The 141,055-nt window shown below is 40.0% G+C and overlaps 10 protein-coding genes and 1 long non-coding RNA gene across 16 annotated transcripts; 6 read left to right on the top strand and 5 right to left on the bottom strand.

Annotated features, from left to right (window-relative positions):
- Positions 1–14,276: 14,276 nt before the first annotated feature.
- On the bottom strand, positions 14,277–23,143 carry LOC138600931 (uncharacterized). Of its 2 annotated transcripts, none has more exons than XM_069672487.1 (14): positions 23,032–23,143; positions 20,732–20,828; positions 19,999–20,078; positions 19,827–19,924; positions 19,594–19,716; positions 19,269–19,380; positions 19,075–19,138; positions 17,918–17,958; positions 17,633–17,817; positions 16,153–16,236; positions 15,816–16,057; positions 15,438–15,542; positions 15,297–15,355; positions 14,277–15,213 (listed from the first exon to the last, which is right to left on the bottom strand). In XM_069672487.1, the coding sequence occupies exons 3-13, from the start codon at positions 20,069–20,071 to the stop codon at positions 15,328–15,330; spliced, it is 1,155 nt and encodes a 384-aa protein (XP_069528588.1). In that variant the 5' UTR covers positions 20,072–20,078; positions 20,732–20,828; positions 23,032–23,143; the 3' UTR covers positions 14,277–15,213; positions 15,297–15,327. The 2 variants fall into 2 exon arrangements, with proteins under 2 accessions (XP_069528588.1, XP_069528587.1); XM_069672486.1 differs by having other exon boundaries at positions 19,827–19,927.
- A 10,719-nt stretch (positions 23,144–33,862) lies between these two features.
- Positions 33,863–44,618, bottom strand: slc10a7 (solute carrier family 10 member 7). The gene is made up of 12 exons (XM_069672489.1): positions 44,435–44,618; positions 42,972–43,054; positions 42,742–42,878; positions 41,954–42,029; positions 41,830–41,868; positions 41,695–41,730; positions 40,950–41,033; positions 40,696–40,861; positions 39,927–39,978; positions 39,705–39,778; positions 38,505–38,650; positions 33,863–36,367 (listed from the first exon to the last, which is right to left on the bottom strand). Exons 1-12 carry the CDS (start codon positions 44,532–44,534, stop codon positions 36,335–36,337), a joined length of 1,026 nt encoding a protein of 341 aa, XP_069528590.1. The 5' UTR covers positions 44,535–44,618; the 3' UTR covers positions 33,863–36,334.
- Positions 44,619–45,248: 630 nt separating this feature from the next.
- Positions 45,249–49,216, bottom strand: ttc29 (tetratricopeptide repeat domain 29). The gene is made up of 10 exons (XM_069672751.1): positions 49,158–49,216; positions 48,335–48,394; positions 47,968–48,131; positions 47,373–47,549; positions 46,653–46,888; positions 46,417–46,530; positions 46,229–46,320; positions 45,952–46,075; positions 45,743–45,832; positions 45,249–45,560 (listed from the first exon to the last, which is right to left on the bottom strand). Exons 1-10 carry the CDS (start codon positions 49,214–49,216, stop codon positions 45,393–45,395), a joined length of 1,284 nt encoding a protein of 427 aa, XP_069528852.1. The 3' UTR covers positions 45,249–45,392.
- A 6,220-nt stretch (positions 49,217–55,436) lies between these two features.
- Positions 55,437–61,317, top strand: LOC138600929 (endothelin receptor type B-like). Of its 2 annotated transcripts, none has more exons than XM_069672481.1 (7): positions 55,437–56,081; positions 56,433–56,560; positions 56,720–56,918; positions 59,001–59,153; positions 59,224–59,357; positions 59,716–59,824; positions 60,859–61,317. In XM_069672481.1, exons 1-7 carry the CDS (start codon positions 55,437–55,439, stop codon positions 60,955–60,957), a joined length of 1,467 nt encoding a protein of 488 aa, XP_069528582.1. In that variant the 3' UTR covers positions 60,958–61,317. The 2 variants fall into 2 exon arrangements, with proteins under 2 accessions (XP_069528582.1, XP_069528584.1); XM_069672483.1 differs by having other exon boundaries at positions 55,608–56,081; positions 60,903–61,317.
- Positions 61,318–62,478: 1,161 nt separating this feature from the next.
- LOC138600930 (transmembrane protein 184C-like) lies at positions 62,479–68,280 on the top strand. Of its 2 annotated transcripts, XM_069672484.1 has the most exons (12): positions 62,479–62,720; positions 64,297–64,470; positions 64,629–64,759; positions 64,966–65,002; positions 65,290–65,495; positions 65,584–65,658; positions 66,046–66,139; positions 66,225–66,337; positions 66,532–66,631; positions 66,741–66,818; positions 66,911–67,004; positions 67,296–68,280. In XM_069672484.1, the coding sequence occupies exons 2-12, from the start codon at positions 64,354–64,356 to the stop codon at positions 67,577–67,579; spliced, it is 1,329 nt and encodes a 442-aa protein (XP_069528585.1). In that variant the 5' UTR covers positions 62,479–62,720; positions 64,297–64,353; the 3' UTR covers positions 67,580–68,280. The 2 variants fall into 2 exon arrangements, with proteins under 2 accessions (XP_069528585.1, XP_069528586.1); XM_069672485.1 differs by lacking the exons at positions 62,479–62,720; positions 64,297–64,470 and having other exon boundaries at positions 64,670–64,817; positions 67,296–68,278.
- On the bottom strand, positions 66,153–72,786 carry LOC138600934 (uncharacterized). The gene is made up of 3 exons (XR_011308772.1): positions 72,686–72,786; positions 68,262–68,386; positions 66,153–67,624 (listed from the first exon to the last, which is right to left on the bottom strand). It is a non-coding gene; the product is annotated as an uncharacterized lncRNA (long non-coding RNA).
- LOC138600925 (NLR family CARD domain-containing protein 3-like) lies at positions 68,563–79,859 on the top strand. Of its 3 annotated transcripts, none has more exons than XM_069672476.1 (10): positions 68,563–68,866; positions 72,721–72,826; positions 73,342–73,440; positions 73,752–73,850; positions 74,382–74,590; positions 74,723–76,493; positions 76,626–76,799; positions 76,920–77,075; positions 77,637–77,683; positions 78,063–79,859. In XM_069672476.1, the coding sequence occupies exons 2-10, from the start codon at positions 72,735–72,737 to the stop codon at positions 78,590–78,592; spliced, it is 3,177 nt and encodes a 1,058-aa protein (XP_069528577.1). In that variant the 5' UTR covers positions 68,563–68,866; positions 72,721–72,734; the 3' UTR covers positions 78,593–79,859. The 3 variants fall into 3 exon arrangements, with proteins under 3 accessions (XP_069528577.1, XP_069528576.1, XP_069528575.1); XM_069672475.1 differs by having other exon boundaries at positions 68,563–68,847; XM_069672474.1 differs by lacking the exon at positions 68,563–68,866 and adding an exon at positions 71,085–71,412.
- Positions 79,860–80,363: 504 nt separating this feature from the next.
- On the top strand, positions 80,364–87,393 carry LOC138600926 (NLR family CARD domain-containing protein 3-like). The gene is made up of 9 exons (XM_069672477.1): positions 80,364–80,492; positions 81,074–81,187; positions 81,478–81,615; positions 81,967–82,058; positions 82,398–84,177; positions 84,698–84,871; positions 85,450–85,623; positions 86,385–86,431; positions 86,543–87,393. The coding sequence occupies exons 2-9, from the start codon at positions 81,090–81,092 to the stop codon at positions 87,076–87,078; spliced, it is 3,039 nt and encodes a 1,012-aa protein (XP_069528578.1). The 5' UTR covers positions 80,364–80,492; positions 81,074–81,089; the 3' UTR covers positions 87,079–87,393.
- A 3,613-nt stretch (positions 87,394–91,006) lies between these two features.
- LOC138600927 (serine/threonine-protein kinase DCLK2-like) lies at positions 91,007–107,425 on the top strand. Its single transcript, XM_069672478.1, has 15 exons — positions 91,007–91,625; positions 97,645–98,033; positions 102,039–102,165; positions 102,675–102,806; positions 102,894–102,982; positions 103,433–103,505; positions 103,661–103,766; positions 104,399–104,456; positions 104,777–104,896; positions 104,999–105,145; positions 105,308–105,441; positions 105,530–105,607; positions 105,739–105,835; positions 105,976–106,056; positions 106,174–107,425. The coding sequence occupies exons 1-15, from the start codon at positions 91,190–91,192 to the stop codon at positions 106,378–106,380; spliced, it is 2,274 nt and encodes a 757-aa protein (XP_069528579.1). The 5' UTR covers positions 91,007–91,189; the 3' UTR covers positions 106,381–107,425.
- Positions 107,426–112,480: 5,055 nt separating this feature from the next.
- LOC138601175 (tripartite motif-containing protein 16-like) lies at positions 112,481–114,372 on the top strand. Its single transcript, XM_069672752.1, has 2 exons — positions 112,481–112,534; positions 112,729–114,372. The coding sequence occupies exons 1-2, from the start codon at positions 112,481–112,483 to the stop codon at positions 114,370–114,372; spliced, it is 1,698 nt and encodes a 565-aa protein (XP_069528853.1).
- A 1,150-nt stretch (positions 114,373–115,522) lies between these two features.
- LOC138601018 (SH3 domain-containing protein 19-like) lies at positions 115,523–139,533 on the bottom strand. Its single transcript, XM_069672589.1, has 17 exons — positions 139,100–139,533; positions 131,015–131,051; positions 127,738–127,778; positions 126,936–127,017; positions 126,213–126,348; positions 125,952–126,117; positions 124,627–125,874; positions 122,532–122,603; positions 121,485–121,725; positions 121,053–121,332; positions 120,757–120,957; positions 120,498–120,556; positions 120,163–120,401; positions 119,669–119,700; positions 119,375–119,549; positions 118,724–118,812; positions 115,523–118,399 (listed from the first exon to the last, which is right to left on the bottom strand). Exons 1-17 carry the CDS (start codon positions 139,188–139,190, stop codon positions 118,292–118,294), a joined length of 3,297 nt encoding a protein of 1,098 aa, XP_069528690.1. The 5' UTR covers positions 139,191–139,533; the 3' UTR covers positions 115,523–118,291.
- Between the last annotated feature and the right edge of the window lie 1,522 nt (positions 139,534–141,055).

The following is a 141,055-nucleotide window of genomic DNA, read 5'->3' on the forward strand; positions in this document are numbered from 1 at the left end:
TGCGTGTACGATGTTTAAAATACGAGGAGGATTTTTAGGTTCAGGTTTCTGAAGGACAAGAGAGACAGGCAATAAATATGTCACAGGTTAAATAGCTAAGAGTTCAGTGATTATATGAGGCGCTAAAAGCAGGCAGGAATGCAGCAAAAACCACGAGCATGATGCAAAAGTCGAATAAATTCAAAACGTTCCTTAACTGTGAGTTTTCAGTGCATTTAGCATAACAGGAGCTGATTGACATTCTCATACATAGTGCTGAGTGACAGTACCTCGATACATTACAGAGCTTTACATCCATCACTTTAAAAGTCCACCGGATGGATAGAAGATGGGGAGGAGGGGGAGGACAGGAGGAGGAGAGAAAAGAAGAGGTGGGAGAGAGTATAGAAGAACAGAAGAGGGAACCAGTAGAGATAAAGAGGAGAGAAGGACAGAGAAGGAAGAGAAGACAAAGGCAGGGTTGAAAAGAGGAGGATAGAAAACAAGGAGAGTAGACAAGAAGGTGATGAAAGGAAACAGCAGGAGAATAGAAAATGAAACAAATAGAGTAGGTGAGAGATGAGGAGAGGAGAAAAGAAGAAAAAAGGAGGAGAGATGAAAGGAGGCAAAAGAGGAAACATGAACAAGAGGAAAGGAAACAAGGAGAGGAGAAGAGGGGAAATAAGACCAGGGGAAAAGAAGGGAGGAGGTAAAAATAAATAAAAGAAGAGGAGGAGAGGAAAGGACGGGAGAAGAAAGGAAGAGAAATGAGGAGAGGAAGATAACAAGGAGTGGAGGAGAGAGAAAAGAAGAGGAGAGAGGAGAGGAATTGGGGAGAGGAGACGGAGAGAAGGAAAGGAGAGGTAAAAGTAGAAATGGAAAGGAGAGGAGACAAGGAGATAATAAAAGAGAGGAGAGGAGGATAATGGGGAGAGAAGAGGAGAGGAAAAGGGGCTAGGAGAGGAGAGGAGAAAAAAAAGCATTTACAAAGAAGTCTTCAGACCAAGGTAACCGAGGAAGGAGTGTTTGTTGGAGGAAGACGAGGAGGAGGAGGAGGAGGTTGAAGGAGAGCGTGGTTTCAAAGTAATGAGTGTCGTGATGGGGAGGAGAGGAGACAGATCCCTCCAGCCTGCGCGGTCAGAGAGTGAGGGATGAAGAGGAGGAAGAGAAGAGGAGGAGGAGGTGGAGGAGGGAGCAGCAGTGTGTGTGTGCGGCATTGTGTGCAGCCGCTGCAGGTGTTTGTGTGCTCGCTGATTGTCTCCGTGCACGTAGGAGCGGTGTGTGTGCACGTCTGCGGGGTGTTTGACCTTGCAGTGCAGCCGCAGACTGTCCCGTCTCTTGGCGCTGTAGGGGCAAAGGTCACAGGTGAACGGCCGCTCGCCCGTGTGCACACGCACGTGCTCCACCAGCTTGTTGGCTGTCCGCGTCAGGTGGCCGCACCGGTCGCACCGGTACTGGTTGCCTTGGCGATGACCCTGGAAGTGAACCAGCAGCTCCTGTTGCCCTGGAAACGACCTCTGGCAGATGCGGCAGCGATGCTCTGAGGTGCTATTCTCTGGCTGGGTTGCCACAGCAACTGACGGAGCGATGCCGGATGCGGCGGCAGGAGGTGTGATGGGACATCTGGGAGTCAGGAGGGGAAGGACGGGTTAATAACACACACATAAACACTCACAGAGAAAGTGAAGTTGAAGAAGCACACACACACATTCTATCACATACCAACAATAAAACACACACACACACACACACATTCAGAGCTGCTGCACCTGCCCGGTCCTACAGATTCAACACAACCTGTTAAATATAACATATATCTTATTTTGAGAGACTAAGCACCTGAAGGTAATGGTTCAAACCTTCCTGTTATAACCTTAAATCATAATTTGATATGAATTTAAAGGAGGTAAAATAAACCTGTGAGAGTTTGAATCCAGAAGTTGACATGATCTGCTCAGTTAGATCTTTAAACCATAGAACAAGTGGCAGAAGTATCGCTCTGTTGCAGTTAAATCAATTTAAAAACACTCCACTCTCTCATGTGCAGCGGTGTGGAGCTTCATAAAATTCCAAATATATTTTAGAGGTTAAGTGAAAACTATGTCGTCATGACAGAATTTCTTGACCAAAGAGCATTGACAAGTTAATTTATTTACTATAAAATGTTGTGCTCTAGAGAGTAAAAAAAAAAAAAAAAAAAAAAAAGTAGTATGGTGAGAATTAAGTTTTATTTTTTAATAAAAGTCTTGATTTTATGGTAAAATGTCCAAATACTTCAAAAAGAAATTATGATTTACAGAATAAAGAAAAAAACACTGTAAAGAAAAACAATATTGTGAAATTTAAATTGTAAAACTTTTGGGATAAAATAAAAAAAAGACAATGAAAAATGAAAAATGAAAATAATCATGGTTTGAGAATCAAGTTGTAATATTTTCAAGATAAAGAAAGAAAAACAAAAATAACATCATCTGAGGAAAGGAAAGAAAAGTTGTTTCAATTTTTAAGGAAAATTTCATAAACACAAGTTATAATATTATAACAAAAACGTCATAACTAAAGATTCACTCTCCCAAAAAATCACTTTTTTCTCTAAATTACTTTTTTCTTAAAACATAAAAAAAATCTTAACTAATAACTTCATTTGAATTTAATAACTTAATTCTTGAAAAATGAATCTAAATTATTTAATTATTTTTTCTGTCAGTGGTCTTTATAATCAATTACATCACTCAGTAAATGCTTTTAATTGATTACAGCTTTTTAAAATCAATCTGAAGGAATCCGTATCCAAGCTATAGAAAACAACACTTTTCAGAAAATTAAATAAAATATCTGTTTTAGCTCAAATGATCACACAAACATATTTGATTTGAGCCCACCTCATCTCTCCGCTGACTCCTGTGCTCCCGTGTATGTGTGTGTTAATGTGAGCCCTCATCTCTGCCTCCTGATTGGTCGAGTGGTCGCACACGCAGCAGTGCAGCGAGAAGGAGCCATGCTCCCATTGACGATGTTCAGTCATGTGGCTCTGGAAGAGGGCACGCCCATCTGTCTCGAACCCACACACGTGACACCTGCAGGGAACGTTAAATATATGTTACTGTCGGTGATGGACATCACATGGCACCGGCATCGGAGATGGTAACAGAGGCGTAACAGAGGTGTAACAGAGGCGAAACGGCGTCTGTGTAAACTGCAGAGCCGGCATGTTTTGCTTCCGTAACGCCAAAACGGTATTTAAAAACACACACTGGGGTAGCTTTACGCCGGCCCTGCGTGGTCTAATATAGAATGACAAAGGTGGCATGAGGACGGAGCCTCGTTACGGCACTGAGGCGGAACCGCAGTGTAAAAAAGGCTTTGGAGTGTTTTTGTTCTTATATCTTTGTGGGGACCTATGTGAGATTTACACCTTATGAGGACATTTCTGCAAAGTGGGGACGATTTGTGGCTCCTCACTTCTTTAACAGCCTGTTTTATGGTTTTATAGTTATGTTAGAAAAAGGTTTGGGATCAGAGTCCAATGAGTCATCTTTGTCTAATAGGGTCCTCATATGTTTAGTATTAAAAATATGTGTGTGTGGACAGGAACTAAGTACATTTACTCAAGAACTACAAATTTGGGATGCTTGTACTTTACTTGAGTATTTCTACTTTACTAATCTAAAACTTTTAAAGTATATCTCAGAGGCAATATCATTCAGCATTTTAAGTGTGTTTTTGTTCTTCTATCTTTGTGGTTACCTATGTGAGTTTTACACCTTGCGAGGACATTTTTGCAAAGTGGAGACAATATGCGTATCCTCACTTCTTTAACAGAAATAGGTTTGGGATAAGTCCAGGGAGTCCTCTTCGTCAGGTAAGGTCCTCTTATGGATACAGAGGGTTTTTGTTCTTCTATCTTTATGGGGACCTATGTGACTTTTAAACCTTGTGAGGACATTTTTGCAAAGTGGGACAATTTATGGGTTATCTCTTCTTTAACAGCCTGTTTAATGGTTTTAAAGTTAAGTCAGAATTCAGTTTGGGTTCAGAGACCTGGGAGTAAAATATGTCAATAAAGGTAGTTGTACAAAAGTGTGTGTTACCTGTAGAAGTAAGAGCAACCTGTGGTTTGAGCTCTGCTGAGGCTGGTTTTGGTTTCTGTGAGAAAAAAAACAAAAAGACACTTTTTGTTATTCTGTTTAGCAATTCATGAAATGAATCTTCTGCTTCCATGTTTTCATTTTTTTCTTCTTTGCGCTGAAAAATCTTCTAATGATGCGTCCCTCTGGAGGTTATTATTCATACATTTCTCAGTGACTGTAGACTGTGAGTGTTTGTGTTTAGTCAGTTTACAGCAGCACCGTCTTTATTTTAAACCCAAAGGGGAAATCTGGTGACAGCATTAATCCATAACACACAGACAAAAACAGTAAATACAATCATTAAAAAGTAATAATCATGACAGTAACGCAGCATTTAAATCATGCACACATTCCCCAAATGTGTTTATTCAGGAATGTCAGTGCAGTCGATCTAAAATAAAACTCATCTGAAGGAGCCTGTAGTCAATCAGGATGGGGCTCCACATACATGCAAGCTTTCGTTCAGATAGATTACTTTCTAAGGTGAAACGCCTCGCAATCCTCCGGTTGAAAGTTGGAGTAATTTATGAGGTAATTATTTTCAACTGTAAATTCCTGTGTCAGAGTTTTATTAAACTGCTGGTACTGGTTTTTAAACTCCTGTTCCTGAAACAACACACTGAATGTTAGGTAGCTTCTTGTGTTTTATAAACCGTGCAGTCAAGCTTGATTTAGACAGAAGAAATTTACAAGACTGCTCTGGCAATAAAGCAAACAAGACTAGGTCTACTCCTAGTATCGCATCAGGTGAGTCCTGTTGATCTCTGACAGCAATATTAACGTCTCCTGCTGTAGTAAAAAGTCACAGGCATGGAGAGTAAAGTAGGTCAACACTTCCGGTATTCTGTTTCAAAGTAAAAGCCCGCTCTGGATTTCTGACTCCCCTCATTTGTACACAATGCTTTTATTTTGAAGTGTTTCCCGGCCGTTGTTTTTTTTTAACTTTATTTGTAACTTTTCCAGGAAGTTATTTGATCGATAAAGTCAATCACAGGCTCCTTATTGGGCTGTATGTCTGAACGCAAACAGACGACTTTTTCACCTCAAATTTCCTGCCAGCCTCTTAGTAAAATGTCTACAAGAGGTCAGGCTGAGCCGATTTTGTGAATGCAGCAGGTAACAGTCAGAAACATTCACCGCGAGTGAGTGGGCAGGGTGATGACGTTTATATCATGTGACTTGTGTGAAACCAGAAGAGCGACCCAAGAAGGATCATTTACAAGACAAGAGCAAAGATGTCTGCAGAGCGGAGAGATGAAGAGATTCAGGAGGCTGGGAGGGCCGACGCTGCAGGAACCGCAGCGCACGTCATGTCCTGCCTCGTGAGACCCCTCCCCCGCCGTCTGACAGAAGACTGTGAGGGACATATGTGAAGTACCTTAAAATGTTCTAAGTTACGTTTAACCACAGCAGGAACATGACCCAAGAAACACCATTAATGGACCAACTTTTAATCTAAATGATTAATAATTGATCAGATCCCGTTGCAGAGTTGTTATCTGGCTCTAAAACAGCTGCTCTCGCCCACAGTAGCATGACATCACGCCCTGCTATTTAACTGGATCATTGACCTTCAGTCCCTCCGCTCTGACTGACAGCGTCACTCCTTATTAATACATATTACAGTGAGAACAGATCAGTGATCAGCTGACTCAGTGTGCGATCACAGAACTCTCCCAGGAGACGCTGATCAACATTCAGAGATCTACGCCTCCTCAAGCAGAGCAGGAGCAGCTGATTCCTCTCAGTGCTGCTGTTTTCATCTAAACACTATGATGCTGTTTATTTAGATACTCAGTGCCCTAATGTATCAGTGTGTGCATGTGTGTGTGCTGTATATTACCATGAGGGGGTCCCTGGGAGCTCAAGAGCGGGGAGGAGCGGAGTGGGTCCACATTCACCTTCAGAACAGGACTAAAGAAAGGTAAACACATACAGTCATGTATGCATTTAGTGTCAGAGGTCAACGTGTTTAAATGACATCACTAGCTGTGTCTAAATTCATGGGCTGCACCCTTCGAAGGACGCGGCCTACAGAGGATGAGTCATTCGTAGCCTGTGTAGACGTTAAGGCCGAACTGAAATGAGACGGTCTGGTCTACAGAGGATTTCCTGTTTGCGTCACCAGCTGTTCCCGCCTTTACCCTTGCGTCCCAACGCCTCTCCAGTCGCCTAGCAACAGGTAGCTAGCTGACTAACTAGCTAACGCTAACGTCATGTAACAAGATCACTTTCATTTTTTTTTTACATTTGTATCTCTATCTATTTGATTGAGTTGAATCCAAAAACGTTTACATTTAAAGTGTATTCCTCGGCCACTTGAGACTCCGCCATCTTGTTTGAATTGGCACGCAATGAATCTCAGGATACGTTGGGCATTGAAAGTGTGACCTGATGGATCCTTGTGGCCCGGGAAAAGGTGGATGCATTTGTTGGCTGCATCTGAAGGAGCCTTTGAAATGGGACGGCCCTCGACGCGCCGCTGTTACGCAATTGCCCTTCAAATACAAGGATGCAGCTGCTGAGTTCAGACACAGTTACTGATTGACACCAGGAAGTGAAATGTTACCTGCTTCTGAGGGGCGGAGTCATCCTCTCCACCAGCTGACTGTTGGATTTACTGACCCTCTCTGCAGAAACACAGACCATAGTTCAGTTGATCTTACATTAAGTGGAATTTTACAGCAAATTTTTTTCTGCTGCAGGTTTTGCTCTTTGCAATCATTCCTCCGTTTCATATGGGACCTTAAACTACCTTCCAAACATGCCTCGAATGTCTGAACTTTATCTGACGTCATTATGACGCTTTAACACCTGAGAAAAATCAAGTGGGTATCTTCCAAAGGTTCCCGTTTTGTGCTTCCATGATTAGCTTCAGTGGAAGGACAGTGAAGAAAGGTGACACAATTTTGGAATAAAATGCCTGTTACTTTGAAACTTCAACTTGAATCTTCTGCTGCTGCCCTCAAATGGAGCTTGTTAGCTTTCAACAAAGGAAGTAGAGAATAAGATATGCATCCAGTTCTTAAGTCGTGAGAACACTACTAAACTCCAAGAAACTAGCTAACATCTTAGCTTTTTGTCTGAACCGGTCAGGGACCCTGTGGACAAGGCTGAAGACAGTTGGTACCACTACACCTGCAGAACATTATAGGTAGCCATTCTGACATTTTGGGGATTGGGTTTTTATAACACTAAGTGGGATGTGGATGGCAAGTATGGTGATGGTTCCTTTTGCGGTCCACAAACTGGCATTTGCAAGAATTGCCAGATTGCCAGTCTTAGCCTGAGGACAAGGTATCAAGGTTGGGGCCGTTTGGAACATCAACATTATCCCCGGGCTTATCATCAAATGAGAATATAAAATGAGTGTGTTTGTGTTACCTGAGAGCTGGTGAAGCAGCGTGGAGGCCAGGTTCACCGACATGTCCTGCCACAGCACGGCTCTGAGGCACTGGTCGGCCATCTTGGCTCCAGAGGTGAACTGTTCTTCCATCTTGGCTCCAAAGAAGAGCTGCTCCTCTGTTTTTGCTTCTGAGAAAACATGGTCTGCCATCTTGGCTCCAGGAAGAAGCCGGTTCTCCATTTTGGTTCCAAAGAGGAGCTGGTTCTCCACCTTCACTCCAGAGAGAAACTTGTTGCTCATCTTGGCTGCAGAAAGAGGTCGCTCTGCAGTTTTTGCTTTGAGGAGATGCTGGTCCTCCATCTTGGCTCCAGATAGAAGCCTGTCCTCCATTTTGGTTCCAGCGACGCCATGATCTTCCATTTTCACTCTATACTGAAACGTGCTGGCTCCAGAGACGAGGCTGTCTGCTGTTTTAGAGCCTTTATAAAACGTGTTCTCTATTTTAAGGCCATGGAGACACTGGTCGGCCATTTTGGCTCCTGGGTGCAACTGCTCTTCCATCTTGTTGCCACTGAAACTGTGGTCCTCCGTTTTTATGCTGAAGAGTTGGTGGCTCGTCATCGGGGAAGCTAAGATCATCTCTTTTGAGATTGGTCGATCATGGAGGACCAACGTGTCGACTTCCATCGGCTCTTCTTCTTCTTTCACCCTCACACTATGGATGTTCACTTCCTGCCGCTCTGTGATTGGACAGAAAGCTTTACACTATTATAACCTTCTGAAGGTACCAGACAATATAACCAACATTAAGAAAAGAAGTTTAAAAGAATAGTTGTTGATAGAGTTAGCTGTACCTGCCAGCTTCCTCAGCATGTCTGAAGCCAGTGTGTCAGTAGCAGCGTTGCCATCAGGTGTGTGTGAGAGTGATGGCGGTTCAGGACTCGCTCCGGGGCCGTCCGGTGAGAGAGCGAGGCCCGGCTCATCCTGCTGCCCACCGCGCACCTCCGGCAGGGCATCCCGCCTCTGAGGCTCCGCCTCCGCTCGCCTCCCAGGATGCACTTGGGCCTTCTGGGTGGCCTCTGAAGAGAGAGATTTGATTCATGTTAAGTGTAAATAGATTAGAGTAGAGGTCGTATTACAGCCTGATAACTGCACTGAACCCACCATTAGAGCAAAGGTTTACAAACTATACAGCCAAAAGTGTGTGGACACCCAAGGCTTATTGAACACCTGATGATTTGCTCCCGTTCAGCTACAAGAGCATTAATAAGTCTAACACTGCTTTTGGGTATTAATGCCAAATTTAATCTATTCAGATTAAAAGCAAGTCCAAGTTGTAACTACAACTGAGAAACTTTTGTTTAGCAGCAGATACTGATATATGCACAGATTTTTTCCACCTAATTTCAGAGACCATTGAGTCTCTCTTGTAGTGGAATTAGCCCGAGTTGTTCTGATAAGTACACCAGTCAATGCACCGATCTGATACCATCACGTGTGACGATAACATGCAACAATGATAACATGCAACAACAGTGCAGTGCAAGCGGAGAGAATTAAGTTATTTAAATGGGGGGTTTATGCTGTTTCACATTTTAAGACTTATATATAATGTTACAATGTTGGATGTCCACACTAAACGTGGGTGAAGTTTCAAATCTGTAGGTAAAACTATGTTGGAGTAATCCCCAGGCTTCTCAGCTCAGTCTGCAGGCTGCTGTAAACGTCAGGTTTCACTTTGTGATGTCACAAAGTGTAGCGTCAGCAGGCTTTGGCGAGCTGGCCAATCAGAAGAAAGCGAGCTTGTAGGGGCGGGGTTTCTTAAAGGGACACAGCTGAGTAATTTCAGGCAGAGGCGGAAAGACTGAGAGGCTTTTTTTTTTTAAACTGGTATCAAGGAGGTTCTTGGTATCAGCAAAAACTCCAGTCCAGGTATCAGGATCAGGAAGGTTAACATGGTATCAGAAGATCTTTGAAATTAACATGCTATTATCATGTTTTCTCTTATTGTGATGGGCCACAGGTAGAAGGAGACATATAATACAATGCAAATTGTAAGATTCCCTGGGCAACATTAGAAAACTATTTCATCACAGGTTACATGTAAGAACGTTCATATTTATGAAACATCTTTAGTGTTGCATGTAGCCTACGGTAGTTAATGGCATAAGGTCATGAGGATAGTTCATTGATTGCATGGCTGCAAGGATAAATTAATGCACCGTCTTATCAGCAAAAATGTTCATTTGGGGCCGATGCTGATATTTAATTTTAAAGCTTGTTGGCCTCTGTGCCTCCAACAAACTGGGAAACCATTTTTATATGGTGCTTGTGTTGTTCTGTAAACTGTTGCCACAAAGTTACAGGGTTGTATAATTATAAATATTATTATTAACCTCCAAAGGTCATCATAAAAATATAATTTTTGGTCATATAATCAATCAATTAATCTCCATTTTATTGTGAATTAATGTGTAAATTAACATGTATGGTTTATCAATAACATGTACAGTCCTTAGACAGTTAAACAAGATGATATTGCTACCTGAGAGCCTGATGAGGAGGTCAGACGCCATCTTGGTGCTGACATCAGGGCTGAAGAGAGAGGTGGCTGCTGGGAAGGGACTCGAACCTGTGGCGTGTGCGTCTGCTGTGCGCTCAGCGTGCGTGTCTGCTACGTGTGCGTCGGGCACACTCAGCGACCGAACCTCGCCACCACCAGAGTGTGTGTTTGTGTGTGGGCTTGCAGGGAGTGTGTGTCGTTTGGCTGCATCAGAGGGAGGCTGCAACACACTCGACCCACGCTTCATTTTCCGGTGTGTGTGTGTGTGTGTTAAGGGAGAGGGAGTCAAAACTCAGAAGAGAGGAGGGCAGGAGAGAAGGAAGAGGAGGAGGAGGAGGAGGAGGAGGAAGGCAGTGATGCTAAAATAAGACGACTGTGTTTGTTAACATATGGAAGTGAGGAGAACATGGTAGAGAGAGAGAAAAAAAAGGGGCGATCGAGGTGAAGGAGAAACCGGAGAGGGAAGATTTTCTGTTCGGACTGAGCTGTTGCTGCCTCTCATTGACCTGAAAGAGAGAGAGAGAGAGAGAGAGAGACGGAGGGAGGGAAAAGGAGGTGAAGAGGGGAGAGAAGATGGATTGAGAGAGAAGGAGGAGCAGCAAGGATGAAGGGCAAGCGAGGACAGAGGATAGAGAGAGAGAGAAAGGGAGGAGAGGATGGAGAGAAGAAGAAGAAGAAGAATATGAACAAAGTAATTTTGTGAATGAATTCATTATTGGATGGATAAGACCCCTGTAATAAGGGGATAAATCATTTTGGACCCTGCTGTGTCGTCTCCTGGTCTGACCTTCCCCTCCGACAAACAATCATCAATTATGATCAATAATCATCAATAAGCACTTCCGCCTGCCGCCAGCTGGTATTACTGAACACTGCTTCCTGCATAAATAATAGCACATACTGAGTCAAACAATATAAATATAAAACACAAATTTACCTCCTAATCCCTTTCACAGATTTTAATATTTTAGCCTCACACTGTAACAATATATTTTTTTTAAATTAAATTAAATTAGACATAAGATAAAAAATAAACAAACCGTGGAAATATAAAATTAAATTAAAAAAATAATAATATATTGATTTAATTATTGATAAAAAAATAAAAACTCAACAATAAAATCAAATTATTAAAGTTAAAATATAAATATGCTATTTAATATTTTATTTAAGAAGAGGAATATCCCTGAAAACTAAAATGTATAAATATGAACAAATAAAATGAAATAAAAAATGTCATTTTAAAGAAGTAAGGTTGGCTAGGTTGAGTGTAAAGAATTATCCTCAAATAATTACAAGAGACCAGTAAAATATTTATTAATAAATTGAATAAGAATAAGAATAATTGATAAAACGAAATGGTCAGGAATATAAAATAAATATAATTAAAAAATTACAATAAAAAATAAAAATTTATATTACATTTTTGAGGGAAACAAGCGTTTTATTAAATAAAATTAACGTAACCGGCAGCCTTTTCTTCTCCTCGGTTCACTCGCTACCCTCGTCGACCCCGTTTCGTTCAGCCTCCTGCCTCCGTCTCTAGGCGACACGGTACGGGCTGCCGCTGCCGCATCCGCATCCCACAGGGGACCGAAATGACCGGGCACCAGTTTTCTCCATAACCCCCCCTCTCTTTCTCCCTCGGTGTCGGTCGGTGTCAAAACCCCCGGAGCCCCGCCGTTAGCTAGTTATCTCTCCCTCCCCCCTGCAACATGGCTGAACGGCACTCAGACTCCCCGACACACCGAGTCAGAAAGTCATTTCCCGGTGCGGGATGGCGGTGCTCCGTTTTCTACCGTTTAACCGCCAAATTAAACATTTTTTTGTTTTTTTTTCCTCCTCCAGTCACCGGAAACGAGGGCAGGTGTCAAGAGCCCAGCCGTTACCCCCCACCTCCTCGCGCCCCCCTCCCTGCCTCTCGCTCTCCTGCAACATGGCTGAACGGTAACCCGACCTCACAAGACCTCTGAAGTCATTTTCACGGGTCAGTTAGCATCGATAACCGGACATTAACCAGCCCCGGGACTGACTATTCTCTACCAGCCCATCTCTCCTCCGTGACTTACCGGTACCAGGAGGGCAGGTGGCGGCGGCTGTGGCGGTGGTGGTGGTGGTGCAGTCCGGGGCATAGCCTATATATAGACTATAGATCTCCTCCATGATAAATTCCCTCCTTTTTCTCCTTCTTTTGTCACCTCCTCGGTTCCTCCTCCAGGTTCCTCATTCACGGTGAGGACGAAACGCCGAGGAGATGATCCGTTTCTTCCCCGAGCCCGAGGATGACGGGTCGGTCACCGAGCAGGGCAGATGGAGGTTTCCGCCTCCTCTCTCTCTCTCTCTCTCTTTTTCTCTCTCTCCTTCTGTGTGTGTTTGAATGTGTGTGTGTGTGAGAGCGAGAGATGCAGTGTGTCTCTGTCCACGCGCCGGATCATAGCACAAGGGCAGGACACGAGTGAACCCGTGCGCACGCGCCCATACCCGCGCCTGAACCCAACGGGTACATTCAGTTTTGTTACAGTTGAAAGCGCGAACAGAAAGCAGTGACGTTCTCTGTACTTTAGACTACTGTACATGGTACATTATTTTATAGCGATAAAGCAGTAGCTGTACTGTTGTAGTTTAACTGGCAGGTAACTTAATAGTAGAGCTACTAGTAGAAGACATATTGCTTTAAGTACAAATATGAGTACAAAGTTTGAGAGTAGCAGTAGTACTTATAGTATCAGAAGTAGTTGTAGAAGGCCTAGGTCAGTAGTGTCATTAATAACATGTGTGGTAAAAGCAGTAGTAGTGATATTATCAGAAGTAATGGAAGTACACATTCTTTGAAGTACACTGTAAAACAGTCTAACTTAATAAAAGAAGTGAGTTAACTTAACTCAATCCTCAAAGAAATTTGATGTAACTCATCCCTATGAATTGGCAGTAACTCAAAAATGATTATTGTGGTACTTCATTTTGAGTGATACCAGTTTTTGGAACACTTTAAGTTGCAGTAATTTATTACAGTTAGTTACATTAACTTATTTAGTCTAAGAAGTGCGGTAGCTAGCAGCCTACGATAACGTTGATTGTTGAAAGGGTGGCGGCTACAATAGTGATCATGACGGTGCATGTCCGTTGAGAAAAATTGAAAAAAAAAAAACATACAATTTTCTATAAAAATATGAATACAAGATATTAGTTGCAATTAAATCCAATGTAATGAGGTGTGTCTTATTTGTCCAAGTGAGTGTTAACATCTGACATTGATTTGAGGACACTGGGTCCCATGACATGGAAGCTATTTAATTTATTTTAATCTATAAATACAGTAGATGAATGTGTTGAATGTATATGTATTAAAAGTGTATCTTACACGCTGAACTACTTAATTAAGCTCATCTTACTTAATTGATCATTTTACGTTCAATACACTGAATGGAATGGGTACGGTTTACTTAATTTAAGTTACCGTAACAATAAATAAAAGAGTTCCTCAAATGGTTTAAGTTGAACTAACTTATCAGGTTTTACAGTGTACTTGGACACATTAAGTTCTCACATCTTTAAAAAAAAAAGTACAGCTTACTCAAATAGTGCATGTTAATTCTAAACACATAATCATTTCACATGACTTGACACAGTTAAGTTCTTTTACTTACCAAGGTAATTGGGTTTCCCACATTTTTTAAGTAAACTTAACTTGCTAGAAATTACAGTGTATTGGCAGTAATAGTAGAGCAGATACTATTGACACTAGTATCAGGAGTAGAGTACAGAGCGTTATAAAAAGGTAGTGAAAGTATTGGTGGTAGCAGTAGGAGTTGTATACGTCGTGGTTATTGTAGTTGTAACATATTTGTGAGTTATATCAAGACCACCAGATCCGCAGTAGTACTTTGTAGAGGTAGAAGTATTAGCATGGATACAACTTTATTAGTAGTTAAAGTGATATTTGTGCTTGTATTAAGGGCATTAAGAAATTGTGTTATCATGAGTAATGTTAATATTAATAATAGCAGTATAAGTCATTAAAAACGGTAGTAGTAATAAAAGTAAGTATAAGCAGTAATACATGAATGAGTACAGTTAAGGTTGAAGTAATGAGTAGTCAAGCTAAAGTAACAGTGGTAGTTAAGCTATTGTTAGCTGTAGTAGCTGCTATAGTTCTAGTTGTATTACACAAAGAGTAAAGGAGGCATTCTTATATCAAAGGTACTGGTAATAGTCTTTGCAGTAATAATAATATTTTTATTATCACCTCAAAGTTAGCATAGTGTATTTGATAAAGCATGTATTAATATTGGTGGTAGAAGTAACTTTTGGAACTTTGAAATTTGACAGAGCACAGTTACCTGTTTTAGCCTGAAGAGGGAGACAGAGACAGCAGTCTGAACTCAGAACTTTTAGTTAGGTAAAGGGATAATACCACACTGGAAAATACACATTAGTATTAAGTAAAATTAAAATTATTAACAGTACAAGTACTAAATGCAGGAAACTTTTCATATTTCTGGAAAATCTGAAACACAAGTTGAATAATACGTTTACCGTCAATTTTTCAGTTCAAACAGTTGTCAACATTTATTGGCTTAGACACGTTAAAGGTCAATGAATTTAAATTAATTCATTGAATGTAATTGAAATGTCTGCAGTCAAACACACACCTAAATTTTCTTTATAATTTATTATCTTCATATTTTTTTGTTGACTTTCGCTCATTACATTCACACTACACATGAATATTAAACATATTACTAATGACACAAAATGTTTGTTTCACATATAATACATATTATTTATTTAGCATGGTTAGCATTTCATTAACGTTATATGTAGTGCAAATATTGTTATTTTATTCAGAAACATTTTCAGTTTGTGTGAAGATTAATACAATTAATCTTTTTTTTTGCTTCTTTTGTCTATCTTTATTGATGAAATATTTACACTGATAAACTAATTGTTTTATTTCTTTGAAAAAAAATTAATTTGGTTGGTTGTTTGCCCCCCCCCCCCCCAAGCTGTTTGCTTTACCTTATTTATGCGACTAGAACTTTTGTTGCATATTTTGTCAACTGTTCTCCATTTTTTGTGAATAAAACCTTTTTTTTTTTTGGAAATTCCTCCTATGGCTCCTGAAGCACAAAAGAACCTTTTAGAAGAGATCTGAAGTGGTGTCGAGGAGGTTTGTTTCAGTCTTTCGAAGAATACTGCAAATAGAGAAATTTACTTACAGTTAAGAGGAGTGATTTTATACATTATAAGCTGAATATTTTTACAGTGTTTGACTCACCTTCATCAGCGTTCCATCCTCCTCTTCTTCATCATCTATCGTCCTCTACATCACAGTCTCTGCAGCGGTACAACACACATTTAGACACACTCATTGACAGACAGACCAACCTAAAGACTAACGTATTTAAATTGTTCTTACAGAGATTTGTAGAAGCTCTTCTGGTTCAACATGTGCTGTCTGAAGATGTTTACAGCTTTAAAAACGTCCATCTTATCTCTGTGTTCCTCTAGCAACTTTTTATACCTGTCTCACACACATACACACACGCACACACCCACAGTTAAAACGACAAATTAGGACAACACAACATAGCAGCCTAACCTGCTTTACCTGTAAAAAAAAAAGAAAAGATTTTTCTCTTGTTTTTGGAGAGTTAAATATGAAGATGGATACAACTTTCATATACCTAAATATTAATCAAAAACCAGCAGCCTGTAAGCTTAGCTTAGCATTAAGACTGAAAACAGGGGGAAACAGCTAGCCTTGCTCCATGTAAATAACATATTTAATGTGCACCTTTGCGTCCATGCTGCCTCCTTCACACTCTCCTCTCTCCACTCTTTGTAGAGGTGTTCAGTTTTAGACTCGGACACCTGCTCGCTACCAGACCTGAGCTCCTGATCCCGGGTCAGGAGGCTTTGGAGGCTGGACCGGGCCGACAGAGCCACCAGGAAATAGACCGGCTCCTCTAGAACCACAGAGTGGAAAGACTGCAGGGGCCAGAGGAGCCATGGAGGGGGAGGGGAGGAGAGGAGGCTCTGCAGGGGGAGAGATTTATCTACATGACAAACTGTATTTTAATCTGGTTTTATTCGGTTGACCTTTATAATCACAGCAGGTGTGTGAGTCTCACCTGGTTTCTGCTGCTGTAGTGTTTCAGTGTGTCCAGCAGCAGTGATGTCACGTCATCTGCTTCCTGTAAACGTGTTATCAGAGCCTGCAGGAAGAAACATGATGCTTACATCAGCACCTGCTCACACACCTGTTCCCCTCAGAACGACCCAGAGCAAACATCATGTCACTTATATTTTATGATCACACAGGAGGAAACACAGGCGCTGTTCTCACCTAACCCAAGTTTAGCACATTTATCAGGTGTGGAAAAGTGCATTTAGAAATTTAGAAGGGGCTTTTTTTTTGTACTTAGTGATTGTGGACAACTGAAGGAAGTTTTAAGTTGTTTTACAGGAAATGGAAAACACATATTTATCAATATTTTTACATACAGTATGTGCCAGTGCTAGCAAGGTGTTATGAAACTGAGGGGGTGTAAAGTTGCCAAAAATCCAGCAATGGTAACAAAATAAACAAAATAAAAAATGGTAACAAAGTTAAAAACAACAACAACAACAAAAAACATATATATTTATACCCTTTAATAATGTTTTTTTATTTTTATTTTTTGGCCATTTTTTGTTGACAAAATAAACAAAAAACTAATGAAAAAAATAAACAACAAAAGCGACAAATAAAAAAAGCTGTGTAACAAAATCAGCAATTGCAACAAATAAACAAAAAGATTTATGTCCCTTATTTTGTTTCTTCATTCAGTCTATTTTGTTACCATTACTTTTAGTCAGTAGTTATTTATTTAGTCCTTGTAGTTATTTGTCAACAAAATAAGCGATGTTAGGAAAAAAATTTGAATTTAAAGAAATAAAGTAAGCATCTGTAACAAAATAAACAATACAATGTATTTATAACCTGTATGTTTGTATTTTGTTACCATTACTTATGTTGATTATTTTGTTGCCAAGACAGGTTATAACAATAAAATAAACAACAAATGCATAGCATAACAAGCTTTGTTATCTTGACATAATGAGATGAATTAATCTGTTAAAATGGGAAAACCAGCTTTGTTATCTCGAGATAACGAGATAAAAAAGTCAAGATTTTGAGAAAATAACTGGAACTGACTCGTTATCACAAAAACTGAGTAAATGAAATGTATGGATGCATGTCATTTTCCGTACAAAATAAACAAAATAAGTAAAAGTAACACAATAAACATTGGTAACCAATTTAAAAAAAAAAGAAATAGTCAGAAAAAAGCAATGGCAACTACATAAACATTCTAGTGTCGATGCAGAAGCCATGCAGACAAACATTGTATGTTAGTACAACATTAGTAATACAGCAACAATAGCAACTTTTTTAGTGCATGGAGGATAAAGAATAACAATTAGTTAGGGAGAGAAAGAAAAGAGCGGAAAAGAAAGACAGAAATATAGATATAGAAAGAAATAAGAACTTTTAGAAGAGACATGACATCAGACAAAATAAATAAAAAAAGGAAAAAATAGAAAGAACTACTAAAGTTGACCTCTGACCTCCAGTGTGCTGCTGACTCTGTGCAGATAGAGCGCCTCCTGCTGGATGAAGCTGGAGTAGCAGCGCTGCGTCAGCTGACCAGACCGGAGCTGCTTAATGAAGGAGGACGAGCAGAGAATCTCATCCGCCAACACGTCACTGTAACTCCACACGACATCGAACAGACTCGCACCGGGGACGACTTCTGAGAGAGAAGAAGAAAAAAATAATAGTGTCAAAATGTTCCTCAAATTGTTATTCACTATGAGTCCTATTACTTTAAAAAACACGCAGTTAACTCTCACCTGGTTCGACTGGTTTCCTGTCACTGGTGAAGCCCTGAGAGCTTAAGATAAACAGAGGAGATTATTTACGCTTAATTTTCAGATTAATATAAGATTATAGTGGACATTAACATTTGGATCCACTGTGTATAAAGATGGCCGACGCATCTCCACCTCCTCTTGTTGTACAAAAGTGAAGACTAAACCCTCCCGGATCAAGCGCTGCCGTCTTGCTTATTTGTATCCAAAGTGTGTGCGGTAGAGATCGGCTGGTGGAGCCGCAGTATTGACGTCCCGCCCCTTCCTCTACCCAAAACACACATTTAACATGGAGGAGGCGGGCTTTATGACCTATACTGCAGCCAGTCAGCAGGGGGCGATAGAGAGGGTTTGGCTCCACTTTTAGGAAGCTATCATGTCAGCCATCTTTTTCTACAGTCTGTGGGATCAACAGATAATACTAAAAAAGGACTCATGAGCTGTTTCAGATAGATGTGGACTTTTATGTATCATTTTCTTGCATTTGCATTTTACAGCGTTTCCTGGAATGGCTGAGTTAGGGCGCTATCACACCTTCCACACTCCATTTGTTTGGTCCGAATCAAAGACTTAGTTGTTACAAAGTTGCATTTTGCCTCCAGTTTGGTTTGTGTTCACACGGCAGATTTTACTAGCGGACCAAAAGTTTTGACGCGCGAGGAAACTGCTCTCTGACTGGTCAGAATTTCCATGTGGGAAAAGTCCCTGAAGTAAACTCTGCAGTAGATCTGGGTAATAATTGCCTCCGCTCCGATCGGCATGATGGGAACACAAAACTCAGAACAAAAACACTAATCTCCGCCCCCTTTCCAGCGCCATGCTATGCTCCGTCGGTAACTTCTGCAACTCCTTGTCATCTCAGCTACAAATTCCCCCCGTCTCCATCTGAGCGGTGCTCGAACATCGTTCCAAAGTTGTTGAGTTTGATAAACAGACTGAATGCATCAACAGTGAAGACAGAGATTATTTGACAATTTCACTGCCACTTCATAGTTAATGATTTAAGGGAAATTGGAACATTAAAGACATTATTTTGTTCACTTCAAGGCCTCGCATTTCTTTTCCTTGCATGTACAGATCTTAAATGTCTCGTCCTGAAACCTTTAATTATCTGACAGTGTTTTCAGACTTCTACATACCTGACCCTGGTGGAGCAGATGTAGAAGCTGAGCTCTCCACAGGGGGCGCTGTGCAGCTCTCCGCCTGAACACAAAACACAAAGTTTATTTAAAAAGTTTCATATTTTAGATTTAGACATTTTGGTTTTTTAATCCACCTGTAATGATCAGCTAATAACTACGATAACAAATTAACTCCTTGTTTGTATATTTACTTTTTGGTTCCATTTGCAAGCAAGCCCCGCCCTCTCCATTAACTTCCTGCGTCTGATTGGTCCAACTACTGCTGCTGAAGGGGGAGTCGTCACTCCACAACCAGGAACCGTTCTTCAGAGAGAAAAAGAAAGAGAACTTTATATATTTTATAAAGTCAGAAAGGATTATTGTTTTATTTTAAATTAAACTACAAAACTAACAACTAACGCAAAGACTGGAGTATTTTTACAGCGTGGTATACCTACTTTTATTTAGGTAAAGGATCTAGATACATGTTGAAATAAATTCCTGGTATTACTACAAGAGCAGACATGAACTCCTCACCTTCTGTGCCTGGTATCCGCCCAGCCACACTGAGGTGTGTGTGCTCAGCAGCTGAAGGCCCAACTCTCTCTCCTCAGGTATGTGAAGAGACGCCAAGTTACCTCCTACCTGAGAGCACAGAGACTAACACACACACACACACACACACACACACACACACACACACACATTAACCCATACTGAAGACATTATTATGAATCTTCTGTGTGATGATTTAAAGTCGTATTTGTTACCTCAGCAGAGCTCCAGGAGCTCCACACAGGGTAGAAAGCGAAGCATCTCTGCCCGATCAGGAGCCACCGTGTCGGGCATGCTGTTCTCGTCTCTGTCCCTGCTGACAGTCAGTCATGATTATTAACACACAGATCATTCAAACGTCGGCGTGTTGTTGGTTACTGTTCTTACCTGAAGATGACAGAGAGGCAGACGGTTCAGAGAGGAGGACGGTCAAGACAAGAGGAACAAACACGATCAGCATCGTCTACCTGAACAGGTAACACACAAAGAAAACATGAGAGCTGCAGGAAGTATTCAGAAAGTAATAATACTTAGACATAAAAAAAATGTGTATTCACCTCATCTAAGCCTGAATAAAACACATTGATGAGTAGTTTCATGTTTTAAAAGAGTCTTTTTCAACATATTCTTTAATTTTTTTACATGTTTTGTTTAAAAAATATTAACTTGGGACTTAAAGCTGTTAGATAAATGTCCTGCATGTTTCCCTCTTAGAAATAGGCATGAAAAATACTTCAACTAAGTGCAGTTACTCTCTTACTCGCTGCAGGAAACTGAAACTTGCATACATCAACCGAAGGAAATGTGTCGTCTCTTTTTGTTCCCTGTTTGTGTTTTTTTTTTTCTGCATCCGTCTTCACCGTCACAACTTTTCAAACCTTTAAGGCTTCATTTCTTAAATTCCAGTTTCGCCTGAACAAAAAGTCTTCACATGAGTTTTCACACGATAAATTAATCATCTGATGCATCTTAAACTGTCGAGAGGATAAAAAACGTAAAGGTAATCACAAAAGCCTGTCCTAACTGAAATGTTTAGTTTCGATATACACAACAGACTTAAAAAGTCCAAAACATAAACTTAATCATCTGAATTTAATCTCAGTTTTAGGGGAAAACTTACCTGTGTGCTGTGTTTGCTCTGCTCACCAGCCTGAACCTTGGACACGCGGAAGTAATCAGAATATTGTTGTGTTCTCGTAAAGACACTTCTTACGACCCTGGGCACAGAGGGGAGGAGAGGGAGGAAGTAAATGTGTAACTCTGCCAAGTGTGTGCGGTTGCATGATAAGGGAGGAGCTCATGTCCCAGCACATCTGCCGTGCCAATGCAAATATTCTGTTCAGATATTACATGCACTTTATGATGTCTGGATTTGTGAGAATCATTCTTCTTCTTTCTTTTCTGTCTTTTTCTCAGCATGATCATTTTGTGCAGCCATAACTGTCAGACCAAAAGTCACTGAAGTTTGCAGGTTGTCAGATTCCACCTTACACTCAGGCACAGAAAACAACACTTACTGACCTCAAGGTGGCGCTGCAACAATCAAGATTTGTCTCAAATGAACTTTTTCTAGTTTGTGCCACGACCTCTAGGTAAGGCGTGTTTTGTACTTTTTGCAATCTATTCCTTAGTCAAGCAGTATTGGAGATCAATTAACTAAAATTGTGGATGTTGATCGTAGCACATTTTATTTGGACTCTTTTTTGATTCAGAATTTAAGGAATTTACTGTGTTTTGAGTGTGTTCCAAGTATTTCAAGTTTAATGTTAAACATTTCTATAATGCGCTTTAAAAGTTAGACAGGTCATGCAGCAAAGTGCTCCACATAGACAGACATACATGTTATCACATACATGCATAGAGGAATATATGCATGTCTGTTGTACAGTCTGTGTATGTGTAAATATATTGTTACAATCTGGTGATGCCACTCTTTACTGTTGGTCTCTCTTTACATGGTCTAGACCTGCTCTATATCTAAAGTGTCTTAACTGTGTTAATTTGGTGTAAAATAAAAATCGATTTATTAAGTGACTGTTTTATGTGCTTTGTTTGTACTGTTGCACCTTTTTAATTTTAGAGATTATTTTAGTTTTTATGCTTTTTTTTGGGTTGTTTTATTGATTTTAGAGGTTATTCATGTACTTGTGCACTTTTTTATTTCAGAGAATATTTTTGTACTTTTGCACTTTTTTATTTCAGAGAACATTTTTGTACTTTTTCATTTTTTTATTTTAGAGATTAGTTTTGTACTTTTGCACTTTTTAAACTTTTGTGATAACGTGCGTGAAAATGAAATGAAATCCTTTCCCTCAAAATATGTTTTTTTTTCATCAAATGGTCTGAAAATAATGGGGGTTGTTTGATACTATGCTCTTCATGATTTAAAGATCAATAGATCAATAGAAGCAGTAGAAGGAAGTAAAGGCACTAAAGCAACAAAGGAGATTAAAGCAATAGAAGCCATAAAATGACACAAAGGAAATTAAAGCAATAAAAGATGGAAAAGTAAGAATAAAGTGGAATAAACATTTTTTAGAAAGACAATTAATAGCCAATAAGAAGAAGAAGAAGAAGAAGAAGAAGACGACATCACATAAAAGCAAGTCTATAAAAGTGAGTTTTAAGAAGAGATTTAAAGGATGTTACGGATTTTGCGAGCCTTATCTCCTCAGGCAGGTTGCTCCAAAGCCAAGGGGCTCTGACGGCAAAGGCAGGATCACCTTTTGTTTTAAGCCTCAACTTTGGAACGACCAGAAGGCCCCCACCTGAGGATCTAAGGCTGCGGACTGGCTCATATGGTAAAAGTGATCAGTAAAATCTTAAATCAATTCTAAAAGTAACTGGGAGCCAATGCAGAGAAGCCAGGACTGGGGTGATGTGATGTCGTCCGTTAAAGCCAGTAAGAAGCCTAGCTGCTGCATTCTGGACTAGTTGGAGGAGAGAGAGGGATTTCTGATTGATTCCGGAGAGGAGTGCATGGATTATTTTTTCAAGGTCTGGTTGGGTAAATATTGCTTTAGTTTTTGAGATGGTGCGTAACTGGTGAAAGCAGGATTGTACAATTATCTCAATGTGTTTTTCGAAGGTAGGGTCACAATCGAATATTACGCCAAGGTTTCTGGCAGTAGGTTTTAACGCAGACACTTGGGTGAAGTACACATCTAGCCATAAGTAAAGATATTATTTTACAGGTGATACAGGTAATAAAATAACAAAACAAAACAAATAGTTTCCAACTCTTCAGCTGTGTCAAAAGTACCACAACACTGTACACAGAGACAATCATTACATGAACATATCAGTTCTTTTACTCAAGACAAGCATCATTGCTCCACATTTGAAGCTTCACATAGTAATTGTTAACAAATGTTCTTTAAAATGTCCTGATATTCTGCTTATAAATGTGTTTCTGCCCACCTTCAGTTTCCGATCTTCTTCATGGAAAAACTCTCAACGTTCAGTCCAGTGATGTGTGTATTTAGCTGGGTGCTAACAGCTCTGCGTGTCTCTGAAAAACAAGCAGCAGGTTCATGTTTTACAAGACATTTGCCTGTCAGGTTGGGTGTGGCTAAAGAGAGGATATGTTGTCATGTCATCACCGAGAGCCTGTAAAGTGGAAATTCAGGTTTGACGGCTTTGTGGTTCTCCCCAGCCGGATCAGTTTTACTTCTGCAAAAGGGAAGGGGAGGTGATTTTTAAAAACACACTTTGATTCTTTACTGTGTGATTATCTTTAATGTCCATTGCAAATAAACACCCGTAAATCCACTTCAGAGCTGCAGAGCCTGAGAAAAATCTCTGTAGTATCAAAGTCCTCCAGTGATAGTTGTCCATATAACAATGGGTGCACTGCAAACAGGGACTGCTATTAGCTAATTCGTCATACTTTTAATGGTGTTAATTAGCAAAATGCATAACACTATAGGCTAAAAATTAGGGCTAAAAGGGGAATACTAGCAGTAGCTGACGTTAGAAGAGTTCTATGGATGCTTTCACAGGGTTTTGCTCTCCTGATTGCTAAATGTTTGTGTTTCAATCTATCAGATTGGCGAAAACAACTTTTATTTTTTTATTTTTTGGACTAATTTAATACTAAAGAAGTAAAAAAGGGGGTCAAACATACAGGCAGCTTTGTGGAAAACAGGAGAACAGGATTTAAATAATAAAAAACAGAAGGTCATTGTGGCTGTAATTGTAAAAATGATCCTCACTGCAGTAAATCCAATAAGGCCTTCTTTTAAAACAATTTAATTGTCTCTTTGTTGTTTTCAGTTCCAACAAAGGGGTCATTTCCTCTTCGAACTTCTCACATGGGTTAAGTAAAATTACTGCTTAAGACCCAAATATGTCAAATGATCTTAAAATAAACCAACTGCCCCCCTAAGATCTATCTGGTGACCCTTCAGAGGGGCCTGAACCCTCGGGTTGAGAACCACTAGACTACACTTTATATGGAAGGAGTTCAAACTAGCTCCACCTCCTGCAGCTACATCAGTAACATGCTGCTCTGACATTAATGTATGAGGATTAAAAATGTATGAATGTCAATAAATAATGTATACCAGCAACAGAAGACTTGGAGTGCTTTAATACTTCTGTACTTTTATGTAAGTGGGAGTTAGTTACAGGACTTTTACTTTGAAGGAGTGTTTTTATATTGCTGTATTGTTACTTTTACGCAGGTGAAATACATAATTAAAGTATCTTTAAACTGTACTTAAATCCAGTATTAGAGCAAATGTACTTGTTTTAATCATCACAAATACACAGAACATTTTATCTTCTTACGTCTGTTTTATGTTAGAATAAACCATTTTAAGTGCTTTTAAACAGGATATAAATGTTACATTAACACATCTTTCATATATTAAAATATCTTCCCTGAAATTCTCTCACAGCTCTTAGTTGATTTATGAGTCTTTTTTGAATTTGTATGAGCTTCTTTTGCATAAAAACTGCTTCCTTTAGCAGCCCAAAGTAACAAAAAGTAGAGCAGGTGGGGAATTTAAATCTGACTACGCTCTGGTTCTCACACAAAATGTAATTCAGCAAAAGTCCCTGCAGTAAAATCGAACAATGACAGAGACAAAAGGAGACAGGGAGTGAAGGAAAGGAATAGGAGATTAATGTTGGGAGATCCTGGAGGGAGGCGGCTACAGCTGGTGGACATCCTGTTAGAGTGCGTGTGTTGGTGACGGGCCCTTAATCACATAGAAATACACCTGAACAAGAAAAGAGTGTCCCCTTCTGCAGTAGGACAAAACAACCCAACCAAGGGCTGAAATTCAATCCCTTAGTTTCTGTGCTGGGTGGCTCCCCTGTCTTGTTCGTCGTAAAACATGTGTCGTCTTAAAATGAACTAAGACTTTCACTACCAAAGTCAAAGGTGTATTTAGGAAACTTAAATATGTCAACAAGTGAAAAGTGTCTATAAGCATGCTAGCAGCTCCCAGATGCTGCAACTGGTGGTTTGAGCTAAATGCAAACCAGCTACCTTTCTGTTATTTTACTTGATGCAGTCTATCTTAGCTTTAAAGTTTGGTACATTGGGGGGTTTGTTTGCAAACATATACATTGAGAAGATTTACTATAAAAACATGGCTTGTTTCCAAATACTCTACAGCCACGCTAGCATCTCTGTGAGTTAAAACCTAAGGCACAGAGGTGGCTTCAGCTAAAAGCTAACTAGCTAGCTTTCTGATTTGTTGAGACCATGTTTTAAAGAACTCAGCTCCATCTTAAAGTGATGTTTTGGGTATTTGTTTGTGAACATTTAAATTCAGAATAAGATAAAATTTGAATAAAACTATAGCTTCTGTCAAAGGAGTCTGGAGACATGCTAGCACCTCTTTGAAGCTGTAACTATGCAGAGCAGTGCTTTGAGCGACATGCTAATGCTAAAACCTCATGGTGACAATGCTAACATGGTGATGTTTAGCAAGTGTAATGTTGTAATGTAAATGTCTAAATCAAATTTTATGACAATACATCCTTTATAATATATATTTAGTCAGGACCCACTAACATTAGCATCTTTAGAGGCACGCTGCTAGCATGGCTAAAAACAGCTGCAACGTTGAAAGAAATTTGAAAAAATACCTAACAAAATTCTACTGAATGTTTTTATTTAGTTTCATAAACCTTTAAGCAAGGTGTTAGACATGCTGATTTTATATAATTTATAGTGTTTTATGTTTTATTTTAAAAAGCCTAGAAGAAAAACTACACGTCTTACCTAGGCATATTTTGGCTTTCCACACACAAACATTCAATCAGATGCAAGATTTTTTTTTCTTTTTTTTTTTTACTATTTATAATATTGAAAAATATTGTCAGCAAATTCGGCTGTAATATGTTAAAGGAAACAACCTGCAGCTCTACATATTCTGGTTCTACATCTCCCCCCTCCCTGCAAATCCTGGACCCTAAAATCCCTCCAAACTTGAAGCTCACCCTCACACACTTTAAACAAACTCTTAACTCACACAGCATCACTGCTTTCTGTTGGGATTTAAACTATCCTTCAGTCCTTCACACACTCAACAACACACAACTGAAAAACTGAAGGGAAGTGATTGTTTGCAAACTGAAGAAGAGGAAAAGCAGACGTCCTGAAGGTTACTGCTACCAAGGTAAGGATGCTCATTGATAACATTCCTCTTTCGGACACTCTCTGCCATTGCTGCATCATACATTGATGCATTTATCTTGTGAGGAAGGAAAACAAAAAGGAAGAAAATGAGCAAATCAACAAAAAAGTCAGAAAGAAAATGAAAGACAAGATAAGTTTGAGGTTTATTTAAGAGTTAATCTATGTTGATATTTCAGAGAATTTCATGTTATAGATGAAGATGTGGACGCTTAATTTATCAAGTGTTTATTGGGTCTGGATAACTTGTTGTTTTCTGACTAATCTTTAAGACTAATCTTTGTAAAATTAATGATAACAGGCATAAGTAAAAACATTTTAATGATTCTATGATCGTGTTTATAATATTATTATTATTATTATTTATTTTTTCTTTCTTACTATTTAAAGCTATAGAAAATTATTCTTTGAAATACCAGCATCAATTTCCAAACAACGCAGGATGTCTACAACCTGTCAGCAGAAAGATTATATTATGAATGGTAATATTTCAATTTGTGGAGTGATTCTTTGTATTCAGATGCTTTGTATTCTCTGACTGAAGTCCAAATGAAATCAAATTCCTTTTTTTGTTTGTCTGCACCATCCATGTAAATCACTCGTAGTGTCTTCTTTGGAAATGAACCAGAAACCACAAGGTTTAGTTCCATAATGGAGCCTCCTAGTTTTGCATCAATTCAAATCGGGTTAATTAAATAATGGCAGTCAAATTGTGCATAAAGCAGTAATGTTAGTGTTGTTTTTGTTAGCAGAGCAGACAGCAGCGACACAAGAGCCACAGAATCCAACAACCTCCATTAGCTTTTCTTACTAAAGTCTCCTTATTATACAAACATGGGCACATTATTCTAATGTCAATTTACAAGGCTTATTAGCTTATAGGCTTCTCTGCTTCAGCATATTACACAGCCTGTATATTTACCTGCTAATGTTACTCAGGTCTGGTTGTGGTTTTTACGCTTCATCACAGCTAACTCAACTCTGTCTGCCCATGACATTTGGGCCACAGTGCAAGGATGTTTACTTTGAGGCTCATTTTCATGCACTCTGGCAGCCTGCTAGCTGCTGGCAAACAAACATGGTCCATACAACAGGCTAGAGGAGCCTTTTCTAATATTTCCTTTTTTCTTTTTTATCACACAAAATCTATAAAAACTTACACAGACAGTACTGGCAACAAAACGGTATTACTTAAATGTGATTTTGACTTTGTGAATTGTCGCTACTGTCTCTCTCTGCTGTACTTGTGTGATTGTGTGTAGAGATGCAGTCTCCCCTCCACTGTTTCGGGGTGGGCGTGTTCCTATTCTCTTTGGCGCCACCCACACTGTCGTTCTCCCGCGGTGCCAGTCAAGCCGCCTGTAAGGAAATGATTCCTGGACACATTCGAGCTCAACCCCAGGACCCGCAGCATAGCCACGTCACCTTGCGCACATCCACCTCTTCTTACCTTCCTGGACAGTTAGTAACAGGTAATAATAAACCATCTCTTAACTTACCGATTAGTTAAACAATCAATAAAAACCTTACATGTATGGGGATTTAGTCCCCTGTTTTAATTTGCTGTCAATTAACAGATCTATTGATAAACAACTCACTTTCCTACCTACAGGGGTACAAGCGACTTCAGATTGTCAAAAGTAACAAACTAATTCATTTTGGTTTAGTGTAAAACTTATTAATTAAGTTGTAATGTCTTTATTTGAGAATTGACAGTAGAATTTAACGGAAGAAAGACCGAAAAAGAGAAATGGGGAACAACGTACCAAAAGATTCCTGCCTAAATTGGAATCAGGGACATGTTGTTCATGGTTGATGTTTAAGCCCCTCGACCACATCACTACTTTTCTTGCTATTGATTATAAAAAAGAAAGGAAAAACTCCCTCCTTTGTATCGAGGTGCAAGCTCAAAGGTAAATATTTAAAAAAAATTGTCATTAAACTGTCTCTTTTTGCTTATAATTTCTCCATAACAACTAATTTAATGTATCTGTCTTCAGTCACTGTCCGAAGCTCTCGGGACTTCATGGGTTTCCTGCTCCAGGCTCGCAGGGTGGAGGCTCCTAAGAGCAGGGCTGGAGTCAGGCCCGGGATCGGGGTCAGGTCTACAAGACTCGGCCGGGTTCTTGTTGGTGGCTCCTGGGTGCTCACTCCTCCTAATACACGCACCCTGCGCTGCCTCTTGGAAGGCGATACCATTACCCACTCTGACAAACAGCTGAAGAGAAACCTCTCGTTTGTGTGGAAGGCTCCTAATGTACCCATGGGGGATGTCAAGTTCTAGTAAGTAAGAGCCTATGATTTAGAAAAGTTCAGAGATGACATAAACATAACCAGGAAACCTTATTTGCAGAATTGCATCATTTTTATTTAGCAATGCACATTCCTCTATGCCTTTCATTCCAGCATCACAGTGGTGCAGTCTTACTTTGTATACTGGGCGGGTATTGAGTCTACATTGGTGCGTGATGGGAGTCGTAGTACTTGGAGTGGGAGTAACATCACTGGGATGGACAGAGGGAATTCATTTTTTTCGCTACAGGAAGATGAAGCTACTGCTCTGCCAGGTAAAGAACATACCGAATATCCGATGAAAAACACAACCTTGTAACCCTTATGACAAGTCGGGGGCGCATCACCAGGCCAAAGCAAAAAACAATGTTAACATTCTACAATGATCTTTCTGCCTCTGTACATATTACCTAATCCTAAATTACACCTTTCTCTTCTCTCACCTTGTTGTCTCACAGTTCTCAAAGCTCATAGAGCATCCAACAAACAAACAACTGAGAGACTAGGGTCTGCTACCACCATAGAGCCCTCTACAACAACAAGCAGTGGAACCCAAAGCTACAACTCTCAGAAAACTCTAAAACAAGTCACTCATCCAGTCCTGGAGATGAAAAGTTCTGCAACTTTGGCATCCCTGAATGTTGACCTTTCAAATCAGGGGGCAACTGAAAGAATCAGCATATTTACTTTAGGATATCGTCAAAATGCAAGCAAAAGCAGTGATACTGACATGTATGAATCTTCAGGAGCCTTGTCAGGTGTGACTGAAGAGGCAGGTACTGATTACGGAAGCTCTGTTGCTGCCCTAAGGTCTTCTACAACAACAAACAGTTACATATTTCAGAAAAAAAATATAGAAGTTGCTGGTCCAGCCTTGGAAATGCAAAGTTCTGTAATTTTGACATCCCCTAGAGTGGACCACCTGCCAAATCAGGGGGCAAATGAAGGTAACAACCCTTTGACGTCAGGATCTCTTCAAAATGCTTCAGATTCCCTCTCAGGTGTGACTGAGAAGTCAGGCACCAGCAGAGAAAGTCTTGTTACTACCTTAAGCCCCTCTGAAACAGCAAACAGTGGAGCCCAAGAGGTCACTCATCCAGTCTTAAAGTTCCAAAGTTCTACAACTTTTTCAACAACATCCCTTCGAGTTAACCACCTCGCAAATCAGGGGGGCAATGACAGGAACAGCGCTTTGACATTAGCATCTCTTCAAAATACTAGCAAAGGCAGTGAGACTGACATCTATGCAAAGACAGGATTCCTCTCAAGTGTGACCGAAGAGGCAGGCACTGACAAAGGAAGCCCTATTCCTCATACTGACCCCAAGAGCTCCCTGGGGAACTTGTCCAACCATCTTCCTGTCAAAGCCTCTTTCTCCTCAGCTGAGGCTAGAGGGATGGAAACTACTGCCACTCTTTTGCCAAATGTAATAGTACAAAACTCAACAAGTCCTCTTTCTCTTGCTTCCCTCCCTCATGTGAAAGATAATGTGATAGAAAGAAATAAGGCAAAGATAATCTTACAGGATCCAAAATCACCCCCTGTTTCTTCAACAAAAGATAACACCACAACCAATCCAAGCTTCCACAACACGTACTTCCAAAGATCAAAATCCCAGAATCCAAGAGCACCAATCCAGGACCAAACTAATTCTATACATTTCAGGACCCAAAGTACTTCATCACAGCCTTGGAGGAGTAGCATATCTGAATCCAAAATGAGTCAAATCAGGGATGAAACAGGTAGCCAGAATCTTCAAGTGAAACCTTTGTTTCACTCCCAAACTTCTTTATCCAAGCCGTTTCTTCAGGTTCAAACTACACCAGAAACTCTTCCACCAGCCCAAACTGCTACAAGTCAATCCCTTCCCTACTACCTTTCCTACCATGAATCATCCTCTAAGCCCTTTCCCATGTCAAAGACTTCTTCACCAAAGCCAATTCTCCCATCCAAATCTCCTACCCTTCAGTCCTTTCTCAAGTCCCACACAACTGAACCCTTATTCCAGGCCAACCCCCAACCCCTTCAGCCCCTTCTCAACAAACTCCTGAATGTCCCATCCCACAACCAGACCATGAGCAATTTACTTGCAACTCAGCCAGAAAATAGTCCACCAGGATCTAAAACTGGACCAAGTCAAACCAGTCCAACCCAACCTCATCTTCAAACAACTACATCTTTGACCAGCACTCCTGAAGCAAAACCTTTGAGCAGTTTTCCCAGAGTTTTGCCCGAAACTATCCAAACTCAAACAGAAGGTCAGGCTGACTTTCCTCAGATAGACCAGTCCCAATCTGACACACCAACAGAGGCTATAAGTATCTCCCTGCAACCATGGTCCCAGCCCAATTCCCAAACTAGTGCACCACAGGTACATACATTTTTGTGGAAGCAAACTCAATCCTCAGTTACTCCTAAGTCTATCAACCCTCTGCCCTTGACTTCAAAGTTTGACCCAGCCTTTAAGCTAGATGAGGGTAAAGGGATCAAAGATTATCAGTACCTGACAAAGATCAAACCCACGAGTCCAATCTTTGCATCCATGTCCTTCACCACTCCTTCTCCAAATTCAGTGCCTACCCACCTGTCTACACCTCATTCTTTATCAACTTCTTCCACCCATACTTTGCTTGGCTCTTCCCTTGTACACAGTAGTTCCACCACCCCTCCTCATCCCACTGGAGGTTCAAATGAGGCATCCCTTAAAACTTCATACACCCCTATGTCTTTCTCATCTTCTCCCTCTTCTTCTGCCATGAAGAACCAACCCAAAACAGCTCCAGCCCTTTCTGCTCTACCCCCTGCTTACCCAATTTCTATTCCTCCCAATTCTTCCTCCTCACCCTCTCCTATGCCCTCCTCCTTAACTTCTTCTGCCATACCGTCCTCAATCTCCTCCCACTATCAATCCTCCTCAGCTCTTTTAAGTGCTTCTGCCTGGTCTCCCTTAACCTCTAACACAAGTTTGGCCATTTCCTCACATTTTACTTCAACCACTTCCCCGGCCCTCTCCACCTCCCCCACAGACTTATCATCTTCTTCAATTTCTTCTGTGCGTACTCCACCTTTGACTGCACCTATTTCCTCATCTATTTCTACTACTTTATTAACATCTTCTTCAATGGGTTCCTCGTCTTCCTCGAACTCGGCTGCCATTACTTATTTTTTAGAGTTCTTGTCATCTACCTCTCCTCACCCAGAACCCTCTCCAGCTCCTCGTCGCTCTCTCCACAACGCTATCAAATCCACTCCCTCCCCTGTGCCTTCTCAAAAACTCACCCTAGGTCAGAAATTGCTAATCTGGCACCACATTGCATCATCTGATCCTGAACCCAATCTCAAACAACTGTCCCCAAGAACAGTGGTTCAACCAAACCCTGAACCCAGTCCAAACCTTGAATCAAACTTCAAACAAAAGTTTGGCCACAAGTTGAAACCAAACCTTCCCAACACTGATTCTAAACCCAAACGCCCCTCCAATCCCTCTATAACTCCAGGCAAGGAAGGGAAGTATCCGGACATTATACCCAGACACAGTGCCTGGGAGCTGGGCATGCTTTTGGGGTGCTCAGCTGGCTTGGGCATGGTCCTAGTGGTTGGGGTAAGGTACATGTACCGTCAGGCCTGTGGCAAACGGACTGAGGTGACATTGAACGACAGGGAGAGAGAGTATGGGAGAGGAGAAAGAGGGCTGATCCATGTCCAGGAATGTGGGGATTTGGTAAGAGTGCGGAGAATCAGAGACAACAGTTTTGTGCTCTTGGCAGAATATGATATACTGGCATCACCTGGAGACTGAAAAAAATGCTGCCTATATAGATGGATTTAGATACCAAAATACTTCTTGAAATCAGCTAAGGAGACAAATATACTTACTGGGTACCTTGCCAAGAACAAAGTTACTTTGATCATTGGTAGCTTGCTAGTCTAGCATGCTGTTCAAATTTGCTTCTCAGACAAGCTAGCTTATAGGTTTCCAAATCTCTCATATAATCGTTAAAAATGGATGAAACAAGGCTTTTTACCATGTTTTTGGGGGCCTGACAAAGTTACTCAAAATCTACTAGGCAGATTGCTGTTAACACATCTAATAACTATGTCAGCTAACCAAAAGATTTTGAGTATGGCTATCCTGGGGCCAAAGTTTCAACTTGGGATAGAATATTACACTTTTAGTACAACAAACAATGCACAATATGAAAATTATTGGCATGTAGTAAGTTTCACCCACATTTGTAGTTTGCCCTTGAGGGACTGCAGGAGTTTTTCCATCTTGTTTTCAGTGTTTTCTTTTACGTTTTTATAATAGTTTACTTGAGTTTAAGAAAAAGTTCTTGGCTATATTTTCTCCCTCTAGACATTTCTGCCTCCAACATGTTAAGAGAACAAAGACACAATCTGCTTTCTGATAGAAAGTTGGAACAAGGGTAGGATGACACGCACCATTTGGTGGACGGCTTTTTTTTTGTTTGTTTTTGAGTTTGTATCAGAAAGATAAATAGAAACTGCAACACAGTAAAACACAGAATAAAGATCGTGACATATGAGCTTGATGATTGCATCATTTTATAGCCATTTCTAACATATGTATATTGTGATTAGTTCAGTCTCAAACTGCTCATCACTGGTATCAAACATTTTAACTCCATGTATTTGTAAATTGTCATGTTAAGTCATTGATGCACTAAATAAAAAAGCATATTTTTTGTATTATTTTTGTGTATTTCTTTATTTTAGGTCCTGTAGTGTGAGGTTTAATGGATGGTAGAGCTGCTTGGTGAGTTGTTTCAAATCACTTGGGTCTGGTTGTGTGTTAGAAGCGGCACAAGGCCTCTGTGGTCTGTTGGCAGGGCTGTCACAGTTTAATTTTGTTATAACTTCATCCAAATGATGTGACAGAAGAGCCATCTGTGCAAAAAAAAAGTTGGGTCAGTGGAATTTATGGCCTGCCAATACTTTCCATGGATTTTTTTCCACATTAAATCAGACAACAAATAGAAGAAATTTTCTGTGTCTAAAGTGACCCCACAAGGAGGAAACTGCCATACTGTGACAGTAGTCTGTACCTTTAAAAGATATTAGAATAAAGTAAGAGAAAAAAAACACGTACAGGAACTGTAATCTGCACATTAAACTCTTGTTTTCAGTCCTTTTAACGTAAGCACGTCATTATTTAAAACTTATACCGACATCTAAATTCAGGGACAAAACTAACCTGGTTAACAAAATACCTTTTCAAAAAAGACAGAAGGTGCAGAAAAAACACGATCACTTAAGTTTGTAGATTTATTTCCTTACAGTCTCTTATAAAAGTAGTAAAAAAACAAACCTATACATATTCTTCTTGTATTTTTTCCCCAAATAATACAATCACATTGTAAAGAGACTGAAGCTGACTGTATCTTCAACTGTAACCGGACGACCAATGAAATGGCATTTGTGCTGTTAAGCCTTCAATAACTGACTCCAATATGTAAGAGATGTGTAAATATCTTTTAACCAGGCTAAGTACAAACAGCTGAATCAGTTCCAAGTGTCTGTTAATTCAGTCAGTAACAAACTCAGACCAAAAAAAAAGAGTCAAAACAGAATTATATTTGATCCACAATCATGTGATGGACAAACAAATGAAAAATTCATGATTATGTTGCTCCGTTACTGCTTAATGTGTAAGAGGGAACAGTTGATGATATGTCAATTTTTAGTTCACAAGTTAAGGCCAAAAACTTAAGTTATGGTAGGTTAAAGGTAAGGGATAGATTGTGGTAACAGACTGAAGAAAAAGATTGTTCATGTTGGATGATAAAAGTTAGATTTGCTTTGAATCCATCAACCAGCCCAACCTCCACACCCTTACAATCCATTCTTAAAGCTACCAGAGGGACTTTTAGTTTGTGTTGAATTTGGCGCCCCCTGTGGACAAAGTGGTATATGTTTTTCGGCTGACCGCCAGGGTCAGCCCTAGACAATAGTCTGTACGTGACTGACTGACAGTACTTTCAGAGCCGTAGAGTGAGAGAGTTGCGACATTGCAATGGCGGATCACGGAGCATATTGGACCTCCACTGACACGACTCTCTGTCTATACGGCTCTGGATACTTTGTAGGTAGGGGAGTAGGTAGGGCTGCTCCTCCGCTGCTTGTCCGCTGTCCTCACCTACGTCCGCAGCACGCACCTGCTTTCAAACACATTGTCTCATAAGGACAGTCCTTATAACACATTGCACACAAAAGCACACATTGACCTGATGCAGTCAGCCACATACTAGGCTTTGACCTAGTCTTGTTTTTGCACATCTTGTCCTGTTCATGTGTAAGTAATATTTTGTAAGAAAATGAATCGTCCTGCTGTCTTTTAATAGTCAAACAGATCAGTCACTGCGCATCTTTGTCATGGAAAATGTAAACAAATGTAACTTTAAATCTGCTCGTCTGACACCGACCCGGTGGCAGCGGTTACACACATTAAAAAAATAACTACATAGAAATAATCAGTCTTCTTTCTGATGGTCTGGTTTGCTTTAGTAGCTCATAAAGAGGCATTAGTATTAATTTCAGTCTGTTTCATAAACACATAAAAACTCCTCACAGGTGCTTTAAAGGGCACTCTGCTTCCTGCATTGGCACTGAATGTTGGAATACACCAACACAGGCTTATTTCACAGAGATACTGAGCTGTACAAAGTCGCAACACAGTGCACAAGTTGCTCGGGAGAAAAAATTCTTAACGATACACCAACAACTCCCAATGATATGTCACATGAGTGCCATGCTTATTTAGAGACAGTGATGGTAGTGCTAAAATGCTAATGGTACCATCTACAACAACTGGAACATAATCAGCTCGTCCCAGGACTGAGGACCTCAAACATGTCTGCTGGATGTGCAGAAAATGTAACAGGAAAGCCCTATAATAGCCCTCCAAAGGAAGGTTCTTGGGGGACCATAATTGGCGTAAAACACCAGTAAGATGTAAGGCTAAGTAGTGAAACCACCAAATCATTAACAGAAATACTGGCTAAGTGCCCCTGAGCAAAGTCATGCCCTTGTATTCTACATTTTTCACATGTGTGGCCCACAGAAACATCGCAAATGACCCGACATTAGCTTAAAATACTGTGTCCTTTTGAAGTATTGTAACTGTTGTCTAGAAAAATTAGCTGTTCTCCTTTTAATGCAGAAAACAGAATAAAATCAGGTGAAGTACATTTGTAAATTTGGTTTAAAAAGGATTATAAGTTAGCCTCCCTTCCCCCAAAGTTCAAAGCATACCTCCTTTTTTTGGACAGATATTTTTGTAACTCCAAAAACAATCCAAATACTGAAAACACCCACCATGTTTATACTTAATGTTAAACGGCAGATAATCCAGCATTAGTTTGTTTCCATTAAGATAATAAATGTAACATATGTCCACGTTGTCTGGCAGTAACAGCCCGCAGAAAGATAGAGTAGAAAACTAGAAAATAGCATGAAAAATACAAAAGACTGGTCCCAGTAACTCCGCCCTTCCTGGTCCTGCTGGGAGGCGCTGTCACACCAAACGCTCCCTTTGTGCGCAGGATTCTTCAGGTACTTCATATAAAAATAGCACTTCTTTTAAATATAAAAGAATATATATGATGGAGTTTTTCATTGAAACGGAAAATAAAGAGGCGACCGAGGTGCCTCTTATCCTCCATTGTGGATGAGGTCTCTGTTGTAATAAGGCACGTACTACTTTATCCCTCCACCAAAGTCCATCCATCAAAGAAATATACGCCCACAAGCTCCCGTTCGTCAGATGGGCTGAAGGGTTGAGAGTTTCGCCGCCTGAGCAGAGAGAAAGAGAGAAGAAGAAACGTGTCAGAAACAGAAGAGAGAAAAGGGAAAGATGTCCCAAAGCTCTGCTAAAAAGCGACAATTTTCAAATGGAGTCTGGTGAGAGAATTCACCACCGCCACCGCCAACAGAAGAATGTATGACTCCTCAAAAAACAACAGAAGAAAGAAGACAGCCAGTACAGTTAAAGTTTGAACATGTAGTCGACCTTCTGGCTACACTGGAAGTATTTTAGTTCATGTGTCTTTAAGAAACAAATAAATAAAGTGTTCTTTTAATGCAGTAAAAAGTTAAAATGTCATCTGAGGTTTTAAAACCTCAAACAGTCACTGCATTTACTTGTACTTCAGGAATCAGGGAAACTTCTCTTATGTCAGAAAAATAAGAAACCCATGAAGCTTCAGTTTTAATGAGTTTAAACAATATTGTTATTATCTGCAGAGGTCACTTCCTCCCAAATCAAATAGACCATCATCGGGAGGGGCTGCGAGACAAGCGGTGGCTAAAGTTAAAGTAGTCCGGTTTTTGGATTGTGTTATTGTAATCATTTCTCTCTGTTTACAGTGTTTACAGTGCATGAATTCCTTCGCTCCTTCTCTCTAGTAACAGGAAAATTAAAAATAACATATATTTGATTAATAAATGTATAATTTTAATCCTATTTTAAACAAAAATGCCAAAATATTTCCACCTTCCAACTTCTAATATATGATGATTTTCTGTTTTTCTTCAACATAAATGATCCTTAACAGAACACAACACCAGACCCTGTCTGATCCATCTGCACGGCTAATCTTATCATTGTAATATTGTTTTTGATGGCTTCGCAGTTTTTTCCATTATCAATCAATAAACAAAATATGTTTAACAAAACACGAAAGAAACAGACAAATATATCTGATATCTGCGATGTCGGAATCGGCACATATTTTAAATTTCCCTTAAATAAACAATTCAACTATTCTAATTCTTAAATCATAACCTCGATATGTAGGACTAATGGTAATGGACTGTACTTATATATATCTTTTCTAGTCTTGGGACCACTCAAAGCTGCTTTTACACCACATGTCACGTTCACACATTCACACACTGATGGCAGATGCCCATTCATACCTGATGGGCCCAAGGACACTTCGACATGTGACTGTAGCCGTCAGGGATCGAACCCTCAACCTTCAACCACTGAGCCACAAGTGTCAGTAATATGTGGCTAACACAACACTTACAGCGGTGTTGATTAATGTGAATTTTCCAAGTGAAAAATATAAATAGAAGCAACAAAAAAAAAAGCAGTAAAAAAAGAAAAATGCGTCTTAGGTCATGTAGAAAAAGTATCTATCTCTAAGAGCACTGAAACTTTGTTTTATTCTTAAACAACAATTACAAAGGGTTTGCATTAAATAAATACTTATACTATTTCCTATGTTACCAAACATCAGACAGTACGTATCTTTATTTGATTTTTAAAACTTCTCAAATTTAATTTAAAAATGCTCTCAAATATTCAGTAGCCTCTTGGTCGCCCACTCAAGCAACGAAAGAAAAAGTTACAACCTGTAGAGATGCATTAAAAATAATAAACTTTAAATAATTAATTTCATGTCATCTTTGAATCATCTGGTATCATCACCACACCCTCCACCATCACACCAGTAAAGCACTTCTAATGGTGAGTTTGCAGCAGTGAGTCCAGCAGGTTGTTGAGCTGACAGCAGAGGGCGATGCAGCACTCTGAGCTCGTCTTTAAACCACATTTACAAAGAAAGTTTAAATATATCAGGTCTGAGAAACCTGCTGGACACACCGTCGAAGTCACCACAGATTTTTATTTCTGATGGTTAAAGGGGAAAAAAAGAGGAATTGTTAGTTTCTTTATAATTAAATAAGGAAATTAAGTTGGTTTTGAATCGGTTCTCTACTCACGCAGGGCAGTAGTGTTGGAATGCGGCCCTATCTCAACAACAGACTAGACTGTAGGAGGAGAGAAGGTTGATAGGTTAGTGTTGCGTTTAAATACGAGTGGTTGTAACCGTTGCTACTTCTCCTCTTATAGTTTGTGGTCAGAACAGGTGTTTCTTTGTGAGTGAATCAGCTTTGATGATTCATCAGGTGTGTTTGTGTGTACCTTCTGCCGGCTGTTCATCCAGCTGCGGATGGTCGGTACGAGGATGGAGCCGAGCAGAATCTGAGCCGGGTGGTAGATCAGCAGCGGGACCGAGATCAGAGAGAGATGCTCGTAGCCCTCAAACACGATCTTCAGCATGGGGATACCTGCAGGCAGAGACAATAATCTTCAACTCAAATTAATGTGAAGCTTTAAAACATTAAACGTCTTCTATTCTATCTTTTCTATGACCTCTTAGTACACCAAAAAGTGAGCGTTACACTCCTATAACACTGTCATAAGCAGAGATGTTATCCAATACATTCTTCTTCCTTGTCAAAACCTGCCGCCTACATTACCCATGTTACATGCACTCCCCCTGCTGGTTGTTGGTTTTAATGTTTGTACTCACCCTGTTATCCCTTTCAGGTGTTGCTGATCCACCTCATTTGGAGGAGAGACCATAAAAGGGGGGCAGGAACGACACTAGAGTCTCTTCTGATGGCTTCACAGCAGCAGCATGAGTAGCTGGAGCTACTCCTTTGTTAATCTGAGTTTTGCTTTGTGAATTCTTTACTCATTTTCTGATGGGACCGGTAGTCTAGTTTTTGGTTTTATTTCATTGCTAAGGTTTAGTTTTGTTAGGTTTTGGGAAGAAGGTAAGCACCAGTCTGAGTGGATACCTGTTTTTGTTTGGTTTGGCTGGCCCATCAGTATTTGGTTTAGGTGTTTTTGTTTTGAAATGGGTTGTTTTCTGGGTCTTGTGATTTAATAAATAAATTCTTGTTGTTTTTGCAACAACTCTGATTCTTCATTATGTTTGGCTGCTTTGATTTGGAGCCTTTGGTGAGGTCGTAACAACCCACAATGCACGACATTGCCAAGAGTTCAGGTGGTGTTATGCTAGTAACGGCTAATGTAGCCTGAAGCATCTAGCGTGCAGCAGAAGTCTGATAAAGTCACTTCTTTTCACACTACGCCCTGAAGATGTTTCTGTATTTAAACTTGTAGGTTTTAAAAGATGCTGCCTCAAGTGACATCACACGAGGCATTTCATCAAACTTGACACAGATCCCTCTTAGACATAAAAAAAAAGTTGAGTTGTATTTGCATGTTTTAGGACTCCCAAACACAAATTAACCAACTTTAAGTAGCATCCAATCTGTTTCTGAATAGTGTGTGTGTGTGTGTGTGTCTGTGTGTGTGTGTGTGTGTTCCTACCCAGAGTGAGAGACTTGTGTGTGGAGCAGAAGATGATGGCGACCGTGTCTGCAGGGCTGAATCCTGAGCCCGATCTGCAGAAACAAACAGGAAGTAAAAAAACTCTCAACAGTCTGTGTGCTGTGACCTTTGACCCATGATCTAATGTAACTAAGTACATTTACTGAAGCACAGATTTAGGGTACTTGAGGGAGAGAAGATGGATAACAGGTAGCGCCTCACCTGGTAGAAAAGGCAAACGTGAGCAGCATGAAGCTCAGCTGGAGCGAGAAAACTGCAGAAATCAATAAGAGAGAAAACCTGTTAGCTTTATCATGCTCCTTTTTAAGCTAACTAGCATCTTGAATTAACACTAGATTGATTTTCATTTAGACTTCTATAATCCCATGGTTGTATTTTTATGTCTGCTAACAATTATAACGCTTTTTGTTCAGATTCTGCACACCACAAGAGCCTTTGGATAGGGCTAGGCTAGCTGTTTCCCTTTGTTTCAGCCTTTATGCTAAGCTAACAGGCTGGGGAGTTTAGCCACATTTTTACAGTACAGGCATGTGAGGTATCAATCTTCTCAGCTTACTCTCAGCAAAAAAGCCAGAACGCTTATTTCTTAAAATACAAATTAAAGCCATGTTTCTCCTGCAGCTACGTCTCTTAACCCCACAGGAATAAATTCATTTAGAACTTACTATATGATAAAAAAAAATACCTAGCTTACACAAAGGCTGAAGCACATGTGTCTACAGAAGGTGATTTTATTGTAACTGAAATTAAGAATAAAAAGACAAAGACTGTGCTTAAATTTCCTTTAAAAATACCTAACTCTCCACCCAAAAGTAAGGGATTGTTCTTTAACTCTAAACCAAACTACCTTAAAACATTTGACATTTGTCACTATGTTATATTTCCGCTTTTTTCCTCTATCGAAATATTGTTTTTCTTTCCTCCATGGGAAGTTGTAAGGAACAACATAACACAGACTGCGGTTACTGACTGATGAGGACGACGAGCAGCAGGCTGGTGGGGTCCAGCTCGATGTTGGGGTTACTGAAGGTGTCACAAAAGGTGGTGTAGATGATCATGAGGAGGACGCAACTGCTGACGACGCCGAATGGAAGCTTCCGCCGCTCCAGATACTCCCTGAGGAAACTACGACACACCTGCACACACAGGTTAGAAAGTTATTACACAGCATTAAAGTGTATTTACTGATTAATGCACAACACACACACACACATACATTCGTACCTGACCGAGGATGAGAGGAACCACAACAGTCATAAAGAGCTGAGAGAAGATGGAGGAGAAGGGGACGGAGGAGGAAGAGCCGAGCTGGAGGAGGATAACCAGAAACACTATTTAATTCTATTTATTCATCTAGAGCTACAAAAAAAGGTTAGAGGTAATTTAGCAGACTTTAGTATTCATTTGTAACAAAAAAATCATTAAATCTGCAACAACAGAAGTTTCTGACCACTCGGGGGCAGCATTTTTGGCCAACTGACGAATATACGTCCAATATTTACTCTCTTTTAGCTCTGTTTTGGTCTCCACCACAGAAAAAGGGCTAAAAAAAAAACGCTTTTCACTATTTACTCAGCAGAAAAAATCAGACAGACACAGTTGGAGACTAGCAGGTGAACATGGTGGAGCTTTTAGCAGCTAAAGAGACAGATGTTTCCCTTAGGAGATGGTGGAGGAGACCAAAAACAGAGCTCAAAGACGCTGAATATTTGAATTACATTTATCAGGTGGACAGAGCCTTATCCTATGTCAAAGTTGTGTTTAATCTTGTAAAAACAATCAATTTACAGGATCAGCTAGCTGTTTCCAGTGTTTGTGCGAAGCTAAGCTAACTGCTTCCAGGCTGAAGCTTCTTATTTACTCGACAGGAATTTAAGCTTTTATGTTACTCTCAGTAAAAAAGTGTGTTCATCAAACTCCTCCTGCAAAGTAAAAAGTAATCGTGTGCCATGCGTCAGTTCAGACTTACAAACAGCAGCAGCAGCACTGGAGTCACGATGATTCCCTGCAGGAGAGACAGACATGATTACAGCTGAGACTCCCCACAGAGCTCAGGATGACGTCTCATTACTGCTCGTCTAAATTAAACTTCATTATAACTCACCAGGAAGCTTCCAAATGCTGAGTTGAAGATGGCAGCAGCCTACGAACACACACACAAACACTTTACATTTCAATATTAATGTGTGCTGCTAATAGGTGTGTGTGCGTGTGTGTGTGTTTGTTACCTCGTTGCCTCCGACAGCCTTGGTGAGGATGACGGCGGATGACACCGGAGGGGGCATACAGCTCACCGTCTGTAACCTGCGCAACAACAGGAAGAAGAGAAGAAGAATCTGTTACTACTTGTAAGAGCATTTCTCTTTCTACAAAAGGTCAAAGGTCAGGGTCAGGAGCTCACACACAATGCTGCTTATAATGATAGACATCATTTGAACAGGTCTTTTCATACAACAGAGCCTCAAAACTGCAGAATACACATGAACACGAGGGGTGAAATAAAGCGAGATTGTCCACTGTTCTGGCTTTCTTGTGATATTTGTGAGGTCATAATAACCTTTGACCTTTGACACACCAAATTCTAATTCATCCTTGAGTCCCAATAAATGTTTGTCCCAAGTTTGAAGAAGCTCCCTCCAGGCTTTCTCCAGATGCTGTGTTCACAAGAATGGGACTGGAAATTAAAAAAGGGCCGTTATCCGATCAGATTACTTTTAAAGAACTGGGCTCAAAATCTGATCAGTTCTTCCCTGAGTCAAAGGATGTTTGTGCCAAAGTTTAAAATATGCCGTCCAGGTGTTTCTGAGAAATTGGGTTCACAAGAACGGCCGGACTGAAAACATAAAACATAAAATGCCTTTCAGGAATGTAGTTTTTGGGGGAACTCTCCAGAACCGTTTGCCTGCAGCAGCGTGAATGTGTCTCTTTGTGTCCAACATACCTCCCCTTTCAGGTACAGTCAGGCAGGGGGCTAAATAAAGGCTGGCATTCACACACAAACACACACACATCGTACCCTCTGAGCAGCCATTGGTCGATGGCAGTCAGTGCGAGCACCTTCAGCAGGAGCCACACAGCAAGCGGGACGAAGACGAGCGTGAAGGACTGAACGAGCAGGTGGAGCCGCACGTGGAGCAGCGCACTCGTCAGCTCCTGCAGAGAAACAAATATCACACTTTAATTATTGTTCTTTTATTGTTACTTATTAAATTTACAGATTGAGTGAACAGTGTGGGAGTTTGTTACCTCTGTTTTCAGCGACAGACCACTGTTGAAGAAGATGAGCGAGACTGCAATGTATGCAATGGTGATTTCTGGCTTTAATGGACCTGAGAGAGAAAAACAACAGTTAGACGAGAGAAATTAATTACATTTTTATTTCATTTTTCGCACTCTCCAACTTAAGAAACATGCAGAATAATTTGTCATTTTCATTATCAATCAACGTGACCATCATTTTCTCTATTATTTATTTCATTTCCCAAAATAAATGCATGCTGTTTATATCTAAAGATAATGGGAGAACTATGAAAGTGGCAGCGCTTTAATTGCCTCAATTCGGCCCATTAATCTTATTAAAAATGTAGGTAAATATGTGTGCAAACTGAAACAAAGACAGAAAATGAGTCTCACAATGCGTTATCTAAAAAGGTATTAATGAAAAGATTTATTAAAGCTGGAGTTTACGAGCAGCACCTGAAGGCAGCGTCCTCACAGTAGCAGCACAGGAGCTTATCTAATCTACAGGATAAGATGTGAAGGTGTGACTGAGCTGATTTCTGCTTTCTCTCACAGATTACACTCCACTTATCAGCGGAGATAGCAAGTAATTTAAATCAATATTAAAACTTCACTTCAACCTGAAAAATCTCCTCCTAAATTTAGAAAGGAGTACATACTGTATAAACAATAGGATGTAAGGTAATTGTCATTGTGCATGCGCCAGGAAGCGGTCATCCAAATGAGGGGTGTGCTCGTGTGTGTTGACATTACTGCTAGTAATGCAACGTGTCACTACAGTGCCAGGTAAAGACGAAACACACACGACCAACACACACACACACACACACACACACACACACACACGAGCCACTGTGAGGGAGAGCCTACCAGCCCCCAATACGTGTTATTCTATCTTGTATGTGAAAAACGAAAACTCCTTTAGAAAATCTCAAAAATACAGTATCCTTCCTTTTTAACAGGTAAACCCGTTATTTATGGCATCAATTTTTAACTTTTCATAATCATTCACTTCCCAATTTTACTTCGGCCAATATAATGAACACTTGATAACACGCGTTTAAGTAGAAATTTAACATTATGTACGCGTTTTCCTGTAATTCCGACAGTCTCCGTTAACCGCGCGATGGGTCAAAACATAGTTTAACAAAGTGTAAAAGTTACAGTTTATTAAAAGTGACATTATGGCAAGTAAACCAATCTCATGCCGATTTTATCAATGACTCTAAGCGACTAATTTATGGTAGAAAGTATTACTCAATGAGATAATTTGTGAGGCTACGCACATATTAATGATAAAAAGGCGAAACTCTTTCCAAGCCTGGTAACTACACAACAAAAACAGGTTCTAGTGTTTGTTTGACGTTTATCTTCCAATACAAATCATTTTTATAAACTGTGGTGAACTTCAGTGGCAGTGCAGAATTGATGAAAGTGCCTGAGCAGCTCCCGAACTCCTACTCACTCACCTCCTTTGACACCAACACTAGGATGCAGTTTGGCCGATAAGATGACCAGCACGATCCCGATGATGAACCATTCCTTCCGGATCCTCGCCAGGAGGCCCATGTTTCAGTCCCGGGGTCACACCAGCCGGCCCCCAGTCACACCAGCCGGACCGAAGTTTTACAACACTTCAGCTTCTTCTCTGGAGGTTTTCCGTCAGAAAACAGAAGCAGAGCAAACGGGGCCACTTCCGGACACATGGGCTACAGAAAAGCCATTAATATTGACGGAGAGGCGCAGGGAATTTTAAAATTACCGTAATACACATAAAAGACACAACATTTTTAGATTTTTTTACCTACATAATGATAACTAAATTCTACTTTATATATTTAAACCTAACAAAGTAAACAAACAAACAAAAATATAAATACAGAAAATGCGGTTTCGTAAAATACTTTAAACATTTTTTTTTTTGTAATTTTGAAACACAAACAAGTCAGTGTAAAGTTTAATAAAATAAACAAAATAATTGTTAGAGTTTCAAAATAAAACAAAGACAGTAAATTAATACTACTTTTTTGTTACATAAAATAATTAACATTAATTGAATGATAATGAGTTAAATCAAACATGTGTTTCAGTTTAATGCAAAGATTCTTTATGCAACAAACATAAGAATACAGTTAATATTTTATTCTAAAACATTTTTATTTTTATGTACAACAGCATCTCTTGCGACAGTATAAACATATACTTTTAATATACTGGTATTTATTTAAATTGAAAACTCAAGTTATTTTTAACAACTAAAAACAACATCTAATATTTGGTGGCCACATTTGAGACGTATAATAGATCATACAGGTGTACTTTATTTAAAAATGAAAAGTAAAATGCTAGTCAATGCTAATTAGAGCAATGTATTGATCCCTGAGTGTTGTAGGTCCTTCAAAACAAGAGCAGTATTCATCACTATCTTCAGTACCAGGCTGTATCGGTATTGCCTGTGGAGTTTGCACTGAGCTTCTGACGTCCTCTTGTCTCTTTCCAGGCCAGCAGTTGTTGCAGAGCAGTGGGCGTGGCCGACTGCACGTCAGCACTGTACTTCCCGATCATGCAGTGAGCGCGAGCACTGGCCACCATCACCTGAGTGAGAACAGAAGAACACCTGTCAACACTCACCAGGGTAGGATGCTACACTGATAGCAACATTCTGAATCCTCTTGTTTGGTATTTTTCCAGTCATCATCCTGTTTTTTAATAGCAGGAAGTGACCATATTTGGTCAAGAGGGTGGAGGTTGAGATGAAGGTGGGGTTAGCATGTTACCTGTGCTTTCTCCAGTTGAGCAACATCTCCCAGCTTACAGGCGATTTCATAACCCTGCAGGAAGTACTCAGACGCTCTCATATACTGATTCTACAGAGAGAGACAGAGAGACAGAGGGAGAGAGAGAGACAGAGGGTTTGGTGTAAAGAAAACTTTTGCATTCTAAAAATGTGTGTGTGTGTGTGTGTGTGTGCGCGTGTGTGTCATACCCTCTTGTAGTAGATGTTTCCCAGACACATGTATGCATCTGCCAGGTTGTGTTGCAGTCCGTTGCTGCGAGAGATGTCGGCTAACTTCTCCAGACACTGCACTGCCTCGAGTATGTTATCCACACTGATACACAAACACACACACACCCACACCCACAATTACACACACAGTCATCTATATTCAGAGAGGATGCAAAAGTAAAGAATAAAGCTTGAGGTGTGTGTGTGTGTGCGTGTGTGTGTGTGTGTGTGTGTGTGTGTGTGTGTGTGTGTGTACCTCTCTAGAGACCTGGCCATTGCCTTGTAGGACTTTCCCAGTCCGTGTGCATCCACCCGTGTGCTGCATATCTGCATGCAAGTGTTGAAGAACTAAACACAAAAAGATGCAAAGATGAACAAAAAGATGAAGGATCAGGTTTATGTAGAGAGTTACACACACACACACACACACACACAATGAGCTACCTGTTTGGCGTTGTCGTGGTCTCCTGCTCTCTGATAGGTCAGTCCCAGTTGATAGACGGCCTCTGCTTCCATCTGTTTGTCTTCATCTGAAATAAAAACACACATCGATAATGACTCGGCTTATATTTTGCTGTTATATTAAGCCTTTGCTCTTCTGTCTTCAGTTTTGTCCCTGCTGGGCCACCTTAGATAACACCCACTCTCAGAATCCGCCACTTAAAGCAGTAAAAATCAACACATACAGACTGTGTCCACCTACCCTCAGTGGCCATGCTGTGTCCTCTGCGCAGCAGCGACAGGGCCTCCTTGTAGTCCTCAGCGTCCAGCAGCAGGTCCGCCATCCGGCTACAGATCCTCCACAGGGTTTTACGAACCCGGAGCTTCAGAGGATGACCGTCCGAGTCGAGCCAGACTCTGTTCTCGGCCTGCAGCATGCACAGCTCCGCCTGCTGCTTGGCCTGCTGCAGCTTACCTACAGGAACGAGTGAAATCGCTCTGGATAATCACCTTTCTTTTTGTTTATATGCACCTCTAGTACTGATGCTGGTGTGTATTATGGCTAATGAGGGCCATTGTACACAGGAAATGCCCCCAAATAAGGAGTATAACCATATTTCTAAATCCAACTGTAAAGTATAATTTGGATTTTTCTTCGCAGTTTATAATCTAAAAGAATATTTTTTCTTGTAGATTTAACATGTTTCCTCATATATTTACCAATGTATTTGCAGGAAAACTCTGACTTTTACTTGTACAGTTTTTTTCCTTGTATTTTTATCACTTTAATCTTGGAAATTCTGGGTTTCTTCTGATTTATCTTTTGACTAATGACCCTGACATGCTGTTGAATTTGTGGCCGTTTGTGTCAGAAAAATACCCAACTAACACACTTTTTGTCGGCTTTCACCATTTGTCATCCATCTGTGTGTCTGTGTCTATGTGTGTGCATTGTCCACCTTGTTGCAGGTAGAGCTCCGCCATGCACGCTCGGGCCTCTGAGGCCGGTTTCAAGAGTCCTCCATGCTCTCGGTCGGCACAGCTGTGGTAGAAGTGCAAACTGATCCAGAGATCCTCCGGAGCCGAGAAGTACCGACCCAGAAACAGACGCTGGTCACACACCACCGTCCAGGAGCCTGTACACACACACACACACACACACACACACACACACACACAGAGAGAGAGAAACAGACACACGAAGGGATACTTGTGAGGCAAAACCTCTTAGCTCAAATACCTTGGCATTCTATCTTGCATGCTACATAACAAAACTCTATTTAGAAAATGCAGATTTTTACAGTTACCTCTCTGACTGACAAACATATCCATTAATGTGAGCATGTCTTAACCTTAAAAACAATCAATGAGATTCTGTCTTTAATTCGGCACACTTCATGTACACAAAGCAGCAGGAATTTAAGTGGAAAACATGTTTATAGTTTCACACACACCTTTAATGTATGTTATGGGAAGCCAACACTAGAAATTACCAATATCTATGCATTATTTTTTTATAGAAACAAACAGAATTAAACAGAATCGTGTGTGTACCGGTCCTTTCAGCCTGCTCGGCCCAGCTCAGGTGCCGTCTCAGGGTCTCCACTTTGTCTCTTTGTTCCTCCAGCGGAGTCTGAAGCGAGAGAGCAGAACCTGGTTCAGCTGTTTCCCTCTGTTTCCTATCACAGCTCAGCAGAGAGAAGAGCTCTGAGAACGACCTGAGAGAGAGATAAACACAGGTGGTGTTACTTTTTTCAGAAGAGTGCGTGTTTAAATATATGACAGAGAAACACTCTTATTCAAACCCGGTGACGTTAAAAGACGGAGAGACCAGATACAGACAAATAGAAATAACACTTTAATCAACAGTTTGGTGCAGTTTTTACCTCTTAAATGTCACTGATAAGAGAATGACAGTTACCTGTGGTAGCCCTCCTGCAACATCTCCACACAGGTGTTCTGCTTCAAACTGTTCCTGAAGCTGCACACACGAAGATGAAGAAGTGAGGCAGAATTTTAAGGGTGAAAAGTCGCATGATAAAGTTGAACTCTGATCCCTCTGATTTGGGTGTTATTACTTTGTGCAGCAGCAGAGGGCGCTTTAACCTTCATTTCTAACATCAAAGTAAGAGTTGCAGTGTTTTTAAAGCCTGTTTCTTATTTTGAAAGGCACTGAATAAGCTCTCTGCCTTTTACACCACAGACTCACCATCGTTTTATTAGCCTCCACAGCTGCTCTTTAAACGTAGCTGCAAAAACATTTGGGGTTCCTGCTTGTAGTCAGAAGTTGTGGTAGTGGTAGCTGAGCTTCTGGAGTGTTTTGTTCTTTTTAATATAACCTATAACGAGCAGCTGCTGGTTTTAATCTTTCTAAAGGAAATGTGTTATTGTAGATTCACAAATAGTAACATGTCATTTTCTCCTTTTTTTGATTTTAAATGTGTGTTTGTGTTGTTTGCTTAAGCTGCTTTCTGTTCATTCTCTTTCTCCAGTTTTTTTTCCTAAAAATGTGTCTTAGTGTAAAATAGTCAAAATAAAAGAGCTTAATCACTCACATGCACAGATCTGCTGCCTTATTTAAAACATACAGACTATAATTGATCATCCAGACCAAGTTTTTAAAGGTGTATTAGTGATTGACTTTTAGCTTTTTTGGCTTTCGTAACATTAAAGCAGAATTTTGTCTGTGGCATTAGCACTGAAGTTGGTGTGTGAAAATAAAACTGGGTTCTTTGTGAGCTTACCGTGAGACTTCTGCCTTTGAGGGGACCCGAGTTGATTTATCTCGGAAAGTCTCCTCCATCCTGCTGACCAGAACAAACACACACTGATTTTAACAGTTTCACAGATGAGTGTTTTAATTGTAAGAGACTAAAATCAAAATGCAATTCCTGTCTTCCATTGCACTCTACCTGTGCTGAGCACTATTCCTCCGTTTGTCCCTGTTTGGAGTAATGTCAGGTAGAAAAGCACCGGGGTGCCGCTGTGTTACTGCTGCGTTCAATCTGGAGGTCAGGACGTATTATCACAAGTTGAGATAAAAGAGTAAACTTAAAGCTAACTGTGTATAAAGTTTTTCAAAATAAGCGGCACCTTTTCTAGCTTCAATGTTAAAATTTAAAATACATTAATGCATGCTAAATTATATTTCAAAATGTATAACATATTTATCTAAAATGGGCCATTCTGCATGAAGAATACTTCTACTTTTGGTTATTTATTTTGATGCCTAAACTTTTGTACTGAAGTCAAATTCCGGGACATTTACATGTAACACAGCATTTTTACACCATGGAATTTCTATTATTTAAATGTAACAGTAATGACTACTTCTTCAACCACTGAAAAGTGGACCTGGATTTTTAACTATTTTATCAAGCTACTGTTTAATTTAAATACAAGCTAATAGACGAACAAATGCTAACATGATCAAGTTAATCTTGAGTTTTGATTGTTTGTTAAACTTTTTAATTATTAATTCAAAGTGAGTAATAACATCGTCTTCTACTCTCTCTTCTAGTTAACCTTTTAACGCAGACAAAGCCCAAAAATACAAGATTCTGTCGGTTGAATAGTGGCAAATACTGAGTTAGCAGGGCTAGCTTAAGCTGAAAGGTAACCTAGCTAAAGTTGCTATAACTGCTGACGGTTAAAACTCATCCATACAAAACCTCACGGTCTGAAACTACGTTTATACACCTTATTTTTTAATATTAACCTTTATTTTAAATCCTGCTTTATCAACAGACGCCACGCTTGGAATAAAAGATTTAAAAAAACACTTATCACACTGTTAAAACACACCACCGGTGAAACAAACCCTTGTTTTTAAAGCACCGCTACGCAGTCGAGTTACGTCGTCACCATGGCGACACTGCACAGGCTGCGTTCCAACACTAACGTCCTGCTGACTCGTCATGGCTGCATGGTTCCATTCAGAAATAACGAAAGATTACTTTTCCTCATTAACAGAGACGTAAAAAGCCATTTAAAACATCTATTATCTTCAAATCCTCATTTATTTTGTACAATTTCTATAGAGCTGTGAATATAGTAGAGATGGAGGAAGTATTCACATCCTTTACTTAAGAAAAAGAACACTAAAGCTCCGTGAAAGCTATCATATACAAGTGCAAAATGTTTCAAAAGTAAATATTACTGTAAATATAAAAATGTAAGTATAAAAAGTAAAAAAAAAATGTCTCTACTGTAATATGTTCCATCATTATGATTACTTCTGTATTAATGAAAAAGCAGGATTTAATGTTATAGTTGTTTGAGGTGTTTAAGTTTGCTTAAAAAGATTTTGTACAGGACTTCAACTAATTATTAGGTTAATGGCTTGTACCTTCCATCAAACAAAATATAAACCTTTATATACTTATTTGTGTTTTAATTCAGGCTGCAAATCCAGGCATTGAAGTGTTTATTTAGACATATTTTTTAGTGTGACATTGAGGCAAAAAACAGTAACCGTAAGTATTCAGAACGAAACTAGACACAGAGTTATTTACACACTAATTAACTGAAAAAAAGAAATTTTAACTTAGAAACTTTATGTATAGCACCTTTAATACAAAGAAAGCAACTTACTGTGCTTTATAATTTAGCAAAGCCCTTTGTGACAGTGACACCAACATAAAAGGTAAGGGTAATAGTAAAATACAACAAAATGTCAAATGCATAGCTGTGTTATAAACCATCTTTAGATCTGCTTCCAAAATAAAAGTTGATTTCCTGTCAGGGTAAGCAGCAGTATATTGTAAGAACACTTTTTATTTGCAGATGTTGGATGCTGTTTGAGTGAAACGTTTCCATCTCACCACAACTGGGATGGAAACTCAGTAAGCGTGTGTTTCTTTGTCTTCAAAGAGTTCCTTATAAAGTTTCGTGTTCATGGTGGAAATCTGCGGCAGCTGAGACGGAGAGCCTGTTTCCTGTCTGTCTGTGTTCACGCTGAACGAGAATCTGGGTTTGATTTGCTGCAGAATGAGACTCTTTGGATTTGGTTTGTTTGTTCTTCTCGTTCTAATTACTGTCAAGTATAATTTGTTCATTAAACAGCAGCACTTTTAAAGAGAAAAGTGAGAATTAAACAGGTTTTTTTAATGATACAGCAACGAGTGGAAACTAATAACCTAAGTGAGGGTTGGTGGTCTGACACACTGTCAAGAGGTCATCACAAAGAGGTCATTTCAACATACTGAGTCATATACCTCCTCTTCATTTCTGCAGTTTCAATCTGTAGTTTCAAGTCTTCTTCAACACAGCCCAATGTTCATTTACTCAATTATGCTCCCATTTAGAGTCACAGGTTTTTCCTGTTTGTTGCTAGCCAAAATTAGCACCACAAATAATATTAGTTAGCTTTATTGTTAGCTTATGTTTTAGCATTTGCTATCCCCACCCACCTCTCGAGCTGCGCAAGGTATTTAACCTGTTTTTTCGTAAAATAAGCATCTATATGAAAAATGTCATGAATTTCAGATGCACCTTGCTAATCAACCTAGCACTACAGTTAGCTAACCCCTCCAACCTCTATTCAAAATATGTTAAATTCTGAAAATGAATGAGTGATGTCACACTGGCTCCTCTACTTTTTATATAGTGTCAATGATTACATTCCTGAAGTGACACCAATGATAGGTACATTAATGTAGTTATGCAGAAGGATTATCTTAGCATACGGTAGCGTGATAAGGGACAGATTTCCAACCCCAAGTTCTTTAATACTCAAACTTTTACTGCAGCTAGCATAGATCTAAAATAACAGTGGTCAATGAGCAGGTTTTCATGTTGATATATGTGACTGAAACACTGTTAGCATATTTTATACTTACATACTTAAATACATTTGACAATCATTGTTCTATTTCAGAGCTCTATTAGATTTTCAGGTAAGATTTTGGCTTCCAGGAACAGTAATATGGCATAAAACCTGTGGGCCAATAATAAAGAAGAAGTCTTACAATGTGTGTGTCAGAGGGATCCTATTATCTGCCTGCATGGTTCAAGTCACGTAGAGCCTTCATCAGTTTATCTTTACTTAAACTGTAATAAACAAACAACACACATACACACACACACACACACACACACACACACACAGACGGCCCGCACATCTCCAGTAACACAATTACTTCCCTGAGATACAGAATATATCTCTGACATCGAGTAAATCTCAACTTTATGGGGTCAAAGGTTTGATGCTTGTAAATTAAACTAAGAGTCTGAGAAGAAGTCAGAGATCTAGAAGATAGATATATAGATATATAGATAGATTGATGTTAGCCAACAAAAGATAGATAGATGTTAGCTTAAAAGCCAAGTCACGTAGAGCGTTCATCAGTTCATCATTACTTAAACTGTTATAAACAAACAACACACACACACACACACAGACGGCCCACACATCTCCAGGGACACAATTACTTCCCTGAGATACAGAATTTATCTCTGACATTGAGTAAATCTCAACGTTATGGAGTCAAAGGTTTGATGGATGTAAATTAAACTAAGAGTCTGAGAAGAAGTCAGAGGTAGATAGATAGATAGATAGATAGATAGATATTTGCTAAACATAGATGTTAGCCAACAAAAGATAGATAGATGTTAGCTTAAAAGCTAGATAACAGTTAGCTAACTGTCTAGCTAGATTGTAATGATAGATAGATAGATAGATAGATAGATAGATAGATAGATAGATAGATGTTTGCTAAACAGAGATGTTAGCTAATATTGACATATGTTCGCTTGTGACAGATAGATTGATGTTAGCTTAAGCAAACTAGATTAATATTAGCTAACTATAGCTAGGTGTTAATGATAGATAGATAGATAGATAGATAGATAGATGGATAGTACGGGCTAACATTAGCATCCGTAAGCTACTAGTCATAACAGGTCTTGGCTGTAGCAGCAAAACCCCTGAGTGTATGAAGTTGAAGAACGATGTATTTCATTGTTATTGTATAACTTTGTATTTGTAAGTAGAAGTACATATCTTTATTCAAAAGTTCAAGTATATGAGTTTAAAAAGTCCTCATTTTGCAGCACCCAACTTCAGGTTCCTTCTCTTCACCAAACTGTAGCTGACTGCAAATAAATTAATTGTGTACAGAATTTGATTTAACTAAGATTAAAGTAAAGAAAGAGATTTGAGTGAACGCTGATAGAGAGCAGGACTTGGTGGTGTCAATAACTGAGTGTGGAGTCTGGCATCGCTGGGGTTCAAACACTCCAATAAAGTCCAATTTGTTGTTAAAATACAGCAATAAATTTAACTGCCTCAATTTCCACAACATTGTTTTATGAACAAACTCTTTAGTGGTAAAAGTTCAGAGTCGCCTCATGTCAGAGTTTTTATGAGATGTTCCACTGTGAACGACAGAGGAGGAGGAGGAGGAGGTGAGAAGGGGCAAGGGAGAGAAGAGAGGAGAGAACGTGCAAAGAGACAGCTAATGAAAGATAAGAAAGATAGGGAGGAGGGGGAAAGAGGAGGAGAGAAAAGATAGAGGGAGAGACAGTAGAGAAGTACGGGCATGCAAGCATTTACTGGTATCAGACAGAGAGAGAGAGAGAGAGAGAGAGAGGAAAACTGAGCTCTATCAGTCAGACTACTTTAGTTTTGCAGTGCAGACCAGTCTTCTTCTTCTCTTGTATACATCCACGGAAAGAGTTTGGACAGATTTAAATTAACTAAAAACACAGAAGAAGACAGAAAAACACCAACAGGTGAGATTTTAAATATGTTTTATTGCTTTGTAAATGTCCACTCAGGTGGAAATTTGAATTTTGAGTGAGGAAACTACATTATGCCGCCAAAATGAAACACTTTTGTCATGTTAAGGTGTACATGTAACAGTTCATAATGTGCTTATTTGTTTGAGAATTTGTGTCTAAACTCCGGATGTGAAATTCTTTCTAATTACATGGAAGCAAAAAGTGAGTCCTATTAACCTAATTTCAAGAAGCAGCAAGCAGCTGCGTTCAGCTGTAAAAAGCCAGTGCACATGACCTGGTCAGAAGTAAACAGCAGGCAGACACAGTTAGAAAATAACTGGTGAACATAATCAAATTTCTTCCAGGACTGGTGGAGACCAAAAACTGAGCTAAAAATAAATACTTTTTTTATTTGGATTTCTTAGGCTGTAATATACACAAACCTGATTGGATGATAATGTTGCTACAAATCTATGAAAAAGAGCAACTGTTAGATAAAAGAGTGCGACAAATCACGTTCAAAGGTTCAAATCCAGTTCAAACATGAAAAAATCCAAAAGTCTGAGAACTGTGAGAAACATTTCACTTTGTTCTTCAAAGTTTCTTATCAACCCCGTTTTGTATTCATCTTTCTCTCCAGATTCTCTCAGAGCCCAGAAACCTTGGAATCATCTGAGAACCCTGAGAATACCTTCTCTACTCTCTACTGGTCCCCTCTGACGTCAACTTTTAAAACACCCAGAGACTATAGAACTTTCTTCAAAGCTGATCCCGGAGTCTCAGATTTAGGGTTAGGGTTTTAGGTAGAATCAGAGAAGGTTCAGGAATAAGTTCGGCAACAACAGCAGATTTGAAACCAGATTCAATGGGTTCGAGATTCTGTTCCGAAGCTAGCAAAAGTTCTGGATAAACTCCAGGTTCCAAAGTTTTCTCTGGAGTCACAGCAGTGGGGTTCTAGAAAAGGTTCTGGAAGCACAGAAGATTTTAGAACTGGTATCCAGAAAACGTTTTGCATTAACAGCAAGTTCCAAAGAAGGTTCTAGAAGCACAGTGGGTTAGAGACTCTGTTCCGAAGTTAGAAAAAGTTCTGGATAAATTGCAGGTTCCAAAGTTTCCTCTGGAGTTACAGCAGTTACAAAAGGGTTCTTTAATCAGAGAAGGTTCTTGAACTAGTATCGGGAATAGGTTCTGCAATAAGAACAGGGTCCAAACAGGGTTCTGGAATCACAGTTGTTCAAGAATCTGTTCCGAAGATAGAAAGTTCTGTAACTATTACAGTTTTACTCTTGATTCACAGCAGGATGGTTTCTGGAGTCGCAAAAGTGGATTGTTCTGGAAACAAAGTGGGACCAAGATTCGGTTCCCGATCTCGATCCATGCCCAGGATGTTTACCGTGCTGCTGGTTGTCTGGTGTTTGCTGTTTGTCGATCCTGTTGGCTCCCAGGGAAACTCCTCATCGGAGCCATCTCTCTCAGATCTGATGATGTTGGACCTGCCCGACTTCCAAGTCACTGACCTACCTTTAGTTCCAGTGATGGACCTTCAGATCCAGACCCAAGACAGGGAGCCACACCTGGTCCAAGAGACTGTAAACAAGGCCCCGTCCTCACTGGAGAAAGGAAAGACAAGACATGCGAGTAAGCTGAAACACAAACATGAAAGAAAGCCTCCGTCGTCTTCCACCAACTCCTCCTTGGTGTTTCGTAAGCGCCCGGTATCACCCCCTAGCTGCCTGAAGGACACATCTATTGAAACAGCCTTCAAGTACATCAACACGGTGCTGTCCTGTGTGATCTTTGCTGTGGGGATCATTGGAAACGTCACCCTGCTGAGGATAATCTGCCAAAACAAAAGCATGAGGAACGGACCCAATGTTCTGATTGCGAGTCTGGCCTTGGGAGACCTGATATACATCGCAATTGACATCCCAATCAACGTCTACAAGGTAAACAGCTTCAGTATGTTGTTACTAATACACACTTATGTATTTAAATACATCTGTAATTATTCATTGGGTTTTACTTTTACTTTTAAATTAACAGGAACTTTCAAATAAGGCGATAAGAAAAGTCAGTAATGACACTGTATTTATTAACCAACCACTTATTACACTGAGTCAGACTGAGATGCATTATGGGTAACCGGACAACAGCCTTTGGTAGCGGTGTGTTGTGTGTCTCAGTCAGGAGGCTGAGTGTTACAATGATAAGGACACTAAAATACCCCTCAGACACTGATAACACACACTGACACCTTGATATTATGTTAATTTGTGTGTGTGTGTGTGTGTGTGCAGCTCCTGGCGATGCGGTGGCCGTTTGCTGACAGTGTGTTTGGGCTGTTCCTCTGTAAGCTCTTCCCCTTCCTGCAGAAAGCTTCAGTCGGCATCACCGTCCTCAACCTGTGTGCTCTGAGTGTGGACAGGTAACACACATACACACATTTATAAGTAGTATACCTACGAGGACCCCCAATTAACATACGTGTAGAGCCCAGCACCTGGGCAATAAGGCCAAACAACAAGACTTAATGTATTCAGTTGTGGGAAGTTTCAATATTTAAAAGGAACCCCTTTGTCTCCAGGTATCGCGCCGTGGCGTCCTGGTCGCGGGTGCAGGGCACAGGTGTTCCCACGGTCACAGCGGTGGAGATCGTGGTGATCTGGCTGCTGTCTATAGTGCTGGCTGTGCCTGAGGCCGTCGGCTTCGACATAATCACCTTCAACTACAAGAACGCCACCATAACCACCTGCATGCTGCAGCCTAAGACGCCCTTCATGACTGTGAGTGTGTTTGTGTTTTCAACATGTGACTGAAGCTACACAGGGAGGTGAGAGGGTGTATGTGTTTATGTCAGTGTGTTGATAGCTTCTGTAAACCTTTTTTACACTCTCGAAAACAGTCGGTTCTCGAAAATGATTCTTTAGATAAAAAACCATTTCAGAACCTGTGAAGGTGTAAAGAACCTGCAGATTAAGTGCCCTCTTGGATGCTCATCCATCCATCATCTACACCGCTTATCCTGTTCAAGGTCGCAGGGTGTTGGAGCCAATCCCAGCTGTCATTGGGCAAGAGGTGGGGTTACACCTGGACAGGTCACCTGTCAATCAGAGGGCTGACACATAGAGACAGACAACCTTTCACGCTCACATTCACACCTACAGGCAATTTTAGGGTCACCAATGAACCTAACGAGCATGTCTTTGGACTGTGGGAGGAAACCGGAGAACCCGGAGGGAATCCACGAATGCACGGGGAGAACACGCAAACTCCACGCAGATATGCCCACTATGTCTGAACCGGGGTTAGAGCTAGGAACCTTCTAGCTGTGAGACGACACAGCACCACCGTGCAGCCCCAAACTTTAAACATGATAAGGTGCCCTGTATGGGGCTCTTGAGGTTGAGAAAATATGATGAAGTTCCCAGAAGCCGCTCTTCTCCAGTGGAGAGGGGTACTACATACTACTATTCCAGTGGAAAGACATGATGCAGATTCCCCTCTGGTGTAGAAAATTCGATCAAGTTCCCTCTATGTGTCCTTTCTATGGAGAAAATGACATAAAGTTCCATCTTGAGGGCTTTCCTGTGGAAGAAATTTGGTAAAGTGTCCTCTCTTCTACCTTTCCAATGGAGAAAACGTGAAGCAGTGGCCTCCAGTATGATCCTCCAGTCCTGCATTGCCCTCCACATACACATTTTCAAACTAGCATGGTTTAAGTATGTGCACATGGTGCACATTCAGCAGTTATGTATGTAGTTTAAACTTTAATTTTAATGTAAGAAAATTGTATAACAGTTTGTATCTAATCAGTTAAGCTCAGAGTGGTGTGTGGAGTTTCCTTTGTGGGAAATTAAAGCCACTTTGGTCCATTTCCTCGATCACTTTGTTGTTGTGCTTCAGGACGAGGTCTCTTTGACTCTGATAGTTTAGAGCATCATTTCCTGTTTGTATACTCAGCTCACAGCTGGAACTAAACACAGACACTCAAAACTGAAACTAGGTCAGCTGACCTGTTATCAGTTTATTAAACACACTCTTTCTAAGAATTTAACTGTAGGAACTACTTACTACTCACATTACAGAGGAGCTAGTAGTTCTTTTAAAAGATGAGGATCCAGTGGTTCTGGTGGTAGGTAAGTTCTAGGGTGGTACTTAGTGCAAGAATCATCCAATGGGTCTTCTGTGTCCTTAAAGATCGTAGGATCATTCAGTTCCTGGTTCCAGGAGGCTATGGGGCTCCCTCTGTAACTTCTGTAACTGTTCTAGAAGGTTTCAGGGATTTCAGTGAGGATAGTCCAATGGATTCTAGAATGTTGAAAATAAGTGCTACATTGTTACCAGATACCCAAGAATGTTAAATCATTGCGAATGCTACGATTGAGACAACATGCCACACTGTGTTTGTGATATTATTAGCTCTTTAAAGTTGTGAGGTTCTGCGTAGGTGTGAAGTACAGAAGGTGTGAAGAACGCAGAATAAACTAATTATCTCTCAGTTATGACAAGACTGAGAGATAGTGTTCTTGGGCTTTTAGAGAACTTAAGATAAGTTCTGATGGTTCTTTAGAAACTTAGGGAGTCACTGAAAGTTCTGAAAGCTTTAAGAGTGTATTTATACAACTTAAGAGACTGTCTCTTTAAACTTGGGGTTATAAATGTTAAAAGAGGTTGAAACAGGGTTTTCTAAATCCTGTATTTACTCAAAGAGTCAGGGAGGCTCTGGATTTCGAAAGGTTTCAAGAAAATTCTTCTTAGTCGACAGAGTGGTTGTGGATCCTGACATTCCTACAGTAATCTGTAATGTTCTACAGGAGTTGTGTCGGCTCTAGAATCTTCTGAATGTGTGTTTCTCCATGTTGCAGTTCTACCGGGATGCGAAGGACTGGTGGCTGTTTGGCTTCTACTTCTGCGTCCCTCTGACCTGCTCGGCTGTCTTCTACGGCCTGATGACCTATGAGATGCTCCGGCATCAGAAGGGAAGTCTGAGGATCGCGCTGAGTGAACACCTCAAACAGGTAAGACACGATCTGGTATTTTAAATAATAATACACATGCGATCCTCTAAGGTAAAGTTTGTCTCTGCAGCGTAGGGAGGTAGCTAAGGCCGTGTTCTGCCTGGTGCTGATCTTCGCTCTGTGCTGGTTTCCTCTTCACCTGAGTCGCCTGCTGAAGAGAACCGTCTACAAATCCCACGATGCACACCGCTGTGAACTCTTAAAGTAGGTGTAGAAACACACTCACAGTAAAACATGTAATGAATATGAAAATAAATTCTTTAAGCAGTAATTATTTTGTATTTCTTTTAGTTTAAATAGTGTCACCTCGTCTCTGGCTGCAGCTTTAAAATCATCTAAACATTAATTTCACTTCCTTGTTAGCCATCATACTTTCATTGATGTCATCTTCTTAAAGTTCATTCACTCCAGTACTATACAAATTAAAGGTACTTCTCCTTTAATTAAGTCCATGTCCATGTTTTGCTACTTTATACCTATACTGCACTAAACTCAGAGGTGAATAGAACTTTTTTTAATCCACCAGCTCATGTTATGTGTTCATCTTCTTCTGTGGTTGCAGTTACCTCTTGGTGCTCGATTACTTCAGCATCAACATGGCGACCATCAACTCCTGCATCAATCCCATAATCCTCTTCTTTGTGTCCAAGAAGTTCAAAAACTGCTTCAAGGTAAAAAAAAACCAAACTATTTTTGAATTTTGTGGTCTCCTTAAGTCAGTGTGACATCACAGTGAGGTCACAGGGTCAAAGGGCGTGAGACAAAGATATAAGAGAGTGAGAAAAGAGATACCATCACATGTTGCGCAGAAATCTTTGGCACAGAAAGTGTTAAAGGTCTAAAAATAGAAAGGTCGCGACCTTTGATAAAGACTTCTGGGAAGTGATCTGTGACCTGTTTAAAGGGGCATTACACTTCACACACAGGTGCAGTCATGAGAAGACCACCTGCTTTTGAAAACAATCTGGTGAAGCTTTCTAAAGTCCGACCTTTTGACATCACAGTGACGTCATCTGGGGTTATCTTAGCTTTTGCCTGGAGACTACAAAATCACTAAGGAGGACGGAAGCTGCCAAAACAAAAAATAAATAGATATACAACAGAAGGAATAAATTAAAATGCTTATTGTTTTATTATGTTATTCTATTTTAATAAGCTTGTTTTACCAGACTACAGATGAGACAATAAGAAGGTAAATAAATAAAGAATTAAAAAATAAAAGGAGAAATTAAACAGCCAAATAAATTAATTTAGGCATAATTATAAAGGAAAAAGACACAAAATAGAACAAAAATGTAAAAATTTCAGGCACATTTTAATTAATTTTTATGCACATTTATTTATTAATTTAATTATTTTTGTTTCATTACACAGAAATTTAATTCATCATTCAAGTTGTGTATTTATTTATTTTGTATTTTGACAATTTTGGTCCTCCATATTTAACTAAAGAAAGTGTGTGACACGCAATATTGACACAGCAAGAGTTGAAGAAAATGGTGCTAAAGATTGCATTATGTGAAATGCAGTTTCAGGTGATTACGGAGCTTGATAACTACAGGGACCAAATATCAACACGTCAAAGACTCTGTTACTTTAATTTTGCATTCTTTTTTCAAAATCTGTCACTCTAATAAATCGGTCCCCCTCTGTCTCCCCCTTTTCTCCCTCCTTCCTGTCTCCCTCTCCCTCTATCTGTCTCCAGTCCTGTCTGTGTTGTTGGTGTTATTCTGGCTCTCTCTCCAACAGTATGCTGCTGCTCCACCGTGGGACGAGTCTGCAGTACAAACACACTGACCACTGACAGAGAGAGAGAGAGAGAGAGAGTAACTCAACCGGATTGAACCAGGACATCCAACAACCACTGTAACACAACAGATAACCACTATATCATCCTGTAATGTGTCGTTTTTACCTTTTTATAGTATATTTATTCAGCTCTTCATATTATATTTCATTAAAGATAATACTGTATGATGATGTATTAAACAATATAAGGCTAAAAGTGTATTTTATATCCAAGAAGAAGAATTGTAGGCCATGATTTTGAATTAACACGATCACATATGTTTGTAATATTTGCGTGTCCACTTACTTTTGGCCATGTAGCGTATTTATTACTATGTTCTGTATGTAAAGTATTCTATTGCAACTTTTCCTGCAGAGAAATAAAACTACTTTAAAGTCTAAAAGAGCACTTGCATCCCCTAGTGGTTAAAGATGTCATTACATCCCACAATATGAGAGAGTTTTATGTTTTTAGAGACTTTTAGCTGCAACTAATGGGGAATAAAGTCCTGATGGTGGTGCTATAACAATTGCAAATGAGCCATAAACTACCTTTAGCTATAATCTCAGACATAAACAACAGTATTCATCATCTGTGCATCACAGCAAAATGTACGTAAATCTCATTTTTATTACAGTTGTTTAGATATCTTTTTAGTGGTGACATCGTGAATTCCCTTTTGTTATTATTATGTTTTAAATAAAATAAAGTAATACTTTTATTTATTTATCAATAAAGCTATAATCTAAAAGTTACACAGAGATTTGTTTAGGTTTACGTGTGTTTATGTGTGTAAAATGTCTTGGATTAATTTTCCAGTACACTGCCCTCAATAATGAGCTTTCCTCGCTAGCAGTATGCTAACATGCTCACAATAACAATGCTAACGCCACCATGATCCTGTCTTACTTTACCATGCTAACATTTGCTAGTTAACACAAAGGTCTACTATTTAAAATTTGGTCTTAAAACCAATCATTTGACAGTTTTAAATTGAACCTGATGATAGCACCCATTGTATGCTGCTGGAGTAAAGCAAAAGTCAGAACCAAATATAAATAAATATAAATAAATAAATCAGACTAATGTTGAGTTACTCCACAGTTGCCTACAAGTGCTATGGTTGTTTAGCAGTTCTTAAGGATGGCTAAAACATACGTTAAAATCTGACATAAATACAGGTGTCGTCTTGGACTCTTTTCTAAGTACCATTTTCAATAAAGAACTTTCACTTACAACTACATGTTCCTTACACTGCTGTTTTTGCTAAAGTAAAAGATCTAACTACTTCTCACTTAGGGTTGCTGTAAAAAAAATCTAGTTCCTGTTTATTTAACCACCAGATTTTTCTTCCAGGCATCGTGGAGGGGGTTCTAATTAAACATGATTAAGACGCAAATAAAACATCAAATGATTTAAAATTGGACGGAATGTGGAGCAGAACGTGATCAAATAATTGAATTAGCGTGGTGAAAGCGCCGTTTGTGCCTCCCACGTGACTGATGGAGAGCGATGATTCCTCGTGACGTAAACACGGCAAACAGGCGGACAAACACGGACAGCTGCTGCACCCTGAACGGATCCCGGATTGATGACTGTGATTTATGATCGATTAGGGCGGTTATCGGATCTAACGGAAACAGATGATCGTCGGTGTGTGTATGACTGTGTGAGTGTGTGCTCGCGCGGAGCAGGGATGCGTTGCCTGGTGACAGAAACCGGAGCGAGGAGGAAAACAGGCCAACCGTCACTCTGAGTGATCATCTTCAGCTTCAACGGTTAATATCTTTTAATAATTCATGTCAATCCATCATTTTATAAACCATTTTATTCCTGCAATAACGTGTTTTCTCTGTGTAGTCGATAAATATGACTGCATCTTATATTTATAGCCAACCGTTAGCATAAAATGCACAGTAATAGTGTAACTGATTATGTTTATTATGTACAGGGACATCGCTGATTTATCATGCTAATTATGTAGAGAAATAAAATAGGTTATGGAATGTCTAATTTCTATGGCAGTGCAATACTGTAAAATGAAGGATATAATCTCTGTTTTTAATGTCATAGTGTGTAAAAATTATCCCTACAGAACACAACAATGAGTTTATTCTTGAGCTATCGAAAGCATTTAATATTAAATAAAATTCTATAGGTTGCATATAATATAAAATAAGTGATATGAAGAGCAAAATTGTTCTTAGATAATTTTAAATAAAGTCAGCAGCCTCCCAAAAAATATTGAAATAAATATTTGTTTGTTTGAATGAATACAATCAATAAGTAACATTTGCTAGATAGTGTTAGCCTAATAAAAGTTAGCTTCCACATTGGCGAGGAACACAGGAAATGTGCATAAAATCACTATTATACAACAGATTGAAAATATTTTTCTTTGACTTTTTTATACTTGATTTTAATACTTGGAATTGGATTAGGTGCACAATTTCAAGCTATTATTTTAAAATCGCTTGTGGCAGTGGTAGAGGTTTTGCGAAGCTTTAGCGTATATCTCAATTATGATAAACATAACTACTTTAACCTTGTAGATATCTGTTTGGGGCTGCATGGTGGTACAGTGGTTAGTGCTGTTGCCTCAACAGGTTCAAACCCCAGTTTGAGCACGATGGGCCTATCTGTGCCTTTCTGGGCCTTTCTGGGCGGAGTTTGCAGGTTCTCCTCGTGCATGCAGGGGTTCCCTCCGGGGTCTCCGGCTTCCTCCCACAGTCCAAAGACATGCTTGTAAGGTTAATTGGTGACTCTAAATTGCCCATAGGTCCAGGGTCATCCAGTCCAGGGTGTACCCCGCCCTTCGCCCAATGACAGCCGGGATAGGCTCCAGCCTACCGCGACCGTGAACAGGATAAGCAGTATAGATAATGGATGGGTGGATATCTGTTTGGTAGGATTATAGACTACAATCCAATTTTATTTAATTCAGATTTATATATTTTGTATGAATAAGAAAAATCCAAAGCTATGTTTAGCTAGCTAGCTTGTATTAACAACTTTAAAAATCCCCCAAGCTAAATGTTAAATATCACATTTGGAATTTGAGTTATTCTTAATTTTTTACTTCACAAATTTAGAATAAACAAACTGCCAAAAGGAAACTTAGCCTAATCACCACAATTAAACAATCAATTAAACCAAACAAATGTGGACTACTTGTTCCTTTAGTTTATTAGTTTTTACCCACTGCAACATATAAGTGTATACACTGTACAACAATTAAATTAAACTTGTCAATATACAATACATGTGCAATTGTACATGAGCATTTTACTCCTAGATAATGTTAGAGAAACTACAATATTTTTAGTTAAATAACCCTATGTATTCATCCTCTAGGTGTGGCCTGTGGTTTAGGATGTACCTGTAGTCAACGCCGAGGGTGAAGCAGCCGTCATGCCATGTTCGTGTGCAGAGTGGAGGAGGTGGATCCGCCCGCTGGTTCTGGTTCTTTACGCTCTTCTGCTGGTGGCTGTGCTGCCGCTGTGCATCTGGGAGCTGCAGAAAGACAAGGTATACCTCCTCCATTTAGCTTTTAGCATGGCAAGTGAGAACCTGCGATTACAGAAGTACAGGACATCTTTTAGGAGAAGTATGCACTGCTAATTACTGACACTATGTGCTAACAGAAAAACCATTGGACTGTAAGTCGTCCTGTTTTTTCTCTCGAGGTTGGGACTCACAGTAAAGCCTGGTTCATCGCCGGCATCTTTGTTTTTCTCACCATCCCAATCTCACTGTGGGGGATCCTGCAGCACATTGTGCACTACACACAGCCTGAGCTGCAGAGACCCATCATCAGGTGCACACACACACATTTAACTTTGACATACTTTCAAGGAAATTTTAACTTAAATAAGGTAAGAAAGAAGATTTTTTCTTGAGTTTCATGGGCTGAAAACAGCCTGGTGATAGCTATTTGTGCTACCAGTTTCCTATGAGCAATAGAGTCCTACATGAAGAGTTTTCATGAAATAACTCTTCCTCTCTGTCTCTGTTTTCTAAAAGAATATTATGGATGGTTCCGATCTACAGTTTGGACAGTGTGAGTCATAAAAATACAAACACACACACAAACACACCTTCACAAACACACACACACAGGAAGTGAGAGAGAACTGTCCCATCTATTACATTATGTTGCCATGCAGCATCTCTTAATTGGAGACAATGGGACAGTGTCACAAGACACACACACACACACACACACACACACACACACACACACACACACACATTCCTTCTTTGTTTCCTCTTTTTTCCTTTTTTTTTCATTTGACTCCTGCAGTAATATTTTATTATGTCTACATGTTTTTCTTCCTCTGTGTCCAGTGGCTGGCTCTGCGGTATCCCAGCCTTGCCATCTACGTGGACACGTGCAGGGAGTGCTATGAGGCCTACGTCATCTACAACTTCCTGGTGTTCCTGCTAAACTTCCTCAGTAACCAGTACCCTAGCCTGGTGCTCATGCTGGAGGTGCAGCAGCAGCAGCCACACCTGCCGCCCCTCTGCTGCTGCCCGGCATGGCCCATGGGAGAGTAAGAGGGGGGGTGGAGCAGATACTGAGTCACTGTATGATGGATGTGTGGATGGATTTTACAGTGTTTGTCTCTCTCTTTCTGCCAGGGTGCTGCTGTTCAGGTGTAAGCTGGGAGTCCTCCAGTACACTGTAGTCAGACCTGTAACCACCGTAATAGCACTGTACGTTTTTTACTGTAACCACAGAGACAACATACTAAGTTTCCTTTGGCAACCACAGTCATGCCACTGCAGAATTCTTACTGTAGTCACGCTGACACCACTGCATATTTCTAAATGTAATCACAGTGACACCACTGCATATTTCTAACTGTAATCATGTTGACACCACTGCATATTTCTAAATGTAATCACAGTGACACCACTGCATATTTCTAACTGTAATCATGTTGACACCACTGCATATTTCTAAAGGTAATCATGGTGACACCACTACATATTTCTAACTGTAATCATGGTGACACCACTGCAGATTTCTAACTGTAATCATGGTGACACCAATGCAGATTTCTAACTGTAATCATTTTGGTTGTTTTCCTCTGTGTGCAGGATCTGCCAGCTCTGTGGGGTTTATGATGAAGCCAACTTCAGCTTCAGAAACGCCTGGTCCTACCTGGTTATAATCAACAACATATCACAGCTGGTACACCCCCCCCCCCCCCCCAAAATGTTGCATGTTCTGATTGTGATGGTATAAAGTATGTATACATCTCTCTCTCTGTCTCCAGTTTGCCATGTACTGTCTGGTGTTGCTGTACCGAGCCCTCAAAGAAGAGCTAACTCCCATCAGGCCTGTGGGCAAGTTCCTCTGTGTCAAACTGGTGGTGTTTGTCTCCTTCTGGTAAGAATGGAAGCTACACAAGAATTTCAAGAACTCTGGCAACATGTGGTTGTCTTTAGTTTCTTTTGATTTAAAACCTAAAGAGTTAATTGAATTATCAGAAAAATAACCAGATGATTCACTTGTGTTCATAATTGTTAGTTGCTTGTGGCCTTTCAGTTGTGATACATGTATCTCCCTCTTTGTCTCCTCAGGCAGGCAGTTTTCATTGCGTTCCTGGTTAAAGTTGGTGTCATCTCTGACAAACACACCTGGGACTGGGACAGTGTGGAGGCCGTGGCTACTGGACTGCAGGTACGCACATTAAAAAACGTTCCCTTGTAGTCGTGACCTTTGACATTGTATCTATTTAGTGGGATGTTGGTTTCTCACTTTGAGTTGAATGAATGCTTCATGGGTACAGGACTTCATCATCTGCATAGAGATGTTCCTGGCTGCCATTGCCCACCACTACACCTTCACCTACAAACCATACGTACAGGTAAACATCTATCTATCTATTTGTCAGTCTGTCTGTCTATCCACCTGTCTGTCTGTCTATCTAATCTCTTTTCTTTTTCACCCTTCATCCAGGAGGCAGAGGAGGGATCGTGTTTCGACAGCTTTTTGGCCATGTGGGATTTCTCTGACATCAGAGCTGATGTCACAGAGCAGGTCCGCCATGCTGGTAAGTGTCTCTGCCAGAATATTTATTATCAAGCAAAGTTTAATTAATCTATAACAAGAAATTTGTACATACAGTAATCAGGACTTATTTATTGAGATTTGAATGTAACACCTTTACTTTCTATAATATCCTTTTTTATGTACTGTTTTTTATCTAATGGTTTCACTTAATCATTAATTTTATTACAATATTATTATTGTTCATTTCTCATTTTTCTTATGCTTAATCATTTATCAAAATATTCGCCAATATCCATCTAAAGCTGTAGTAAATATCTATACCCCCCCTCAGGTCGTACGTTCCTGGGTCGTCCCAACAAGATGTACTTCGGTGCTGTAGCTCGACCCGAACACACGGAGCACACCGGCCTCCTCACAGCGACCTCCCAGGACCCCATCGCTGCAGCAGCCACATCAATGCCCACCTCCCCTTCCTCAAGTGGGCGGTACCAAGGCCTCGGCCACACCCCCGCCCCTCACTCCATCTCCGCCCCCGCAGGGTTCACCTCCTCGTCATGGGAGGACGACAGCGACAGCTCACCTCCTGAGGCGGGCGACAACCATGGAAGTACATAGCCTTTAATCTTTTGTTACGTCCTCTTGTTTTCACGTGCTTTATAGCTACGGACAAAAAAAAAACTGTATTAAAGTGGGAATAAAAACATAAACACTGGTCTCTAAAGTTTGTGCATAAGAAGCTTTACAGGGATGGATTTTATCAGGATTTAGCAAAGAAAAATGTCTTCTCTCTGTGATGTCAAAGCCATCAATTTTTAAATTAATTACCCAGTTTGAAATGTTTGAAATCTGTACTTTGATGTCTAATGATGTAATTTTGATAAATGTAAATCTACCTGTTGAAAGAAGCAGCTTTTGGGTTTCACCTGCAGACAGGGCTGAGGAGCTTTATCATAATAAATGAATATGCCATATTTAATCACCAGAAACTGTTGCTATCGTAAGATTAACTCCACCCCCTCACTTTCCCACCCAGACGAGGGACAATAGGATAAGTGAAATACATCAGTGACACCAAACACAGTCTGAAGGCATGTTTGAGAAGCCATTTGAGGCTTTTTGAATGTGATCTTCAAAATGTCTTCAAGTAAACTACATCAAAAATCATAATAAATTCAATCAAAGAATCAGAAAGAAAACTAGTTGTTGAGAGAGCTCAGATTCCAGGTGTTGTCTCATATTGTACGGTGTGATTTTGCAAACAGATTACAAGGGAATGTAGAAGATGTAACGTACAGACCTTACATGTCTGTTTTGATTGCCCATTCACCATGTTCACGTAGAGGCCATTTTCCTCTGAGATCACACTCAGCATGAGAAGCTTAACGATGATGTCAGTCTGTTTCAGTGCTTCCTGATCTGCAACTGAAGAGGAAACGGAGAGTGAACATTTTTCAAGTTCAAATAACATATCTGATAACACTTTAGCTACTAGCATCAGCCAATTTGAAGAAGAAAGAAATCAGATGTGACCATTCTTTATTTTTTATCAATTCTTTATTTAGAGGATGGTTCAGGACATTTTACAGAGAAATAGCGTTGCATGTACAGAGAGCACAAAAGGTCTGCAACAGACAGTGTTTTAAAACTCTTAACCATCTCGATATCCCTGTTTTTCTTCTTCACACACATGTGCCGGATGTGACTTTTCAACCACTTTTAACTGCTGGGTTTTACAAAATAACGGAAGACGGAAAAAGGATGAGGAAGTCAGTTGAGGCAGTTATTAACGGTCAGCTCAACTGAAATACCGCAAAGAGGGGACCTTTGACATATGAGTCATTAATAAAACCAACGCGGAGAGAATCAGAGGCTGTTGAAAAGATGTGAGTAACTTTTTATGATGTAAGTTCATTCTAAAATATCTCTTTGTTGTGGATGTCACATGTGAGGCCTACTTCCTAATTTATTAGCGTCTGACACATTGCTGCACAACATTTATCAAATCATTACAAGATTAAAGTACGTGTGTAGAAAGAGTAACTAACGGTTAAAACAGTATTAATCCAGTTTAATCTGCACTCTTGTTTTTAAATGCTCTCTTATGTTTGCTTGTTTATTGTGCATTTGATCCTCTGCAATTTAAGTTAATGCAAAAAAAGAGTCAAATTCTTTCCTGTGTCAAAATACTCCAACAAAACATTTAAATGTGCATATAAATCCTCGTGTAACAATGAACCTACATAATATGTTATTGTACTACATTAATACTCTTATACTTACAATCAAGTAATGCTCTTTAAATGAAAAAAGGAACCAGCTCTACAGCTAGAGATGAGGAAGTATTATACTTTGACAGACCGCGGTGTAAAAAAACTCTGTTACAAGCAAAGACTGTATAAAAAGATGGACGACATGACAGCTCCCTAAAAGTGAAGCCAAAACATTTTGAGCGCCCCCTGCTGATTGGCTGCAGTATAGGTCATAAAGCTCGCCCCCTCCAAGTTAACAGATGGGACATGAGTCAAACTATAAAATCAAAATACATACCTGATAAATGTTTTCTCAAACATGGTTTCTGTCATTATAGCTAGTTCTTATCATGCTGACTTACGTCCAAGTGTGCATTTTTCTGACAAGTTTATTTTTTATTAGTTATTTGATGCTGTCAAAATGATGATTGACAACTCTGTTGACAAATATGCCTCCTGCAGCCAATCAGTTCTGGATTAGCAGAGTGGAGGAAGAACGGCAAGAGGAAACGCAACTAAAACAATCACTACAGTCATTGAACACCATACCTGTGAACGTTAACCTCAGAACAACACAAAGAAGCTGTTCTGCTGTTAAACACGCCGGCGAGCGAGATCTTTGCTGTTTTTTCAGTGAGTTAAGTGTGTGTTTTGGTTAGCGGAAGTGGCTACGGCGGCTCGACCCGCCGATTTCTACTGCGCAGACTCTGGCTCCAAATTACATCACCATCGCAAGATGGCAGCGCCTATCACAGGGGCTATTTTGGCATTACTTTCGTACAATGGGAGTAGATGGAGACATGTTGTCCATCTATATATACAGTCATTGGTTACAAGTGTTAAACTCCTGTTTTGAAAATGTTGCTTCATTAAAAGTCTGTAAGTATAATTGTGATTTACTTTGGTATAGAAAGTCTAAAGATGTCCCCTGTAAATGCTACTATTATATAATTTATCATTAGATAATTATTTGTCAAATATTCATTTAAAAGCAGGATTTTACTGTTACATGTGGTTGTGATTATTTCATTATTTTTGTATAGGATGGCCTCAAATAATAATTAACATTACTAATCTGCTGATTATTTTCTCTTTACTTGGATTGATTATTTGGTTTGTTAAAATTCAAAAAAAAAAAGTAGAGAGAAATGTCTTCACAATGCTTTTTTTTGTTCAACAAACAGTCAACACATTTAAATTATTATAAATACATTCAAATATGAAATTATTCAATGAAAAAGCAGCAAATCTTCGAATTTCACAATCTGGATCTATGACATGTTTTTAGCTCAAAAATAAATCCTACTTTTCCCATGGTGCAATACTTGTTAAATATCTTCTTAAAATGCATGTTTAGTTTTTAATGCCATTTATTCACACTTATGTGCAATTCAGATAAAATTGTTGACACAATTAGGAAGAGAGGACTTTATTTTTAACTTTTTTGTTACTATATGTTGAGTAAACTACACTTCATGTATATATTCAGTGAAATATCACTTTAAATCCCCTGTCAATTTAAATAAAGTCATGTGATTTTAATGTTTCTATTGTTTGTTGATCACACAGTATAAAAAAAAGAATCCTCTGCCCGTGATGGCAGGAAATAATTACAACTTTATTTTTGACACACTTTTCTAAAATAAATTACAAAGTTTTACAATTGAAAAAAGAGATAAATTATTGACAAGAATTGGGAACAGAGATAAAGAAGGGTCAGTTAGTAACTTAACATGTAAATGTACAAATAACTCAATATATAAATAATACAGACAAAAGTAAACAAACAAGTGAATCAAAATAAAGCAAAGACAAAATTTGGATTCAGGAATAAAAAGCTCTGTAGGACTAACTACCCTTCCTCCACTAGGTGGCACTAAAGCTCCATTTAAACATTTCAGGATCACAGGTGTGGCAAGTTGTTTGATAGGTTTTCAGCTTAATTTCCTCATATGAAACATCTTTAACTGTGTGAGACTCACTAAACAAAAGAGAGCTCAGATCCAGGCGCTGTCTGTTATTCTATGGTGTAAGGGTTATTTTAAGGAGAAGGGGGCGGAGCATAGAAACCGAAAGTAAACTCAGGAGGGGACTTTCCTACATTTATTGCTGCGTGTGTCATGGAAAAAAACGACAGAGAAGTCCGCACAATATTTTGTAATAAACCAAGAAGGAAAAAAAGCGTTGGAGCCTGTTGATGTGAGTAGCAGAAGTGACCCTGTGCGTTAACCTTGTGTAACGACAGACACGCTGACTGGTATCCGTTTGTGGTTCTTTTTTGTTGTACCCTTGTACCCTCTTCGACGTGTTGTGTCCGGTAGACCATGTTGAATACGCAGTTTCGATAAAAACCAACTTAACCTCAGCGGTGAGTGGAGTTTTTGAGGAAGTTGATTATTTGAATTCGGGAACAGCAGTAACTGTTGAAGACGCAGAGCAGCCTGAGATGTTATTAAGAAATCTTCACATGGTAGTCAAATGTCTGTAGGGCCTCAGTGTTTGTAAATAATTAAATTTGATGACGGTTTTCTGCTCATGCGCAGTTCGGAGGAGTTCAAGTAACCTTTTTTCTTTTCTTCACAAGGCTTTACAAAAGTGTCTCTATAAGCAGAGAAAATGGAAAATAAAAGTAAACTTACTTGTTTTGTTCACTTGTATTAACCCCCCATTTATTTGCATTTCTATTTAACTTTTCTTTTCTAATTATTAAATCATTTTATGATGTATTCATTAATTTTTATGTTTTTTTTTTATTGTTTTAAATGTATAAATTGTATTTTTGTATTATTATTTTCACTTTGTGTTTCGCACACTTCTTTATTTCTGTATAATTTTATTTATATTTTTTTTGTGCACTTTTACAATTTTTTATATATGAATATATATATATATGAATAAAAGTGTTTTTGCCTGCACAACATTCTGACTATTATCTTACAAACAAATGGCATTGTATTTGAAAATGTTAATATCACTTCATTATTTTTATATTAAATATTGTAAATTCCAACTTTAATTCTATATGATTAGGACAAGCTGCACTAAAATGTTCAGTTGTGGAAACTAATTTAATACTTTTATCAATTTTGAGGTACTTCTACTTTTCTTGAATAACACCATTTTATTTGACTTTGTACTCATACTTATTGAACTTAATTTACAAATTAAAAAAATACATCGTAAGTGTTTAAATGATACTGTTAGGTTAAAGTTACGCCATATTATAATAAAAATATATAACAATTTAAACACAACAACTGCTGCACCTTGAAATATATGGCTGGAACCTTAAAAAAGCTATAATTTCTAAGATCATTTACTTTTACATGAAACTCTTGCTCTGACAATGTTTGAAAGCATTTTTTGTTGATAATCTACCTAAAATCAGCCAAGTTAGCAATAAACAGGTGAAAAATTAGGACATAAACTTAAGAAACTGTTCATATTATGCTAAAATGTGTCTTTTACTAACCTCTTGTTTCCATTCTTCTGATGGTTGTGTTTCAGCTGCTTCAGTAGAAATGGCAGAGAGGAAGGGGAAGAGGAAGCGACCCGATGCTTCGCTGCCTTTGATTTCTCAAGAGCCAGTCAGCTCCAGCAGTGAGACTGCCAGGTAATGTGACAGCTTATTGTAAATGAGCAGCTGTGATGTCACTCACTGGGGAAAAACACACTGTAAATAGTTTAGTGGCACAGTAGTCTTGTATGAGTCCGTGTTCGAACCAAAGACTTCTGGTAGTGAAAAGAAACAAAGGTACTTTAATGTAATGTATTCTTTAAAATATAGAAAGTTTATTGAATATTAATGTAAAGATTTAAAAAAGATATTTATACAGGTGAAAACAGCACAATGTCATCTAGATTAAGGTTTATTCTATTCATACCTCTGTGGTTATAACTAAACTATTCTGTAGTCCTGGAATTATCTACAGCCATGTGTCAAAGAAAATAAGCTGTAATTTTGGTTATTTTATTATAACACCGGGCATCTTATCTATTAATTCTTATTCTGTATTTCAGAATATGCAGGAGTGTTGCAAAAAGGTGGCGCATAAGTTATTAGTTATGCTTATGTTCTTATTGCTTTATTTAGCAAAACTAATGTTTCATATGTTTATCTACCTACAGCCAGCTGACTGAGGAGTCCACAGCACCGAGTGGTGATTCTTTGAAGAGCAACGAGTCCATGAACTGGCCAATTAATTTTGGTCTTGAAAAAAAACAAGGGTAATTAAATTGAATGTATTTTGTAAATATATAGAATATCTTCAATCCAAAAGCATATATCAGTCTGTTAGCAATGTTTCAAACGGATATAAATACTGGTGGAACCATTTATGACTGTAGATCATAACTGTTGTCCAAACAGCAACGAGTCAGCTAGATTTAGTTTGTACCTTCTCTTTCATGCAGTCGGACAGACTTGGAATGTCATATATTAATACAACAAAAGGAAAAGTTTTTTTAACCACATAAAAAGACTGGAATAATTTGATCGTCTGGCAGGCCTAATGTTTCATTTGTTTATCTACCTACAGCCAGTCACCTGGGGGGTCCACAGCACCGAGTGGTGATTCCATGAAGAGTGATGCATCCATGTTCGAGCCGATTGTTTTTGGTCACAAAAAGGAACAAAGGTAATTTAATGTATTCGGTCAGATACACAAAATATCTTGCAACTCAAAGCATATTAGTTAGATCATCATCAAAAAAAGCAGTGGTTCAGTTTTTCTTTGTTAGCTAAACTATGCTAAATAGCTTAGCACCTGGATGCCTTGCTTAAGCTGCGCTTCCGCTTCAAGAACTTTCCCAAGGGACAAGGAACCGTCTGAGGAGAGCCTTTACATGCTGAGGACGAATAAATGTGCCTGACCATAGCTTAATATGGCATTATTGATTTAATTAATAATATGCCTGGCTGTTCTTCAGTTGTTTTTGTTCAAATATGGTGCCGGTTTAGCTCAGCGGTTAGGTCGGCGACCATGTGCGGAGGCTGTAGTCCTCGATGTGGCGGCCCCGGGTTCAACTCCCACCCTCGGCCCTATGCCGCATGTCATCTCTCTTCCCCTTATACTCAGAGGCTGTTGTTAAAGGTTTCTGACGTGGTATCACTGTAATCTGGTACAAATCTGGTGGGACTTACATGTCATCTGTTGTTAACCTTCCAGCCAGCTGACCGAGAAGCCGTCCAGTTGTTCAGTATGTACGGAGGTTTTGAGGGATCCAGTCCATTTCGCCTGTGGACACTGGTCATGCAAACAGTGTGTCGGCTCAGACTGGGACCAGTATGATTCCCCAGTAGACTTCCCCTGCAAGAAGTGTGGAAAGAAACTCAGGAAAGAAGCCAAACACCAGAGAGATACTGAGGAAGAGATTGGTAAGTTTAAATACTCACTACAACAGTGCCTTTAATTCTACAGTTAACGCTACTGAAATGTACTTTTAAAGGCATGTAATTTTCAAATGGTCGCATAAAAGATTTTGTGTTTTGTGCCTTTGATTGTTACAGGGGTCGGCCCTTTTTGGAAATCAAAGAAAATTTTAAAAGAAGCAATGCAAAGCAAGTTCACTTTGGTATCTGAAGATAATGGCGACCAAAAGAGCTACCTGAACACCATATACACAGAACTCTTAATTACCACTCAAGAAAGTGAAGGGCCGCACGAAGAACATGTGTTCAGACACATCAAACAAAAATTGGAACAAGAGTCCTTTAAAAGAATGGTCATCAGTGACTTCTTCCAACCTTTGCCGGGCCAAAAGAAACAGAACAGAACAGTCCTGACGAAGGGTGTGGCAGGAATTGGAAAATCATTTGCCGTGCAGAAATTCATTCTTGACTGGGCCGAGGGGAAAGAGAACCAGGGCATCGATTTCATTTTCTGTCTTGCTTTCAGAGAGCTCAATTTGAGTAGAGATAACAAAAGCTTGCACAAGCTCCTAACTGAGTTTCACCCTGTGCTCCACAATCTAAAGGATTTAGATGATGCCAGGGTTATAGTGATCTTGGACGGCCTGGATGAAAGTCGATTTCAACTGGACTTTGAGAACAAGCCGATTACATCGATCAATGAAGAAACAACCTTGGGTAATCTTCTTGCAAACCTCATTCAGGGGAACCTTCTTCCAAAAGCTCAACTCTGGATAACTTCCCGTCCAGCAGCAGCTGATCAGATCCCTGCAGAGTTTGTTGACATGGTGACAGAGATTAGAGGGTTCAGTGACCCCCAAAAAGAGGAGTACTTCAGGAGGCGATATAGTCATGACTTGAGTCTTGCTGACAGAATCATTTCACACATTCAAGCATCACAGAGTCTCGACATCATGTGCCAGATCCCGATCTTCTGCTGGATTTCTGCCATCTTGTTTGAGGAGATCTTTGGGGGAGAAGAGAAAGCTGAAACCCCTCAAACTCTTACAGAGATGATGGCACATTTCCTGTTTGCCCAGACCATACGCAGAAGCAGAAAATATGGTGAGAAGACAGAGGAAAACAAAGAGAGACCTCTGAACACACACAAAGAATTCCTTCTGAAACTCGGCAAGCTTGCTTTTGTCCAGCTGCAGAACAACAACCTCATCTTCTACGATGAAGACCTTGAAGACTGTGGCATTGACTTAAAAGAGGCAACCATCTACTCTGGATTCTGCAACACAGTCCTTCGGGAAGAAAAAGTAATTTCTCAGAAAAAGGTCTTCTTCTTTGTGCACCTGACCATACAGGAGTTCTTTGCAGCACTTTTTGTCTATGACTGTTTCACAAACCAGAAAACAAAAGAGCTCGGCAACTTCCTCGATCTGAAGGACGAAGAACATTCTTTACTTGATCTTGTAAAGATGACAGTTGACAAAGTACTGGAGAAGAAGAACGGCCACCTGGACTTCTTCATGCGATTCCTCCTTGGCCTCATGGTTGAACACAACCGGAGAGTTCTTCAGGATCTGCTAACATCACCAGATCCAAGCCAAGATACCGACAAGAAAATCTTGACTTACCTCAAAGCAATACGAAGGAAGGCCCTCCCTCCAGACAGTAGCATCAGCCTCTTCCAGACCATGGTGGAGATGAGGGATCACAAAGTCAAAGATGAAATCCAGGAATATCTCAAAGTGCCACAACGTTCCAAAACAGAGCTGACTCCCCTGCACTGCTCTGCGCTGGCCTACATGCTGCAGGTATCAAAGAATGATCTAGAGCTGTTGGACTTGAAGAGTTTCAACACAACAGATGAAGGAAGAAGGAGGCTGATACCAGCTGTGAGGATCAGCAGAAAAGCTGTGTACGTTTACTTTATCAGTCGTGTACTAGTGTATTAGGATCTCATACGTTCCAAAAATTACATCCTGTCATATTTTTTTGTATCATTAAATGGTTGCATCTTTACTTTATTAAACCTTTTATCCATCCCTAGACTTGCAGACTGCAAGGTGACAGAGGAGTGGGTTGAACACCTGGCCTTTGGTCTCAAGTTCCCTTACTTACCTTTAAGAGATCTGGATCTGAGCAATAATGACCTGAAAGATTCAGGAGTAAAGCTGCTCTGTGAAGGACTGTGGAGTCAATGCTGCAGACTGGAGATACTGAGGTATTTTAAGCCCATCTTCTTTACAATTACTTAAGGATGCCAGAAACTCACAGTGTGCGATGGTGCGCTTTAGAGGTATGTCTGGAATCTGCATGCAAATAAACCACTCTGTTTTCGTAGGTTGTCAGGTTGTCTGGTCACATGGCAAGGCTGTACCTATCTGGCCTCGGCTCTGAAGTCCAACCCCTCCCATCTAATAGAGCTGGACCTGAGCTACAACAATCCAGGAGACTTGGGAAAGAAGCAGCTCTCTGAGCTAAAGCTCAGCAAACTCAAGTAATTATAGCGCTAGAGAAGTATTTGTTCTTAACTTTTTGAGTGACATCAAATCTATTATAGCAAATGGAGTGAATTGGTGTTACAGTGTCAGGGAATACATTGATTACATTTCCTTGTCACTGTTCCCATTGTTGTTGCGCTTCATAGGCATGTTGCCAACACAAAAACAGTGTATAGATCTCATGACTAGAGTAATGAGAGATGACCAATAGCATTCTGCATTGATTTAAACAAACGGTGAGGGCCAACACCTGGACAGCATGGGGGAAATAAAGAAAATAGTCAAAGGAGATGGCAAGACTGCAAATAATTGGCTTCTCATTGTCAAGATTATCTCATTTTGTTTGTGAAGGACAGCAAAAAGTTCAAAGCCAACAGTCCATTCATGCAAACACAGCATAAATCTCTAGAGATATTGAGCATCATCTACCATAGAGTGTCTGGAGCAATTGAAGTTGTCACAAGTATCTTGGCCACTAGAGCAACTCTGTTCAAGGCCATAAAAAACATCTTCTATGTTCTTTGCCCTAAAGTTTTAATCGTCGTCTTTCTTTACAGTGTTGATCACGATGGAATTCACCGGATGAAACCAGGATTCAAGAAATGTAAGTATCTTTGGAGTTCCCGTTGGAGGCCAATTTCTCAATGTTGTGAGCACAATGAATATGATGATCTGAGGAATTAAAATGTTTGCCTTTTACCTCGATATGAATAAAACTATGTAATAAATTAAAGTTTCTTTTAATAGCAACCCAAGCTGTCACTTCAGTTAAAAACAGCAACACATTAAGTCATGAGGAATAAACATACAGAGGAAGCTGTCGTGTTTTCCTTATTATGAGTAGACTATTGACCGTTCCTCGTGGTGTCTAGACTTTCTTTGTCACTTGACAGCAGTGGTGTCAAGCAACATTGTTCTTGGTCCTACCATCAGTCATCTGGAGCTAATTTGTATTATTAAAGTCTATGTTTTCTGACCTGCAGATGCCTGTGAGCTCATGTTTGACTCCAACACAGCCAACAAGAACCTCCTTTTCTCTGAAGGGAACACAAAGGTGACCTGGGTGGAAAAGGAACCAGGATATTCCCATGGGAAGGAAAGTTTAAACTTTAAACAGGTGCTGTGTGAACAGGGTTTAGATTGCCGCTTCTACTGGGAGGTTGAGGTGTTGGAGCCCTTCAACATAGGTTTAACATACAAAACCATTGGCAGGGAAAGGAATGTGAAAGATGGCGAGCTGGGACACGACGACAAGTCTTGGTGTCTGATTTGCTCTAATGATGGTTGTTATGTTCTGCACTGCAACAACAAAATCAGTGTGTCTTCCCTCTGCTCGCGCTCTAGTAGGGTGGGAGTGTACCTGGATTGGCCAGCTGGCATTCTGTCCTTCTACAGAGTTTCCTCTGAAAGTCGAACTCGCCTCCATACCTATAAAACAACCTTCCATGAGCCCCTCTATTTTGCTGTTGAACTCCAAGCCGGTTCCTCTGCATCATTCTGTCAGCTAACATAACTGAGCATTCAGGTCATGCATCATTCAATCAAGGGACGACTGAATTTGTCTCTAATATAGACTTGTGTTTCTTGAGAAAAAGAAATAACAGTACAATAACAGTACAATACAGAAGTCTTACCAAACCATAGCAGTGGCAGATTAAGAATAGATGACATTGTTACGGCGACAACAAAGGAAATGTTTGGCTCTGGGTCTGGAGGTCTGGCCAAAAAGAGCAAAAGGAGTGAGGAAGTCTGGGCCAACACACAATGGGCTGTAGGTCCCAGCTCTCCCCCCCAACCTAGTAAAAGTTCTAAATAAACTTAAGTTACTTAGAAAAACCAAAGTAACTTAAGTTCTAAACTATCATGGTGTGCAGGCTTGCAGGATCAGAGAGAGACTGAGCGCCTGCTCCAGCCTCCCTTATATAGGAGGGGCAGGGCCAACAGCAAGGGGCAGAGCCAACAGCAATCAAGCCACCTGAGGGGAAGGAAAGCAGAAGGGGGAGCGCGTAACAGACATGAATCCTTATTGTAACTAACTTACAGCCTGCGCTTACAAACAATGTTATCCAGCTCATAGGGGTGTGAGATCCAACAATACTGGGTCATTTTTAAAGATAAAAGGACGGTTTTATATTTCATAGATGCCAAGCATGCACATTTTTATCAACCTCAGCCGTATTAGTGTTTAGGTCTGAGCTAATGTGCTGAACAATGACACGAACATTACGTAGGCTAACATCAGCACTCTGAGAATGTTAGCGTAGTAACATTAGCCTGTAAGCTCAAGTACAGCCTCAGAAAGTCATTAGCATGGCTGTTAAGGCTTTAAAATGTATTAAAAATGCACCTTCTCACCATGTTTCCTGTCCGTGTTTGCTGGTACCAGCATTACATTTGACCATTTCAAGTTAGCTGACCTGTACGAATGTTGACTTTGTATAATATTTAAGATGTGTTATCATTTCATTTTCTTTTTTTACCAGCCTTATTTTGGGTTTATCTCCATCACGTTTTTACATTTTGAGTATGTACCTTAAAGACTGTGTTAATAATGCAGTTTCAAGTTTTCATGTTAAGCACCTTAAAATCATAATATTTCAGGGCTGAAAATTGAAGCTGTTCTATATTAAATGAATAAACATCATACTTACAACCCAACAAAAGTTTGATTGAAATTCTGTAAAATGCACAAAAAGGTTTTGGAAAATTAACAAAAATGGAGATATCTTTTTTTGTACAATGTACTTTTACTTTATGATTTGACTCTGAATCGTTTTCAATAAAAAATTAAGTTGATAACTATATTTTGCAGAGTCATTTTTCTAACCAGCTTCAGTGTTCATTGACAAATTGACTCCATCATATTCTTTCCTTGTCAACACTTAACTTGACAGATGCATCTCTGGATTGTTGTTTTGTTTGTTTCCAGCTCTAAGTGTGAAAAAACGTATACTTTAAATCAAAATCTGAATATATTAAAGGTAAGGGATGAGTAACATAGTGGACTAATCCTGATTTCTTTTATTATCAGCAGTATAAATGTTATTTTTGTATCTGCAATATAAAAATGACAGGTTCTCTTTCAGGATGAGCAAACAATTAGGCCTACTGTCTGACAGGAAATGTTTTTTTAAGACAAAATTCTGTTAACCGAAATTACTAAAATAGAAAATGCGCTTCCACTTACAAATCTGCTGTATTTGTTTGTTTCAAAGAAAGCCGTGGAAACAGCTGCGTACGCACTTCCTTTTCCCGATTCCAGCTGAGTGGGGGCGCCCCAAAAAACCCCCTCAAAACTACCGTTATCTTCAAAGTGAAAGTAAGGTTGTCACCGTCATCGATTTTGTCCATGCTGCTGCAACAAGGCCAGAGATTAAATGTACTGAAAGACACGTTTTGTTTACCTCAACAAAGTAAGTTCTCCTTCATTATTCTTATACTGTATTATCAGGTGATACATTTTAGCGCGTGTCGTTTGCGTTTATTTCCTGTCATGCCACAATGGGTTCACGCGCTGTGCTCGGAAGAGACACAGGAAACTCACAAGCATGGCGGTGAAATTTCCTGTAAGACTTTGACCACACGAGGTATGATTAATGATGACAAAATTCGGAGTTTAGAATAAAAGTAGGCCTAAATCATATTTACAAACATTAACATTTTTCACTAACAGAAATATTTTCTGCTGTACTCATATTTTTGGAAGCAGTGGATGTGTGGAGGAGAGGAGAGTGCATTAATGTCTCTGTGTGGTTGTAATGTTTAGAGCCCGACCGATCTTTGTAGCCGATGCCAATTCTGATATTAGGGAGTAAAAAAATTCCGATATCTATATATCGGCCGATAAGTAAAAAAATAACTTTTTTACTTTCATAAAGTGAAAGTAAAAAGCAATTTACTTTTCTTTTTAGGTGTAAGTATTGGGATGAATGTACAATGCAGTGTGCTGGAACTCGTGCACATACACCACTTAATACATTTGTGTCCTTCACAGACAGACAAAAGCAGAAATGGCAAAGAAAAAGAGGAAACGACCTGACTCTCCCTGTTTGGAGTCTGATGACTCCTCCAGGAAGCTAAATGGTTCCTGCAATGAGTCGCCAGTCAGGTAATACAATGTTTGGTCATTAAAATACAGGTTGTTATGATGAAGTATAGTGTATAAAAGGGAAAATGTAATACCACTGGTTGGCCAGCAGATGTTGACACTTTGACAGTGTAAAACGCTGCTTTAGTGCTTTAGAAATATTCCACTGTTGTGTTTCCCCATCACTGTAATACAAAACTGAATGTATGTGTGTCTTACAAATTGTTTTTTCTTTGCCACTGTATGTGAAATCTTGTTTCAGGGCTTTTCAGCTTAAAATATTTTTTTAATAAAACAATTTGTCCTCTTAGTTCACAGATTGGTGCAGCTCAGTCCACAGATCCAAGCCGCATGTATTTGAAGACAATTACATCTCCTAGTCTCTTTGATATAAGGAGTAATAAATCCATGTTCGAGCCAATAGTGTTTGGTCCTGAAGTCAAAAAAAGGTAATTTTAACAGATTCTGTAAATCTTAAAGCTTGTAAAGACGATTATATTTAAGATTCCTAATGAGAATGTAAGGAGTGAAGCCATGTAATACTGAGGATAGACATGTTTGTGTTTCTGCTTTAGGATTAGGATAAATATTTTGCTCAAACTTGCTCAAACATTACTAATTCATGTGGATGTGAGAGGCATGATGTAACAAGGAAAACAATGTCAAGTCAAAAACTTTTGACATCCACGAGGTGCCCACAAAGAAAGTACAATCACTGTAAAGGGTATATAACAACATGGTTTGTGCTGGCCTGCTTTAAAGCTGCTCCAATCCAACCAATGATACACTTGTTTTCACAGACAGGAGATGGAGGAGGTGTCCAGCTGTTCAGTGAATACTGAGGATCCAGTCAAAAGCAACAGACACCAGAAAGATACTGAGGAAGATATGAGTAAGTTCAACTCTGTATTTTACAATAATCTGTAGTGCTACATATCCTGCTTCTGCTAGTTGTAACTACTTCCAATATGTACTTGTAAATCTAGAAACAGATAAGTGCTTCGTGAAGGTGGAGTATCACAGGTTACATTTGAGTAATGATAATTTCTTGTCGTTTTGTAGTAGGCTCTTTGGAAATCAAAAGGAGTTAGAATTCTTTTTAGAAAGGCATATCAGATCAGGTTAACAGACTGGTAGGGATCCATCCAATGTTTCAATCAAACTCTTTGGATTCAAATGAAATTAAAAGTAAATGGCATATAGAAATCTAAATTATAAATCTTTTATTCAGTTCTTGCAGGGGACAACCACATTTCGAATGAAAGGAAGAAGCATAAAAAAGCGATGCTAAATAAATTCACCATGACACCTGACGGCCTTGGAGATCAGCAGAGCTCTCTAAATAGCATCTACACAAAACTCTATAACACCACTGGAGGGAGTGGAGATCCACATCCAGAACATGCCCTCAGACATGTCAAACGTCCATTAAGAAGAAAATCTTCTCAGGGGGTCAACCTCAGTGACATCTTCCAACCTTTGCCGGGCCAAAAGAAACAGAACAGAACAGTCCTGACGAAGGGTGTGGCAGGAATTGGAAAATCATTTGCCGTGCAGAAATTCATTCTTGACTGGGCCGAGGGGAAAGAGAACCAGGGCATCGATTTCATTTTCTGTCTTGCTTTCAGAGAGCTCTATTTGAGTAGAGATAACAAAAGCTTGCACAAGCTCCTAACTGAGTTTCACCCTGTGCTCCACAATCTAAAGGATTTAGATGATGCCAGGGTTATAGTGATCTTCGACGGCCTGGATGAAAGTCGATTTCAACTGGACTTTGAGAACAAGCTGATTACATCGATCAATGAAGAAACAACCTTGGGTAATCTTCTTGCAAACCTCATTCAGGGGAACCTTCTTCCAAAAGCTCAACTCTGGATAACTTCCCGTCCAGCAGCAGCTGATCAGATCCCTGCAGAGTTTGTTGACATGGTGACAGAGATTAGAGGGTTCAGTGACCCCCAAAAAGAGGAGTACTTCAGGAGGCGATATAGTCATGACTTGAGTCTTGCTGACAGAATCATTTCACACATTCAATCATCACAGAGTCTCGACATCATGTGCCAGATCCCGATCTTCTGCTGGATTTCTGCCATCTTGTTTGAGGAGATCTTTGGGGGAGAAGAGAAAGCTGAAATCCCTCAAACTCTTACAGAGATGATGGCGCATTTAGTGTTTGTCAAGACCATACGCAGAAGCAGAAAATATGGTGAGAAGACAGAGGAAAACAAAGAGAGACCTCTGAACACACACAAAGAATTCCTTCTGCAACTCGGCAAGCTTGCTTTTGTCCAGCTGCAGAACAACAACCTAATCTTCTACGATGAAGACCTTGAAGACTGTGGCATTGACGTAAAAGAGGCAACCATCTACTCTGGATTCTGCAACACAGTCCTTCGGGAAGAAAAAGTATTTTCTCAGAAAAAGGTCTTCTTCTTTGTGCACCTGACCATACAGGAGTTCTTTGCAGCACTTTTTGTCTATGACTGCTTCACAAACCAGAAAACAAAAGAGCTCGGCAACTTCCTCGATCTGAAGGACGAAGAACATTCTTTACTTGATCTTGTAAAGATGACAGTTGACAAAGTTCTTGAGAAGAAGAACCGCCACCTGGATTTCTTTCTGCAATTCCTCCTTGGCCTCATGGTTGAACCCAACCGGAGAATTCTTCAGGATCTGCTGACATCACCGGACCCAGGCCAAGATACCGACAAGAAAATGTTAACGTACCTTAAGGCGATGCGAAGGAAGGCCCTCTCTCCAGATAGTTGCATCAGCCTCTTCCAGACCATGGTTGAGATGAGAGATAGCAAAGTCAAAGATGAGATTAAAGAATATCTCAGATTGTCAGATCGTTCTAAAACAGAGCTGACTCCCCTGCACTGCTCTGCGCTGGCCTACATGCTGCAGGTATCAAAGAATGATCTGGATGTGTTGGACTTGAAGAGTTTCAACACAACAGAAGAAGGAAGAAGAAGGCTGATCCCAGCAGTGAGAAGCAGCAGAAAGGCTATGTAAGTTTACAGCAACTAGTAACATGCTTTACATCCCATTCAGTACTGTGGACTTGTAAAATCTGTATATGTTAAGGTATGCTTAATACAAACGGGTCTGTACAAAGGTACTTCAAACCTTCAACCTTCAAAAAGCCTCTTGAAGGCGTAAAAAGAAGTATGTTTGATATGAAATTTGGATAATGGTGCACACTTGTTGCACTCATTTGTACGCACAATAATTAACAGAAGTAAAACTGTATTAGCTCTACAAATCTGGCCAATCAGTACGCTAAAAGGCCTGAATGACCATTGACAGTTTGGGCCCGGGAGAGAGTCTAGATACAAGCTTTTTGTTGAAGAGTTCTGACACCACAACAAGTCACTGATATACTTGAATGAACATGTTTGTTCTTACCAAGACGAGCAAAGTTGTATCTGTGTGTAGTCATTAGAACAATCTGTCTTCATAGATCTAATTATATATATCTACAGAAAATCTAAATGTTTGTAATTACATAATATTAACATTCATTCCTAGACTAGCAGACTGCAAAGTGACTGCAGAGTGGGTTGAGCACCTGGCCTTTGCTCTCAAGTTCCCCTACTCTGCTCTGAGAGACTTGGACCTCAGCAACAATGACCTAGGAGATTCAGGAGTGAAGCAGCTCTGTGAAGGACTGTTGACTCAATGCTGCAGGCTACAGACGCTCAGGTATAAACAGCAATATAGGGTACAGTAATATTGTTATGATAAGTCAGGACAAGGACAAGTCATAGCTCGCTTGTATTGTTTATAGCCATGATATTTGGGGATATTTAGGGAAGGCAATACCAGTTGGTTGGTCAGTCTATAGATAATGATAGTCCTGACTGAACCATCTCAACATCTGCATAGATTGCCAAAATGTTTCATACAAACATTCACGGTCCCTAGAATATGAATACTTTTTACTTTGGTGGCCCTTGACACGTATGCATGCACCAACATCAGGTTAGATCTATGCGTTTCCAAGAACCAAAGAAGCTAGTCCATGATACATCCCGCCTATGGCTATGACATTATACTATCATCATCAACCTCTTTAAAGTATGGCATTGACTTTAGCCTATTTGATTACTTGAGGCAACTCAACAGAACCAGTTCCAGTACCTTAGCCCACTCAATGCTAGCTCATCTTTTTAAGCATACCATATTTTAAGTCGTTTACACATCTTGGCAAAGTTGGACACGCTCACTGCTGTTGTAATGCTTTTTATAAACGTGGTGTACCAAAACTTGTGTTTTCCCAGGTTGTCAGGCTGTCTGGTTACGGAGATAGGTTGTGCTTTTCTAGCTTCAGCTCTACAGTCCAACCCATCCCACCTGATAGAGCTGGACCTGAGCTACAACAATCCAGGAGAGTCAGGAGAGAAACTGCTCTCTGACCTGATGAACGATCCAAAATGCAAGCTCAGCATACTTAGGTAATTATAAAGTACTAAACAATTGACGACCGCTTAACTGAAAGTGTAAGATTAAGGCTACATGTATTCCCTGGATGGTCCTATTTCCTGCATTCACACTTTGGTGCATTCACCAGCTTAGTCCCTTACACCACTTAAATATTGCTTTACTTGAATTGTTATAAGGGTAAATGCTAATAAACAACTTTTCCTACTAATCTAGTTCTCTCTACTTGGTACTAAAAACTTTAACCATATTACAACTCAGTCAGCACACCTATATTGGGATACCCAACTTGGGCCTAGAGAACTGTGTTCTCAGTTTGAATGAAGGCCTAACATTTGTTAGCCCAAACAGGTTGATGAAGGGCACTTGATGGGCTTCATACTGGGCCCCCTATGAGTAGAATATGGCCCAAGTGGGACCCATCCAGTACATTCATCCATGTTGACTGTCTAAAAGGAATGCCCATTTCTAGCATGTTTAAACTTCTGGGTTGCCCATGGAGACCCCAATTGGATGTGTTGCCTGGGAAATTTAACTCTGGCGAGTAGTGTACCAAACGACTTTAGATGTTGCAAACTTTCTTTCACACTATATCCTCTCTAGTGAGCTTGGAAGACAAAACCTAAAACTTAGCATTAACAAACCTTAAATTAGTTCTACAATAGATATGCCTCATTGTGTAGTATTACTAATCATTTGAAGTCATGGGTACCTTATTATCGGCTCAAGTTCAAAAGATCTTAAAGTTTAAGCACTGATGTGTTTTTCTCCACAGCGTTGAACATGGTGGAAGCCACAGGATGACACCAGGCATCAAGAAATGTAAGTATCTATCTATCTGGTGATTTAAATGCTGTAAGTTAAACAATTGTAAACTCAAACTATTTGTTTGCTTTGATAAAAATAGTTCAAAACTTGTTTTCTGACCTCCAGATGCCTGTGAGCTCACTTTGAAACCTTACACAGACATCAAGAACCTCCTTATATCTGAAGTGAACAGAAAGGCGACTTGGCCGACAGATATGCAGCTAAATCCTGATGGCCAAGAAAGATTTGATCACGGCATACAGGTGCTGTGTGAACAGAGTCTAGATGGGTGCTGCTACTGGGAGGTCGAGGTGTTTGGACCGTTGAGTGTTGGGGTCACATACAAAGAAGATGAGAAGAAACTGAACACGGATGCTCTCCGAATGGGACACAATGACAACTCTTGGTGTCTGGTTTGTACTTATGGTGGTTGTTATGTTTTGCACAACAACAAGAAAGTAGACGTGTCTAAATCGAGATGGCGTTCCAGTCAGGTGGGAGTGTACCTGGATTGGTTGGCTGGCACTCTGACCTTCTACAGAGTTTCCTCTGAAAGTCGAACCCGCCTCCATACCTTCAAAACAATGTTCAATGAGCCTGTCTATCCTGCAGTTGAACTTTACTCTCAGTCTTCTGCCTTTTTTGTCAGTTTACGTGACTAAATATTCCCAGCATTCACAAGTCCGTAAAAAAAACTAGTATAACTTGCAAACCTATCAATCAGAAAATTAAACCTCAAAATGACTAAATGAAAGACATGCATTGGGTTTAGGAATCTGGACACCTGAATAAGAACTTTTGATTTTTTTTTTTAATTTAAAGGGAGTAGTCACACTGCCCTATCATTGAATATCTTTTGTTTTTCAAGATGCATTTTAGCAGTTAGAATATTTTGGACACCTTGAAGAGTTTAAGTTCTGTTTGTTTTTGGGTTGTGGCAGTATTACTGTAATAAATAAACTAAAAAAACACAAGCATGACCGGCATTTATGTGGTAATTTTAAATATTATGTCTTGATGTTTTGATCTTGATCATATCAATAAAAGAAATTAGAACTCAAAGAACAGCCTGAAATTTTGTGTAATGGTTTGAATGAATAATACTTTAGTAAGCTAATGTCCTTGTCTTTGAGGTGCAACAGACAGTGTTCTCTCTATTGGCTCATGTGAACAGGGACATAATGGCTTGTCCACCTTGTCACATTAGGATGAGTGGTTCACTGGTTTGGCTGACAGTAAAGGGCGGGGCAGTCTGGCTGCCTCGGGCCCCAGCTGTCACTCCCAGACACACTGAGAGAGGGTGGGGCCTCTTCAGTCATGCCTCACCACAATAAGAGCCCTGAGTTTTGTAAAAGGAAGGTGCAATACACATGAATTTGAAAGGTTTTCCTTGGTTATAGAGTTTAAAATATAGTCCTAAAAACAAGAACATACAACTCACTCAATATACAGATCAAATGGGGGTGTCTTTTGTTTCTTCTTGAACCACTTGAAGCTGTTTTTTGGCTCTTACTGACTTCGTTCCCTCCTGTCTTGATCGTTGCTTGTGTTGTATTAACTCTTAGATGTACGTCGCTTTGGACAAAAGCATCTGCTAAATGAAATTGTAACATTCTTTGACTATGACGCTGCAGTCAGGAGCAGTTAGCTTGGCACAAAAACCTGAAATGGGACAACTGGTAACATGGCTCTGTATTTGGTACCAAGACCTACCAAGTAATAACACATCATAAGTCTCCAGTTGGATTATATAAAACCAAGTGTATCGTTTGGCCTGTTTCCAGTCTTAATGCTAAGCTAGGCTAATTGCCCTTGACTTTACCAAAAGAAAGATTTTTTTATTATGTAGCACAATCAATGTTATATTTAACTCCATTGCTCGCTATTATTCGTCAATATTAGATAAAACATTGATGTCTGTGTTGTTGTTAGTTGTTATCACAATACAACTGTCCTGTAGAGCTAAAAGATAAATTGACAATAGCAGCACAATCAGTGACAGCAAGTGACACGCTCCCCATGGCCTCATCAAATATTTACCCCACTTATGGAGAAGAATTATTTATTACTTCTGCCATTATAGTAATTAATCATCTTTTATTTATACATTTTAGCAGTAATCGATTTCGTTAAAAAATAATTATTTAATCATTATTAATACTGTTGTAACAGTCTCAATAAAGTGATGTTAGTCAGTCTTTATGCTAAGCTAACCTAGCCTGGCTTAGTCAAAAGTTAACAAAATGAACCAAACAGGACCTCTAAAACTCAATAAACACATTTCTTGTTTCATTTGTACAGAAACAAGCGTCAAATGACATGTTATGGTTTCCTCCTGCTTTAAATTATTATGCTAAGTTGGCCTGGCTCTGTGTAAAGGTATAAAATTTACATAATCTCTAAAACTCAATCATCACATTATATTTGTTTAATAAGTTAATAAATATATGTGTTAAAATTACATGTTATGTTATATCAGCTGCTAAGCTAAGCTGGCCCCAAATATACATTAGAGCATCTCTAAGGTTCACTTAACAGATTATATCTTGCTAAACAAGTAAAAAAAATAAGTTTGTATTGACATGTGGTTTTGTGTAGAGTTTGCTTTAGCCTAGCCTTCCTGTTTCAGTCTTATTGCTAAGCTAACAGTCTCTTGGCTTCAACTTTGTATTCAATGTACACATGAGAGTGTATGAAGGTTAGCATGCTGTAAATCAGCTACATTTTCATTAAAATCAGTATTATTCAGTTCATTTAGCTAAGAATTATTCTCCTTGACATTTGTTGTCACATGTTTTCAGGACTGAGTGATTTGAATATGTGTGCTGGCTGCAACAGTCAAGACAATAAAACTAAACTGAATTTGAATTTCAGAGAGAGACAGACAAAAGACAGAAAGAGCGAGAGAGTGGTAGAGCGAGCTACACAAACAATGAGGGAGAGAGAGAGAGGGAGGGAGGGACGTTGTCATCACGTACAGCCGCGGATGAGAGGGGAGGGGCGGGGGTGTTTAGCCGGGTCTCTCCTCTCTCTGCTGCAGCGGCCATGCTGCTATCCACCGTCTGCCTCGGTGCATCCCGGTCCTCCTCCGGTGCAACCTGCCGCCGCTGCATCCCTGAATCCCGGGTAAGCGGATCGGCCTGGACCGGGTCTACTCGGCATTAGCGGTTCCGTAATTTACCTGGATACACCGAAACGGACCGGAACACGGCGCCGGGAGGGAAGGGGAGAAAGGCTCCTTAGCAACAAACCGGTTTCACGGCATTATTGGTAGGTGCCTCCCTCTCACTGTGTGTCTATGTGTGTGTGTTTGAATGGCGCTGACAGCACAGCTTAGCAGTGTTTGGGCGGATAGATGGATAAAGTCAAATAATTGATCAGATAAAGACAGAGACAAACGGCACACAGGTTTTATCATTTGATGTTATTGCTCATATGTAGCTTCAGGTAAATGTAAATTGACTGGGAATCAATTGAAAAATCTCCCTTTGGCAATGCAGGGAATTATATTCACTAACACAAGGCAGGTGTACTTAATTTACAACCTCATTTGAATTAAACTGGACTACATTCATACTGAGCATGCAAAAGCTATAGGAAACACAGGTGTTGATGGTTTCCAAAGGAAGCAACGTCTTTATAGACATCTGCTCAAAATTTAACCTTACCTTGCATGCCTGTGTTAAGTAATCTAAAATGAGTGAATTCAATGTGCTTCCTTTTTGCACCAGGAGCTGTATGTGAATGCTGAATGTGCCGGTTGTTGCATATCTTAGGATGGGATTTTAACACCATGTGATTGTCATTTCTATTTGTCAGGGATGGAGGGACATTGAGGACGCCAGAAGTCAAATTGTGACAAGGACAGATATCTCAAACCCAACTGGAATACAAGAACAAGACAGACTCATCGGGCATGTGCAGGTTTAACAATACAATGAACTGGGTTTAGAGCCAGATCACTGGGACTACTGGAAGGTCACTGCAAAGACACGTCCAAATCATCAAGTAAAGAGTCGACGTTTGTTGGGATAATTGTGGATTTCGTTGCCTTAACGTTCTTCGTTGGAGCTTGAAGTTAGTTTGAGGAGAAACCCCTTTGGAAAGAATAACTTGAAATGATTTGATAAGTAGATAGTCTGAAGTTTGGTACCGCTAACATGGACAGTGTCCATCTACAGCCATCAAAAGAAGAAGGTGGCTTTTAACAACCCACTGAACCTTGACCTGATGGATCGTTGTAGGTCTCTTTACTAAAGCATCAATGAATTACCAGAATCTTAGGGTTCTTACAGCGGAGAAAGGGCTGATTCTGGGTCTGGCAGTTTCTCTTGCGTTGTGTTCCTAGCATAAAAAGTTTGAGAAGGATACCTTGATACCCTAATCTCCAGTGGGATACTGGGATTACATCTGCTTCAAATAAATTGTAGGATCTAGAACCAGGACCAGGTACAAGGTAAACATTTTTGTGGATCTTCTTGTCATCATACTGGTTCTTCAAGCCAACAGGACTACAATCAGATTATTGCGTCCACAAAAAGGCTGCTGGTTCTACAGTACTCTTGGGATTTTACAAATACCCTGGTACTAGAAAAGCCAAGTGAGTCGCCAAGATACAGCTCTTCTTATTGGGACAACTTTGGATTTTCTTAAAACTACAGCCAAGAAACAAGCTAGAAACCAGGTAATCAAGATAAAAATTTGGTTTTCGGCTGTTGAAAGATGAATCTCTTGTAACAAAGACTGTTGAACCCAACCAGACAAGTATTCGCCATGTCTTTGAGTAAGACCCTTGAGCTGGAGCACTTTGACGAACGCGACAAGGTTCGCCGAGGACGCTCCCCTCGCACAAAGCGAGATGAATCCACAAGCAGTGCAGGCGGCGGGGGATCCGGTCCCAGCTCACGGGGCAGCAGCCTGGTACCTAGCCCCGCCCACAGCGCCAACTGCAGCTACTACCGGACCCGAACCCTTCAGGCACTCACCTCTGAGAAAAAGGCCAAAAAGGTCCGGTTCTATCGCAATGGAGACCGGTACTTCAAGGGTTTGGTGTACGCGGTTTCTGGTGATCGGTTCCGTTCCTATGATGCACTGCTGATGGAGCTGACACGCTCATTGGCGGATAACCTGCATCTGCCGCAAGGGGTGCGTACGATCTACACCATAGATGGCAGCAAGAAGATCACGAGTATGGACGAGCTGGTGGAAGGTAGGACTTGACACTTTGTCCTTACTCTGCCTTGTTCACATGTAATTTGTGTTCTATTTAAAGTAATAGTTCGCTACACTTGGAAATCTGCGTATTTGCTATCTTGCTCATAGTAAGTCTAGAGTATCAAGACCAGCCTTAAACCTTTATGCTAATGAAACAACATCTAGGACAGTGGTTCTCAAACTTTTTCTGTCAAGCCCCCCTTTGGAGAAAGAAAAATATCCAGCCCCCCCCCCCGACAATAAAATATTTAACTTTTGTAACTTAATGAAACAGACTGCTGATGAAGGCAGTCAACAAAGCAGACAGAGAGACAGACAGATAGAGGGGGGTGGGGCCAGCAGCTGTGCAGAGAGCAGAGGTGCAGGTGTGTTGGGGGAGTGAAGCAGAGCAAAGTGATCAGATTAAAGTAGATTGTGAATTAAAACTTAATACAGTGAAGAAAAGAGTTCAGTTAGAGTGTGGGCGTCTACATGTGATGTGCTTCTCACAGAAATCATTGGCATATGCGAGGGCGAACGTGTTTGTGTACTGTGCCACCCGAAAATGAGTCTGGGTTGTCCGATGTCAAAACATAGTTCCGCCTGCTACATTTTCCAAACGAAAAAAAACCACACAGGAGTGGTGGCTTTAAGCTAGCTGTTTCCCCCTTGCTTCCATTTTATGCTAAGTTAAGCTAACCACCTCCTGGCTCCAGTTTCCAATGTTATTATTCAACTTTTGGCAATAAAGCAGATTAGCTTTTATCTCAAAATGTCAAACAATTTTTTAGTGAGAAAAATAAATATTTTGTGTGTTCTGAGACAAAATGTTAAAAAACAAGGGAAAAAACTTGGATCTGGACATTTCTGAAGACGTTTTTGCAAAGAAGTTCTCACAAAACAAGTATATTTAAATGTTGATCTTGCTAATTTGAAGCTGTTCACATACAATTTCCTTGAAGTATGATGGTTTATTTTGGCTCTTTTTGCATAAAACTAGATTTTTTTAACCACACTTCTTTGTTGTCACCCTGCCAGAGTTGTCTCTCATGGGAATAAATGAACTCCTGGTGTACTGTAACATAACATAATAGTCCACTATCACTAACTGTCACTCTCTCCATCGATTAATTGATTGATCCGTCCTCCTTAAACTTCCTCGCTGTCTTCTTCCTCTCAACTCCTCGTCATGCAAACACTTGAATTATTTATTCATGTGTACATCAAAAGCAGAATAGTTAATCAGTACCGAGACCACGGGTATATTGTTTATTGAAGTAAAAATTATAATAAAATCATCTTTATATCCAAATTTTCCTGACATTGAGAGGAAGTATGAACTTAAAAAGCTTGTAATGTAATGTCCATCCATTAAATGCTAAAACTTGTAGGTTTGTGGAATCAAACCACCAACCTTTGAGTCACAAGTCAGCTCTATATATTTGATAGTGAAAGACATACACGCATATAATGACATGTCTTTAAAATAAAGTCCAGTCTGGCTGCTCTTCCTCTGCCTGAAGTCATTTAGACAGAAACAGACCAGCAGCTGAGTAACATCACTTATCATCAATATTGACGTGTGACTGGTTGTAATGTCCACTAATGATTGTTAGCAACAGGAAGCTGTTCAGCCGGAGACGTTCTCAGAGACAGATGCTCCACTCTTAAGCACTCTGTGGAATAAATAAACTATAAACAGAGCAGAGCATTAAGGCCTGCATGTAGGAAAGTCAGGACTTGTGTGATTCCAAACAGCAAAAACCTTTAGCTGTAGAGATTTAACCAACTATTATGTGTATGTAGTTCTGATTATAGAACTTTTCAGTGTTTTAAAAGTAATATTTGTCGTGTAGGCAGTTGTTACAGGAACTTGAACTTGTACCTGAAATCCAATTTTAAGGTCTCTATTTAGTTTTTTCTATTTTGGACTTAAAGGTCTAATCTCGAAGATTTTAGTTGCGTTCTCTTTGGCAATAAACGGTAATTGTGGGAGGACACTTTCCAACGTCCATGGTTGGCTCCGGTTGTAACTCTTGATTTTCCTGGCTGACGGTCGCTTTCCTTTTTAGACTGTTTGCCTTCATCTGAGCGTCGAATTTGATTCTTTTTCCTGGATTTTCACTTATTGTTGAAGTTGTATCTGTAGCCATCGACCTTTCTTTGTTTGTTCAGCCATAGTATATTACTGTTTGATCGCTACACTTGCAGAGACCGGAAAAGCAGCCACTTAGCTCCGCCTACCCTCTCTGGCAGACCAACCACTGCTGGGTGATGGAAAACTCGTCACTAACTGGGCGCCGCTTGTGTTTTTTCCAGTCGCCACAGACAATTAGTCTGTAATAATACTATATACTAGAAATGCAAAGGCTTTCATCATTGGGCCATAGGCTCAGTCACCATTGTGTTACCTCATTCGGTGACAGATAGAGACTTAACATTTTTTAACATGAAAATCTTTCAGATTATTACTTTAATTAATGTTTACGACTTTTGAAGCGTTTTCATAAGTACACGAAAAGTTGTCGACACAGCAATTCTGTGACAATTGATATGTTTCAAGACAATCATATAATGAAACATCACGATATCTGATTAACTTCTTCTTCTGCCAATTATAATTTCTGTTCACGTTACCCTCATTCACGTCATAAGCGCCACCATGAGGAGTCATGAAGTAGTGCCGCAGTGAGTCAAAATGGCAGGGAAATCTGTTTAGAGCGCCAAATATTTATTACTGAAGATATCGGTATTTGGCGCCAGCGTATCAATAACCCCACCCCTAATCACAGATATATCAATGGCTATGTATGTTTTCTAATATTTTAAAGTAAGACCCTTTTTTTTTTTGAAAGGTAAAAAAATGTTTTGTGCTCCAAAAATTATGTTTTCTGTTTTCTTGAAATGTCTAGAATCATCCGACCAAAAGTCACTCAAAAGATATACATTTGTAAATGTCTGCAGGTAAGAAAAGGTGTATTTTAAGGCCGGTTATTTCACATTTAGTCTATCTGGTATTTGAATACAAAGCCAGATCAGTCCTGTTGAGCTGCTTTGAATAGCAAAGTGAAAGTCAGCACGTGGCGAGACAAGGTCACACACACAATACCTGACAGAGTGTGAACATGTAACAGGGATAAAGAGGGAGAGAAAGGTGTGTTTTTCAGGAGTTTGTGTGGGAAAGGTGTGTGTGTTGAGCTCTGCAGACGGAGAGAGAGAGAGAGGTAGAGAGACAATGAGAGAGAGACAGAGATCCGTTTTTAACCATATAAGGTAAAACAGGAGAGTGACTGTGGGCTACTGTACGTGTGATTGGCTGCAATCTGCCCCAGAGATTTAATATGAGTTATGATTTTAATGTGATTAATTTATTAAAGCTACATTATTTAGAAAAGGTACAAAAATAAGAATGTTTATTGTGTTGTTTTAAGATATCTTTAGATAAAAATACTTATTTGTAATTTACAAATGAATTATTCTTAAAAAATAACAAATTGTAAATGTTTCAAAGTGAAGATTTTTTTTAAAATGTTAACTTTGTTTGCTCCATAATGTAATACTTTAAAACTCGCAGAGTGGTCATAAACATTTTTGTATTTTATTTTGTAAATCACACATATCATTTAATTAACACATTTAATGCCCCTCCCTTTACCTTTCCCATGTTTCTACCTCAACAGAGGCCATACTTTTTAATAATCAAATTACATTATTCCTTTGGCAGATAAATTCAACAAGAAATTTAAGGTGTGACAAAAATAAAACAAATGTGTGTAAAACTTTAAAAATGATATAAAAAAAAGTTACAATTAAAAAAATAACCTAAGTAGTACAAAATTTCAATAGAAGATTAATTTGTTTCATACAAATGAAAATGATGGCAATATTGCATGAAATTTTGTGAGCACTAGCTCGTGTAAAATAACAGATTTTTTTAAAATGCCATATGTTGTGTAAGTGGACAAACTCCCTCCAAGTTTTAACCTCAGTTTTGTACAACTGATCCCTTATTATATGGAAGGGCACTCATTCCTCTGTGAGGGCATAATGTATTGGAATCACATTTAAAAATACATGTCAAGTGGCATTTACCACCAAGATATGCGTATTAATATCCAAGACACATAAAATAGTCAATGTCATGTAACTGCTGAATATGATTACTGGAACCTTTTTTAGACCAATTCAGGTACTCAGTACAGAATTATTAGCAACAAAAAATGAGTAATTTATCAAAAATAAAAAGTATCACTACATTATTTTTTAAAATCATTCAGATGTTTAGTTTCTCTTTTAGTTAGACAACTTATACTGTTCATATGGAACTGTCCATCCATATGCCATGACTGTATTTTATATGGAAGGACTTATATAGATTAGTGTGCATTTTTTTACGAATTGAAAAAGTGTATGAATGAAAGTATGAATTTAAACATGCTAAAAATATTTTTAAAAAATGCACCACATTTATTAACACAAAAATGCATATTCTTAATATACCCCTAAACATATGACATCATTGTAATAATTTTATAGTTACGATTTTACCTTTCATTTCAAACATTTCTATGACAATATTTAACACCATTCTTTGACACCATCACCGGGGAGTAACAGAGTCATTCATCAGTTGAAAGACTAATAGTGTGTTCCAAAGACATGGAAATGAAGGGAAAAAAGGGTGAAACAAGTAGAACGCTGGATTCTAAAAACTGAGTGGTGGGAAGAACTATTTCCTTGTGTCTTTTGATCCTTGCGTTAACAATACAAGAACAAAGGTTATTAATTTCCATCAGCTGGTTAAGAAGCTGATTTCTTTCTGAGTGACATGTTGTTCAGTTTCCTCCTCACGTCTCCAGCTGAGTTTACAGCTGAGAGAGAGTCAATCTGACATCTGCTGTCACCTTCACTTCATCCATGCTACACACACACACGTGGGTTGGATTACTGCACTTATTGACTACAGTAGCTCCGACCCTGAACTCAACCTCCTTCACAAGAATGAAGCAATAACACCTCAATAACGTTCCATTTAACTACATTTTACCGATAACTTAAACACATTACTTGCCTGCAGAGAAATTAGATTTTTGCCAACTATTTTCCATTAATCCAACGATCATTTTTTGGTCCTCAAAATGTACAAAGATTATGAAACATGATGTCCCTAAATGCTTGTTCAGCCACCCATCAAAAACCCTTATTTGCAAACATTTAAGGAGTTCAAACTTTCAGATATTGCCATTTTTGTATGAAAATGAAAATGATGCAATAAAATTATTACCAAAATAGTTTGCGGTTAATTTTTCTCGTATTGACAAATCGTTGCAGCGATACTTTTTTTGTAGTAATTGGATTTTAGGGACTAATTTGAGATGATTTTTAAACCACAAACAGACGTTACATCGCTCTCTTTAAAGTCACCAGACTCCATTGACAAAAACAGTAATTCTATCCAGCTGAACACAGGAGTTGCTGGTCTACTGCTGCCTTGTTTGGATAGTTTGTTTGTGTTATAGTTTGAGTGTAAATGGTTACTTTGGATCCAACAGAAAGTAATTACATTCAGCAAAGTAAAATTACTGTTTTATTCAATGAAGTCTGGTGTGTTTGCAGAGAGTGATGTAACATCTGTTTGTGGTTAAAAATATCATCTACCTCTGTAACAAAAAGATCTATCTCTGTAGGGATCCTGTCTGTAATGTTGTCAGATACATAGAATAACAATCTGAGCCTGTCAGTGGAAAGAACAAGACCTTTTCATGGACGGACTTTGATTGGGTGCATTTGCCCCAAAGGATTACATTGCAGCCATTACAGCCCACCAAGCAATCTACTGAAAAAATTCCTAAACTTTTTGTACCTAGTTGTTACTTGGACCCCAAAATATTTTAAATAAGGGCCCAGGTTTGAAATGATTGGAATTCCCCTTAAATGTCCTTGAATGCACCATTTCTTAAAGCTTGAATACGAGGTGAATTATGTGTGGGATATGTAGTATTCTTACTTCTTCTTCCCGCCCTCTCTCCGGCCAGGTGAGTGCTACGTCTGTGCCTCCAATGAGCCGTACCGAAAGGTCGACTACACCAAGATCTCCATCCCGAGCTGGAAGCCAGGAGCCAGCGCCGGGGCAGCAACCGCGACCTCCAGTCGGCCCTCCACGGCATCCACAGGGGTGTCAGCGAGCACAGTCACCATAGTCAAAGATCGCCCTGAAGGTCGAGAGGGCCGGGAGAGCAAAGACTACATCAAACCCAAACTGGTGACGGTGATTCGGAGCGGCGTGAAGCCTCGTAAGGCGGTGAGGATCCTGCTGAACAAGAAGACGGCGCACTCCTTCGAACAAGTGCTGGCTGACATCACGGAGGCCATCAAGCTGGACTCCGGGGCGGTGAAGAGGCTGTACACGCTGGACGGGAAACAGGTGAGAGGATGTTTAATTTTTCTGTATAAGAGAACAAAAGTAAAGTTCCTCTTATTGATTTGTGACCAAACAACGATTCTCTAACAGTATATTTTTGGTGGACAAGAAGTTCGTCCAGACTTTAGTCTTTGGTGTTTGAATCAAGGATTGAGGGTTTTTTTTTTTTTACAACCAAAACCACACTTGGTCAAATCCAACAATGCAGTCACACATGAGCAGGAAATAGACCAGAATGCATAACCCTAACCCTAACCAAAACACACACTTAACAAACCGAAAAAACAGCAAAGATCCCGCTCGCCAGCATGTTTAACAGCAGAACAGCCTCTTTGTGTTGTTCTGAGGTTAACGTTCACAGGTACGGAAACTTCAATGACTGTAATGATTGTTTTTGTTACGTTTCCTCTCGCGGTTTGTCCTCCACTCTGTTAATCCGGAACTGATTGGCTGCAGGAGCCGTATTTGTCAACAGAGCTGTCAATCATCATTTTGACAGCATCAAATAACTAATTAAAAATAAACTTGTCAGAAAAATGAACACTTGGACGTAAATCAGCATGATAATAATTAACTAGAATGACAGAAACCATGTTTGAGAAAAATGTATTTGACGTGTATTTTGATTTTAAGTTTGACTTATGTCCCATCTGTTAACATGGAGGAGGCGGGCTTTATGACCTATACTGCAGCCAGTCAGCAGGGGGCGATAGAGAGGGGTTGGCTGCACTTTAGAGAGCTGTCATGTCGTCCATCTTTTTATACAGTCTATGATTGGTATAAAAAAAACCTTGGAACTTCAAAATATAATCATGCACACACCAGATACAATTTATTTAGCTTTTATTAAAAAATGCAAATTTTCAACACTATGAGGATCTATAAAGATTCCATTTACTTATGAATACAATAGTTGCTTTAAAATACAATACACAATTTGTTGACTTGTTGAAGAATTTCCACTATTTTTAGGTGATTCTGCTGAGACAATACCAGTCAGAAGTTTGGACAAAGCTTCTTATTCAATGTTTTTACTTTATTTTTTTGTTGTTTTCTAGATTTTCTATAATATATTAAAAACCAAAAGACCGCAAAACTATTAAATAACACATTTAATGTATTTTGTTAAAGTGTTAATGTGTGCTATAATGTCGCTGCGTTGATGACAGCTTCTTGTATATTTAAAAATGGTGCTGCTAGGCTACATTATAGATCTGTAAAATATTCATGTAATTTTTGTGCATTTAATCGTATTAATTTAATGGTATCACTTCAGGCTTTCACTGAGGCAGAATCAGGCTCGAAGTGGGTTCACTGGAAATCAAATTAAAGCACTTCATTACAACATTTCCGCTGTAATGTGTTAAAATGAGGATCGATTATGTAGAAAATATCGTCTTTAAGGTGTAATTTTCAGTTTCAGTGCAGGGACGATGAGTTCAGTCTCTTTGAAGCTTCAGATTTGCTGCTTGGAGCTAAAAGTGGCTCCGTTTCAAGCCGTGAAACTGCCACAGTCAGCTAAAGTTTTTTTTTTACTTCTCCATCGTGTTGAACAGACTCTGAATGTTCTCTGATCCTCTCTGAAACTCTTTTGTGAGCTCATACGGAGTTAAAAAGTCTGGATTTAAGCGTCTCACACGTTCACTGGCAGGGCTATTTTTACCGCACACACACACACACACACACACACACACACACACACACACACACACACACGCGCACGCTCTTTGAAGTTGCAGATAAGAGTGGTGGCTGTGGCACAATGACAGTGGAGCTGAAGAGAAGCAGAGAGGTTGTTACAGTGAACGCAGCTCACATTTAAACACACATGAGAAGTCCGCACAGAAACACAGAAAATAAAAGCCCCTTCGGCCTTCAAAATAAAAGCATTCATTCAAATTCTTTTAAGAATTTTACATGTACCATGTTTGATGCATTTAACTTTATTTCTTTATTTTTTTATGGGAATGACTTACACAGAAATTTAAGGATATCGGATTCTTAAAGGAGCAAAACTGACCCATTACCGATATTACAGTCGATATTGTGTATTTTGTAGCTGGAGTGAAAAGAGAACTGGATTTAAAAATACAAAAAAAAAAGTCTTAAAAACGTACTTAAACGTACACATTTCAAAGAGGTGGATGTCTGAAAACATTAACAACGATACAGGTAAATCTGTCATTGACCCATATCGTCAGGAAAATATCCGCCGACCAATATATCTGTCAGACTCGACACTTTATATACTTTATTTCTTAATGCTACTTAAAAAAAGACAAAATAAGGAGGTTATACATAGGATACACAAGTGGAATATATAAACCCTCCCGGAAAAAAAAACAGAAAAGAAGAGTATGAAAACAGAATTTAAGAAATGAAAGACAGACAGAGTTTGGTGCACAAAAGATCCCAAAGTTATAACAATATCTTTATATACTTAGCTTCTTTACTTGTCTTGGCGTAGAGAAATAAAAACAGTATGTGTGAGTGAAAGTATCAAGTATCAGTGAGTTCACATGCTAATACTTTAATATGCTAATTGTGGCCGGCTGCATTCAGTGTGGCTCTCAATTCTCCTGAGCTCTTCCAGAGAATCAGAGGATTTAAAAGCGTCCACTCTCTGATGAACCGTGACTGAAAGAAGCCTCTGTATGAGACGACCTGCTGTCTAAATGATATATCATTGCTTTAAAGTAAAAACAATGGATCGACCGATTGCATATGACCAATTGCATATGCATATTTATAATGGTGATGGTGTATTAATCATCATTTATCATCATTTATTAGATAAACTCAACCCAGGCGTAAATATGCAGTTAAAAGCCACAGCAATAATATTATATTATATCATAATATATAATAATATTATAGTCAGCTTTTTAATATTAAGTTATTTCAGTGACATTCAATACATTTTTAATCCCAATGAAGGCTTTTATTTTGAAGGCGTCTTTGATTATGAAGGCTTTTTTTCTTCCTCAGACGACTTTGCTCTTTTCAGACTCACTCAGTCTGAATGAAACAAGGCCAGAGTGTGTGTGTGTGTGTGTGTGTGTGTGTGTGTGTCTTTTCAGTTTGTGCAGTCACTTCAAGCAGCAGGATGGAGACCCCATAACACACACACACACACACACACACACACACACGTTTATACTACAGTGTGGTCACCATCGTAACCAGCCATCCAAACACAAGCCCTTTCTTGCCACACACACACACACACACACACACACACACACACACACACACACACACACACACTGTGCAGTTCCGGAGGCGTTTAGTAGAAAGTAAAACAGTGGGGGGGTGAAGGACAGAAGAGGAGTGAGAGGTAAAATCAAGGACAACAGGAGGAGGGGGAAAGAGGGAAAGAAAAGATGGTAGTGATGAAACAAAGAAAGAGAAGAAATGAAAGGAGGTGCAGACGGGAGAGACTGAGGGAAGACGCAGGAGAGGAAGTGTTAAATTAAAGTGTTAAAACACAAAGAAACACTTGTGGATGTGTCATTAAAATTCCTCTGTAGTCCTTCTGTCTCTCTCTATCGAAGAAATTAAAAATTTGCATTGCTGGAAGAGAGCGAGATGAGAGGATCAATTCCGCTTTTAAAAAGAGCTTGATATAAAAAACCTGCGGCCTAGTTAGCTTAGCTTAGATTAGCACTAACACGGGAAACAGGGGGAAACAGCTAGCTTAGCTCTGTCCAAAGGAAAACCAAGAAGCACCAAAACCTCACAAATGAAAACGAAATATCTCGCAAGTTTAATCCTCAAGAAACGGTTATTATTTATGTGTCTGTCTGTCTATAAATCTGGGACTTTTTTACCTCCACTTTGTGTTTAATCCTCAGGACTCTTCCGTGTGTGTCCATTGAAATCTTGCTAGCAGCTAACGTGATAAGAATATTCCCAGCTGTTGTGTGCTTACACACTCACACACTCCCATGTACGTCTGCGCAGTGTTATCTTAAAGTTTGATTAACCAGTGTGTGTGTGTGTGTGTAGCTGACCTGTCTGCAGGATTTCTTCGGGGATGATGATGTCTTCATGGCGTGTGGGCCGGAGAAGTTTCGCTACGCTCAGGACGACTTTGTGCTCACGCACAGCAGCAAAACACCGACTTTTGTAAACGGTAAGAACACACGTTTTATAAGCTTTTCTTTATGTGTTCCTGTTTTTCACCGTCTGTTTTAAAATTACAGTATTGGTCTGAATATAAGAGGATTTTCTTTTTTCCTTTAAACACACCTGAAAAAGTGGGATTGTCTTATATTCGGGACTTTTAAAGGCCAATATACGTCCACAACAGTGTAAAGCGGGTGTGCCCCTCATGACTGAGGCCAGCCGTCACTCACAGCTACAGGGGGATGAAAGATTAGCCTCAAACAGCTAGCTTAACGGCTAGATTGATGAGCACACTGATTGACAAACAGCTGTAGCAGAAAGAGCAGCTACAGAGTTTCCCCTAACGAAGACTTTTTGCAGAGTTAAAGTTAAAGGTCAACAATGTTTTATATTGTTGAATCCAACAACATGGCGGCTGTAACAATGTTAGTCAAACTGTTCATGTTCAACTGAAACCAGCTGCTGGTCACACAATAATCTTAAAAAATGATGTCCCTCTTTCCTCTTTCTCTCCAGAGTGCAGAGTCAAATCAACTCGTCCTACTGTTCCTCCAAAAACTCCAACTCCCAAGTCCCCTAGCGGCTCAGGCTTTACCACCTCTAGGACTCCACCAAAAGGCCCGACCAGGACGAAGTCTCCCGGCCCAGGTGTGAAACCATCGCTTTAAAATACTCTGATGGTATATTTACTAAAGTATTTTGACCAATCAGACGGCTCCTTTCTCTTGTGTGTAGCCAATGAGGCCTTAGGATCGCAGTCAGCAGGGAAGTCCTCCAGATCGAGCCCCTCCCCCACCAGCCCGGGGACACGACGCAGCCTCAAGGTCAGACTCAGTGATAAATTGATTAATTGATTGATTGTTTGGGGTTGTGACAGTAACAGCTGTGTATTCCAAATATTTATCACCAATTAATTAATATTTAATGTCAGCTAACATTTTTTATAATCCTATTAGCCACTATTTTTTTTTTTATTAAAACAAGATAAACATGTGGGATGAAACAGAATTACATGTTTCCTTTAATTTCGACTGTTTTTGTCTGTTTTCTTAATATAAAACTTTGATTTTTACCATCATAACTAAAACAAATAATTTAAACATTAATTATGTCTATTGTTGCTCATTTTATAGAAGGTTCACAAGCTGTTTTCATTTTATTTTGATTAAATTTACGCCTTAATTTTGTCTTATTTTTCTGAAAGTTGAAGTTTACACTTTTTCATCTCACTTCTGTCTCATCAGAATAAACGCATGTCTTATGTTTGTCTCCAGATCTCTCCTCGTCGTGCTTCCTCCACAGACGTAAACGGAGAGGCCGAGCAGACAGATGACACCGCTGTCGAAGGTGCGTGCTGTTTTGACCTTTTAAAATTTGGAACCAAAATCTGATCTGAAGATCAGTCTGGATCTGAAAGTAAAAGAGAATGGGCTGGTTCTACTAAAATAATAAAGTTAACAGCCATTTATAAAGACTAAAAATCATTCTGTCTTCCGTCACAGTGAATGGCAATCGGTCGGTTTCGTCCTCCATCATCAACGAGAAGTACCAAGTTGGTAAAGTGATCGGTGACGGGAACTTTGCTGTGGTTAAAGAGTGCGTGGAGAGGTAAGGAGATCAGAGACTCCTTATATAGGTGTAACAAAGCCTCAGAGCAAAGGTCAAAGGTCAGCTGTGTTAATATTATACCACCTGTAGTGCAGTATAAAATGCAGCTGTAGCTCCCTGCATGCTACAGACTCAGAAAATGTGTGAAGAAATGTTTATTGAATTAAAAAAGTATATTAGGACAAAGATGACATAGGTGTGTTTACAGCCAAGATTTAAAGATTTATACGTGCAACATAAACAATATGAACAAGTATGGAAAGAGTGAAAAATACAAGAAAGAAATTAATAGTTTTAATTGTCTAGTTAACAATAAAAAATCTTAAGCATTTAACTGTCAAAGAGTTTTATTCCCATCATAAACCTCTGTTTGGTTTAAACGCTCTAATTTACTCTAATTTAAACTAAATGGAATATTTCAACATAAAATAGTAAATCACACCAAAGATTGACAGATTTTTGAGTAATTTTTTCCCATTTTTAACAATATTAAAAAAATAAATCAATTGTTAAACCTTTTTTTTTTTTTTACATATTAATTCTTGGAAGAATAACTGATATATGTAGTAATTTCTGTTCTGAAAATGCGATTTTATCCTACTTCATATATTCTGTTGTGCTTTGATTGACAGGTCGACGGGTCAGGAGTATGCGCTGAAGATAATCGACAAAGCTCGCTGCTGTGGGAAGGTAATCCGTTCAGAGCATTCAGACTCCTGTGTTACTCCAACAATAAAAGTAAAGGGTGAAACTTTTTCAAAGTGCAAAGCAAAGACAAAACTCCTGCAGGGGTTTGTGACTGTTTTACACACAGATGATTCTCCAACTGATACCAGCAGTGTAATCCTTTAACCAAACATCAAAGCTACAAAGTGTCTATTTCATGACGTTTATTACCTAAATTACCACAATACCAAGAAACTTAGTTGTCGTATTAAAAAGGTTTCTCTTAATGTGTATCTTCCTTTAAATCAGGATGTCTTTTTCCGTGTGTGTGTGTGTGTGAACAGGAACACCTGATAGAGAATGAAGTGGCCGTGCTGCGGAGGGTCCGACATCCCAGCATCATCCAGTTAATCGAGGTGGATGAGACGCCCAGTCAGCTGTTCCTGGTCATGGAGCTCGTCAAGGTGCCTCTTCTTCTTCTTTGTGGTTCAATTTCTCCTTCCTGTTTGAGCTCCTTCCACAAAGAATTTTACAATTACCTCTTTTCCTGCCTCTGCTTCCTTCAGGGCGGCGACCTGTTCGACGCCATCACCTCCTCCACAAAGTACAGCGAGCGCGACGCCAGTGCCATGGTGTTCAACCTGGCTGGAGCCATCAAGTACCTGCACCGAATGAACATCGTCCACAGGGACATCAAACCAGAGAACCTGCTGGTACACACACAGAACACACTTACAGACAGATACCAGCCAGTCAATAAAATAATACACAATAAAAGCAGCTCAGCTGGAAATTGGGCTTTTATTTTGGAAAGTTCCTGTATCTGGAAAACAAAGTAAAGCATACAAACAATGCACGTATTTATTGTATTGCAGGTGTGCGAGTACCCAGACGGCACCAAGTCTCTGAAGCTGGGGGACTTTGGTTTGGCGACGGTGGTGGAGGGACCTCTGTACACGGTGTGCGGCACGCCGACGTATGTCGCTCCGGAGATCATCGCTGAGACCGGGTGAGAAAGAATCTTTTAACGAGTTTCTGGGTACAATAGGTGAACTTACTCTTACATGAAAGTGATGTGTGTGTGTATGTGTGTGTAGTTATGGCCTGAAGGTGGATATCTGGGCAGCTGGAGTGATCACATACATCCTGCTTTGTGGATTCCCTCCATTTAGAAGGTCTGTCTCTACGAATATTTCCAACTGGCAACGTTTCTCTACATTTTATTGAATATTGTGTGTTCGTTTAAGGATTTGTGTCGTTTTTGTCCACTTAAATTATTGCATTTCCCTTGTCTTCCTCTCCGCAGTGAGAATAATGTGCAGGAGGAGTTGTTTGATCAGATCCTCAGAGGGAAGCTGGAGTTTCCGTCTCCAGATTGGGACACCATCAGCCTGCCAGCAAAGGTACCACTCACTAGCAAACAGTCATTAAAAGGCTTTCTAATCAGCCAAAAATTTAAGTATAGACAATTTAATGTGCTGTTGAATTTAAGTTGCACGTTTAATTATGATAATTTAACTTTTTCACATGACCTGTTCCTCAGATGCTGATTAGTCAGATGCTGCAGGTGAACGTAGACACTCGTTTCACTGCCGAGGAGGTCCTGGCACACCCCTGGGTGACGGTAAGAGAGCACACACATACAAGTAAACACACCAATACACACATACGTAGCCACTTCTTCTTCTGAGGTTTCATGGTTACTCCTGTTATCCTGTTATTGATCCTTGTGTTTGTTTAGGATGAGGCTCCTGTAGACTCCAACACTGTGAGCACCACTGAAGACAAGACCAGTGGAGACGCACTGGAACCCGAGCAGGAATCCCCGATACTTGGACCCGAGAAGGAATCCCCGATACTTGGACCCGAGCAGGAATCCCCGATACTGGAACCCGAGCAGGAATCCCCGAGACTGGAAACCAAACAAGTTCCTTCACCTCTCGTCTAAAACACTTGCAACCACAGGAAAACACTTTCTTTTAGCCAGTGGAAACCAACAAAGTTCCCCCAACTCTGGTCTAAACTCATCCTGGAAACCAAACAACTTCCCTCAAATCTGGTCTAGAAGTTGTCCATTTTCTTCAATAAAACTAAAGTAACTGAGACTAACAGATCCTGCTTGATTTTTTAGCAACAAAATCTGTTTTATCTTCTGGAAAGACAAAAAGTCCATCATCACCAAATTCTAATTCAAGTAACTTCATAACTGGAACCCATCGTGTTGTATCGACTGGAAACCGATCAGGTTCCCTCAACAGTCTTTTTGTCTTCTGGAACACAACATGGCTCGTCTGATCTACTGAAGGTTTCCCCACCTCTGGCCTAGAACACCTCCCTGTTTATGCAGTTCCTCGATTGTTAGTCTAAAACACTGCCCCAGTCAGGTACTGACAATTGACCAACTTTCCCCCAAATCTTGTCTAGAGTAAATCCAATTCCATCTCCTGGAAACCAAACAAGTTCCTACTCACGGAAACCAAACACATACCCTGACCTAGTCTAGACCGAGTCTAGAACATGCCCAGTTGAGTTTACCAGAAACGACTTGCCTCACTGCTGGAAGGGTCTTGTTCTTTGCACTGGACGCTGAACCAGTACCTTGGTCTAGAATCAGCCTGGTTTCCTCTTCAGGAAAGTTCACTCAAATCTGGCCTAAAACTCATCCTCGAATTCCATTTAAAATCGAAAGAAGTTTCCTCACACCCTTAGTCAAGAGCACATCCTGTTCTAACCTCTGGAAACAAAACAACTTTAAACTCTTGGCGAGATTATGTCCCGAATCTTGTACTCTCAAACAAATAAGTTGACTTCAATCTGGCCCACAGCTCATCCCGTTATTTCTCTGAAAACCTAACAAGCTTCCTTACAACAGTCTGATATACACAAGGTTTTATCCTCTGGAAACCCAACAAGTCCAGCACTTCTGGTCTGGAATATATCCCATTCATTTGTTTGAAACTAAACAAGTTCCTTCAAAATACATTTCCAATCTGGTCTAGAATCAGTTCAGTTTCATTCCCTGAAAACCAAACAGGTTCCCTTGTCTCTGGTCTAGACCTGGTCCCTTTAATCAACTGGAAAGAACTTTTTTTCTTCTGTTTTTTCCACTTTTGGATTTACTTGGAACCAAAACAGTCTAGGACTTCTGGTCTAGATCATATACCATTTCATCAATGGAAACCAAACAAGTTTCTTCAAAGTACTTTCCCACACATTCTTGTTTTATCAACTGGAAACCAAGCGAATTCCCTCAACCCCCGTCAAGAACTTGTCCATTTTTTCCACTTTTGGATTTACTGGACACCAAACAAGTCCAGTGAATCTGGTCTAAAACCAGACCAGTTTCGTCCTCTGGAAACCAAACAGGTTGCATCTCTGGTCTAGAACCTGTCCCTTTTTTCCCCCTTCTTGGTACTGGAAAGTTCCCTGACCTCTATTACAGATCTGGGTTGTTGGTTCTCCCCAACACCAGAGTTTCTCTCTGTTCTGAAAGACGTTTTATCGACTGGAAACTGAGCAGGATTCGTTGTCTTTAGGCTCGGACACATGCCTACTGTCGGTAACAAATCAAGTTATGCAGTGTTGTTTAAATTTATTTCCTGAAAACTGTCCACGTCTCTGGTCTGGATCAGCATTGGATCTCCAGAAGACTTTCACAAGTCCCGTCTCTGCTGCTGAACTGGAGAGAATTTAGATTCTCATATTCTATTATGAGCTCCATTCAACATCTATCAGATGACCATTTCCTCTTTGAGAGGAGTCCCGTTTTGTTCTGCCTGGACACTAATGGAGGCACCTCACTGCTGCTTAAAAGAAACACGTCATATCAAACACACGGACACCAAGAGGGTGCTATTGGACACATCCTGTTTCATCACTCAGTGTCTAATGGGACTGGACCCATTTCCTGTAAATGGCCCTTACCTCTGGTCTGAATGATAAACTAAGAGGCTTTGAAAAAGGCCTCGACCACTTTAGGGATTTAAACAACTGATTCACTAACAAACGTTCCCTCTGGTTTAGGGATTAGTTGCTCTATAGTCCCTGCCTCTTGGGGACCAGGATGTCTTCCATTTGTTCTGGGAAACGTCCCATTTCTCCTGCCTTTTACCCTCCATCTCTCCTTCCGCTGACCTGAAGGTTGTGTCTTTAACATGGCGCCAACATGTCCAAGGACACATTTGAGTACTGTGCCTGTTTACTCTGCTGATGAATTCCTCTCACTATCCTAAATCTCAGCCCTTTCAATAGGATCTACTCGTCAGACCGCAGCACAAGTCATTGGCTGTATAGACGGACAAGGCTCATTGTTTTCGGTTTTTACACATTAAATATATCTTGTTTTTTGAAAGAACAAGACTGCTTTAAAGGAATGTTCTAAGCTTAATCCAAAAGGCGACTGGACTTGGTTGAAGTTCTTGAAGACGTTTCACCTCTCATCCAAAAGGCTTCTTCAGTTCTAACTGACTGGTGGGCGGAGCCAGAACTATAACCCTCTGTAGGTCTTTAGTATGCTAACTAGCATTTTGCCTTTTGGATTAAGCTTAGAATTAACAAGACCTGGATGACTAAGAACCTTCACAGACATGTTTAAAGGAATTTTATGCTAAGCTAGGCTAATCACATCCTGGTTCAAATCTTACCTCGTGACAAGACATTGAATCTTTGAAACTGTTTCCACTGAGATGTCAGGATTTTCCAAAAACTTTCTTTGAGGAAATATTCTGAATATGTAAAAAGTGACCATATTGTTCTGTAAAATATCATAAAAAACCCTCAAAACAATGAGCTTTGTCTACATACACTTAGTTTCCTCTTACACTCCACCGAGGATGCTTCCTTTCGCCCCACTGCCGTCCTTCCCCTGTTCCCCAGACTTCGTACTGTAACTCAAATTAACTGAGTGAATTCCAAACCTCACATAAAAAAAAAAATCAACAACCTTTTAAGGTTTCTACCTGCAGTATGACTGAGTTAAAGGGGCACAATTAAGTCCAAACCCAGACTCCCCGCCTCTCCTCCCACCTGCAGTTAACGGAGGATAAAATATGATGTAAATACTGTAGATATCACTCTGTTTGTTGGTGTCTGTCCGTGTGAGTCAGTTGTGAAGTAGGAAAACAGTAGCAAAAAAATAAATACTACCATGAAAAGAAACAATCTCATCATAGACAGGATGAGTCAGCACACCCAAAAAAAACTTGTTCCTCCCAAAGTTTCTTGAATAATAAAAAAGACATTTTGACATTTAGAAAAACGTATTTTCACTTCCTCATTCAAAATAAAAAAAACAGGCAGAAAAAAAGATCCAAGGTTTTTAAGGGATGTTGGCGAACTGTAAAGAAAGAGTTCCTACCGTTAAGTCGAGTTTCTGATTGAGTTGGTAGCAAATGTTGCCTTGACAGGGATGGATCCCTTTCCTTATATGGTCATGGGTCTGAGACGGATCTCTTTCCTTATATGGTCGTGTGTCTGGGATGTGACATGGTGGGTCATCTATCAATCATATTGCTCCATCCACATATCCATCATGTTGTCTTTTGATGTTACTGGTTATACGAATCACTTTGGATGAAGGAAAGGTGTGTGTGTGTGTGTAAATAAGCGTGTGAGGGTATTTGATTTCCACACTATTAATGTTGGAACGTATGAGGTTCAGTACGTGTGTTTTGTGTGTCTGCATTAAGGGAAGGGTTTTTTTTTTTTAAACTTGAAAAGACTGTCATTTGGATAAATGCGTTGACCTAATGTTGTGTTATGACCTTTCCTTGACCTTTGAACTTAGCACGACCTTTCCATGGCCTTGACCTTTGGCCTGAGCCACTGATAAAGAGTTTGGCGAAGGTGTGTTGTAACAGTAATCAAATTTACATAAATAACCAGTTCAGTCAGCAACTTCACGCTTAGATTTGCCCTTCCTTAAGTAAACTCAGAAGCCGAAGATTCCCTTTAAACTGTTTCTGACCGTTCCTTAATTTACACAAGAGTTTCTTTAATATGTAAGCACAATTCAGTTTGTCTTCTGTTCCAGACTTTGGCTTTTGTTTCACCCGATCGTCTCTGTTGTTTACTCTTCCACTCTAAACTGCCGCTGAGAGGTAGGCGCTCATGACATGACGTGCCATTGCCCCCAAAAGTGCCATCGCCTGGGGGAGTGGCTGTTAGTTTAGGGAGCGCTTAATTTTATATGCAGCGGCGTTTTCTACGGGCAGAGCACTATTTATCATCGACTTATCAAATCATCACACCACGATTCAGTTCATCACACCTGTATTGCCGTTTCAACTCTTTAATCAGTGGCTCGACCTTTGACCTTCTATGCCTGCTATGAACCCAGTAGTCTTAATTCTTTTCTCTTTGCTTTAAACCAAACCAAAAGGAGCCTTCTGTTGACGCTGTCAGCCACACCTGGGTCAACAAGCAGGTGAAATCTTTCACGTGTGTTTTTTGTGTTGTTACAATCATACGTAATGTTTCAGGAGTCCACTGGTGGTTTTATCCCATTGTAATGGCTTTTTGGGACATTTATTCTTGTAAAAACTTGGTTGACTCCATAAACGTTTAGTCAATTGCATAATTAAGTTTATTTTACATGCTGTAGTGTGGCCGCTTTTTGGTTAAAGAAGCTGTTTTGATCCTTTGATGTCCGAATCGTCATGTGAAAGTGACTTAACAAGACTTTAAGGACCGTTTGGAAATCTTGCATAATTGTGCCACTGAAACAAAAAGTTTTCTACATTATGCAACTTTTCTTTCGTTTTCTTGTCCACCTTTTAAGCCATAATCTCCCATTGCATTAGACTGCATTAATTTCCCATGAAAACGTATAACTATTCAAATTATCAGCGGTATTTGGAACTCAGAATTTGCCGTCCGACTGCATCTTTCACATAAAATTTTATGTGTAAAGGATCAAAAATTGGTTAAAAAAAAATACAATCAAATTGTAGTTTTAACCATTTAATGCCCTCAAACTGTGACTTCCCTGGGACTTGAACGCAGCGTTTTAAAGACAATCCATCAGAATTAAAGGTGCAAATAAGGACTCTTAGTAGGTGGGTGGATTTCAGAGTGATGTGACCCAGGGTGGCTGTATTTATTAGGCCCTTTGTGTGTGTTTTATCAAATGCAGTGTCTGTATGTATGTGTGATCATTTCACATCATGCCTCATTTTAGACAGGAAGTGACTTTTTTTTATTAAGTGCAGTAGACAAACTAGGATTTTGAATTAGACAGTGCTGGTTTTCCTGGACTGAATCTCTTTGAGGTAAATTTCAGTTCAATCTGTTAAAAGTATTCATGCTGAATTATTTGTAAGATACATTTTCAGTACAGAGAAGGTAGCTATTAGCTGTGTGAAAAGATGTTTCGTTCTTTAGCTCATTACTTAAAATGTCTTCTTGGAATAACATGCACTTTGAGTCTTTAAACTCTAAAGCTCAACTATAAGAGTGTTTCTTTGAAAGTGTTTCCAGTGGGATCATTTCAAAATAAAGTTGCAGCTTAACGTGAGGATCCATTTAGAATATTTCCAAATCAAAGTTCTGCTCTGAGATGCTTTCGGGGAAAACTAGTCCTGTGTTGAAGTGGGAGGAGATGTGAGAACAACAGTGTTTTTGAGAACATGTTGTAGACATGTTTTAATGCTAACAATGATATGTAATGTGACGTGTGTTGATATGAAACGTGTGTTTGTCAGGATCAGGGTCTGAAAATTGAAAACCCTGATTTGGAATAAGAAAAGATGCATTCAACTGTGAAAATAAAACTGATGCAGTGGCATCATGTTAACCTGCCGTGTGTTTGTTACTGTTGTCTTCTTGGTTTACGGATCAATTGGATTGACTGGGTGAGAATTGGCTCGTAAAAAGGGATATTTTCCTCATTTGACAAATATCTACTTGATTGTTTGTGTTGGATCTTAATGATGCTCATTCGGCTCGTTGGGAACCCGTTTATAAAATGAATGTCAAATGTAATGCACCAAGTTCTAAAGGGGAAAGAAGGAAGATCCTTTCAAATAGAGCACCTTAATGCTCAATGAGCAATGACGTTTAAAGAAGGACAGAACACGCTGCCAAAGTTCAAACTGTCTGCAAACGTGTGAGTAAGGTTGCCAAGGTTCAACATGCTCCCTACGTGAATCAGACAAGGTAGTTAGCCACTCCCTTTTCTCAAGGAGTCCAATCCGGATGGGGTTTTTCTTGGTTCCCGCCCCAGAGAAGGTTTGGCTTCTTGTCCAATGCTTGTATTTGCTGTGAGGAAAGTAGTCGAGACGTTCCCCATTGTTGAGAGGTCAAAATTGCACAGCAGGTAAAACGAGTCGACGAGATGAAATTCTGCTGTTCTATCTGTCTGGATCTACTGAAGGATCCGGTGACTATTCCCTGCGGACACAACTACTGCATGAACTGTCTAAAAAGCTTCTGGGATGAAGAAGACAAGAAGAAAATCCACTTCTGCCCTCAGTGCAGACAGACGTTCAAGCCGAGGCCTCTCCTGGTGAAAAACACCATGTTGGCAGAGTTAGTGGAGGAACTGAAGAAGACTGGACTCCAAGCTTCTCCAGCAGATCACTACTTTGCGGGACCGGGGGATGTTGCCTGCGATATTTGCACTGGAAGGAAGTTAAAAGCCCTTAAGTCCTGCCTGGTGTGTCTCGCTTCCTACTGTGAGGAACACCTCCAGCCTCACTACGAATCCCCAACGTTTAAGAAACATAAACTTGTTGAAGCGTCCGTTAAGCTCCAGGAGAACGTCTGCTCTCGTCACGATGAGGTGATGAAGATGTTCTGCCGTACTGATCAGAAGTGTATCTGTTACCTCTGCTCAGTGGATGAACACAAAGGCCACGACACAGTCCCAGCTGCAACAGAATGGACCGAGAAGCAGAAGGCGCTCAGTGAAACTCGAAAGAAGATCCAGCAGAGAATCCAGGACCGAGAGAAAGACCTGAAGGTGCTTCTGCAAGAGGTAGAGACGATCAATCGCTCTGCTGACAAAGCAGTGGACGACAGAGAGAAGATTTCCTCTGAGATGATCTCTATTATTAAGAAAAAAAAGTCTGATGTGAAGCAGCAGATCAGATCCCGGCAGAAAACCGAAGTGAGTCGAACCAAAGAGCTTCAGGAGAAGCTGGAGCAGGAGATCTCTGAGCTGAAGAGGAAAGACGGTGATCTGGAGGGGCTCTCACGCACGGAGGATCACAACCAATTTCTTCACACTTACCCCTCAATTTCACAACTTTTTGAGTCTACAGACCCACCAAGACCAAAAATCAATCATCTGCAGTACTTTGAGGACATTATGGCAGCTGTGAAAGACACAAGAAATAAAATAGAGGCATGTCTGACTGGGAATCGGCCTTCACCTGAGCCCACAACGAGAGCGGAGTTCCTACAATATTCCTGTGAAATCGTGCTGGATCCAAACACGGCCAACAAATTTCTGGTTTTATCAGAGGGGAACAGAAAAATAACATTTGATGGAAACAATAAGGCGTACCCTCAACATCCAGACAGGTTTATTCACTCGCCTCAGGTTTTAAGTAAAGGTGGGCTGACTGGACGTTGTTACTGGGAGGTGGAGATGAGCAGGGACACTTCGGTAGCCGTCGCCTACAAGAGCATTGGCAGATCAGGGGGCTTGAATGAACGTGTTTTCGGATGCAATGACAAGTCTTGGGTGTTACAATGCGGCAAAAGTTATAACTTCAGACATCACAACCACTCGACTTGCATCAAAGGTCCTAAATCCTCCAGAGTAGGAGTGTACCTGGATCACAGTGCAGGTATTCTGTCTTTCTACAGCATCTCCAAAGCTACGACTCTCCTCCACAGAGTGCAGACGACGTTCACCCAGCCGCTCTATGCTGGACTGTTTCTTTTTGGCTCCAATGGAGACACGGGTAAAGTTGATAATCATTTAAATTACCTCTAAAATTGGTGTTGTTGATTGTATTTCTGTTTGACATTTAAGATCATTATTTTTGTGCTTTTTTGGTGATTCAAACAGTTTAGCAGAGTTTAAAAGAACACTCTTGTAATTGGAAAAAAATTATTTACTTAAAAAATCAATAGTAGTTAAAATGGCCTTTTAATGAATTTTGGTAAACTGTGATAAAATTGGTTAATTTAATAAACTCATGCTGATTCTAAATTCATCGTATCAGGGTGTGTTTACTTGTTAAAAGTCTTTCTTCTGATCAGCTGGCCATTATTATGATTTAATCAGCAGAAATACTGATTAACAAAAATAAATAATGCACAAATCCTACCAAACCAATTGGTTAAAAAATTTAGTTTAACAGACAAACTTAAAAATATAAATTAAAGTCTATTCTAAGCTTAAAGCTGCTGTGAGGAACTTTCAGTTAGTGTTGATTTTGGCGCCCCCTGTGGACAAAGAAGTACCTATTATCTCTTAGCTGATCTTGTCAGTTGTGTTCGAGAATCTTTGCTGTGCTACATGTCAACATTGTGCTGTCAATCTCCGTGTCTGACGCCGACTCCGCGGCAGCAGTTACTGGCATTGAAAAAATCAACCGAGAAATAATCAATCTTGTCACCATTGGTCTTGCTTACTTCTGTAGGTCATATAGACGCAGCAGTATTAATTTCAATCTGTTTCATAACCACCAAAAAACTCCTCACAGGAGCTTTAATCCAAAAGGCAACTGGACTCATCCGAAAGGCTTCAACGTTGGTCGTTGGGCTCACATGATCCTGAGTCCTACAACCTAACGACCCATCAACTCCAGAGGGTACTAGCGACTCTCAGTGACACTCGGTCAACAGCTCAGGCTAACGACTCACCCCTGATTACACATCTATTAGCATACTAATGACCTACAGAGGCTTATATTTCTGGCTCCGTCCACCAGTCACTTTAGAGCTGAAGAAGCCTTTCGGATGAGAGGTGAAAAGTCTTCAAGAACTTCAACCAAGTCCAGCTGCCTTTTGGATTATAGCTTAGAGTTACCATGACCTGGATGACTGAGAACCTTCACAGACATAATCAGTCTAAATACAACTTTAGCAGTATTTAACAATCTCTGAAAAAAAAGGAATTGAACTATTACTGAAATGTCTCAAAGTTTTATTTGTATTAAAAAGTCGGAATGTTCGGTTATACATAAAATATCTCTCAAAAGCAATTTATAAATCTCTTTCATTGTATCTCTTTCTCCCAACACAAAAACTAGTGTTACAGTCAGTACATATGTACAGAGTCTAATCGGTTACAGACGCCACATTTTCTCTTTGACGAGCTGCTGACAAATTAGTCGTGATGACGATAAATCGTGTCGAAACCAGAAAAAACAAAAAAACAAACATCCAATTTCAACTTTTAAGCGGCGCTAAAGTCAGCAAACCGCTGGACATAGTCATCAGAAAAACAACTAAAATATAAATTTAATGAGAGGAATTTATCATCATCACTGCTGATTTGCTGACAGCACATGTAGAGAAACTCTCCCATGTTTTATCTTAAAAAAGCACAGTTTATGAGTACGACTCTGGAAATGTGAAGCGTGAGATGCAGTTTTTGAGATGTTTTAACAAAGGAACCATTTAAAGAACACTTATGGAAGTACAGTACATATACAAATACTACAGAACGTGTTCTGCATCTATAAAGAGTCACTGCGACAAGAAATAGGTGATTATGTTGTAGATAAAACACTTGTTGTTGGAACGGCGCAGCAAGGTGCAAAAATATCTTATAATAATGTTTAACTTCTGGAGATCAAACATCGACCAATGTGGCTTCTTTGTTCTGTAATGCGTCGCCATCATTACGACTGTGTGTTAGGGCCATTGTGGAAAAAAAAAAGAATTAAGAGAAAAAAAGATCCGAGATTAGAGCTGTAAATTATCCAGACAAAACCTGAAAAAATCAGCGATAAAAATTGTAAATTTGCCAGAAAAAAAAACCAATTCCAAGATTAAAGTCGTAATCTCAGTTCACCCGTGTCTCTTCTCTGCCCTGTTGGCTCTGCTGCTCACACAGGCGTGCATGGCACGGAGCTCGGAGCATATTTAGTTTTCTCTGCACACAAGAAGCAGACTTCATAGAGGTGAAAGACTGACACTCTGCTGCAGAAACACACGTTTCTATGCTCCCCATTTGCCCCAGCGGTTACCCTCACACATGGAAGTTACCCTATGACCTCATGATGCCTACTAACAGGAAACAAACCTGCATTACAGACAAAACATACACAGAACTACTTTCAACACTCCTGTAAACAAACAAACTTATTTATGACTTGATAATCTCATAAATTTACCTTTTTTTCAGGCAAATTTACGACTTTAATCTTGGAATTTTTGAGTTTTTCTCTGAATATTAATCTTCACCTCCGACTCAGTTTGTTTGTTCCACAATGGCCCTAATACGCTGCGGTACGGTTATAGCAGTTTCTGCTTCATATCTAAGATTTAGTGCCAAATACTATAAACAATAAATATGTTCTACCACGATATCTACAAATAGCAAGACTCCTTTGTTATGCTTTTACTAATATCTTCATATGACAGTTAAAAATGTGTTTATTATGAAAGCTTGTAGTTATTGTAGTGATATCTCTTCAGCTGCTTGTTTTTAGTGTCAAGGTTTCTTGCATGTTTTAATCTGTTTAATAGAAATTTGGTTTAATTGAAATTACTGCCAAACATTTTCCAGAATAAAAACTTATTGCAAATGACTTATTGCAAATGACTTCTTCAGTACATCACGCTTCATTTATCAAACATTAATGTCTATGTTACCTTTATCAGGATCAAGCATGAGGCATGAGGAGTTATGCAGCTTAGAAAATGATCAGCAGTGATTTAAACCAATTTCTAGATCACAGATGAAAATCTGCCTTTAGTGTTCTTCATGTGAAGTGATCCGGTTTGAGCTTCAAATCTCAGGGAATGTAAAACTTTTTAAAAGCCTTATTTTTAACGAAAATATGTGCAACAAAAATTTCATTTCTATAAATAGCTACAGTGTCATAAAACAGAACATTCTGACTAAGATTTAGTCCTACAGTTTCTCTCTAACGTGATGCTACAAGTCAAAAAACAGTTAGGAAAACACCTCCAGGCTTCACACAACAACACAAGCCGGTTTTACCCTCAGATGGCGCCAACTTCCTGCCTGCAGCTCACACTTATCTTGACGTCTGTCGCTTTAATATTACTGTTAAAAACCAGCAGTCTTTCAACGTAACGCGCCATATTATTCTTGTTTTCTAATCTCCCTTGACTCTGGAGGAGAATATGTTCTTCATTGTATGTTATGTTAAAAGATAAATGTTACTTTAATTCTGATTACTGACTTCCAATACTGCAAGTTCAACCAGTCATCTGAAATCAGACACAAAAATAGCTTACGTCGTCTAACAGATTTAACATTAAAGCAAGCGCGGAGCTGCAGGAGCTGCAGGGTTGGATGTCAGGAGAGAATCCACTTGTTTGTCAGGACTACAGTTGGTCTAATCCAGTCCAGGAAGTCAATCTAGGTGAGTTGAAAATGTATCAATCAGTCATTAAGGCAGCAGAGGTCCATCCCCCTCTTGGTCCTCATTGCAATAGCAAGCAGAGCAAAGCCTCGGTCTCTAAAGCGTCTTTACGTAAGAGTTGTCGATCTTCAGGAGTTCCTGTTTCCCCAATTTAGTCACAAATCTGCAAATAAAATCCGACCAGGCTGCTTGTGTTTCATAAAAGCATGGACCAGGTTTCATGCGCGTGTCCAGGTGTACAGAAGCAGCCCTGATGCGCGGTTGCCAAAGTTCAAAACCTACCGACCTGTTCAAAGAGAGCGGCTGAAATAAAATCCCCTTAAAGTGATTTCTTGGATTTCCTCATCAGAGAAGTGAAATGTAGTTTTTAGGCACAATCCCACGCTTCCCACCTACAACTCCCAGAATCCACTGCTCGTCCACAGGCTCCACCTGCGTTATGATGTCACCAACCTGCAGGAAGAAGGCAAAATTGTCAACTATTAGGTTTTTATTTTAAAATGTTATTTATTTTCCTCTCTGTAATTTCTATATTATGTATCTTTTCATATGGACGATTATTTTTCTGCTCGTGTTTTCTGATTACTTCATTTATTTATCTTTTCTTCAAATGCATTGTATTGTTAATAAAGTTTTAAAATCAGGCAGGAATAACTACGCACATGAGCAGAGTGGGTCAGACACCCATAAATAAATAAATAAATATACATTTGACATAAACAAGCATGTTCTCTGTGCTTTAAATCAAAACTTCCTCAAGCCCAAAAACACACACACCTTAAGTGTGAGCTCGTCCTCGCCCTCTGCTGTGAAGTCAAACTTGGCCACGCCTTTGAGCACTGACTGTTGGCCTGTGATTGGCTGAGCTGCAAGCAGGAAGAGGAAGTTGTGGTTAGAGACCTCAGCAGCCAAACAAAACACACAGCCTTTGTCATTTAACATGGACCAAGCAACGCCCCAGGGTTGCAGCAGGGTAGCAGAAGCTAAACGTGCATGAGGTGTAAACAAACAGCACGTGCTTCACATACTGTTGTTCCCCCTGCCCCACAATACTGCCTCTGTAATAATCCCGCCTTGAACTGGCAGTGTAAAAGAAGCTAATGCAAATCAGTTGCAGATATTCAACATTAAAAATGTCCAAATAAAATATTAATACATAAAAATCACAGGACAAGTCAAAGATTTAGTGTCACAGAGTATAGTTTTTGTGATTCAGGTTCTGGGTTTTGTGTCCTGCTTTTGTTTTCTTTGTTAGAGAACTCTGTTTAAAAAGCTGCAACATAAATAAAGTCATTATTTTAATTGTTTGGGTCCAGGAAGCACTACTACTCTAAAATTCTTTTTGGAAACATTAATGTCATAAAGAAAAAATATTTTATACTTGATTACGCTATGTGTGGGTATTTTTAGTGTGTGTGTGTATTGTACCCTGGCAGGTCTGTGCGAAGGCAGCAGGGTAAAGCCCCTCCCTCCCTTCCAGCCTTCCTCTCCTCCACTCAGCGTCGATGTGCTCTGTAACCTGGATGAGTTCCCCCTTGTGGAAGGACAGATCATCTGCAGTCTGACCGGGGAAGTCGAACAGAGCCACAGCCCACTCTTTAACCTAAACACACACACACACACAAAAACAAACACACACACAGATTTAACAGAGGATTAACTATGCACAATAAATAGAATTATCAATGCAATTTATAAAAAATATTGTAAACACACACTCACCTCTGACTCAGGGTCCTGTGAGCTCGTTGGTGCTGTAGAAACAACAACATCAACTTAATTTGGGTCCTTAAAGGTGGTTTTTAAAGTGAATAATGAAGAAACTACCAAACAAAAATAAAATAAATAAAATAATAATGGATATCTGAAACATGGTTAAACATTAGAAACAGGAAGAAGGGTCAGAACTGTGTTAAATCGGATATTTTAACACTTTATAGCTAGATTTTCTAGCTTATATCCTAGAGTAGTCAGGTCTTCCAGGATTCTCTCCTCTCGGACATCGACTGGTTGGGTCTGAAATACCGCCTGCAAAACCAGGTAAGGCTTATCTCGTCCGTTTGGGCTTGGCTCTGTCATTTTGCACCTGTAAAGACCTCTAATTGCTGCATTTTGGAGGACTACAACAAAAATTACTTTATTAGACTTCATTATTAGTTATATATTATTTTCTACCATGAAATTAAATCCATCAAATAATGTAGAAAGGAACTCACCAGTTTTCTCCGTCTCCGTTGTGTCCATTGATGTAGGTTTGGTTGCTTCCTCCTGCTGTGGCGGCGGCTCCACCACCTCAGCGAAGCTCAGCGGGAAAATCCCGATTCGTCCGTGGATTTGGCCCCGCCCCCACTCCTGTCCAATGAGCTCCAAGAGGGCTATGACGTCACCCTGAGAGAAGGTGAGCTCGTCCTCCTCCTCCCCCTCGTAATCGAACAAGGCGACACACCGAGGGCCGCTGAAAAATCAAACGCACGATAAAGAAATGTATTCTTCTTAAAATGGTCTGTTTTCAGATGGAGGTTTGGTATGCAGTTTGTTACGTGTGTCTGACCTGACAGGAGGAGGGTCCAGCTGTTCTTTCTGCTCAGTGGGCTGCACAGGAAGAATGGACTAGACGACGAAGGGAAACAAAACTGTTGTAAACTTTCACACTTTATAAAAAAAATTGAAAGGAAGTAGAGTTAAAGAAAGTCGTTTTAAGCTAGCTAACATCTCAGGTTCAGGCTACTTCTATGTACTTTAATACTTTATATAACACAATACTTTACGTTACATAGAAACAGACTATGTTTAGCTAGCTGGTCATATACCTGGGAGTCTGATAGGTTGAGGTCCTCCAGGGCAGGTTTTGATTGGCTGTCCTGATCTGGAACCGGCTCCAGTTGGGTGTCCAGATCCAGGAGACACTGTGAGGGGTTAATGAGTGGGATGACTGCGCTTTGACTCTGCCCTTCACCTGACGGAGGCTCTGAGGGAATTGGGTCGTCCAAGACGATCAGCACTTCCTGTTTCTGAGGAGTTACACACATTAGAACTCAAATCTTCGGCCGTATTTTGTGTGTGTGTGTGTGTGTGTGTGTGTGTGTGTGTGTGTGTGTGTGCATACCACGTAGCTGCTATAGAGAGGGTGTCCAGGTTTAGGGCGGGGCGGCAGAGGTGGTCCTCTCTTTGAAGCCTTTTGATTGGCCGATACAGAAGGAGTGGGCGGGGTTTGTGAAGGCAAAGACTGGCTGGATGTGGAAACAGAGGGGGCGGGGCAAGTTTTGGAAGAAGGAGGAGCCATCTGGGTGGAGGAAGAAGTTGAGTTGATAGAAGGAGGAGGCGGTCGCCCAGGGTTGGATTTGATTGGTGGAGGACGAAGGGGGAGGAGCTTCACACTTGAAGGCCTGGAGAGAACAAGATTTATTGCATTAAACAGGATAAATAAAGTGCTTTTCAAAATAAAACAAAGAGTACTTTCTGATATAAAACACAATACTGAGAGGCATAATTCAACATAAATTATCATTTTTGATATACATGATTGACTCATTCTTACCGTGGAGGGAGAGGAGGATCAGATGGGTTTGGGTTTGGAGTGTTGGTTTCTGGTTTGGTCTGGATTACGGGGCCTTTCCTCATGGCCGGAGCAGGAGCCAGGGTTGGTGGTTTGAGGCCTGGAGTCGGTCCTGCAGGTTTGGGGGCCGTGGCTGGAGCAGCAGCTGTAGGTTTGGGTGGGACTGGGTTTGGATCTGGAGGCGGTGGTGAGGCTCCGGTGGGTTTGGGCGCCAGATTTGGAGCTGGAGGAGAAGAACAGATACGAGTCGAGTGCGCTATTCATACAACACATTCAAACTAAGGCTGCAACTAACAACGAGCCTTAAAAGATGTGCTTCCAAGATCCTAAAGTGACGTCTTCAAATCCCTTAGTTTGTCCAACTATTGGTCCAAACATCCAACATGTATTACATGATGCTAAACACTGATTAGCAGTTAGCATATTAGGCTAACAGAAGAAACAGTGATGACCTACATACTTGTGACCTACTTTTGTTTTGTTTTGGGTTTGACAAGAAGTGTTAATGCGGGTCATACAGGTAACTTTTGCACACATTGTCTACAGGGAAACACTGTGTCCTTGCAGCATAATAGTTGCATAACAGTTGTGTCACCAGCCAAAAAACATTGTCTGAGTTTATGACTATTTGAGGGAAATAAACCGGATAAAAACACTCTTAACTAGCTTCCTGTTTACACAGGTTTGTGTAGCTGAGAAGGCCTGAATGGTTGCATAATGTGATTCTATGGCTTCACTGAAAACAGCACAAACACACACACATACAGTATGTGTACATCTCACACAGCTCTAACAGTGGAGGCATTTTTCTTCTTGCACAATCACAGCATTTTTCTTTCACAAGCTTTGGATTGAATAAAGTACCCCCCCCACACACACACACACAACATAAAATCTCTCCTCATGTTTGCATATTTCTGCAGCATAATGAGCACGATTTGTGTCTCTAAGCTCTCTAACACTCACACTATTGTACTGAATTTACATTAAGCTTCTAACACACACACACACTCTCTCTCTCTCTCTTACCACTGGCTCTGCGCAGTGAAGTCAGTGCTGCTGGTTTGGTCGGGATGTCTGGACGACCACTTCCTGCTTTCACTGAAACAACAATAAGAAAAAACAACAACAAAGAAATTAAGAAAGAAAATCCACTTACATAAAGTTTAGTTAGATTCAGACCTGACTAAATATTACAGGCATAAAGGCCAATTCTAGTTTTTTTTTGCCTTTTTTGGGGCAAGAAACAGCTGCTACATCGCTCTCTTCAAACCCACCAGACTCCATGGAAAAAAAGAAGCATTTTTACCTTGCAGAACATGGGAGTCGATTGTCTACCTTTGCCTTGATTGGCTGTTTTGTCTTTTAAATTATTGTATGTAACATGATAATGATTCGCGATTCAAACCAACACTGCAAAACACCAAAGTAACCAAAGTTTTTAAACCTTTTTATCATGAAAACCAACTGTTACATCGCTCTCTTCAAACCCACCATACTCCATTGAAGAAAACAGTGATTTTACATTGCAGGGCATGGGAGTTGCTGGTCTTCTGCTGACTTTATCTGTTAGGTTTCTTTTTATTATCGAGTGTTACACAAATATTGGATTGTTTCCAAACTGACCATTTAAAATAGCAAAGTCAACAAAGTTTTTAAACCTTATGTTTTTAACCACAAACAACTGTTACATCGCTCTCTTCTAACCCACCGGACTCCATTGAAAAAAGAAGCCTTTTTACCTCGCAGAACATGGGAGTTGCTTGTCTACCTTTATCTTGATTTGCTGGTTTGTTTGTTTTTTAATTATTGTATGTTACACAATTATTATGTGTGATTTAAACTAACTATTAACACACCAAAGTCACCAAAATTCTTACATTTTTTAAACCACAAACAACTGTTACATCACTCTCTTCTAACCCACCAGACTCCATTGAAAAGAAAAGCATCTTTACCTCGCAGAACATGGAAGTTGCTTGTCTACTTATTGTATGCAACACAATAACTATGTTTGATTTAAACTATTAAAACAGCAAAGTCACCAAAGTTTGTTTAACCTTTTTTCATCAAAAACAGCTGCTGCATCACTCTCTTCAAACCCACCAGACTCCATTGAAAAAAGAAGCATTTTTACTTCATAGAACATGAGAGTTGCCCTTCTACCGACGTGTGTTACATAAATCTTGTGTGGGATCCAAACTTCACATTTAAATTGCTGAAATCATCAAACTTTTTAAACCATTTTTTAACCAGACACAACTTATATTCGCTCTCTTCAAAGCTACCAGACTCCATTTGTTACACAAATATTGTGTGTAATCCAAACTAAGCATTTATAACACCAAAATCAAACAATAACACAAACAAACTTTATGATCGAGCCAGCAGTAAACCAGCAACTGCCAGTGTGCTGCAAGAAAAAAAAGGTACATACGAACAGTGTTCAACAGATCCAAATACCGGGTATAGAATGACGCTAGCAGATGTCATAATTTTCATTACTTGACCATGAAAATGGCAAAATTATTAGTTTTCAAAAGTATAACTACAGTTTCAATACTTCCAGTATTTGATTGATGCTCTACTTAATTACTGGGGCTATTACATGCAATTTGTGGACTTTCCGAAATGCTAAAATGGAGATTAGGACTTATTCTGGGACCATAAAAATATGTTTATGTGTGTAAGTTCCCTTCAAGTTATTGTCAAGTTTAAATTTAACGAGATATGAGGCTTATTGTACATTAAATACTGAAATCCGTCACATTAGAGGCAGAGGGGAAGAGTCCTCCAACCACTATATCGTGTGAGATGTTGTTTAGTCTCAGTTTACAATGAAACTGTTCAGGCGTTGGAGCATGGAGGCTCTGACGTCACAGAGAGAGGTTTCAGGGTAAACAGTGGAGTGTGTTTAAACTGTCGGCATCAACACTTTTCACTCATGTCATCATTTAAGTGACATTTCAGCACATCAATTCGAGTGCATCCAGCTTGAGTCAAGCCTTCCCATAAATGTTGTTACAAAACAATGTGTTCTTGCAGTTCCTACTAGCTGCTTGTAGGGGTCAGTAAAGGTTACTGCACCTTTAAAAATAATGTCATTGAGTAGATTAACACTCACCAGTTTGGATCGTAGTGTCCTTTGTCTCCTCACTTCCAGTCTCTGTCGGTGCTCCACCACTAACCTCCACCGATGGCCTCGGGGGCAGAGTCGGGGTGGTGTGCCCAGCTGTGGTGCTCTTATCCTGGTGTGGAGCTCCTACGCTGGCCCTGGGGGCGACTGCAGGTCTGGGCGGAGGTTTGGTGTCACTGACAGAGTGGTTGAGTTTGGGTGGAGGGGGCCTGGGAGCCGGGACAGGGGTTCCAGCCAGGAGGGATTCCGCAGCAGTCTGTGGTTTTGGTGTTATTAATGGTTTTTCAGTGGTTTTGCAGGGCTGGGGAATCAAAGCTGGGGCAGATTTCAGGGAACAAGAAGGTGCTGGTTCTGCAGCAGTTTGAGGTACAGGGTTTGACTCTGTAGATGGAGTTTCAGTTTTTTTCAAAGTGTCGATGCTAAATAAGTCTGCTGCCGAACCGTCATCTTCCCAGAATACTTTGGTGGATGGTTTTGGGGCTTGTGAAAAGTTCTTAGGCTTCGGGGCGACGGTAGGAGGGGCAGATTTGGTTGGTTGAAGACGAGGGCGTGGCCGAGGTTCAGGTTTCTTGGTGTCGATTAAGTCTTTGTTGTTAGCATCTCCACAGCTTCCATCAGCCGCCTGCTGCTGCTGCTGCTCGAACGCCTGTATCCTAGCTTTAAGTGTCGCCATGTCCTCCTCGTCGTCGTCTCCCTCCTCGCTCTCCGATTGGCTGTTGCCGCTGCTGTCGCTGCGGCGATCAGGGAAACCCCAGTCGTCTGCACTGAAGGCCTCAAGCAGCTCCTGAAGGTACTTCCCCTGACTCACGCCCTGGCTAGAAGTGTTTTCTCCGGTGCGCGCAGCTAGCGTCGCCAACCCGTCCTCACGCAGTTTCACCAAAGTCTGAACTTTGACCTCGCTGCTGATTGGCTGTACACTGAGTCTGGTGCGTGGGCGTGGCCTGGGTCGCTCCAACAGGACGTGAGAGGAAATGTTAGAAGGAGTTGCCAAGTCAACAGGAGCTAACGACTGATCCCATTGGTCGGTTTGAGCTCCAGAGGTTGAGGTCAAAGGTGAACAAAGCTCAGTGAGGAGTTCGCAGCAGTGTGTGTGAGCGGCAACCTCAGTGTGTGTGTTTGGTACCACACTGTTAATGGAGGTGGGCGCTGACTGGCTGGTGGTGGTGATGTCATCAAAGTTGGACGGTTTTGGAAGGATGGGGACACGCGGTCGTGGAGGTCTCACTGGTCTCCTCACTGCAACAAACACAGATTAATTTCACACAAATATAAAAAAGAAAAATGAGAAATAAAAGATTCTAACTTCCTCTCACCCTGCGAGTCCTGAGGCTCGGGAGCAGATCCGGGATCAGTCTGTGTGGCGATGGTTGTCGAGGAAACTGGACGCGATGAGGACGAGGGGAGGCTGGAGGAAGAAGAAGGAAGGAGAACCTGCTCCTGTGTCTTCTCCCTGATCACCTCCTCATAGGAAGGAGGAGGCTGAGGAGGAGAAACATATATTACAACTGAATATCTGTTTAATGTTGGTTAAAAAACAAATATAAGCCCTTTAATTACTTGGCAGACAGGGCTACCTGTATGGATGGAGGGATTGTGGGTCCCCAGATCTGTGCAGCAGGAGGAGGGGGAGGTGGGAATCCTCCTGAAGCCCCAGGGAACCAGGATGTGGAGGCCAGCGGCTCCGCTGACAGGATGGTGATCTCTGGTCGCCTAGCAAAATGTCCAGACAACAGGAAGTCAGCAACAGAGAGAGACAGGGACTGACGCACGCAGGTGCAGTTTAACCACAGAGGGACTAATGGGAGACGTGTTTTTAACTTTGAAAGGAAAAGCCAAACAACTTCCAGCAAGCAATTTTACAACTTTTATTTTTAATTATAATAACTAAACTATAAGAGATTATGTGGAGAAAATGTGTAAGATATTGGAGACATCCTTAAAGCAAATCATGGCAGAAACACAAGAAATAGTGTTTGCATACTCTTTTTTGCAGACAGTCTGCAGATATTCAGGTGCGCACGAGAAAGCACTGTGACCTAAATATGAATAATTACAAGTAGGTTAATGTGTCGTGTAAAACTCCTGTCATGAAGCGTATTTACTGTAAACACAAACGATAACGCTCATCTGTTGACTGAAACTAATCCCTCTTTTTCTGACTCGACAAATAAATTAAATAGAGCACAAACATTAAACTTGTTTTTCCAAAGATTTCTGAACACATTTGTTTGATTACTTGTTCGATACCTGCAGCGAAGGAAGATTTCTGATGAAACATCATAAAAGCAGCGTCTTACCTCCTGTCTCTCTCTCTGTCCCTGTCTCGCTCTCTGTCTCTGTCTCTGGACGCCTCGGACAGAGATGTCGACCTGTTGGAGGCTGACGGACAAAACGGAAACCCGTTAAACATAAAAAATCGTAACAAAGCAGAGAAATCCTGCAGTAAGGCAGACAGCAACTCATCAAAGACACACTGCAGAAACACATCTGTTTATAAAGAAGGAGTGTTTTCACTCTCTCGTGCATTTGTAATCACAAAAGCATGTTGCAAGAATGTAGTTTTTTTAGTATTTCATTTAATGTAAGGATCATGTAGATTCTGGGAGGAGAAAGAACATGCTGCAGAGTCTACAGTGAAGTTGTTGGCAGAATTTCCAAAGCTGTATCTAAACCCATAGGCACGTTAGCAACAGTTTAATGGAGAAAAGTGCCTGTAAATGTAGCTCAACACATGCAGAAAAAGATCATCTCCATTAGTTTTCCAAAGTGTTGAAAAACTATATAGAATATGTGATGAGTTAAACGTATTATAAAGCTAAATATTATAGGAGTCAAACAAGTGGTTAAACAGTGTGGTGTCGCTCCGGTCTTGGGAGTTGCCGCCTTCTTTGCCATGCTGTATTTTATGAGTCCACAAAGAGGTCAACATGCAGATCACTTTTCCAGGCCACTTTTCAAATGGACTGGCTTTCTGCAAATCTCTGTTTGACCATTAAATGACCATGTTTCTTCTTTTTCTAAGCTATGTGGTAAATCTGCACTTTGCACAAACATGGTCAAATGGAGATCACTGTATTGACTTTGAGGGTGAATACTCACTTCTCTTGATGGCTGCTCTGATGGATGAGAGAGGCCCCTGGCTGCAGAAAGTGAGAGTAAGAAGAAAGGGAAAACATGAGTCACATTATTTCACCTCTGTTGCCACCTAATCCCCCCCCCCCCTCTGTAAGTCTCTCTCTTATTTAGGGCTCAGTCGTCCCTCAAAGTTCCTCAGTCTTGGAACTCAACACGTTTCAGCCCTGCCCTCTTTAGTCTGGATCAGACTAATTTGAACATTTCATCTCTCTGTGAATGCTTGGTCCAGACATGACATTTGCTCTTGTATAATCATACAAGACGTGCATTCTTCCAAGTGCATATGATGCAGGTCACAGCATTACTTTTGCAGCGCGAAGGACAACACCTTTACACCATTTTTACATCGGGCATTTTCTCATTGGTGGCAGCCATCCTGGTTGTTTAGGAAAACGCATCAAAAGTCTTTAACCCATCCAATTTTTTAATAAAAATAACTGTGATCGGCCTGATCTGAACCAAGTCAAATAAAACATGTTTGGACTGGAGGGGGACCAGATGCATCTGCCAGTGTAAATAAAACATGACCAATGAGAAATGTAGCTTGTTTGCAGCCTAAAAAGGGGAAATTCCTCCTAAGTGAGAAAGAATTATACATGAAAAAATCCTCTACACATACAGCTCTGAAAGATTGGATTGGGCTGGCCATGACATGAAGAGAGTGGGCTCTTACTTTTTTCCAGAACTGTAGAAAAAAAGAGTCTAATAAAAACTTTTTCTTCCCTCAGAAGTAACTGAAGATATCCACATACGCAGATGACACACCCTTTTACGTCCCAGAAGAGAGAGACTGATGGTTACAGACATCTGTAGATAAATAGTTTTGATCCGAGTATTATCCGAGCAAACATTACTGATTAAAATAACCATTTGTCCAGTGTGGAAAACACAGCTGATGCCTGGTTGCTGCCCTCCAAAAAGCACTGACACACAAACAGAATTTCTGACTCATTGAACGCCACATGGCAGCGGATTTTTACATTCGTGTGTCAACGTTGGGACCAAACACGTCTGAGATCACTACTTCCAAAAATAAATACATGTTTTGTCTTTAACGAAACGATTCTGCATCTTTGGTTTGGTCCTCTTTACTTTACATTTTTACTTTTGAGGATCTTCTAGAGCAAAGAATCTGCTGAAAACACCTATACGAGGACACCTGTCTGCAATCCAGCTGTCAAAGAGATTCAGAGATATTCAGATGCTCCAGAGAGAACAAGGACTCTGAAACTGAGCCAAAGTCTGTAGAGAAGTAGTGGTTGCTAGGCAGGTTAGGAATCAACAGAACCAGACTCACCCAGACGACAGAAAGAGGTCAGACGTCTTTCTGTATCTCTTTCTCTCACTCCGTCTTTTCTAAAAGTCTGTTTCTTTGTGTCTGACTGCTTCTTTCTTTCTTTCTCTTTGTGCCACAGAGCTGCTAACCATGAACACACACTCGTGACTCACCCCAAACACACACTCCAAACTTTTAAACACTGATGGAAAAAACCTCCCCTTTCCAATCCTCCCTGTTTGCTGAAAAACGTTGGACAAAACAAGAAACAGATTCAGTTTTCAGGTGTTAATGCAACTCAATGGTCATTTTTGAGGCCGTAGTTTATGAAAGTTTTCTTCTCAACTCTGTTCCTTTTTGCTGATGTAGCTTTTCTATGTTTGGCAAACGTTTGAGACCTTTGATCTTGAACCATTGCATCATTCCGAGGTGTGTCCAAATGATGTAAATCCCAGCTTCAAAGGCAGCAAGTCTTTATCTTCGCACACTAGAAACAAGTAGTAAATAAACAGCCACGCTCAGCGGTGAGATAATAGACCAGTGTGTACGATTTACTGGGATGTATTGGCTTTATATCCTCAAAGGAAGTGTGTCTCTTCTACGTTGTCCGTCATGTTGCACTGCTATGTTTTTACAGAAGCCCACAACAGACAAACCAAACATTGGCCTAAAAGTAGAGCTAGGCATGGGGACGATGTTTAAACGTGAATTATAAATTGGGTTATAACGGTATGGAGCCGCTACAGTTCCCCTGAGCTTCGGTAGTTCATTGTAAGACAAAGCTTCTCTTTATACAAAGGAAAATGTCGCCATAGCTAGCGCTAAAAGTGAGGAGTTTGTTCTCAAAAACGTCGTCTCATTCCTCTAGAAGTTGTCGGTTTATCAGCATTCAACCTCGAGCAATACATCGTCCGCTTTGGCAACTGTGTTTTACTGTGGCATAAAATCGACTAAGTCTGTGTTGTTAAAGCTAATCCAAGGCTTCAAGGACAACCAATTTGGGCTTTCATTTTGAAGCAGATGCAGGAAGTGTTAAATTGGAGAAAGCTTACTCATTATCTAGGTTTATATTGAGGTTAGCATTTGACATCTACACTCGAGCATTTTCCAGAGCTGCCTTTGTTAGCAGGTCAGTTTCTGGTGATCACTAATTAAGGTGAAGAAGAGCCAGATGTGGCAATGGGGAAAGTTTCATGAGGATGCCTGTAAACTCACAAAGCTAGCTTAATGGACTATTTACTTAATTACCCCAAACCACAGCCTCAAAAATGATTTCATGCTGATTTTCTAACTTTGTCTCCTCCCTTTTCTGCAGAGTAATATGCACCGTCTGCTGTTTGTTCACGTATTAGGGGCTTTTGGATGTTTCACAATCCTCTAACAATCAGCTCTGTGTCTTTTGTTACCGTCTTTTAAGTGGAATACACTCAAACCGACGCTCTGTTTCTCTCATGAACACACACACACACACACACACACACACACACACACACACACACACACACACACACACACACTCTTAAAACCCTGTGACTTCTCCGGCTTGTAGCCATGCCAACAGGCCAAAACTCCCAAATACTTTCAGGAGTGTGTCAGACCCAAAGACCAAAGGGGAGGAAAGAAGTTCCTGCAAGTCTGTGAGGCAACTGCAGAAAATAGTCCCAAGCTGGAGTTAAACAGAGAACTTCAGCTTTATAGAAGTAGCTTCTCTTATGTTATGCTTTGAAACGAGTGTCATACACCTTTAGAAACACTGATTTACTGATTTTTTCCAGAGCAAAAGTACTTCAAAGAAGGTTACGGTCATTTAAATCACCTGGATTCGACATCAATTGTGTCTCCTTGGCCAGAACTCTCCTTTTACATGTGGGTCACATTACATGCACGAGTTCTTGCTAACAGTTACTCATCTTGGCTGAGCTGCCAGGAGAGGCAAAGAAGAAGAAGAAGAGCAAAATGTCTTACCTGTGACGATGCTCTGGCTTCCTTCTGTCAGGACGACCTGGGAAGACAAAGAGAGACAGCAGATTGGGGTTAATAAGTCCATAGGTCCCAAATTCTGCCTTATTAGTGTCCGTAGCATCCAGAATCAAAAGCAGGTTACCAAGTTACCAAGCCTTGTTTACGTATTCTTTGGTCGCATATCTCCTGATCGCTGATCTAAGGGGGCTTTTATAACTTTGGATTTTATATAAGCAAAGTTCTTACTTAGATCAGAACTCAAGTGTTCCAATCAGGGTCAGGTCGATCGAATATGCCATCGTCCATCACCAACGTCTAAACAATGTCTAAACAACCCCCTACCAACGTGCAATATTTGAAAGCCCTTTAATGTAGCCACTGACAGAGCTGACAATCAGTGAAAACTCAATATAATATAATAATACAAAAATATATATTGTATGTAGAATATGAAGCAAGTGATGCCACACACTACAGCATTTATAGCCTTGGCTAATTTGCAAAGCCCATCCATAGATGGGCCTTTAAAATACATAAAATCAACGACAAATGCACAAGAGACAGTACAAAACAGACTCAACTGTAAAACAGATATAACAATACAGGATACAAAATATCCTACAATAAAACTTAATGTAAAACAGGAAGCACAAAATCATACATGACTACAATACAGAGCCCTCTTTAAATGCTGTTTCAGATTGAGTTTAAAATGCTCCCAGTCAGGGTCCAGTTTGAGCTCTGCAGGTAAGGCATTCCACATGTTGATCCCCTGCCATCAATCCCATGGTTTGTGGTCATTTTGAGACTGATTGGCAAAGTTTAAAGCCTGTCATGTTGTTACTCCTGACGCAGGGATGTGTCCTTAAACCAAGAACCTCGTTAGCATTAGCAGTTTTTCAAGTGGGTTTTTGGTTGTTTCAATACTGGAACAACTCTAAGCTAAATGTCAGTAATCAGCATTTTTCAATGTATATATTTTCGGTGCACTTGTGTCAGAGGGGTACTTACGGAGGTAGGTGTCAGAATCGGTATAGGAACATTTCTAGTTTTTGGTTGCATGCCTTGAATAAGATCTCTGGTTAAGACAAGTTTAAGACATTTCCATGTTTTGTTCTACAACATAAAATACATCAGTATTTTTATTGAAGCTTTTAAGTGTCTTTAAAAGTCAGATGTTAACTAATGGCCAAATGAAACTATACATTATAGGCTGTGATGGAATCTAGTTGGTGGTAACGTTGGAGTCGTGCTAGCAGGGTATAGTTTGTTTTTAGCCTAACTTTAGCTTTTTACTACTAGCAGTCCCATTTACACTTAAAAAATAATAACAATGTTGGTTATTTATAAAAAAAATAAACTTTTGCAAGCAAGTATCCTAAATCCAACAGAAAAATCCCATTGGCGTTTTGCAGAGAGAACTATAGTGATAACTCCCTGCTTTAAGTCTTCTGTAGTGTGTTTGCATACATGTGTGCATATAGTGCTTCCATGGGTATATGCAAACACATACATGTCTTGTCTTTGAGTCTGGTTTCCTTGCAGTTCATGTGACCACATCCAGGAAGCTGATGAGTTCATGTGAACCTCTAACCTACCTCTTGGTTATTGCCGATTGTCCGATACAGTATTTATGTCTCTATGATAACATTGTCAGTTTAGCTTGCCATCACTTTTTGACTAAAACTTTCACTTCTTTATTACGTTTTCCACATTATGTCATCTTGTACACATGGAATACATTAATTCTATTTACGTCTTTCTTTTTTTTCAGTGCTTCAGCAATAAATCGCTGTGCAAAGAGGAATTGTCGTATTTTAAGGGAAAACAAGGTGTAAAATACGGCCATGATCTCCAGACTAAGGTACTAACAAGTGCTGTTTTGTTGATTTTTTTTGTTGTGTCTCCAAAATTATGATTATTATTTTTATATTTTATCTGTTGCCAAAAAACGTTACCCAAACCTGCTGTAAAAGCAACAAAAAGGAGTTCAATACTTGATCCTGAAGAACAAATCAGTATAAACACTTTTGTAACATTTTAGACACTGACAACATGAGCGAATCTGGGTAAAATACAAAAAAGCCATGGTAATGCTTCATGCGTATGTATTTTTTAAAGGCAAAAACAATCCTCTACCACACAGGAAGTGGTGCATTTTATCTTTCCAGTTGGTTTGGAATACACAGAAGAAGACTTGAAAGGACAAAAATGTGCAAAACTTTCAGAAACTACATCAAAAGAAAATCCAAAGAAAGGGGATTCACAGTTCCTGCCCACACGGATTGACAGTTTGGAAACACAGTAGAGATGAAAACTGAGCAACAATAATGAAGACTAATAAAAAAACACGAGAAGGATTGTGGATTAACACGTCCTCACCTGACCTGTCATCCCATTTAAAGTTGAACAATGAAAAGAGAAATAAAGACGGCAGAGAAAGTAGTTCCTGGACAGTGTTTGTGTCTGTGTGAGCAATTTTCCATTTCCTACCTCCTTTCCAAAACCAGGTCAGCTCTGCTCCCTGAAGTTTCCACAGAAACTCAATATTGACAAATGTTGAGGATAAGTTTGCAAAGACCAAAAGACTTCCTTCTTTTTCTTCCTAATCTGCTTTTCCTAAATTTCTCCTTTCTCTGTCTTCTTCTTCTTCTTCCCCCGACTCTCTAAAACTCTGACTGGACTGCCTGTCTGCTCTGGCCAGCTTCCTGATTGGCAGAGAGCATCCAGGAAGTGAGGCTGTGATTGGCCGCTGTGGGATTCTGCTGGAGTCATCAGGAGCTTTACCACTTCCAGATGTTTGTGTTGCAGCAGGGAGGCTGGAGCTGCGTTCAAACACGCAAATGCACACCGCAGCAAATTTCCTTCAGCACTAGTCATCTGATGGGTTTGTTGTTTGGCACTGAGAGGTCAAAGGTTAAAAGTCAGAGACTTAAGGTGGAAAGGATTACATTTTTAGTTCCATGAAGCTTCGGCAGGCTTGACATGAAAACAACAAACGCCACTACCTTGCTGCAGTTCCTCTCATCTGTACGGAGATTTTATCTTCCTTCAGCTCATTGTTTTGGTTTTTATAGCCCACCACATTAACTCTAACTGCTCTCGTTAAACTGATTCCTCGACTCAGGCAGCTGTTGACAGCAAAAAAGCTTGACTACATTTACTCTAAACAACCTGCTCAGCACATAACAGCAGACAGACAAAGTTATCTGCAGGCTTTAGCAGCATTTAGCAGCTAAATAGCCAGATATTGGAGTTGGTGGGGACCAAAACAGAGCAAAAACAAGAGTAAAAACAACAGTCAGTGTTTGACTTCCGTTCTTCAGGTGGCCACATATTATAACTAAAGCTAAAATGAGGAGGGGTCATTATTTATTGGGCAATAAAATAAAGACAAATACTGTAAATTGTCCATAACAATTTCCTAAAACCAAATAGTATATCGCCCATGCTATCGGCTAAATGTTGTGATGGCAGTCGGAGTTTTGCCATGTTCAGCACATTCTTGTAGCACTGATACATAATACTATTAAAGTAATATATGTACATTGGGAGAGGGGAGTTCAAGCTGATACTATGTCAGTGCTTTGCTTTAATGTAAAGCTGCGCGAGGCAGTATTTCGACATAAAGAAACTCTAACATGTTTGTACAGGAGAGCAGACACTCAGTATGGACAGCAGGAGGGAGATGGGGGGGAAAGCTGTAAAGCCTAGTTCAGACCAATGATTCGCAACGCAACAAAACAGTTTTAGAATGTTACAGAGAAAATGCAGCGGTGTGAAGTTGTTAGTTGCAGAGCGTCTGAAGCTGCTGCGTGGAGATGCAGAAGATTTAACTTGACAAATCTCCAAATGCAGTTTTAAAATGAATGATGAATTTCACTTCAGCCAATCAGGAAACAGAATAAATTGGCGTAGGCACCCTGTCTCTGTCGCTGCAGTAGCCAAAGACGGCTCCAGATCCTCTCTTTCCAAACTCTCTGTCTTCGACGTTTATTGATCAGTGTTAGAGCTAACATTGTGAGCATGTCACTGTCATCAATTTTTTTTATAACAGAAATCCAGCTAGTTAATTCATGTAACCTAGGCCTAATACTAATGTTATATAGTATTAACGTAGTATTGACGCAGAACTAGTGGGGTATGTCAGTGCGTCGTTGCTATGGAGACGGTCAGCTGTGTCTGTGTGCGTCGCGTTGCTTTGATGTGAACGGCCCAGTTTTAGAACGTTTACGATCAGATGTCAGATGATTCTTTTGGCAGTTGCATCCAGTCTTGTTGTGAATTATTGATCTGAACTGGCCTTAACACTTACAGACATTTGATTCTGTCACAGATGAGTCTGTGTGCAAAACAAACTTTCACTTTGTGGTGGTCTTTTTGAAGCAGGTTGGAAACACTTGATTAGACCTCCTACTCTGTCTTTCTTATTACTTTTAAACCAATAATGTTTATATCTCCACTCTTTTAATACTTACATTTATCTTTCTGAGGTAAAAAAATATAAAATGGAGCAAACATTTCCTTGAGATGGTGACTTACAATGTTTTGATTGAGCTGCATTTCTTAAAGTTAGGGAGAGGCTGAAGACAAACCATGTGGCAACAACAAAGTGCAGATGCCAGAAAAATTAATCACAGATTGTCTTCAAATCCACAGAGAGACCAGAGCAGAACTACAGAGCTGGAACGCTGCACACAAACACGCAAACACACAAACACACGTTTGCTTTGCAGTGAATGAGATCATGTTGTGCCGGAGCTGTGTCATCGAAAATAACATCATCAGAAGAAAAGTCCAAATTTTAAGAAAGCTTGTTGACCTCAGTTTGTCACCATTGCATGCTTGAGTTTGCAGCAGCTGAATGAGACCCTGATGCACATGCTCACAGATCTGTGTTTTATGCCTCTTTCTTTGTGTTAATTAATGACTTAAAAGCAGGGACAGTTGTGGGTTTCTTCCTTAGTTTTGGACAGCAGTAGTGACTGACATCTAGGGCTGCACAATTAATTAAATATTAATCCCGATCACGTTTTTGTCTTCCCATGATTAAATAAACATTATTGAGGGTGATATTGACGTTTAAAATGCTCCACCTGGAGAAAACTCTGCTCAAGTGCTCCCTAAACTAACTAACTAACCCCAGGGGGCGATGGAGAGGGTTTGGGCTTCACTTTCGGGGGAGCTGGCACGTCATGTGATGAGCGCCTACCTTGCAGTGGCAGTTCAGAGTGGAAGAGTAAACAACAGAGACGGTCGGAGAAACTAAAGTCAAACGTCCGGAACAGAAGATGAAGAGCTGGTCCCCCGAAACGGCTCGTCAGCGCTTGTTTGGAGGTGTTTCAGGTTTCGGGCGGGTGATGTTAAAGGGCCAATTCACCGATTTTCAACCTCAGTCCTATAATGCTGTTATGAGGAGCTAATGCCATTATGGTTGGTCCGCTCTGTGCCTTTGAAGGACGCTATCTGCTTCTCCAATGGGCCCTGGAAAACTTCCGCCAGACTACGTAAAACGCGTCATCTGGCAGAGGCCAGGGAGCTCGCTAAACTCAAGTCCCTCAATCTAGGACGCCAGCCTCTGATGTCATGTCTCGTTCAAAATCAGGTTTGAAATGTAGCTTAAAGACCTGAGGATTTTTTTAGACGATCCACCGGTATATTCTCGTCGTATTTCGGATTCTGTACCGCTCTGACCCATTGCCTGCAGCAAAACGGTAGTATTTCACTCCAGTGTCTTCCTTTCAGAGAGAGGGGTGCAATGCACGCTGGGTGTTGTAGGAATGTAGAATGGGCAAAACCACAAGCTGTTTGTACAACAGCTATGGCGCCATTATCTAATATTATTGCTGTTATCGATTACAGAGAACGCCAGCTTTGATTGACAGTGGCTTTTGGGGAGAATTGCTCCTTTAAGAAGAAACAATAATCAGCAAAGAGGTCATGAAACCTGCGGCTGCGCCGCAAAGCAACACAACTAACTTGTTCATGCAGTTGAAAAAACAGTGCAGCATGAGGAGTGTATGAAGGCCAAGAGGAGCTACTCCCTGTCCTCCAGCGTCAAGTCAGACATCCAGAACAGAAACTGATTTTAAGTCTTAGTTCAATGCAAAATTTGTATGTGAGCCTGAATGCAGCACAAAATGGAGCTGAAAGTGTCAGGGTTAATCATGATTATCATTCTGGCCATAATCATGCAGCCCTACTTACATCAGCTGAAATAAAAGCCTCATTTAACTGGAAGCATAAATCTGTCACATCCACATTGTGTCAGGATTGATTTCATACACGTGACGGGGAAAAAAATGAAATGCAACATCTGCAAATCCGATCTCAGCCACATCTGGTGGTGATTTAACATGTGATCATCAGGTTTTGCAGACGCATCTCAGGATGAAGCCTCTGGTCACTCAAATAGGATTTCAAAGTGTCCTTTGCATCACTTGCATCGTGGCACAGCTACAACGTCAACGTCAACTGCATCAGATCGGCTGAGCTGGCCTGCAGAGTTTGTCTGATGACACAGAGGAAAAATAACACATCTCTGTTTCTCATACTTCCACATGACAGAGCTGGTGAATGTTGTACCTGACACCTGAATTGCTAACACAGCAACACATTCAGGAAGTTTTTAATTTTCTTCAGCTTTTATAAATGCCGTGTTTGTCTCATACTTCCCTGTCAGACTAACCGTCACGTAAGATCACCTCTTCATCAAATTCTAACTTCCTGTTTCCTTCTTTTTATTCCATTGCATCAAAGTAAGCACGTAAGAAGAAGGTCACCATCGTCCCTCTGAAATATCGCGACGAAGAAGTGAAAGGTAGCATGAAAAGAAAAGTATAAGTAGATTACATTTCTAAACAAGTTAAGTACTGCAGTAAACGCACCTAGTCACATTACACACTTTCAGTTAGTCCTAACTGTAGCACCTGGTTGGTATTGAACCATAATATCACTTCAAAAGGTGTCGTAATTACCACAAGGGCACACCTTGCCTTAGCCTGAGGGTGTAGGTGACGGCATTTTGAACACACACACATGCTATTACAAAGAACAGCCCCAGATAGTCATGTTAAATTATAACCCGTGCTGCCCTGAATGTCACACAAAGACTTGCAGATTAAACTAATGGCTGTAAGTCTTGACACAGCCTCGCACCACCACAACCTGCTGGGAATGCTTCTGTGAGCGTCTGCATATTTATGCCTGCATGTGTAAACTTTGACCCAAATGGCGACATGCACACATGTTGATACAAGAATTTATGGCTTTGGGTTCAAGCAGGCTACACCCATCTCACACAGTTAGTTTCGCCTCTATCTTTCGTCTTATTGGCTGTTTAAGGAATGCAATAAGAAGTTAAAATAAAGAAACTCCATTCACAACATGACTAGAGCCAATTTGGTGAATATCCTCCAAATCAATCCACTTTGGGGTATAAAAAGTCACCTGGCAGCATGTTTTGTCTAATCGTGAGTCAAAAACAGGAGATATTTGGTCAAATATCATGAAAATAAAACAAAACAACCACATATATACATTTGAAAATCTAGAACCTGTGATTTGTGCGCATTGTTGCTTTAAAATGTCCATAAATGTTCAACCATGTATCAAAATATTCCTCTAAATAGACTTTTAATTTTGGAACGCTGCACCAAACCTCTGTCAAAATTTCAAGAATTTAAGAACCCAAAGCCTAAGCTGCTTCTAGATTCTTTTGCAGACTCTACATGCTCCACACTACTTTGTGGCTTTGCAATAACTTATATCTAGCAGGTTTATAGAGTAAACGACTGGCATTTTAAGTCCAGTCCATTGCAGTAGGTATTTACACAAAAGGCTGTAAGTACCGAGGTTTCTATTGTAGTTGAAAGTACTTTGAGACGCATTTGAAACCACTAAAATTGTGTCAAATATTTTGTAGGCGATATCTAAGCATCTATAGTTTCAGTTTAGTTTATTCCAATTGTGAACTAACAAGTTAACGTGTGACAGCTCATTTTTCCTGCAGAAATCAATCAAATGTGTCGATAACAGGTGGACTTGCTTCGAAACAGACGAGATACGTTAATATTTTCGCAATTTTACCTCCGGAACTGTTGGGCTGTCGTCGAACCACTTGTTCCCGGGTGTCCCTCATCATGTTTTCCTCCTCCTCCTCTGACCGTGCTTCGGCCATTTCTCCTCTTTTTCCTGCAATCTGGACTTTTCCTTCTTCTGTATGTTTGTCTGAGGGGAAAATGGAGCTGGGTCAAAGCCGAGACACCAGCACCAGCACCAACATTATCCCTCCTCCTGTTTCGTCGTCGATTACATCCACCACAACAACCCAGAGCAAGTTCACCCAAACAACGTCAACTTTATCGCTTGAAACAACTTCCAGGGTCGGTAAACTCTTCGGCTCCGTGTATAACGGCATCTAATGCGTTAACATGTTCAAAATCTGCTCTTATTTTAAGACAATAACTCTCCTTGTGTTTGGGTTTCGGCTGAAGAGTTTGTCCGAGCTTCCCTGTTCCCCCCTCTCCACCGCTCGCGAGCTCCAGATACAGAGCTGCACGCGCTGCGGCTGCGTGACGTCACCAACTGAAAAAAAACAAAAACCCCACAACATTGGAACGGGGAAAAGAGGGTTTCTTTTCAGTGATTAGAAAATTTCGACTCATTATAGGAGTAAGAGACGACTTTTTCGACTCATTAAGTTGAAACCTCTTGTGGATTTTATAAGTTAGTGAAATTCTGACTACTGATAATTTTGACTTATAATTGGCATGTGCGCACATAAATCGCCCAAATTATTTAATGTGATTATACTAAACCTCAAAGCCTTGATCTCCCGATGCTTGGCTCTGAACGTTACCACCAAAATTAAGCCGTTTCGTGATTAGATGGACCTTGAGTCTGACAATAAAGATGAACTGAACTGAACTGTATTCAACAAATATAATATAGGATTATCCTTTTATCATACCTTGTATTAATCAACCTAAAAGAAAAACGATCAACTCTCAGATGAGAGTCTGTTCTTAGAGCCAACAAAACTTCTGCAACTTATTTTACTAAACAATATTTGGAAATTGTCCCTGATACTGATACTAGAATACTGTTTACACATTAATGCATCAACAAATTTAATTATACTTGCACATATACACAAAAAGAGATGATAACATTATTAGTAAAAACATTAACATTGTGCCGGAGAGGTTAGAAACCAAAAAATGCTTGTGAAGATACCTCCCCAGTAAATACCAATAAAAGATAAAAACAAAAGTTTCCTAAGTGATCAAAAATGTCTGTGACAAATATCTCCAAAATAAGTTGCATTTTAAATGACTTCCAGTCTTTTTTCAGATTCTGGCTTTGCAACTTGTAATCACTTGCAGAAAATGCATATTTCTTCCACTACTATGATCTCAAAATCTTTTTTAATCATGAAATATCAGTTTTATTGCCACAGTCAGTTGCAGTTTTAATATGTTGCCACCAGAGTGCAGCAGTGACGCCTTTATTCAAACAGAAGCAGGAGACTGACCTCATCAACATACACGTACATCTGAAAAGATGAACAAAATTTTTTCAAAAAAATTCACCTTCATTTTTTAATACTCCTCATTTCGAATCCTTTTCGAATCCTTTTAAATTAATGTATGACTAAAAATATTATAAGAATATAGGCCTCATATTTACTGCGTTTAATACTCAAAGTACATTTCCTGATCATACTTACTAAAAACACTTTCAACGCAGGGATTTTACTTCGAGTATTTTTACAGTCTATTGCTGATAAAACAGTGTAAACACTCCATTGTAAACGCTGTTTCTCCAATGGGCGTGGCTTCCTGTATCGGTGGGCGGGGCCACCTGGTTACCTAGCAGCCAGCAGCAGAGTGATTGACGGTTGAGCGGATTAAAGCTCAGCAGCGGAGCAGCAGGTCAGAAACGGACCGAAACGACCCAAAAACCCGGTTCAAACCATGAAATACCGGGATTTGTTCACGTTGACTGGACTGTAACACAGTTTTAAAGTACTTTTCTTCTGTT

This window comes from Semicossyphus pulcher, unplaced genomic scaffold (assembly GCF_022749685.1).
Source record: "Semicossyphus pulcher isolate SPU_LCO1_2020_fin unplaced genomic scaffold, fSemPul1.0.p SCAF_21, whole genome shotgun sequence".
NCBI lineage: Eukaryota > Metazoa > Chordata > Actinopteri > Labriformes > Labridae > Semicossyphus > Semicossyphus pulcher.

Excerpts from the sequence above, each read along its gene's own strand:
- LOC138600929 (XM_069672481.1), top strand. The coding sequence starts at position 55,437 with ATGGTTTCTGGAGTCGCAAAAGTGGATTGTTCTGGAAACAAAGTGGGA. Across the intron at positions 59,154-59,223 it reads TGAGTGAACACCTCAAACAG|CGTAGGGAGGTAGCTAAGGC; the intron begins GTAAGACACGAT and ends TTGTCTCTGCAG. Across the intron at positions 59,825-60,858 it reads AGTTCAAAAACTGCTTCAAG|TCCTGTCTGTGTTGTTGGTG; the intron begins GTAAAAAAAAAC and ends ATCTGTCTCCAG.
- LOC138601175 (XM_069672752.1), top strand. The coding sequence starts at position 112,481 with ATGACGTTTAAAGAAGGACAGAACACGCTGCCAAAGTTCAAACTGTCT. Across the intron at positions 112,535-112,728 it reads AGTTCAAACTGTCTGCAAAC|GTCAAAATTGCACAGCAGGT; the intron begins GTGTGAGTAAGG and ends CATTGTTGAGAG.
- LOC138600926 (XM_069672477.1), top strand. The coding sequence starts at position 81,090 with ATGGCAAAGAAAAAGAGGAAACGACCTGACTCTCCCTGTTTGGAGTCT. Across the intron at positions 84,178-84,697 it reads AGAAGCAGCAGAAAGGCTAT|ACTAGCAGACTGCAAAGTGA; the intron begins GTAAGTTTACAG and ends ATTCATTCCTAG. Across the intron at positions 84,872-85,449 it reads TGCAGGCTACAGACGCTCAG|GTTGTCAGGCTGTCTGGTTA; the intron begins GTATAAACAGCA and ends GTGTTTTCCCAG.
- LOC138601018 (XM_069672589.1), bottom strand. The coding sequence starts at position 139,190 with ATGGCCGAAGCACGGTCAGAGGAGGAGGAGGAAAACATGATGAGGGAC. Across the intron at positions 120,557-120,756 it reads TCAACCTATCAGACTCCCAG|TCCATTCTTCCTGTGCAGCC; the intron begins GTATATGACCAG and ends TTCGTCGTCTAG. Across the intron at positions 118,813-119,374 it reads CTTCGCACAGACCTGCCAGG|CTCAGCCAATCACAGGCCAA; the intron begins GTACAATACACA and ends TCCTGCTTGCAG.
- slc10a7 (XM_069672489.1), bottom strand. The coding sequence starts at position 44,534 with ATGGGCCTCCTGGCGAGGATCCGGAAGGAATGGTTCATCATCGGGATC. Across the intron at positions 40,862-40,949 it reads TTCCTCTCATCCTCGGTCAG|GTGTGTCGTAGTTTCCTCAG; the intron begins GTACGAATGTAT and ends CTGTGTGTGCAG. Across the intron at positions 36,368-38,504 it reads GGATGAACAGCCGGCAGAAG|GCGGCGAAACTCTCAACCCT; the intron begins GTACACACAAAC and ends CTCTCTGCTCAG.
- ttc29 (XM_069672751.1), bottom strand. The coding sequence starts at position 49,216 with ATGGAGGAGACTTTCCGAGATAAATCAACTCGGGTCCCCTCAAAGGCA. Across the intron at positions 47,550-47,967 it reads CGAGCAGGCTGAAAGGACCG|GCTCCTGGACGGTGGTGTGT; the intron begins GTACACACACGA and ends GTGTGTGTACAG. Across the intron at positions 45,561-45,742 it reads CTCAACTGGAGAAAGCACAG|GTGATGGTGGCCAGTGCTCG; the intron begins GTAACATGCTAA and ends GTTCTCACTCAG.
- LOC138600931 (XM_069672486.1), bottom strand. The coding sequence starts at position 20,071 with ATGCTGATCGTGTTTGTTCCTCTTGTCTTGACCGTCCTCCTCTCTGAA. Across the intron at positions 19,381-19,593 it reads GCGGATACCAGGCACAGAAG|AACGGTTCCTGGTTGTGGAG; the intron begins GTGAGGAGTTCA and ends TTCTCTCTGAAG. Across the intron at positions 16,058-16,152 it reads ACTACAGCAGCAGAAACCAG|AGCCTCCTCTCCTCCCCTCC; the intron begins GTGAGACTCACA and ends CTCCCCCTGCAG.
- LOC138600930 (XM_069672484.1), top strand. The coding sequence starts at position 64,354 with ATGCCATGTTCGTGTGCAGAGTGGAGGAGGTGGATCCGCCCGCTGGTT. Across the intron at positions 64,471-64,628 it reads GGGAGCTGCAGAAAGACAAG|GTTGGGACTCACAGTAAAGC; the intron begins GTATACCTCCTC and ends TTTTCTCTCGAG. Across the intron at positions 66,140-66,224 it reads TCAACAACATATCACAGCTG|TTTGCCATGTACTGTCTGGT; the intron begins GTACACCCCCCC and ends CTCTGTCTCCAG.
- LOC138600927 (XM_069672478.1), top strand. The coding sequence starts at position 91,190 with ATGTCTTTGAGTAAGACCCTTGAGCTGGAGCACTTTGACGAACGCGAC. Across the intron at positions 98,034-102,038 it reads ACACGCTGGACGGGAAACAG|CTGACCTGTCTGCAGGATTT; the intron begins GTGAGAGGATGT and ends GTGTGTGTGTAG. Across the intron at positions 105,442-105,529 it reads GAGATCATCGCTGAGACCGG|TTATGGCCTGAAGGTGGATA; the intron begins GTGAGAAAGAAT and ends ATGTGTGTGTAG.
- LOC138600925 (XM_069672476.1), top strand. The coding sequence starts at position 72,735 with ATGGCAGAGAGGAAGGGGAAGAGGAAGCGACCCGATGCTTCGCTGCCT. Across the intron at positions 72,827-73,341 it reads TCCAGCAGTGAGACTGCCAG|CCAGCTGACTGAGGAGTCCA; the intron begins GTAATGTGACAG and ends ATCTACCTACAG. Across the intron at positions 76,800-76,919 it reads TGCAGACTGGAGATACTGAG|GTTGTCAGGTTGTCTGGTCA; the intron begins GTATTTTAAGCC and ends CTGTTTTCGTAG.